Genomic DNA, 131,773 nt, shown 5'->3' on the forward strand with positions numbered 1-131,773 from the left:
CGCCCTCAACCTCTTCTGCGTTGTTATTTCACCAGAATCATCAGTCCTGCCTTCTCTTTGATGTCCCCTCTCCTTATCTCCCTCCTCATGCTAGACTTTCTGGCCCTTCACCTCTGGGTCTTTAGGACTCAAAAACCAAAACCCAAACCAAAAACAAGCCTTCCTTATTACTTTCCTGCTATCATCCAGAACCTTTGATCCATCACCAATATTTAGAACTTGATTTTTTTCCATCTATTCTTCAGTTTGTCCTTTCTGTATGTCCTCCAAATTTTCCTAAAACGGCAGCTTTTAAAGATTTCATTTAAAGTTTTTGCATTTTCTTTTTTTAGCAGTGGAAGCTCTTTCAAACAAAATCTCATTTGAGACCCTATATATAAAGCAAGGGGATATCAAGCTGCCATTATGATGTGGATGGTGCCCCCTAGGGTTGAGCAGTGTGCAACCCACACAACTGTATGCAGTGCACATCAGATGCTTCTCCTATTTTTTTTTAAATGGAGGTACTGGGTATTGAACGCAGGATCTTATGCATGCTAAGCATGCACTCTACCCCTGAGCTAAACCCTCCCCCCTCAAATGCTTCTTAAACATGCCTTCCAGTTCTCTCGCCCCTGTCTCTTATCCCAGCCACAACAGTGGTGGTCAGTTTCAATCAGATTTCAGCTGGCCTCACACAAGGATGAACTGACAGCAGCCACCTCAGTTTCACCTCCCACTTCTGCCCTGGAGCATCTTTGATCTTCTAGTGCAGGACATCCTTGAAAAGAACATCTTGACATTCAGATGCACAACCCAGAAGTACAGGGGAGTTGACAACCTGCTCCTTGTCTACCTCTTGACCAAAGGAAGATGGAAGCTGGTGGGTAAATATCCCCTGCTTGCCCCAGGAAGATGGTCCTGATGTGCATTTCACAGGGCTTCCCAGCTGCCCCACAGGAATCAAACACCTAGGTGCCTGTAGCTCTGCTAATTCCTCATGCATCCTTCTGTTGGCTCTTGCTCCTTCACCATTTCCCTCTCTAGCCCTCTTTTCTGCTCCTTGGAATCACACTCCCAGATAAACTACTTAGACATATGCCTCTATCTCAGCTTTGTTTTCTGAGGAAACAGCCTGCAATGTCTTCTAACTCAGTCTCTGTGGTTGGGGAAAGCATTTCCCAGACATTCCAGTGTTTCTTCTTGGTTTGCAGTCATTGCTCTGGGATAAAATTATGTTGAGATAGTTGGTAGGGATATCTTGACTGAAGAACTGCTCATTGTTCTTAGAGCTCAGCAGGCTGTTCATATTTAAGGTGCAGAAATGAAATTTTGGAAAGCAAGAATTCCAGTGGGCCATTGTCATGGTCAAACTGATAGGTATGGAAGATAAAGTAGATTTTTAGTGGAGACATATAAAACTCTAGCCCCTTAGAGGATCTCTTTGGCCTCGTTGAGAATTTTGCCTTTAATAACAAATGAGGGTATAGGTTTAGCTCTCTGGGGCTTTTTATTCCCCCAGCCTCTGGAAGTTTAAAAACACACACTATTAACACTTGCCTCATCTTTCCTAAACTGGTGGTTGTCACGGTTCCTTTAAAGAAGTAAGACAGTGCCTCGGAAGACAGCAGTCACCTCCCACACCCGCACTCCCCCAGACACCCAGGATACATCTTGTGTGTACTTAAGCTGTCTCTGACACACATAATTTCTTCTTCATCCCTGAGTAATCAGTCTTTTTTATCCTCTTAGCAAAGAGAACAGTATATTTTTGTACAGAAAAGATTGGGAGGAAAGGAAAATTAAAGAAGGCACCCACCCTCCTCTCGAGAAATTTCAGCGTAAGTTTCCACAAAATAGCAACAAATAAAAGATGGCAGGGAAAAACCACAGATGTTTCTAGAATAACGGTGTTTGTCAGGTGCTGGTTGAGGATCCAGTACTATTTTGAACATTGAAGATGATTTGTTTCTAGTTCTGGTGTTTGGGGGTTAATGATGGTGCTGAAACCCTATTGCTGTGAATAGGAGCGATTAGTTCTGTTGTTGCAGGATTAAGGTCAGTCTTATCTACCGGCTGCCACATCCTGTCAGCAGCCCCCAGTCCTATGATCACTCTGCTCATGGTTCTAAAATCCTCCCTTGGGCTGCTGGCCCACTGAGCCCTACAGTTTTTCTTTTGAATGTTACTAAAGAAGAAGAGTATTAGCATGTGCCTACTCTAACACACACAGAAGGTCTACCCTAGCCTTTTGTTTCTTTGAGACTATAAGGACACACAGGAGAGAAGGAGAATTCCACAGGCTTCTCTGAGGTTGTGGTAGACTGATTGCCAAAATAACCACATTGTGCACCTCTGTCTTTATCCATGTGCTTGCAATACGACTTTAAGCCTTTCCTAATAAGGACTGGAGTCTGTTTCCCTATTGCTTGAATCTGAACCAGTCTTGTCACTTGCATTAACCAGTAGGATGTGGTAGAAGCCATGAGCCTATATTTTGCATGTTTCCACTCTTTTTCTTAGACTTTTTTTTTCTTCTGATTTTGCCATAAGAACAAATCCTGGTTGACTTGTTGGAAAATGAGGGACCAGTTGTTCAACTTGCCCAGCTGACTCTAGTCATGTGAGAAGTCCAAGCTGAGACCATAACTGCCAACCAAGCCTAGTCCCAAATGCCAAACAGCAGAATTATGAGCCAAATAAATATTTATTGTTTTAAGTTATCATGTTTTGGGACAGCTTGTTTCATAGCAGTAGCTAACTGTTACAGAGGTTCATAACCTCCACCATATTCTTTGGATCCTTTCCCTGGTTTCCGTTATGATCATTGCTAGTATTGGCACCAGTGCTAACAATAGGTAATAATAAGACAGACTCCGAGAATGTACAACTCATTTGGTTCTCACTGTAACATCTAGGGAATGCTTTTTATTTTGCTTCTGAACAATGGCAAAAACAGTTGTTAATGTTCTTGACTTTTATGATCGTTGGGTAAAGGTCAGAGAGAAATGATGCAAACGGTGAAAAATTTAGTGCACCAACTGCTGCAATTCAAAACATGGAGGTTATTGGATAGCTTACTGGTAGATTTAACAAAGTATGAAACATCTTTGATGTGAAAATTGATTAAGATGAAGTCTAGTGAGTACATCATGTGTGCACATGCGCAATGAGTGAATTTTCTAATTAAAAGTGGCAAGGGAGGACTGTTTCTCTCCCTGGTGGTGCTGACCATATTCTCTTTCATTTTAATTGTCATCTTGGTGGCACATATGATTTACAAGGCATTTTAACGAACATTAGCCCAGTGGGTATTCTCAACTGTCATGTGAAATAAGTAGGGCGAGCATCATTACAGTCATTTTGCTTAGGCATGTATAGACTAAGGCTCAGGGAAGTCTCAAGACTCCTAATTGGATTCTCTTTCCATGGCATCTCCAAGTTACCCTTCAGTTTATAACTTTGTGGGAGGTAGCACATTGCCTTTTACTATACACTTTCATTCCTCCAACCCTAGTTTGGGGAAGGTGGGTGCTACATGAGGGGCAGAGCTGTATTTCACAAATGCAGGCAATAACTGGTATTGGCTTTGCATGCAGCTTCTTGCTCACCACTGGAGGATTACCAGTTTCTAAACACAGGCAGTAAGAATTAAGGGACAGTTCACTGAAGAAGGATGAATCCAAAGAACCCTGGGAACTAGGTGGAAGCCAGCACATTTCTCTATGGCAGTGTTTTTTTTTTTTTTTTTTTTGAGGAATTATCAGAAGCCAGCATACATCTCAGAAGGTGTTGTCTTAGGTAGGGCTTCCCCAGAAGCAGACCTTGAGGCAAGGATCTGGGGGCAGGTAGGTTATTTGAGAAGAGATGATGAGGTGGGAAGCTCCATGAAAAAGACTGGCAGGATCCCCAGGCAGGGCCACTACTCTCCTGCCAGCACCATCCATTTCCCTGGCCCAGCAGCATTATCTCAGTTTTTGCTTCTGAAACGACTTACTTCTAGGAAAGCAGAACTTACCCCTAAGATTCTATTGGTTCTCTGAGCTAACTCCTGATTGGTCCATTTGTAGCACCTCATTTGCATGGAGCCCTCTCCTGATTGGGCCATTTCTACAAAGCTTGTTCCTAATTAGTCAATTTTGTTACACCTTATTTGCATTTGATGTTGCAAAGTCTGGACTGGCAGCCTATAAAAGCCTGTGTAAACGTATAGACAGAACTTGGAGTGTTAACTCCTCTGGGCCCACTGGCACAACAAACCTGAGTTCTCCAACCCTCTGAGTGTTGCTTGGTCTCTCGTCAGGATCCAGGTTGCTGTCACAACTGAGCTGTAACACTGAGCTGTAACACACTTTTCTGCAACAATGCTAGGAAAAACAAGTAGAGAAGTGGGAAGGAGACAGAAAAGAGATGACAGCCTATAAAGAAAGTGATAAATTACTAGGCAAGCTGTCATATGAGGAACTGGAGATTGATGCTGCTGACGAACTCTGGGAGACAATGTAGAATGCAAACCTCAGAGCTATCCAAACCTGGGGCCAGGGGAGCTGAGGAAGCCACTTACCCAGCCCCATCTTTCCTTGGTTGAGGACTGCTCCCAGGGGTATTAAAATTTCAGCACTACTGGTGTTCCCTGCCTCAAGGTGGGGAATTGCAGGGTTCTTCACTGCAGGTAACCTTTTGCGAGTAGAGGTAAGTGCTCAGAGGATGCGGGCGGGGCACTAGCAGCATCTGCTAGAAGAATTGTGGGCCACATACTTCTGATTTGCTTACGGAATGTGGATAATGAACTCAAGGCGGAAACCCTCCTTAACAGAATGGCCTTAGAAGCTGTGTTGTGACGAGAGGCTGGAGGAGCTAAGGACGGTGTAATGGGGAGAGGGAACACCAGTTGATGGCACCTTGCCTGGGACAGAGGCTCTAGAATAGTTAGATACCTGGGATGTTTTGGCAAATTGTCCTGGAAAAAACTGTGAATGCTAGAGTTAAATGACTTGTTAATTGTCTAGTTTTTCTTAATTTCTTTTTTTCCCAAAGTATTCTACATTTTAGAAGATGGATTTGGGTTTCCCAAACCTAGATGGGGAGGTATGTGACTAACCTGCTGAAAATACATTAATACGTTGATGCTTGTATGATGACCGCTTAGAGCAAGAATTCCTAAATCTCAGATTGTGAAGTCAACCCTTTTTACTCTTCAAAGAAAATTTGACTTAATACTCATCCCTTGCACACTGTTTGTTTCATCCTCTGAACTTGTCTTCTTATTCATGGGGCCAAGGATGTCACAACTTTCTTCTGGAAAATGTAAGAAATACTTAACACCAGCATTGATTAACTTGTAGAGGAGTTATTGGATCCGGTATTATTAAACAAAAAGATACAGGTAATTTGTCCATCTGTATCATCATTCCCCGCCCCTACTTCCCCAGTGGGTTCACTCTAGACTTATCATTTTAGTTCTTCCCAACCTTGAAGAATTCTCCGGTAAAACTTCACCCTTTTTGTGAAGTCTTCCCCGATCACTCTATTTTAAAATAACACCTTCTCTCCCACCTCCTACATGCTTTAATCCCCTTTACTGCTTTCCATCTCTCTGGGACACTTACCATCTTATAGATTTCATATTTTAGTTGTTGGCTGATCTAAATAGAGAAACCCTCCAGCTTGGGTGGATTCAATAAATCCAGGGAAATTCCCCTGTCCTCCCTGCTCCACCCCTCTGCTCCCAATACTCAGAACAGGGTCTGACACAGAGGCTCAGTAAATACTTCACAAATGAATGAATGAAAGGTGGGTTCACCAAGACCTTCTGCTTAGAAGCCCCACACATTTGCCTTTGCTATTCTTTGTGAAGCCAAATGTCTCCTGGAGTTTCCTGGCCTGTTGTATTAAGAGAGGCACAACCTTGGATTCATCTTCCAGGAGCCTCTCTGCAGCTTTGGAGTCACACACCTCTGGCTTGAATCATGCCTACATCACTTAGTTTGGACAAGAGAAATCTTGTTCAAATAATCTATTAATTTCTTCTCCTGCAAAATGGGGTTACTAATGCTAAGTTTGCAGAGTTTTTCAGAGGGTCTAATGAGTCAACATAAATAAGGCACTTCACACAGCACCAGGTTTGTATTAGGTGATCATAAAGTATGGATTTTCTTCTCTTTCTCTTAATTTTCAGTGCAATCATCAACTTGCTGACAAACCAGTGACACAAAGATTAGGGCAAGTTGGTCAAAGCATGTGCTGGGGGAGGATGTGGAAGTAGAAGCAGAAGGAGAAATGGAGAAGCAGATAAGAGGAAGTGACTCTGTTACCAGGACCCGGGAGCACCTTTCACCTTCCAGTCTTTTGTAGAAGGGTCATGGATGAAGGAGATAGAAGATTTAGCCTTTGCAGTGCTCTGCCTTGCCCCAGTAATTATATTTCTAATGTACTTCCTGAGTTGGCGCATTACCCGGAGCTGATTCATCCCCAGAGAATATGTCTTCTTTTAGCCAAAAAGAGCTGACTGCATTAGAGCTGAGGCCAGACGAGCTCTATTAGCAAAGGAAATATGCTTTGGATGAATTACGTGATGGGCCTTAAAGCAGGATGCCCATATCTTACGTTTCATGTATCCAGTGTGGGGTTTTAATTGCTCAAACAACATGGAAACACACTCACTCATCTCCCTGAGAACAGATAAAGTTTGGAATAGAACTTTTGAACACGGTCTATACATTGATCCCTGAGCAGCTTTGATGGACGCAGTGTATTTATTCACTTTCTCCATCTTCCAGCATCCTCTCTACTACCTCAATTTTGAGGAATAAATATATTGGTAGAGTCGGTCCTTTGAATAACTTCTCTGAGCATCTGGCTATCTCTAGAACCTGTTCTGAGACTTGGAAAGAGGGTAGAGAACTACAAACATTTACTGAGAATGATGAGTTTGTCATCGCTGTTTTTACTTCTTAATGGCTCTCACCAAACATCCAGAGTTACTGGTGAAATTACCTGGCAGCCAATCAAGGCTAAATTCATCTATATGGCTACTATAGGGTAGCAGAGAGAGGCAGAGGAGGGGGCAGATGTGAAGGAGATAATGGTGGTGTTGGTGAGGGTGATGAAGGAGATGGAGGTGGAGGCAATGGTGGTGGTGGCAGTGGTGATGGAGGTGATGGTGGTGACTGGGAAGGTAGCAGTGATAAAGGTGGAGGGGCTAGTTAAGATGGGAGAGAGCTGGCAGAGGTAGTGCAAAGGTCAAGGTGGTGGTAGTTGAAGCAGTGGTGGGGGGGTAGGAGTGATACAGGTGATGGCGGAGGTGATGTTGGTAGAAGTGTTGGTGGCAGAGGCAACGATGGTGGTAAATTTGGTGATGTCAAGAGAGTTGACATCACATGTCTGCACAAAAACTTGCGTATGAATGTTCATAGCAGCATAACTCATAATAGCCAAAAAGCGAAAACAATCCAAATGTCCATCCCTGGGTGAATGGATAAACACAGTGTTTTCCATACGATGGATATTATTTGGCCATGAAAAGGAATGAAGCTCTGTTACATGCTCCACCATGGATGAACCCTGAACTCATGCTAAATAAAAGAAGCCAATCACAAAGGACCACATATTGTATAACTCTATTGATAGGAAAACATCACAACAGGCACATTTATAGACAGAAAATAAACAAATGGCTGAGGGAAGTGAGATGGGAGTGATTGTTGATAGGTATGGGGTTTCTTTGGGGCAGATGATAAAAATATTTTAGAATTAGATTGCACAACTCTGTGAATGTACTAAACTGTTGAATTATACATTTTAAATGGGTGAATTTTCTGATATGTCAATAAAGCTGTTCGATAAAGTGGGGGCAGCAGTGGTGGTGGCTGTGGTGGGCTCAGTTTTGCAGAGTATATTGGACAGAGGAAGGAAGGTAAGAGATGATTGACACTGGATATCCCTAAATCTATGTAGGGCCAAGTTTGTGTACCACTGATTTTTTTCCATGAATTTTTTTCCATACCTAGAAAACTTTATTCCCACCCCACCCCCAGCCAACACTGAATCTACACACAAGCATTTCCGAAACAGATGATAAATATCAAGCCAAGTTTCAGTTGCCATTGGATCATGTCTAGGAGGGACACCTTTGCTTTTCTCATACAGTATCCTCAGCACATAGAACTGGTTTCTTAGGAGCAATGGGTTGGTAGCCAGGTTTCTTCTCATGTGAGTGCAAAATCAGATGGGGTCTCTGAGGAAACTAAAGCAGACATCTGGGGTCTATAATTTTTAATAATTTTAAACTAGCTACAAAATGTCAATCACATCACAAACTGACATAGGAGACAGGAGGAATTTAATATTACATGCTGTAATGGTATTTATCTCACAGTTTATCTATATTTCATTCAATTTATATTATTTTTTAAAGGCTTCTTTATCAGCTACTAAACATCTCAGCAATTTGGTGTGCATAGCCCTAGATTAAGCAACAGAGAATTGTACTGATAACAAACCACAGAGGAAATGGTGATTAATAAGTCAGCCTTATAAAATTTACATCTCCACACTGTTTCACAGAAGGTTGCTTTCTCCAAAACATAGCCTTCAAAAGCAGCAAACAAACCCTATATTACATCCATTTGACATAGTTTCAGCCAAACACATATTTTGCTGGAAATGATTAAATGGTGAGTGTGTCAAACCCATCTTTGTTTAAAATTATTTTTTTTTAAAGGATGATTATGATTAATAAGTCTAAATATTGACAGAAAGAAAGTGATACTACTGCAGTTTTGCTGGTATGACTTAATCTTGACAGTGTCTCAATACTGAGCATGCTTTGTTGTTGTTTTGCTGTTGTTGTATGTGTGTGTTTTCTCACCAGTATGCTACTGTCATGGAAATATTTTGTTTAAGTAGGAATCTAAAAATCTATTTAGTTCTCATGCATAAATGCATAAATCACATCACTTTTAGTGCAATGCCTGTTATGTAATTCCACATTGTCTAATCATGAAATCATAGAGACGGATGACAGCCGCGAGGAACCAAAGACAGCAAATTTTGAGAGTTTCAGAGCCTGACACCCAAAGAAAGGACCGTGGCAGTAGCTCTGTGGAATGTCACAGTTTTACAAGAACAATACTGTGTATTGAAAGAATCAACAGCACATTGAGCATTCCTAAATTGTTGTCATTCAGCAAACGCCACTGAGGGGAGAAAAGGAAAAATGAAACCCAAGACATCTTATGTAGGGAGTTAGAGCCACCAAATGACCACTATATACAGCCTTCGGAAAGAGACCCAGAAATAACAAAAGACACATAGTATTGTTGGGCTGATGGATGACACAAGACAATATTCACAATGGGGGCGGATTGATGTGTGCATGTGTGCAGACCTACTACGTAATACCACGAGAAAAAGCATGAAGGTGCTATCTTGCCCGACAGCCTTTGAAAGAGAACGCAGGTGGGCACATTTAACCACTCCCCAGCATCTTTGTTGCACGTTGGTTGGCCTCATCAATTCTGGTTTTGTTGGAATCAGCCTGGAAAGGGGGGAAAGAAAACAAAACTCAGTTGACCCATTAACATTCCATTCATCCTTCTGGGTCCAGTTCACATGCCCTTTCTTGGGTGAAGACATCTTGAAACTGATCAGAATCAACCATCCCTTGTGTTGTGTTCCCAGAACCATTGCTTGTGGCTATGCTTAGACATGATCACAGAAGCCAGATCTTAATTCTCATAACTCTTTTCCCTACCACAAAGTGTCCTTTTGAGGGCAAAGGACTTTCTCTTCTGTAATGATGTGCAATGACTTCTATGGAAAGCATTCACCTCTGTTCAAACTGAACTGCTTTTTTTATAAACCAGTGTTTATTCAATGAGGACTGATTTTCCATCTATTCTTGTGCTTGGGGCCTTCAAATCTCCACCAAGTTGTGTCCTCTCTATTCAGTTTAATTGTGAATTCCTGGGAAACTAGAGCTATTAATATTCAAATAGAAATTTACCAAGTTAAAATAAAAATATTTTTAGATTATGCATAACTCTGAATTATCTGGTAATGACTCTCTACCATCTGTTTGGATAATCAAAAGTTGACTATCAAAACAAGTAAGATAGAACACTAATTTTCCTTGATTGTTTTTACTTTTAGATTCATATTTTTGATCTTAGGTACCTAATTTGGATAATGGGTATTCTCTCCAATTTTACTTGACTCTTAAATATTCCCTCTTTAGCTATGAATTCCATCAGAAATAATGACACTTTGGTGCAAAGGAAAATTACAGGCTCAGAACAATATGAAATGTTCCTGAAGATTGGATTATGCTGACTATTTCTCCAGACTTAACTTTGAGAACTGCTCAAATGAGAAAAATCATCCATTGAAAAATGGGTAGCATTTCTGGAGGCAAACGTTCCAGAATTTCTTGCATTAAGAATGTACTGGTGTACACCTGAAACTAACATTGTAAATCAATACACTTCAATAAGAAGTTTCTAAAGAAGATAAAATATGAAAAAAAAATAGGTAACTTCAGTAGTTAAAAAAAAATTGGAGATGATTCTCAAGTGCCACTAAATTGGAAGCTCTGTAAAGGCTGGGACTCCATCTCTTTTGTTCCCTCTGTATTCCCAACACCTAGCATATATCCTCACATATAGCATGTACTTCATAAATATTGAACAAATTAATTAATTCCCCCTCCTCAAAAAATAGAATGCACTGGTGAGTCTTTACATGATGGTGCAAGAGGATATTTTGAAGTAGAGCATAAAGTTACTCTTTGGATATTCTCAAAGGCTCCAGGAGGAGCAGAACAGATCTATCTTCAACAAGCATCAGTGGTTCCCACTTAAATTCTTTATGAAGTATATCAGAATTCCAGCCCACACAATACCTGATATGAAAGGTACCATGTCCTTGGTTTCCCTCCTTTTTAAGGCTGCATAATATTCCATTGTATGTATAGCCCACATTACCCATTCATCTGTTGACGGACATTTGGGTTTTCACCTCTTGGCTATTTTTGAATAATGGTCCATTGAATATGGGTATGCAACTATCTCTTCGAGATCCTGCTTTGAATTGTTTTGGTTATACATATAGAAGCAGGATTACTGGATCACATGGTGGTTATATTTTTAATTCTTTGAGGAAACTTCAGATTGTTTTCCATAAGGGCTATAATATTTTACACTCTCACCAGCAGTGAGAAAGATAACCACTATCAAGAACTTGGTGTATATCCATCTCATAAAAATGTTTATGCTTTTAGCACAGCCATAAATAATCAAAACTATATATACTGATAACATATTTGCTTATATATGGTGTCATATATATATCATATTGCCTATGTCTTCTATTTCAACATTATGACTTCAAAGTAATAAAAATTGATATAGAAAAAAAAAGAAAGCTGTCGTGTCTTTATTGCATAACAGAAGTGGTTTTAGAAAAAAATCCCGAGATAATCTTTTAGATGTCTTCCCAGTATTTGAAGAATGTGTCTGCACTTATTCTATTTATATGCTTTAGGACTTTATTTATGCAATACATCCCATTCCTGTTTTCAGATTTCTATTTAGAGAATCCTAAACTCACTGCTATACTTAAGATGTGCTACGTGATTGCCCTTGTGAGAAAGCTAAGACACCCACCAAAAAGCCAGCAAGAGAGGGAGAAGGAGCTGTTTAGTTTACCCTTCTGAATACTCTGGAAATCTCAACCTCAGATCATGGCAGGTAGCTTTCATACCACAGCTCAGGCTTTCAGAAGTGGACACTCACCCCCCACCACCACATGGGAGCCTGTTCTGATCCCAGATTTGAACTGTTCTCTTATCATCTTTCAGACGAGGAAACAGGTCATGAAACTGGTGAGCAAGAAAACCCTGCTGGAACTCAAGATCTTAGTTTTTAAACATCATGTTTCCTTCAGGGAGAATTAAAAAAATGTGAGTTTCAGCTTTACTGTATCTCAATGTGTGTGTGGCATCGACCACTGACAACTTTAAATCTAAGTTTGAATATCACTCAGTTAATTCCTTAGCAACAGTTCCCATAAAGACCTGATATAAACTTGCTCCATTCTAATAGTTTTCTGAAAGAATTGTACCTTTTTAATCTTAGAAGATAGTATATATACATAAAAACCCTAAATCAGAAAACAAGGGTTTTAAACCGACAAAGTAATTTCTTGACAGTTCATAGGGAACTATATTGAAAATTACATTGGTTTGTATTCCCAAAACCTCACTGCTAATTGAAGTAATGAGAAAGGATCATGAATGATGGAGTTGGGGGAAGGCTGTGGTTGGGGTCATGAGAGAATATGGGAGAAATATCAGAGGATTATCTTTAGTCCTACAATGTGATTTTCATCTTAGATATGCAGGATACCTTTGCACACCATTTCCTATTATTGGAAGTGAGAACTTACATATGAAGGCGGAAGTCTGCTAATAACTGTATGACACATACAACATGTATAATTTGGGGCAATGTTGAGTTGAGGTGGGCTATATCTAAATCGTGCCCTGATTGTGATTTTCAGGGGAAAAAATGTCTGGTTATTGGAAGGCAATTAAACACCTTCCCCAGGTCTTAAGTAATTCAGTATTCAAAGATGGTATAAACTGTGATGTCTATTTCCTATCCACTTGCTTGACTTTTGATTAAAACTTATGGCTGTACATGTGTTTACCCTTGTAGTAAATGAGGCTCAGAATGAAAGTTTTTCCCTAAAGAAAAGAACTAGAAATGCAAACTGGCAGAATTAAAATGTCACCTGCCTTTCCAGGAAAACTTTTGCTTGCTTAAAGCCCAGACCTGTCAATAAAGGTTTGACCCCTCTTTCTTGGCAGAACTTCTCCTTCTGAGACTCTAATTGAGTTAGAGATACATTATCTCCCTTCGTCTGTGAGTAAATTGGGTCCATTGATAAAAAATGACTACTCTTCATTTGTTTCAAATCATTTTCCTGTTGGAAGATAGTTCAGCAATTATTTCTTACATCATTTTTTTCTGGGCCATAATGGGTTAGGTCAGTTAGTGTTGGCTCCAGTGCTTTTTAAAATTGTTCTGTTCTAAAATCTATTGATCTGCACTGCCTTAAAAGCTTTAGGACACCAAAGGCTCTTAACAATAATAAATATGTCATGATTTATAAAAATAAGCAAAGCACAGGTATTTTGTCAGCCAACACTGACATTTGTACAGCTCAATACTGATTAGGCAAAATATTACATGATCAGGTATTTTTAAATATAAAGTGCATAGAACACTATAGGGCAAAGCATTCACTTTATGTCTACTCCTTCCTTTTCCAAGTCAGTGGGGGATGTTTGGGTACCAAGAAACTGAGCATTTAGCCTTATGATACAAGAGAGCTCAAAAAGCATCCTTCTTCCCTCACCAAAGTGGAATGAATTGTTGAAAAAACCCCTCAGGGTTTCAGGGTCAAAACTTCAATATCTTCCAAGGAGTAAACTCACATAGTGTAAGACTAGCCGAGTAGAATTGATTATAGACGCACAGTTATCATCAAACCTATCATGTGTTCATTTCTCCCTGTTGGCATTTGGACATCTTAAGAGATTATAAGCAATATTTAGGACTCTACTGATTGAGGAGTGGGGAGGATACAAGGACATGGAAACTGTATCTGATCTGTATAGTGTAGAATATTAGATTTTGTGCTCCAAATTTGTATTTTTCTTTTTTTCCTTTAAGTATATGTCCTGCCGAAGCGAAAACACCCCAAGTCTTTCTATGAAAACTTGCCAGTGTTTCTGTTCCCTCCTCACCTTAAGCCCCCAAGCCACCCTTTCCCAGTCTACTTTCTCCACTCTTCCTTATGCCTCTTGTTGACACTAGGGGGCGCAGTCTTAGAGTGACATCTGGTGTCCTTATGTGAACTCAACTTCATCAGATTATGTTCCCTACTTTGAGAGCTGGACCTGTGCACTGTTGAACTGGAAATGGAATCTGGCTCTTTTTGAACTATCATTAAAGCTTTGGCACTTATAAAATCAAAGCTCATATCCATCTTCCGGCTAACCTAAAATAACTGTTCTTTCCCCCATTTCCTGATTCTATTCCTACATCATCTCCACTTGACAAGCTCCTAACCATCTTTCAAGACTAAATTAAAATTCAACATTTTTTTTGTGTGTGGAGATTTTCCCATCACCTGACTGACCCCTGAAATCTTTCCCCTTCTAACCTGACTTCGCATTTTATGTGTGGCAAATTATATTTTCATCTGGAGGCTCACTGCTCCCATAGGTTATGAGTTTCTTGGCAGTGGGGATGGTGTCTTTCTCATCTTAACATGTTCTTTGATGCCCAGCACAGTGCCTGAAATAGAGGTGCCTGTGGGGGTAAATTAAATTCTCCCCTCTTATTTACTCATCTCTTGCTGGACTTTTGTCTTGGAAAATGCGTGTCTGACATTTTCAGTGCCTGAATCCAAAGTCATGGCTTGTGGGTCATCTTATGCCCATTAAGCTTCCTCAGTGGTTATTTCAGAGGAAGCAAGGAGCACTGGGAACTTGCTGACTGCCACATGCTCACCTTCTCCATGATCCTGTCGATCTGGCGGTTCTGTGTATCAATCTCATTGCCCATATCCAGGGCCATGTGACGGAGGTTTCCAATGATGCCGCTCACCTGCTCCAGGTTTTCATCCATTTCATTTTCTCGGGCATCATTTGTTACCCTGAGAATCAGAAAGACATTTTCAGAATATAGGAAAAACTCAAAACTGAGGACCCAAAGTGTAGGAAAAATCTGTAGACCTCTAGGTATCAATCCTATCCTTTTAAAATCTTCATTCAATATGAGAACACATTTTAGCTTTTGTACATTAGAAAGTAATTTTTTAAATTGCATTATCGAATCCTTAAATTTCTATTTTTAAAGCAGGCATATTAAATAGATTAAGTTAACTACTTCTCTCACTTCCACCAAAACTTCATTTCCTCCCTTCATAGGTTTATCCCCATTTTCATTTTTCAAGGATAAAATCATTTTAGGTGGGAGGATTCCAGGTCAGAGAATGGAAGATGGAACTAGTTAGAAACTGTGTTTTCCTTTCTGCAATGTCAATCCAAATCTCCAAGAGTCAAAGTCAGAATGAAAGAAAAAGCTATTGTACTGAGTCAGAGAATTTCTCCACTCATCTCTTTTCCCGTCTGGGATCAACATCAATGGGAAGAGTAATGAGAATGACAGTCTGACGCTTAATCTTGTTGGCACCCCCAAACCCCGAAGGGAACTACTTGCTCAAGATGATTTTCATTTGCTCAGATTTTGATGCTATGGGGCTTTTCAAAAGGTGACATTGTGAATGGGTAATTTCAAGGGAGAGAACTGTAATTCTTTGTTTCAATTTGAGTGGGGAGGAAGGAGTTGGCTCTCGAAGTGCCTTACCCAAAGTGCCTTCTCACTTTTTTTTTTTTTTTTTTTAGTATCTCAGCTTGAAAGTTAGGAAGGCATTAACTCTTTGTTGTAAATGGTAGGTACTTATTCCAGAATGTTCTGGCTAATTAACATTTTCCTACTATGGATGGTGATGGGCTAAAATATGTTCAGAGGGGTTAAAACCCATCCCCCATGGTAAATCCTAATGCAGACTGGCCCACTAAGGATTTTAGAGAAGTCTAGGGTGGATAAAATGAAAGGGGAACTTCCTAGCTTTCTTACATAGAAAAGAAGCTTATTTAAATGATCACCAGCAGCTGAGACAGACGTCTGGTTCCAGGGTTCTCAGCCCTCTGTGCATATTAGAATCACCTGAGGAGCTTTAAAAGCTACTGATACCTGGACTCAATTCTAGGGCTTCTGATTCAATTGGCGTGGATTAAGCCCAGGCACTAATAACTTTTAAAAAATTGCTCAGGTTATTCTAATGTGAATTGAGAACTCGTGGTCTAGTTTCCCTGGGAGCAGTTAGAAATACGAGTAGGATTCTCTCCTGTGAAGTTCTAGGCAGATATCTAGACCTTTATACATAAACGCAGTGACTCATTCTTGGAATCGGGGTTATTGGTTGGCAGTATCAGCTACAATGGCCTGGGTATAGATGGCTGTACAAACAGCTACCCCAGTCACTGCTGAGTCATAGTCTAGTAACCTGTCAGAAGGGATAGTAATTTTCTTTTCTTTTTAACAACACGAATATTTGTTATTATTCTGTTTTCTGGTCTCTTGAGAGCTGAGTTCTGAATTGCAGATCTGTGTGATTTGAGATTTTTTAATAGATATTTAAGGTGGCTTTTGCTTCCAGATTTCAAAGGAAATGATTAATAAGAAGCCAGGAATATTCATTATTCTCTTTTTGTACCTCCAGATCTGTTCTCTGGCCTTCTTTGCTCTCTGCTCAGAGAGGCTAACCTCTCTATGGCTGTATCACTCAGGTTCTCTGACTGATGTCCAGCAGGCTTTGGCTAATGGCCAGCAAGAGATTGAAGGGCAAGAGGCTGAAGGGTCGGGGCATTTATCTCCCTTTCTTGTTTCCTGCTGGGTTTGACAGAGGCTGTATCTCGACCTACAGCCCCTGCCCACAGCCATAACTGCCGTCTGGTTCTGGTGCTAGCTCTCTCCTGTTCCTTCAAGACTCCTGCTATGGCTAGTTCATAAGTGTTTCACCACTCCTTGTAATTGACCCTGCCCACACCTCAGTAAACAATCTCTTTAATAAGTTCTGTCCAATGAAACTCATGGAATGAGACACCTGTTTACTGCCACGCTGATGCTGGATGGGGTCACGTGACTTGCCCGGTCTAATGAAACTGGAGCAAAGGCTTGATCAGAGCTTGTTCCCTAGGTTGCTGCCACCACCATGCAAGAAACCTGGGCCCTCCTGCTGGAGGGGCCACATAGAGGAGAATGGACGCTCCCCTGTGGGCAGCCCCAGCCACCCACCAGATAAGCAAGTAAGGCCATTTTGGATCCTCCCTCACCCAGTTGCATGTAATGGATGAGCCCAGGAGAGGCTCTTGGAAGAACTGCTCAGCCAACATACAAATTCAGAAGTAATAAAATGGTGTTTGTTTTAAGAACCACTCAGTCTGGGGTGGTTTGTCCCTCAAAAGTAGGTAACTGCTTATAGTGCTGGCTGCACGTGGCTCACCTGCGGATGAAGCCACCACTGATGGCCATCTGCTCCCGTTCGTCCACCACACGGGCAGGCTGGCTGGCCACAACTCCATCCTGATTATTGCCCCAAGCTTTTTTGTAAGCATCGCTTGATTTAAGCCTATGCAAAAAAGAGGGTGAGTGACAAGCAAAGAGGGTGGAGCATCAAGCTCTTCAACAACAATGGTTACCTCTTCAAGCTAAGAACTGAACCAAGCAAATGAGTTTTAATTTGAGGCATTAGAGAATACCGATATATCATAATCCGGACCCAAACAGTTGGCCACCACCATGCCTCAGCTACTCAGGATTTCCTTTCCAATCAAGTCAGTTGCAATTGTCAAGATGGCAACCTTTGCCCATGGGTTGTTCTTGTTTTGGTTTGTTTTTATAGTTTAGTTGGATTTAAGACAAGGATTAAGGTAGCTGGAGGACATTCAGTTCTATTTCAATGACATGGTTATATTTTGAGACACAAAAACACACAGAAAAACATACTGGCAGACAGACACAAAACAAGACAGCCAAGTAGAGTCTACATCACACCACAGCAACACACTGTCACCAAGAAAAACATAGTTTTTACACACAATCATGCAAAGAATCCCTGTTGAATTTTTTCCCCCTGTCGCATGTATGGAATCAAACATTCCAACTCGGCATGAAGAACAGAAAGGACTGGTGGCTGGCCAAGGGTGATGGTCTTTGAGTTGCCTCTAGAGTGATTTGAATTAGATAATATATCGGTACTTCCAAACAGTCCCCATACATCCAGAGTTGATGTACAAACCTTTGTCCACAGAGACAAAAAGTAAAAGAGGCGTAGTGAAATGAATGCAGGAAAATAGAAGAGAGAACAAGCCATCTAGCACCAAAAAGGGAAATCCCTCTACATCTTCTTCATGCACCAGCTACAGGCATGAGTAGAAAGTGAAGCATTCTCATTTAAGCCAGACTACTCCAGAAGTTGACCATTCTCGAGAAGGGCACTAGCAGGACAGTAATAGCCTTCATGAGGATTTGAAACGCAGTTTCAATGGCTTCTTTGTTGGGCTGAAGGACAGGATGGGAGTGGATACAAACTCCTTCTTCAAACTATCCTGGGATGTGGTGGGGGAGAGGGGTCTGGAACTGGTGTGGTCTCCATGGGCTGTGTTTCACTGAGCTGCCTTGGAGAGAGACTTAAAATCCAGGCATACCTGTTGTGCCCAATAGAAACATGTGCAGCATACTTTGGTGGGTGTGTTGTAATTTAGCAATCAAAGATGTTTTGAGGTTCTTTGCATAGTAGAAACCACATGCTTTTTAGTCCAAGAACAGAATTTCCTCTGGCCCCATTTTCTATTATAAGACACCAGAATTTAACCTCCCCCCACTACCCCGTTACTGGAGGACCATAGCCATCTATTAAAACTGGCTCTTATTCTAATATTTGCAGATTGGGAACCTAGGAGACAAATTTGAAAATTGTACAAATGGAATTTCAGCAACCCCCACCATCTAGTGCATAATGCCCAAGAGCCAAGGCCCCACTTAGTGGGACAAAACCCAAAAACTAATTTAATGAGCTTAGAGTCTGGCTTTCTTTTTCTTTTTCTTTCTTTCTTTCTTTTTTTTTTTAATCCAAATCCCCATCCCTTCCCTCCTCACATTGAAAGAAGTTATGTGGACTTTGTGATGCTTTCTGCTATGTAAAATGTCTGGTATACCATCTTTGGCAGAGTCAAGGGGATGGGAAAATTTGCGTTTCTGAACGAAGGCGAATCACTGCACCCACAATGCTGCACATAGACTCACATCACTGCCGGACATCTACCATAGTCCTTTGAAACATGCCGAGACAGGGCAAAGCCCTCAGAGAGTCCAGGGCACCACCAGCCACTGCGTTGTGACACATGGTTTTTAAAGCATTATTTACACACAATAGGGAACACTTCGGTCAAGCTTTGAAGCTCAGTTAGGGTCTCTTGTGCAATACGGAATGAGTGCAACTAGTAAGTGAAATTCATAGGGGCTGTATTTCATCTGAATGTTGAATTCCATACCAGGGAGGGAGGGGGCCTGCCTCCACCCTTTCTCCACACAGTTGATGGATAGGGAAACGTATCTGTTGGAATTCATCACAGAACAGGTAGAAATCTCACCTGGGGGCAAGTGGCCACTGAAAAGGATGTACAGTTAAATCTTGACTAACTGGAATGAATGCTTAGCAATGTCATTTTGGTGAATCATATGACCTTCCTAATTAACAGTGGGCCATGGAGGAAAATTTTGGTGCCAGGGTGATTACTGAATATCTGTTAGATTCCTGAACCACTTTCCTGCCTTAGAGTCTTAGGTTAGTGAACAGGACCGAGTTGCTCCTTGATTATGGTTTCTCTTGATGTGTCTCATGGCCTTTCCTCTGAAGAGCAGCTCTTATTGTTTGGTCCTCCTGGATGTGGAAGTTGCTGGATGGAAACTGAGTGAGAGAATGCAAACAGCCTCGATTGACCTTTAAGAGAAACCATTTTAAATCCCTGATGGGATTTTCCCCCCTTTTATTCATTGATCAATTTTGCTAAAAGTGGAAGGGAGCAAAAGCATAAATACACTTGAGGGTTCTAGTTAGCTAGATTCCAGTTAATCAGGCTTTACTGTAGATCATTCTTTGGTGGGGGAAAAAAAAAGAGCTTTAAATTTATTTGTAAATTGAGCCCCTCCCCCTCCTAAACAGGAAGTGGGATATTTTAAATCAGCCTCAAAGTTTAAAGGATGTGAATGGTCATATAATCAGCTAGAAATGACATCAATTGCTATTCTAAAAGCTAGGATCAGGAGAGCTTTTAGGGAAAAGGCTTCTGTTCAAAGGGAAGTGGGAGGGAAGAGGGAGATCGGGTAACGGGTTTAATTTCCAAATGCATGTTGGACAATCAGCTCATGCATTTTTTTTCACTGCTAGTCAAATGAGACTCCCTTCCAGAACCCTTGTTTTCAGGTTCCTTCTGTTGCAAACCTTTATAACCACATGTCACATTTCTGCTACATTCCAAAAAAGCGTTGCAGAACCTTGAAAACAGTTTGAATGTTTTGTGATGTCGTGCATGCAAAATCTACACATTTCAACATTTCGGCCAGTGTACAGGGAGATCTTCCTAGAGGAAGAGTTAGAGAGGGATGGGTCCAATTTGGCTAAGGCTTGAGCTGGGTGCAGCTGCGGCATCTCTGGTCTAACCGCTGACCAGATTTGACAACTGATGGGCAGTCGAAAGGGTGAAACACTGTAGTACTAATTTACGGAAGGCATGTTTGGGCCAAATCACTTTTGCTTCTGAAAAAAATCAAACCTTGATATACGTGTTTCTCACCTTCCTAACTTACCCCCAGTCTTTTCTAAATCTGCAATTTTTGGCTTTTGGGGTTTAGGGAAAATAACATTCCCTGGTTGCCTCTTTCTTGGAGGCTCGTCTCTATCACGGGGTACACTTTCTGGAAAATGTTGAAACGTTCATCAATAAAAGTTGCTGACAGTGAAGCTTTCACTGTAGTATGCCTGATTTTTAATGCATCAACAGTAACTCCTGCTAATATCATCTATGCTATGAGATGAATGCATTGGAGACGGTATCGATCTGTTCTGCATGCTACATACTCATCCTGCCTTCGCGCCCGGCAGGAATGAGCTTGTCAAGGCTTGGAGATGGGCCTTGGGAAACCAAAGCTTCAGGCAGGCAGGCAGCACCTACTTGTTACAGGGACACACACAAAGCCCGCAGAATTTTCCTAGATCCGTCAAATTCTTTTCTGCTTCTTTCATGTCCTTATTGATTTGGTCCATCCCTTCCTCAATGCGTTCCAGTTGTTCTGATTAAACACAAGTATTTTATCCCCACAGAATGAAGCAGATGGAAAAGGACAAAGAAAAAAAAGACAAAACTTCAGACATTCACTTTGACATTAAAAAAGAAAAAAAAAAAAAAGAAAGAAAGAAAGAAAGAAAAACTGGACGCCACAGATTAGAGCTGGTACCCAGTACCTACTTGTTACAAGGACATATGAAAAGGCCACAGCATTTCCCTAAATCTTTTAAATTTTTCTCGGCCTCCTTCATGTCTTGGTTGATATGGTTCATGCCTTCTTCGACACGATCGAGTTGTTCTGGTTAGGACAAAGGGATGACAGTGTGGAATGAATTTTTTTGGGGTTTCCAACAGAACATGAGAAATGACTATGTGAAACGGAATTGGAAAGAGAAGAGAGCTATTACAATGCATTGTCCGAGAGGATGCATTGCTGGAGACGGCTGTCACTGCCCTACGCAGGCAGGGGTGGAAGGAAATGAACAAAAACGATGCTCAAGTAGTTCATAGTTCAGACATGATGGGATAGGGTAGGAAGGCCTGTTTGATTCTGACTGTCCAGGAAAACAGCATGGCATACTGACTTACTCAGATACCAGTGAAACCCAAGAGAAAGAAAACAGGGTGTTAGTTTATGTTTTAGGCATTCAGAGTTAATGCTACTAGAAAACTGTCTGCTCCAACTACAAAATGTCTCTGTTTTTTGGTTTTTGAGCATCCTCAACCAGCTAAGGGAAGAAAATAGAATCCACCTTCTTCTTTGGGGAAAATACCAACTACAGTGATAATTACTAGTGAGCACCAGATCTTTTTCCCTCTCACAGTGGCTGTCTAGCCAAAGGCGGGTGATGGGCAGATCTTGGTTTTGAATACTTAATTCACAGGAGCCGTTAAGAAAAGCTACATCAACACAGCAATGGAACATTTACATTCCTTTCATCCTATGACTTACTTGCAATGAAAGCTGGGGAAGGCATTTCACTTCTCTGCCCCTGATTTCCCATTTTCCACAATGGGGGGAGGGTACTAGACCCCAACCCCAGGCAGACAGCAGAGAAATTGAATGCCTGGGTCTCTGGAGGGGGGTGATGGATTGAACAGTCCTGAGTCATGGCTGCCAGGGAAGCTGACCTTAGTGTATCTGAGACATAGATCGATAACCATAAAAACGAATCGTACTTTAAGGTTGCCAGGGTTGCATACATCAACTTGATTAATTTTTCAAAAGTTAAGTCATCAAGTTGAGTAAACTACAAGTCCCATGAATGGATTTTTAAAACCGCTTTTAAGACCATTAAAGCAGCGAGGGAGTGTCTTGGCTGTCTAATTACAAAACCTAATCACATTTCTATTCCTCTTTTCATCTATATTTTTCACACATGCATGCCTATGCCTCTGGAAAGAAAGGCATCAATAGAATGAGACTCATAAATACATTTCCAGTCTGAGGGCATAAATAATCACTTAAAAACAATTTCACATTAAATCGTACAGTGGAAATTGTCATTCTAAAAAACTAAGATACGTTCGCTAGTGACCCAAAGTAAAGGGACTGTCCATTTGGAAATAAGAGCCTACTGTGTTGTATTCTGTTCTCTTTTGTGGGGCTGAGGGCTAGAATTCAGTTTCCTAGGGACCTTCTACCTCTGCTCTGCTTTTCAAATGACTGGGGAAAACAAAGTGTTTATCCAGCATTGGATAGCAGGAAGAAATAACAGTGTAGTGCTGGCAACCTTTTGCTGAATACATACAGGCATAGTCATATCTTGAAGAAAATTCTCAAAGGGGCTAAAAAAAAATGGATGGCAATTCTTTACATGCCAAAGAATTTTGTACTTTTTGGAAGACATCGTTCCAGTTGCCTTTAAGGAATATAACAAATTGGTCTGTAGAGCAAATTATCAAAGGAGAGGACTGGTTGGGGGAAAAGGAGCTCAACATTCTTAAAAGAGGAACCAGGTTAAGTACAGACAGAAAAAAGGATGCCAAATCTCAGCTGAGGAATTGCTGATGGTTTCCTGGAGAGCTGGGCGGAGACGATCAAAGGAAGTACCTGGGCTCAGAGAGGAAACACGCTGGACTCAACTAATGACAGCTGAAATATTCATGGGTTATGGCATGGGGACACACATTCAGGTATTTGCCCTTCCTGAGGAATTTCTCTTGAGTTAATATTTTCAGCCAAAATATTAACTCTCTGACAACATTTCAGGAGCCCCACCTACTGTGTCTGTAGGGATTACAAAATAACATTTGAAAAAAAAAAAAAAAAACTGAATGGGCCCCACGAGTGTGGAATTTCTGAACCAGAGAATTAAAGTTAAAAGATAGAAACTAACCAGGCAGGACCAAACCCATACTTCTGAGAGCTGTGTTCTGCCGCGGGTCACCAGCCTGTTCAGCAAAGAGCACAGCAAAGGAGGAGTTTTGGAGCTCTTTCGGAAAAGTTGATTCAGAAGACTATTTATAGCTACTGATATTGGTCAAATGTCTCTTTATATACAATTATAAGTCAAATCTTTAATTTAAAAAGTATTGTGGAACCATTTTGTCACAGATATTCTGAAAATAATTTTTAGAGTGTTATGTTTATGGGTAAGTTTGGGATATTGGGACTTCACAGAACTGTAATGATTTCTGTGAAGATATTTCTCAGGAAATGCTTGAAAGCAACTAACATCCTCTTTCCATCCTGGGGTGGACGGCAGCATCTCGGAGGCTGATGCAATGCCTTGTCCAGGGTTGACCGTTCCTTACCTCCCTAAACTTGTTTTCTGGCTGTTTTCTGTTTATTTTTGGAGACTGGGAGGGGAATGACACTTTGGATTGGGGAGACACCTCAGCACTTCACAGTATACGTTGGGGCAAGAGATTGTTCTTTCTTTTACCATGGTATTTGGATGACTGGTTATTTGTGATAGATTCACCAGTGGCCGGATGCTCAGGTATCTAAGTTTAGACATCTTTTCTACTAGTCTTACTTAAGTAAGGCAACATGGGGCCTTTAAAACCCTCAGTCTGGTAAACAAACAATCAAATAAAAAAGTTGAAGAATTGCAAGACAGCAATACTATTGACCCAGAGTGAAAGACTTCATGAGTATATCCAATTATGAGATGCTGCCTACGTGATTTTCATTTTCCTTAACATTGATGAACATGAAATTCATTTAAAGAAATACAAATAGCCACGTGACTAGTGGCCTCCATATTGGACAATACAGCTTCAGTCATCTGTGCCAGATATTGGTGAGTGGACTTTGGCAAGAGGGATGTTTTCACAAATGCTACCTTGTAGTGCCATGAACCTTTTAAGGAAGTTGGAAGGCTCTCTGGATGAGGGTTTACTTTGCCTTTATTCTGTCAGGCAGAGGTCAAAGATTTCACTGCTTAGAGTAGAGCTGTGCCCATAGGATTTCCCCATGAGCCACATTTTCAGCAGTGAAACAAACATATAACCCAGCAAAGACCAACAAAGGGAACAAGAGATACAGAAGTGAAAGGTTAAATCATCCCACATTAGAGCTAAGGTGTTTCATGGGGATTTCTCTTGGAGACAAGAAAAGTCCCAGGACGCAGTACATTTCCAGGGCCATCTGTCACGCACAGTGCTCCTTGGTGACTCCTGATACCTGAGTATAAAACAATCCCATAAGGAATTTCCGAGGGCAACCATTTAGCTGAACAACCTGGAATGGCTCTTTAGAAGGATGGCTGTTTCTTGAGACTCCTGTGCAGCTGCAAGGTAGAAGCAGTCAACACTTTTGGTGTTCAGGCAAAGACAAAATTAGTCGAGCACAACCGGAGAGAAATTTTAAAGCAGTTACTGATCTAAACAACTAAACACAGCATACACAGCATCAAGATGCATTTACGATGGTGGTGAAGATAGTTGCTGAATCATGCTCATCAGTCATCTTAAAAGGTCCTAATCTTTTCTTATGGTATAAATGGAATGTGTACCACTTAAGACCAGGCAGAAGCCACCCACTTTTGAGGGTTTTACAGTTGCATTTTCTTGCCAATATCAATGATTCACCCTGCATCTGGGAAAACCCAGGTTATCCTAGGATATATGCTTAACTGAGGAATTTAGCAGCTACTGTGGTATGGCCACGACTGAAATGTTTTAGTTGAGAGTATTAACTGCCTTGTGGGGGAAATCTGCTATTTTGCCTCACTTCCCAGAGAATAATGTATAGATGATCCTGGGAAGCATTGTGTTTAAGAGTAATGCATTTTTGTATTTGTTTGGAGATTTTGGCAAGTCTTGTCTCTAGATTTTCTTCATTGAAGTACGATGAAATTTGCTGCTCAAGTAAATATCTTATTCACTTTCTCTCTTTTTGATTTCAGATTTGTATATGTTATTATTGTTCATGTCTTTATGTCAGTGCTTCATAGTTGGGGAGGGGGGGAGAAACGGCATTATCCTGAGCCTTTCCCAAACCTTTCCTCCCATTGCAATGCTCCTTTTCTACCCCCTTCACATGCAAATTTTTAACTAAAAGAGTTATTAAGGCAGAACTCATTATTATCTGAGTGTGTATGTATCAATTTAGCTCTGAAACTGAGGTACCAGTCTTCTATATGGGCACCTACTGCCTAATTAAACACATTAAAAAAAAAAGCAATGATTTATTTCAAAGTCTGGGACATTTTTATACAGATCAAGTCAGCAAGTCTTACAATTTTAGCAAATTCATGTGAGGAGTTCTGAAGACTGCCACAAGCTCCTGTAATTCCTTCAAAATACAACTCCACTAGACTCCATTGCTTTTGTATACATTTTGACAGTTTGTATTTTAAAATATGGATGTAAAGTGTTGGGATTGATGCTCAATCATTTTTTTTTTTTAAATTTCTCTTGTTTTTTTTTTTTATTTGGTTGGTGTATATATATTGAAAAAGTTCAATACAAATAAATGATGTAGAAACAAAAGTCTTACATCACAGCCATGAGTGAGTGCCCCTCAGGTCTCCCTTTAAGAGGGACCCTGTGGTTAGGTGACACCTCCAGCTGCTGCACCCATGGGATTCACCACGGCATTTACATGGAGGCCATGCCCTCCCTGGGATGCTTCTAGCCCACGGCTGAGCACAACTTACTGAGATGAGGCATTCCTGCCTACCATGTGGCTGCTCCATTGGGTTGTCTTTGCTTCTGGGATGCCCATCAGCCTGCATGAGACTTTCTCAGAGCAGTCCTGCAGTTTGGGACTTTCCTCCCCTGTCTCCTCTTACAAGTGTTGGACCTGCATCACAGTCTGAAGGCTCTCCCTGCCTACTCCTGCTCCCTCTTCTCTTGACCCATCACAGACACTTCCCTAATAAATCTCACACACTTTAAAAAAATTTTTTTTAATTAATTTAATCTTTTTTGGAGGAGGAGGTAATTAGGTTTATTTCTTTATTCGTTTATTTTAATGGAGGTACCAGGGTTGAACCCAGCACCATCTCACACACTTTTAATTGATGCTTTGCGTTTGCTTCTCAGAGGACCCCAAATAACGCCCCTTCCTCCAGTCCTTGCCTGTCCCCGCCCTGAGTCCTCAAAAGTCAGTTAATAAAGATTTATCTCATATATTGTAATGGTTGCAGAAGAATTTCTTTTATGGCCATACCATAATCCATTTGGCTGGTCTCCCCACTGACAGACATTTAGGTTGTTTCCAGTTTTACGAACTCTTACAGGTAAGGCATGTATATTTTGCTTCATTCTAGGAGTGGAATGTCTTGGTCAAAGATAGGTGCACTTCAAAATTTGGAGATATTATCAAATTACTCTTCAAACATTTGTATCAATCAACAGGGCCCATCTGCAGATTGAGAGTTTCTGTCTTCCCAGCATATTCACAGCATTGATTATTATCAATTAAAACAAGTTGTGCCAATCTTCTAAAGACTGTTGTTGGGTGAAGCACGGTTTCTTATGTCTGTTTGTAAGCTGGTAATTTATATATTACATCCATTTTTTCTTGTAGGTTGTTGTCCTTTTCTTTGATAATATAGCAGGGTCTCTGTATTTTAGAGACATGCCTCACATCTGTTATCTGTAAGGCAATTCCCCTCCCCTCCTGCCCCCTGGCTTTTGAGGTTTATTCTTAGAGTTTGTCTATGGTGTCCCATGTTAAAAATAAATTTTATATTTTTATCTTTGACATTAAAAAGTTTCTCATGATTGCTAAGGATTTTCTAAAGCCTTCAGTAAATATAAATAAAGAGAAAAAATTTTCTGCCAAATCTGTTATGATAAGAATTCAGATTGGAATCAGGTAACTAACTTGTGGCTGGAATTAAATAAAGCATCACGGTATGGCTAGGTGTCTAAGTAAAAAAAAAATTTTGGTATTTGACTTCTAGAGTCTACTGCAGACTATGGAGATGCTATAGTAAAATGCTGGCCCTCTGATTTTCATTGCTTCTAGCATTTCCATAATTAAAAGAAAGAGTTCAAATATTTTAAATTGTTCAACTTTCCATTTTCCAATGATCTTCCTCAACTCATGTCTTGTTAAACACAGCTTCCAGCTCTTTAAGGAATTCCCATAACGACTTGGAAATCAAAGCTGCGGGGTGCTGAATTAGGATGGTCAAAAGAAATGGGCAACACGATATACTCTTCTCTCATTCTTTCTGGGAATTATTAGAAGAAAACCAAATTTATGGGAAAGATTGGGGATCAGGGGGGAATTCGCAAACTGCCCAAAATACTATCATTAAAAAAATCCAAGCAACTGACTTCTGCCTTCAAATTCTGTTACCCCCAACACATAACAAGGAGAGTAGTACCACTTATTGAGTCGTGAAGACCTCAGCATTTCCCTACATCTACCAATCTTTTCAATAGAAAAAAGGAGAAAAAAAGCAAGATGAAAACTCTAGAGCTATCACACTCATATATGTGTGTAACACATGTCAATGACCACCTGTGTATGCACAAATCACTTTTTAAATGCAATTTATTCAGATGAGGAATTGTTCTTACTGAAGAAATCTGAACTTACCTCCTTGTTCATCCAACATAACCAAAGTCCTGATACCAGCATCTTTACTCTACATTCCAATAATGGTAGCAAAGTGGAAAAGAGTTAGGGAAAAGAGAGAAAGAGAAATCAGTAAGGGGACAATTAGCCCTAGAAATGGAAGATGAAGAAGGACCAAAGGAAAAAGAGGGAGAAACTATGGCAAAGAGTATTAGGGGCTGGGGAGGGACTCAGAGGAGTGGGTCACCTGTGGAATTGCTCCATCAGTGATTCTCAGGATAGAAGTGGGGGTGTAGCTCAGTCTCCATGGGGTAGGGCTGGGGATGGAGCTTTCATGCAATTGGAATACTCACACTTAATATTATACTAGGATTTTATATCTAGAAAATAAAAATGCCTAGTTTTTGTAACACCAACCACAGAAAGCAAATCTTTTAAAATCTTCTAGGCTGAATCTTCTCTGGCAAGATATATCAGAAAATTCCCATCAGTGAACTGGGGAGAGATGCTCCACTGGAAAGATGTGTAGGAATCTTGAGGGGGGTGTGAAATTTTTAGGTTTATCAAAAAAGATTACTTCTTCACAAAGGTCACTGAGAAATACAGCTCAAAAGGAAATTCAACCTCCTATTTTTTTCTCTGTGGAGAGAAGTTCTGCCAGATTTAGAAAGGGCTTGACAGATGAGAAATAAGGGCTTTTTCTAATGAAATCTAAAATTTTGCACAATAATATAGTGTGAGAAAATAATTCATCCACCAGATTTACTGCAGCTTTTGTGTGCCAGAGAAGTCTATAAAAGGCACCCGTATCTCACTCCTTATGACCTAAATAAACCAGACATCCCTGAACTATTTGGTGGAGGTGGGTGGGAGTTGGTGGGTGGGAGAAAAGGAGGAGCTATCTGCATTGCAGACACTTAGAGGTCATCATTTCCAGGAATTCTAACTAGTTAAGTTAAGACCTTCCATAGTACAGGATGATTGTTAATGAGTATTAAATGGCATTGCTTACAGTTTGGATTAATTGGTTTTTCAAGGAAAGCTCATGGTGGTCCCTAGAATAAATTCTAAAATAAGACATCTCTCTGGCCCCATTTATTTTCCACTGACTTATGTTAAAGAATGAGAGAGACGTTAGTGGAGGTCAACAAAACTTTTTTTTTGAACAGTATTTTAACAATTTAGTTCCAATAGTGCTTTTAAAACATAAAATAAAACACTGAAAATGATTTCTGTGAGCTTTTATAAAATTCACCATTTCATTCGGACAGAAAAGCCTATTTTACTTTTTTCTTTATGGAATAAAAGATTCTTTAAATTCTACAAGGGCTTTACAATTTTCAAAAGTTTCACACACACAATTTCATATAATCCCATAAAAAACTCCTTTTCCTCTCTACCCTTTACAGTGCCCCTTCCCCCTCCACTCTCTCAACTGGTAACAACTAGTTTGTTCTCTATAAAACTGTTCTTTTGGTTTTAGTAACAAGTTTGTTGTATTTTTTAGACTCCACATATAAGTGATATCATATAGTATTTGTCTTTCTCTGTCTGACTTATTTCACTTCTCATAATGCCCTCCAAGTCCATCCATGTGGCTGCAAATGGCAAAATTTTCATTCTTTTTCATGGCTGAGTAGTATTCCATTGTGTATGGGAAACAGGTGAGTGATTTTAATTTCATCAGTCCAGCTCTTATCTGTTTACATTTTCTGCTATACCCATTTATTTTATATGAAGCCCTGCAAGCATAATTTCCAATTCATTCAATCTGGTGCTCAATGTTTCAGCACTGGAATGATTCACAGAGCAATCAAGAGTTGGCCCCAGTTTGGGAGAACAGAAGCAGTAAGCATAGATCAGGGAGTCAGGAAGGCTGGATTGTGTTCTTAGCTCAGCCACCAACTAGTCATGAGGTTGTGGAAGAGTCACATGAGCTTTCAGAATGTTTCCCCATTTCTTATTTAGAAATGCTAAATAAGATTGGATAGTTGATTGGATGGTTCATTCACTCACACACTTATGTATTCATTTATTCACTAAGTGACAATCAAGCCTCCACTCTGCTCCAGGCACTAAGGTAAGGGCCAACACGTGGCTTCTCAACTGTGCTCCAAAGAAGAAGAAACCATTTGGTCAGGTGGGTGGAGCTGGCATCTGGGAGTCAGTAATTCTGAATTCTAGACTTATCTTTGAAATTCTATTGCTCTAAAGCCACCTGTTCTGTGTCTCAGCTTTTCCAGCTATCAGATGGGGACAGAAATATCTCCCTCACTTCTCAGCACTCACAAAGATAAAACGAGTTACCGAGCATAAAGGCTTCTAAAAGTTCAACTCCATGGGAGGCTGTGATTCAAAAATAGAGAGAAAGAATTTAATTTGTGTGGAATCTCGATCAGTTGAGAATGAGCTGCTGTGTTTGTTTTCTTAGATCTTTTTATTTTTTGTGAAATTCTCAAAAATTTTTTTTGTGGGAGTTGCTGGTGGAAGGGCAGTGCTGGGGGTAGGAATTCATGCTCTGGAATCAGGTAGACTTGGGTTTGAGTTTCATCTCCGTCATTTTCAGCTGTGTGTCTCTAGCAAGTTCCTTAACTGCTGTGTACTTCCATTTCCTCGAGCAAAGCAGTAGTAAAAGGCGACTACAGGGATTAAATTAGATAACATGAGCTTGGTTATGACAGCTCTGAGCACAGTGCCTGGCACAGACTGGGTTCTCTGTAAATTGTTAGAACTTGTATATGCAGCTCCACTGTTTTGCTGACAGCTTTTATTGAAGCAACTGGATTGTCCTTTGGGGGAACTTGGAGGGCAAGAGAGAAGATCAGGGATGGGGACGATACCCCGAGTGAAGCAGAATGTTACTTTCTCTTGTTCCTTAACGAGTATTATGTTTTAATAGCTAGGAGTCAGAGGAGGTGGTTCTATTTTTGCCTTCCCTCAATTCTTGGTTCCTGTTGGGGATTCCTGGGAAAATTCTGCCTAAGAACAGGGAGAGTGGGAGGTATCAGGGATTATTTTTTTCATTTCTTTCTTTTTACTTTTGATTTCTCGATTCTTTTTATTTTTCTTGCTGATGAATGAAGACCATATTTATAGAACATTTTAAAGTCTTTCTTTTGTCACCCTGAAATGCTTTTCCCCTAAGTCCAATACATCTGAGCTAAAATTAGGGCAGTCGGGCACTCTCTTAACTGCTAGAGTCCCAAAAGACCCCCCACATCTGCCCACCTGAAAACAACTGCCCAGCCGAAATTTTCTATTTTTAGTGGAAAGTCTGGCCTAACCAAGATAATATCTTTAGATTCTTATTTTCTTCTTGTGATCAAAGTGTCTTTGAAAGATAAGTTGGAAAGAAAAGAAAAGATGCTAAAACACCCATGAAATGTTGGGGAGCCCTCAGTAACCCCCACTCCATGAAAGCTCTGTGTGGGGCTTTTGAATCGGCCTGCCCTGCAATAGCATGGCTTTTCCTGGCTTAGTTTCATGGTCCCAGGGCATTAACGGGTAGACTTCACTTCCTGCAGTGAGTGTTGGCAGATTTAACCTTTTTGCCTGGAATCAAATATTCCCGCCTTGAGAACACATTCATGCCCCTCCATCCAGCATTCACTGTCTCCTCCTCTGTACTCCTGAGGCAGGGGTGGCCTTGAATTTGGAGACCTCTTTTCACATCTGTTTTCCTGCATGATATCAGTTTTGATCTTCCACCCCATGCACCAAGGTGAGGGCCTTCCATAAATATTTGCTGAAATGCATGCATCAAAAGAGTCAGTTCCCAACTCCAGGCTGGGAACCAAGTACTTTGAGATTTCTAATCTTGTTACCTGTGGACAGTATTCAGTTTTTATGCACTTTCTCCACTGACCTCTGTGGAAATTTACATCGTCCTTGAAACACTGACGATGACTTCTATTAAAAAACAAGCCTCTATGCCTACTACTCCGTTACACCCTAAAGTCCACGAGGGATGGCACAAAGTTCTATATTCCACTAAAAGTGGGACTGTTTGCCTTAGGGAGACTTCACAAGTTGAGCAACTTTTCCTGTCTTTGAGACTGAATTTCAGTAAGAATTCAGCTCAATTCAAATTATGCACTTTGGGATCATGAGCAAGGATCCTGGCATTTCAATGCAAGGATTTTCCAAATGATTTCTGCCCTTGATGAATATTTAATGCCAATTCTCTTTAAAGAGAATTTCCTCCTTGACTGAAAGGCAGAATATCATCTGGGCAGCCAATGCCCTAGACATAAGGGGTGTTTGACCATCAATATAAAATAAGCCAGGAGGCTGTGAGAGCAATCAATCCAGTCTGATAATGCCTTGCTCATAATTTCCTAAGGATGGAAAGTCTAAGAGCCTCTTCTCACTTATTAGAGGGAGGAGATAACTTCCATCTGTTTCAGCCCCTGTACTCCGATGCAACTTCATGCTTGATCGGGAAACACTTTAGGGGAAACAAAAAATGTGTGATTTGAGAATCCTACTTCAATCAATAGAGCTTTTGAGATGTTTTCCCCCAGAATAAATTGGACTGCCTGAAGTCTAAGAAGACACAGCAAGAAGTGTCCCTGGCTCGAAGATTCCGATGGCGGAGGGGCCTGTTGGGAAAGGTGCGTTGGATGCTTTTTCTCCATCACTTTCCGCATTCTAGGCAGTGTTTCAACATTGCACAGGTGGGCAAATGGATAGTTCTGACGGTTTAGAATTTTACTTCACGTGTACATACACACATAAATGAAAATGAAATTTAAGCTTAGAGACCAAGGTCATAAAGACGTATCAAGATAGTGGCATCAGCTGACTGCTGGGCTCCTTTCGGTCAGTCACCGTGAGAGCTCACATGGGAATATTACTCACATTTGTTCCTTTCACTTGTTCTCATGATAGGTTGAGGGGCAATACATCTATTGGGAAAGCCTCACCAGGCACTCTTAGATTAAGAATATCTGCCTCCTTCTTGGTCCCCAAGTATTCCTGCATAAGTGGTGTTGCCAGGATAGAACAAAGAAAACATTTCTCTTCATTAAGAGAGCAAAGGCTGCTTTCCTGTGCTGCCAAGGGCCCCTTGCTGGACTGCCTTCCTGTGGGGGTCAATTTGTGCTATGCTGCAGGCTCAAACTGTCGTGTTTTTGTGATGATAGATTTTGTTCGGTGCACCCCTCCACCCTTCCCCAGGTTCCTTGGAGCTCATAGTTGCCACCTTCTCCTCCCCATCCTGTGGTGCATTTAGCCATATTTCATTCCTAGGTGGGAAGCTGAAGCTGCAGAAATAAGGGGAAATGTTGGCTTCTACACAGTGGGAGGTGACTGCCCTTGCTTTTAGCCTTATACAATTTATCTATTTCTCTTTTCATGTCATTGCATAAGCAATTTACAGTAGCACGAGGCAAAGGAGGCCCATTTAATCATTCTGCTCAAAAAGCCCCAAGATCTCTAAAGATGATAACCACACATGAATTTATACATTGATAAGCATTTTCAAAGCGTAGCTAAAACAGCATTTCACTGAATAAAGACGATTAGGCTTGTTTTATTCATTTAAAGATAAATATAGCTCATTCCATTCTGTTTCCACTTCATCTCTCCCAACGGACAAGTTCAATTAATCCATTTATTCTTCCTGGTTGACTGCTGCTCTCCCAAATTGGAATGAGTGAGCTTTATTGCAAATGCCCTTTTGATTCCATTATTGCTATCTGCCCTATTTTACCCATTTAAAAATATTTGGGGATTCATTAACCATGCCTTGCAAATGGATGTTCAATCCAGAGTCAGGAATATAAAAGAGCTTCTATATTTACATGACTAGACTTGATGTTTCCCTTTACTAAAGAATTTTCCTATTATTTCATGAATTTTAGTGCCTGATTCTAAATGTAACAATTTCTGAAAACGTTATACCTCTATGGATAGATATTTTTCAAAGACACATGTGGCTAAAGTTTGAACAGAATGCCAAGATTTAGCTGCAAGTTAGAGGCATCAAAATCATATAAACAAATGAGGATTTTATGTAGACAATTCTTTTGTATATTAAAAATCACTCTGATTTGCTTTTGTGATTTCTTGGGAACATTTATTTACTTGGAAGGGCCATCCTCCTCTGCTTCCCAGACTTTGAAGATAGTCTGGGCTGGGAAGGAGAGTGAAGACTTTGATGGCTATCTGGCAACTTAAATACAGCATCTCCTTCATTAGGTGGCTTTCTGGTAGCTCCATTCACAATGGGACCATGACCCAGGGAAATGCAGTAGGGTCCAGGCAAAGAATATGTCAGCCAAGGGGATTAGTTCATCTTAAATACAGTCACTTCTTACCTCTTCAACTAGTTGCAGCATACGACGGGTGCTTTCCAGCGACTAAGATAAATAAATAAATAAATATTATGAGTGCAGGATCCAGAGGTCTTGCAAAATTGGAAGAACTTTCTTCAGTTAGGAAACACAACGGGTCGCTATCACACGTTCTTTGAAGTTTGTAACCGAAACACATTTTCAGTCTCTTTCCTGTGAGGCTTTCTGCATAGTTAAGATTCCCTAAAGCAATTACATTACAGCTGACTGTCATAAAATCAAAACCACATGAAGTTGATCTCGATATCAAAAGTAGAGTAATCTGGAAAAGATAATTTTGCATGTGCAGGATGCATGCAAAATTATCTCAAATACTCAGCAGACCAACTGGGCCTCCCCAGACCAGGAATATTGAATTTTAAAGACAAACATAATTTTTCATGAATTGAGATGAATCTAACATCGAGTTTCTTATAAAGCTCCCAGAAACACAATTGGAAGTTCTTATCAGTACAAATCAAGTTGTTGCCCTAGGGTGGAAAGAAAATCAAGCGTGTTTGAAATAACTAGCCTATAGGAGACAGTGACAATAATTATCTTCATCCTCCGATAAGGAAAAATGAGATGGAAAGTGAACTCAGCACTGGTCCCTTGGGCATTGGTGTGGTCACCTTTTTCTTAGTTTCTTTGAAATTACTAGAATCCAGCAACCAGTGTGATTTCTCAAAGCTGTGCTTTTAAGTGACAAACTTATTTTGGACAAGAGTTCGCAGGAATATGAAAAATGTTGACTTTCCTGGAAGAATTGTCAGCAGGCTGCTTTCTTTTAAAATAAAATGGTTGTCAGCAGTAGTGTGTTGGTAAATGTTTAACAAGTGGCTCTCCAGAAAATATATATATATGTGTGTGTGTGTATGTTTATTTTAATGATATAAAGGATGAATAGCACAAAATTGACAAATAATAATAAGATACACAATACTCTTTATTGTAAATTTGAATAGATTCTTATAGAAAACTTTTTTTGTTTTTTGTTGAACTCTTGTCCACAGCTAAGCTCCCATGGAACAAATGTAGTTCTCGCATGAAGGCTATTTACGTTATTACGTTATTTACACTACTAATCGCTATATAATGTTATATAACGTTTAGTTACGTTAATGAGTAAGAGGAAAGTGAAACAATGGAGACATGTGGAATTTTATTTACTTGTTGATGATGCCAAGTGGCTTCTCTGCTGAAGAGAATCATAGTTTTCAAATACTGGAAGATTTTCTCAATTTTTCGTGTTATCCAGTGTAATGGCTGCAGAGGTGTATACTTTGAAGTCTAATCTGAGTTATTAATATTTTTCTACTTTCTTAAGTCTAGAAGATCAACAAAACAATAAGTCAGGCCCTGATTTGTAGGGTTTGAAGATTCATGGCATAAATACTCTTTCTCTGTCTGATTTCTGACTACACTGTAGTGTCCCTGAAGGTGAACTTGAGTCACAGTAATGCGTCGTTATACAGTATCCCCACACAACAGACAAAACAAGCACGAAAAACTTTGAAAGCATAGACAGTAATAAAATCATTAGGATGTGACGAGATTTGAGTATTTATTATCTTTGATTTTAATATGATCTATTTAATTGTCATTTTATATAATTCAATTTCAATACCAGCTTGCAAAATTCTAGAAAATGTAACAACCAGCTCAACACTGGCTGTAAGCCACCCAAAGATACTACTTTTCTTACAGGATCTTGACTTCTGTAGATTTCTAGAAGTTGGGGGTTTAGGTTAAGTCATTGATCTGCACGTCGGTTTTATAACCAACTCATTCTGGTCTGCAGAGGCCTTAGGTGTATAGGAAATCAAAGTCATACTTCTCCTTTTTTTTGAGACATGGCGAAGCCTTTTTCCCACCTCAACTTGAATACGACAAACCACGCAGCTACCCGTCTTTCACTCCCTTCCCAGGTCTCCAACCTCACCTCGTCAGCCAGCTGGTCAGCCCTTCGCTGCATCTCCTCCAGTTCATTGCGCATGTCCGCGTCTTCAGCCATGGTAGTAGTGGGGGGTGGCTGGGTGCCTGGGCTGGGGCGTCAGTGATGGGTTTGATCACAGAACCTGGAAAGAAGTAGATTTGAACATGTGAGAGCTTATATGTGTATGTGCAGTTGTGCCCAAATAGGGGAAGATCTAAATTGTCCACACTCTGTCTCTATAGCTCAGTTCTCTTCTGAGCTGGAAGCCATAATCAGATGGGAGTCGAGAGAATTATGCTGTTTCTCCAAAAGCCATCATGAATGCATATCTGCCTACTTTACAATGGAGATAGACACCTATCTACCCATGAAGTATTTTTTAAGACACACACAACTCAAGAGTTTGGAATGTTGGGATGGAAGGATGTGGTTCTGTATTAATACTTTTAACTTCACATTTTTAAATTTAAATTTTATTTTTTTAACAGCTTTATTGAGGTATAGTTGACATACACTAAATCCCACATATTTGAAGTATACAATTTGAGAAGTTTGACATATGTATACACCCAGGAAACCACGACCTCAAGAAAATAAACATATCCATCACCCCACAAAGTTTCCTCATGCCTTTTATAATCCTACCTACCCACCCATTCACCCCATCTCACTGTACCCCTGCGCCATGACAACTGCTTATCTGCATTATGTCACTACAAATTATTTTGCATTTACTAGAATTTTATATAAATGGAATGATACAGTATGTACTATTTTTTGTCTGGGCTCCTTTCCTTAGCATAATCACTTTGGGATTCTTTCAAGTTGTAGTTTGTACTAATAATTCATTCCTTGCTGCTGTTGAGTAGTTTTCCATTGTATTTAGAGGTATTTAGAAGCAAAAGACAGAAGATCTTTACTCTCTTTCAGTTGTTATCTAAGGTTGCCAAGAGGGCTTATGTGGGTGTACACAGGAATTTTTCTAAAGAGGGATGGGCCCTTGGCCCTGAAATGTGACCAAACGCACTTTTTTTTTTGGCTCCTCTCTTGAAATCCTATTGTTACATTTTATTATTATCATTTATTACATTATTATTACAATTACAGGTAACCAGACTATGCTCCCTCCAGAGTCAGTCAGCCCCTTCCCTCCTTCCCTTACTCCTTTCTTTCTCCTGTCTTATCTTCCTTCCTTCTCAGATATTTATTGAGCACCTGTAATGTGCCAGAACAGTGTTAGGCACTAGGAGGATATACTGCTGAACACGACAGGCAAATTCATTGCCATCACAGAAGCGCAGTCTAATTGGGAGGACGGGAGTGAAAGAAGAGAATTTTAGATTACTCAGTGTGATAATAGTTATATTAGGAGACATACCATGAGTGCCCAGGGGTCACAGCAGGCCTCCCTGAGGAAATCATGTCCCCAGGACTGGCCCTTCAGAAGGAAGGAGGTAAAAGGCCTGAGGAAGGGCTCCAGATGATAAGTATTTGATATGATGAAAACCTTTCTGTGTGTAGCACAGTAGTAGAAGGCATGGGCCCACGTGGCTGAGATGTACAACTGTGCCCTGGAATTTTTCCTTACTTTTCCATGGTAGAGCATCATCCCTGGGAAATGTCTGCCCATTTTTAGTCATCATTGCAAAAAGGGGGTGCCATGTGGCTAGAGATGGCTCATGAGCTATAGCAGAAATGATGTGTGTTTCTCTGCCAGATCAAGGATTTCAGAAGCAGGCATTCCTTCTCTGCCCTAGAGGATGGCAAGGCCATAAGACAGCAGGAACTGAGCCTGCTGAATTCCTGCATGGAGGAAAGTTGATGATTCACCAGAAAGACGTGAACCCTTATATGAGATAACAATGCACTTCCACTGTAGTGCACTACTGAAAGTGTGAGTGTTTTGTTTTGTTTTGTTATAGCAGCTGGTGTTAGACTAATTAACAATGGTCTGAAGAAGCTTAAAAGTGGAATAGACATATTGCAAGGGAGCATGACTTCCTAGCTGAAAAACACAATTGTGTTTGTCCTTCCATTAAAAATTGAAGCTGGGAGAGATTAGATTTAGGGTTTTGAGGCAAAATTATGTTTAATTATTTCGATTATAATTATTGCTATTATTATTTATGTAAGAAGGAATTTGTGCAAAAATAAAATGAAAACTCTTCATTAAAAAGATCAAGAACCAGGTGAAGGTACAGCTCAGAGATAGAGTGTGTGTGCTTAGCATGTTCAGGGTCCTAGATTCAGTCCCCAGCACCTCCATTAAAATAAATAAATAAACCTAGCTACCTGCCCACCCCCAAAATCTCCAAATGAAACAAAATTAGGGAAAAGAAAAAGGTCAGGAACATACTCATTGGGAGGCAAGGGAACCACAGTCCAGAGAAGCAGGCCCTCGATGTGAGCCTGGGGGAGAAGGACCCCTGATCTTTTCTTCCAGGCCCGCTCTGTACTGCTTTCTCAGCAGTTAAGGTTGAATTCCTCTGGGATTTTAATTTAGTGTATATTATTAGAATCTTTCACGTTATCACTCTTGTGACATAACATACTATCCAGAGTTCCCAGTTAGGAGGAACCCTACAGTGAAACTTCTTTGCTGTTAATAGATTTCACAGTTTTTTTCTACCCAATGATTCTTGGGCAAAGCATCAAATATGAAATCATGTAAAAAAGGGAAAAAAATACCCAGAGCTGCACTCTACTCATAGTATTAAAATAAAAGGTAGTAAACTTGTGGAAGGTTAGTTTTATGGGCAGTCTTTTAAAAAACTGACTGGGCATTGTACTGTAAGCCTGACAATTTTCACACACCTATTCTGGCCATCAGAATCTGTACTCATGATATGATGTAGAGTTTAAATGCTTTGCATTTTACTTAAACACAGGTCCCTTTATTTTATTTTTATTATTTTATTTTATTTTTTCAAAGTACTTATTACACACCCCAACAGACCAGAATGTGAAATGCGCTCCTCAATATCAGCTGCCTTCACACGGTGGCTTCAATTCATCAAGGAGTTTTTAAGGGAGTAACCTCGTTTCACACACACAAAACTGAAAGATTCAGCTGAAAGCATCACAACATCCGGCCTCACCTGTCTCAGGATTGGCACCACTTCCATTTTAGAAATTAGGAATTTAAGACACAGGCATTGGAAGGAATTTCTGCCAAGTCACTCCTGAACCTTAAAATTAGCAGAAACAAGATTCCCGTTTTCCTCTGAATGTCTGGGATCTGCCATCCAGGATAAAAAGGCAGACCCGTGGAAACCCTGAGTAGATTGTGGGCAGAGTTTTGATGTCCAAAAGACTGAGCTGGGCTGTTGGCTCTGGCACTCAGTTGCTGGGTGACTCTGGGCAAGTTTATCACTGTCTCTGAGCCCCAATTTTCTCAACAGGGCAAATAATACCAGTTTCATTGGCTTGTTGAGGGGAATATATTAGAGAAAGTTCTGATCAACCTTGTTTGTAAGGAGGTAGGGGCTTAATATTCAGAAAGCTTTGCTCATTCAGGATACGCTAGTACCCTTTGCTAAGAGTGGAACAAATCCAGTATTTGCTAATTAGCTTTCCTTTACCAGTGGCTGGGCAGGAGGTATGTTGCTGCGGTGCTGAGCACCCATGGAAGCCGGAAACTGGGGAAACCAGCAGACCGCCTGAGCCTCCGGTCTCCAAGCAGCACCTCTCACAGGATTTCCACGTGGAGACAAACAAGAGCGCCTTCTCACCCAGTTCTCCATCTTCACATTTTGCTGCTAGGTTCCTTGAGGGAGCTTCTTTCTTCAGTCTAAGCAAGCAACTGACCTTTCCTTTTAAAGAGGCCAGTGTATTGGAAGGCAGAGGTCTGTGTGCTTAAATACCTGTAGCGCTGTTGCTGCTTCCCCTTCCTCTACATCTGTTTGCTGATGGGTGTGCTCTCTCTCAGTTACAGACACACGCATGCACACGCATACATGCGCACACACACGTGCACACATGCGCACACGCATGCACACACACACGGACACACACATGTGCACATGCACACAGGTCTTATATGTTTCCTTGGCAATCTCCTCTCAAAGTTGCTATTCTCAGCCCTTGAAGAACAGCTGTAGGCACCCCCCCCCCCGGCTCCAAGCTGACCATAACCGATAAGGATCTGGCTGATGGACAGTTGGCAGAGTGGCAGAGAAGCCATGTGTAGACACACATCTTGTTTTTATCACTTTCACGGTTCCCCCCCTCCCAGGACCTCCTACACCTTTGTCCTGCTCTAAAGGGTGGTGGGTATGTCTGTGGTTGGGAGGAGGGCCAGTGAATCTGACAGTTCTCTAGTGCATGGCATTTCAAAGCTGAAAAAGCAATGGCCACTCACCTAATAAGAATGGGGGAGCGCAGGCATGGAATGTCCCTCCAGATCCTCTGTTCAGATGTTTATTGCTAGTATTAAATAAATCGTCCCTACAAACCCAAAACCCATGCGTATTAGCATCCGAAGAGACAGCACCAGAATAAGGATGCTGATTAGCAGTAATTTCAGTAGCTGAAAGGATGTTAATTCATCAGTAAATGGAATTTATTATCTAAGTGGCATACAACACTTCACTCGTATTAGCACGTAACCTCCATCCTGTGTGTTGCCCGAGCTAGGCATGTGGCCTCAGCCAGCAAAGCCTGCTTAGTAAGTGACAAAATTAGAAGCAGAACCACACGAAACTATTCCCTGGGGCTCTGATGGAAGGCTTTTCCCCAGTCCATTAAGGCCCCAACAGTATCCCTTTAATTATCTCAAATCACCAGTGTTTAGCGAAGGGTCTGGCCCCTAGTAGGAGTTCAGTTTACCTTGACTTGTTGAATGAATGAATGAACTGTTCTGACACCCCCAGGTGGCATTTGATGTTTCCAAGACAGCAGTTTTCCAGGTGTGGTCCAGGGCAGTGCTTCTAAAACTTCAGTGGGCATCAGAAACCTTGCTGAAACAGATTGCTAGGTCCCACCCTCAGAGATTCTGAATCAATTGGTTTGAGATGGGGCCCTTTCAGGTTACAACAGCAGAGCCAGAGACCACATGCTCTCAAAGCTGAAAATATTTACTCTCTGGTCCTATACAGAAAATTGTTGCTGATCCCTGGGCTAAATAAAGTTAATCAGAAATCCTTAAAGCACTTCCTGTCCACAGGGCACTGTGGATTTGCTATAGAGAGATACAAGGTGGATAATGTTTTCCTTTCTGTAATTGTCCGTATTTGTCTGTAGAATTCCTGTTGCCTGGTGCTTCCTGTGACCATATTTTGTGTTTCCTGGACCATATTTTAAAGCAAGAAATGATGCATGGAGTAAAGCATAAAAGTGAATTTGCTTTTGATTGACAGAGTTTTAGGGTTGCAAATCTGATTTAATCCATGTGATTAATCGCAAGGCTCTGGGATGCCCTTATAGGCCCCATAAAGATTCCTCATTTTCATGATCAGCTGCAGATCAAGGTTCCCAGCATCCACATCAACACCAGGCAGTTTGCGTCAGAGATAGAAACTGGGCGGTTTGTATTTGAGGTTCTGTCACTGTTGAGATATGTGGTACAAAGTGGGCTGGTTATCCCTTAATGTCAAGTGTAATTTGTAAAGCTTGTCATTCTTATTCTGCATCCAAGTCTATGTGAGACCCACACTGGACACGGGGCAGATGGGCCCCAGAGAAAACCCTTCCTCCGTCATCAAGGGACTTAGTTATTTACACGAATTAGGCTAAGACTGCTTTCTCAATGCAGAGTCTGGACTCAAATATGGGGCTAGGACTCAGGAAGACTTGATGAGTATGGATATTTGGGTGTGTGGTTTTGATGCACTAGGTTGACAGAGACATGGTGGCTATTATGCTGGGGACATTGGCTATTAGTGTGAGTGTCATAGGGCAGGGATGTCATGGAAAAATGTAAGGAGAGTACGCCCTGAGCTAACATCTATTTCTCTCCATGTTTCACACTTTTATTAATAAACCAACAAACCTATAAACATCAGTACCTATCAGCTGAATTATTATAGAACATTGAAACCTGCATCTTTGTGTCCCCACATTGCAATCATTTGAGCAAAGCCTCTGTAGGACAAATCTCTCTTCTGCTGTAGACCTTTGTCTGCTTTCTGGTAGAGATATGCTTTCAAATTCAACAGAAGTTTATTAATGACTCACTATGGTCAGCAAAGCCCAAAGAAGAACACAGGGATTTTATAAACTAACTCTGACAACCCTCCTTAATTATTGATAAAATCACACTAACATTTATTGTGGGCTATTCTTTTCAGGGCACTGTTTTAAATGTTTTTCACATAATATCTAATATAAACCTTAAATGACACATGATATGCATACTATTACTATCCCCACTTTGTAGATTAGAAAATAAGCTTAGAGGTAACTCTCTACTGACACATGGATAAATTTCATATCAGGAATTTGGGTCATTTTAAAAAATATATTTTCAAAGCATATTCTCAAAGTAAGTTGTGTGGATATTTTACCTTTTAATTAAAAACTGGAAACTTTTATTTTTAGTTTCATTTCATTTCATTTAGTTTCATTTTATTTTTAGTTTCATTTAGTTTAGAACTGGAAAATAATAGAGTGGTCTGATAGGTACATCTCAAGTAAATCCCAGCTTTTGATATCATTTATCATCTCTACCTATGTTTTTAATATCCAGTTCTTTTCTCCTTGCCTTTATTCTTATTTTATTTCTCTTTTCTTCCTATGATGTGCTACCGTGTTGTCCTTTTCATATCTTCTTGAATTGGCAAAAGATTCATTTTACATTTTTTTCTTGTTCTTGGTACAGTGTACTACTTATTGCTATAAATTGTCCTCTGTATGTAGAATGGTCTTTGTTATTTCCTTCTAAATAGTTTAAAGTTTGTTTTAATTTCTTCTATAACTCAAGAGTTATTTGAGAATATGACTGTGAAATTTAAATAAGAAGGGTTTTTTTTTTTTTTTTTTTTGGTAATTTCTAACTGTATTTTCATTATGGTCTGCTAAGGTGGCCCATACAGTTTTTGATTTTTGAAATTTGGTGAGATTTCCTTTACACCCTAACCTATGGCCAATTTCTGAGAATGTCTGTGTTTGAAAACAGAATCTTTTCCATATTTGACTCTATCTACCTACCTACCTACATCAAGTGGAGCTGAAAAGGAAGGTTTGTTATTCAAACTCTCTGCAATCCTTAGTTATCTTGATCTCTTGATTTTTATGTATTCAAATTCTCCATAGTAACTATAGCTTTATCAATTTCTTCTTATAACTCAGCCCATTTTTGCTTTTTCTGTTTTACAGCTGGGCTGTCATATATGTAGACCCATTTATGGTGGTTAACCCAGCATATACTGTACCATAAAATATTAAGAAAAACATGGTGGGCTGAAAAAAGGCTGCCACCTCAGATCAAGACGGCCTCCCAAATGCTGGACAACCGCGTACTTGCATTTCTAGACGGTTTTATCACAGGACTGCCAGAGTGGCCCATCGGATGCTTGCAAAGCCCTTCAGCCTTACTTGATGCTGCACTTGGATCCTCCCACTCTGGGTGCATAAGAAGGACTTGTGGTTTTGTCAAAAATGCAAATTCCAGCCCTATCTTTATAGATCTGTTTCCACAGGCAGTGTGACTGGGAATCAGGCATTTTAATCAGCAACTGAAAATTTTTAGGTGCAAGGAGACCTCAGACCCTGCTAGTGAGAAGCCCTGTTGTGAGCACTTGTGATTTAACTGTGAACCAGTAAATGGACATAAAATGGATGAGAGACAGTAAATCAATTCATGCATGAGCCATTTTCCAAACCACTACACCCCACCACATTCCTAAATGGGACTCTATGTTTGCACATCTGGATATATGAGCAGGTACAGTCCTGATCTGGTTTCTTTTGAGAAGGGAAGTCTGACTTCCCCAATGAGCCCCTTCCCTGGGCTATTCTGAAATTAATGACAGCATGACTGACAGGCAGCTTTGGCTTTGTTCTTGTTTTTTAGGGACCTGGGTCAGGGGTGGCCTGGCATTTCAATTCAGCCAGCTTTGGCATCTCTTAATTGCAACAGAGCAGCCAGCCACAACCAACACTGATTAGGCCTAAATTTCCCCTTTTCACAAATGCCAGTGTTTTCCTTTTCTGTTTTGCAAATGTGGCCAAATGGGTATTTAGCACTGAGGTTTGTATTATGCAACAGTTCCTGATTGTCTACTTGGGAGCCAGGCATGGAGGAATCACTGACCAGGAGAGAGGGAAGGGCAGAACTGACCCTCATCTCATTTACCCTGATCATAATCAAAGCAAACCACAGTAACTGGTTCGTCCATTTAACCGATATTTACTGAGTGCTCCAGTTAGTGCAGCCACATCCGGCTTGGAGCTGGAGGGGAATGGCAGCCTCTAAAGAGTGCCTACATGTAGGAGATCTAGCTGAAAGCCTTTGCTTTTAGGTCTCTACCTCCATCTTGCCTTGGGAGAGAACTGATGAAAACGTTTGTATCCCAAGGTACCTGGCTTGGTTCTTCAGAGAAGAATGAGGTTCAGTAGGACTAACACTTGGCCACATGAAAAACAAAATGCCCTAAATAAAATGATTCCACTTAGGAGTGCTTGAACAGATAGAATCCAAGTCCAGGCAAACAGATCCTCATTCTCAACAAAACAAACTCTTTCTGCGTCCACATGAGCCAATCAATGGTCAGAAGGAAGCGGCTGTATGTCCTGGCTCCTGACAGCTTGCCTGTGGTAGTAGATGTGGTTGGGGCTCTGCTCAGCCCCCTGGGATGTCCCTCACTTGGTTCCATGTGGTCATTCCCCAATTTCTGTGTATTTCATCCTGACTCACGTATATGACCCTCTTTGTAAGACCACCCTAGCGGGGCTTCAGCTGATCTGTTAGAGCTGCAAGTCCGTGGTCTCTCCAGGGCAGACCCCTAGCTGGTGACTTGCTGGCACAGGAGTACAGAAGCCCAGCTTTTCTTGCCTTCAGGTGAGATACACCATGAGGTGCAGTGGACGCTCCACAGGTTTTCTCAGGGCCATGCCAAAGCTAGGACCTCACCTGCAATTGCTCCACTGCCCGGCTTCCCCTCCACCTCGCAGTCCTGCTCCTCCCCCCCCCCCCATTTTGATTTCTCCCAGAAGCAGTTTCTTAATAAATCACTTGCATAAAAACCCTTGTCTAAGAGTCTATTCTCTGGAACCCAACCTAAGTCCACTTCTCTTGACTTGTGAGCTATATTTTATCAAGAATGGATGGCTATATACCACATACTGAAAGGAATGAACAAATCATTGCACTAAGAAAGTGGGGGAGAGAACAAAAATTCCCTGTATTCCCAGCCATGCCAAACAACATGGTAAGTCCTGGCTGGAAGTAAGGACTTCCATTGGATTTGAAGACTCTGCATCCAAAATATCACAGAGTGGCTAAATCTTGTACGTTATTGGAGCATCTTCCTCACAGGGGGAAGGACCATTCAGAGGGTGAAGTAGTTTGTGATGATCTATATGGGGTTTAGCAAAGAATCAGTAGAGTTTGCATTGCTAAACTGCATTGTCTTCTGGAATCCACATCTTTTAACTCCCAATCCAAGGCTCATCTTTTTAAAAATTAATTAATTTATTTAAAAACCTTTTTTTTCTTTTCAGGGGAGGTAATTAGGATTGAACCCAAGAACTTGTGTATGCTAAGCATGTGCTCTACCACTTAAGCTTTATCGTCCCCCACTCTAGGGCTTATCTTAAGGTATCCTTGAAACAGCAAATATCAGAAAACCCAAGAGAGAGGGACTTGTCTGTGCTCACTGAGTGTTTTCAGAACGTTTAAGAATAATATGACTAAGGCAATACGCCCTGTGTTCTCCTACTGTTGATCTGAGGCAACCACTCTTTTTTATCTACCATGATACCATCCCGCCATTAACAAAACCAAAACTCTAGTTTCTTCTGGCTTAGGTCTTTTTGGTGGGTACTGATCTTGGTGTAGAAATTTTCTCTCCTGAATTAAAAGGAGGCACATGATCTATATGGGGCTTAGCAAAGAATCAGTAGTGTTTGCATTGCTAAACTAACTGAGTTTTGACATTTTCTATTATTTTGACTTCCTTCTGGAGACATGATGAACAACTTAACAGGCAAATGTCACTGCTAACCATGATTTCTGTTTTCCTAGGAAAAGTGCTCATGGTGAAGACACCCAAGGCCAAGTCCTCCACATCACAGACCCATTATCCTTGTGAATAGTTAGTTTATCCCAAACCATAGGCTTCTTTGCCTTCTTCACAATTGAAGCATAAATGCACACCAGATTGTTAACTTACTTAATCTTTTTAAAAAATTGATTTTAATGGACTCATCTTTCAAACGTAGCCTTGTTCTAAGTGATAAATCCATAAAATCAGAGGTTTTATGTGTTAGTTATATTTTCTTAATGGACATTAAAGTAGATATAAAACTATTCAAATTTGAAAAACAAAGTATATATATCATGCTCTTAAGCTCACTTGGAAAGCCATCAAGTGTGTTTGTGTGTGTGTGTGTCTGTGTGTGGTGTGTGTGTACTCAGTCCAGATCTATGTCATTAGCTTAAGGCTTAAATTTTGGCCTTTATTCTGCTTTGGTTAGGGAATTTTCTTGCCCACTGATTCTCATCCGGAGAGCTTGTTAAAACTCAGCTGGCTGACTCAGTAAGTGATTCAGGAATAGGGTCTGATAATTTGCGTTTCTAGGAAATTCTCAGGTGTTCCTGCTGCTGATGCTTAAGGGAACACACTTTGAGAATCACTGATCTGATCTGACTAAGAGATCACCTGAATCCTGCCACTATAATATTTTTGCAACTTCCCTGGATAAGCCTTTTATGCAAGGTGCTTCCTGGAGTGTCCAAAAGAACAGAAAGATGGAACATTGTATTGGTAGAACAAGTTGTCCAACTAGAATTGTGTCTTCTTTCTAACAAATACTTGCGTGAAGGGAAGACTTCATCCTGAGACTTGTTTTCCTTAAAACGTAAAATCTAGTTTCAAAGTCATGGGAGATGAGCCCCGCAACTATCATCTACTCTAACTACTAGAGACTGAGTTTGTCCATGAAATAATTACTGAGAAATACCAAATAGTCAGGGGACAATTTGCAATAGACTCCAGGGGACAAAACCATCAACAGTGGGGAGAAGTTATAGGAAAACAGAGTTTGGCCCAACAGGGAAACTCGGAGCGATCTGTCCAAAGTCTGAGTTGAAAGCCTTGGATGAAGTGAGTTGCTGTTCTCAGAAATATTCAGGGAAAGGCTAGTGGCCTATGGTGAACAGAGTCAGCTAAGAGAGGGGACACTGGATCAGGTGATGTGTAAATTCCATTCCAAACCTGTGGTCTCTGACTCTGTAAGGGAAGTCAAGGTGAATTTATGACGTTGATGCTGCAAGACCAGGACCCTTGGAAGAGTAGGGTCTTCGTAGCCACAGCAACTGGGCTTCATTGATTAGCTGGGCAAATCCTTTAATATGACTCCTCAGCATCCCCTTCTTCCACAGGCAGTCATGAAGATGAGGACTTTGATGGTCCTAGTTCTGCCTTTTGAGAAAGGTTTGCATGCAAAAAGCAACACTACCTGCTTCTCTGTATTAAAGCATCCATTGTGGGTAGAAACAAGAAATACAGTTCCTACGTGGACAAGCTTCCAGGAAGGGGATGATTCATTTGCAAAGTCAGCTTCATGGAGGTGAGAGAACCAGAAAGTCCAGCCTAGTAGTTATTTCTTAGATTAATTGACAATCTCATATGAAACATCATAGGCATATGCTCTGGACTTTATAATTTTCACCCCTGATGAAGATAATGATTTTTTTCTTCTTGACCTGAGATAACAGTTCTGTTCTAGCTCTCCCTGAAGCAGGCAGGACCTTCAAACACAACCCCACTCCAAACATACCCATCGTGGACCAACCTCCTGAGCCTAAGCTAAGAAACTCATTGAAAATTATTTGCTCTAGAAATGAATTCACAGCAGGGTTTCTTTAAATAGCAAAGCTCCTAGCTTACATTCTAGCATTTTACAGATCATTAAGTACTTGACAGAGAGGGTGTGAACAAAAAAGAAAAAAAGTCTGGCCAAAGTATCAGGCATCTCAGCTGAAGGCAGAAGATCTCCAAATTATGGTAAAGTGTCTCTGAAGTGATTGTGTAAATCTGGGAACTGAAGACTGACTTGTAGAATTAGATTTACCCAAATCTCCAGCTGCTTATGATAAGTAACTTATGTGTCTGTAACTACCGCAGTGTATATATATGTATATACAACTGACTCACTATGCTGTATATCAGAAATTAGCACAACACTGTAAATACTTCAATTAAAAAAAAAGAAGTTAATAGTAAGTCAAACACAGAGAATTAGGTAATCTTTGGGTGCGTCCCTTAGACATGCATCTATCTTTTTGCCTTATTTCCAAGTTTTGGATAATTTTTCTTAATAATAGAAACTGGTGAGTCTTCTTTCCTTGCGCGCTCTGCCAGGAAATTTGTAGCAGCCTCCAGATGAATTCCTTTTGCTTTGGAAGGCTGAGTGCTTTCTCCTAGTGTGCTTAGTAAAGAGGAGTTTTAAAAAAGGTTCTCAAATCTGGGGTGGGTGGGGAATTAAAATCTCCCGAGGAGCTTTAAAAAAATCCAGATGACCAGGCAACACCCCAGAGCAATTCAGTGAGAATCTCTGAGAATGGGTCTAGGCAGCAGTAGGTATTAAAACTCTTCAGGTGATTCTAATTGCAGCAATTCTGGGAACCTCTTTTCCAGGGGTTTGGGCAGAAGGAGGGAGGGAGGGATGAATAGATGGAGCACAAGGGATTTTTAGGGCAATGAAATTATTCTGTATGATACTCTAGTGGTGGCTACATGTCATTACACATTTGTCAAAGCCCAAAGAATGTACAACATCAAGAGTGAACCCTAATGTCAACTGTGGACTGTGGTTGATAATAATGTGCCCATGTTGGCTCATCGATTGCACCAAATATGCCACGCTGAGGAGGGAGGTGGAGGGTAGGGGAGTATGTATGTGTGGGCGGGGAGGGCTGTGTATGTTCTGCTCAATTCTGCTGTGAACCTGAAACTGCTCTAAAAAAATAAAGTCTATTTTAAAAAATGTCCTTCAGGAGGTGGATGGTTAAACGAACTGTGGCACATCTATGCAATCCAATGTTATTCAGTGTCAAAAATAAACCAGCTCTCAAGCCACAAAAAAGAAAAGACTAAGAATCACTGTTCTACTTAGAATCAATATGTGTCTATGTCTATAAATAAATTTACCTTTAAATTAGAATCATACAGGTATCTATATTATCCTGGTTCACTAATTGTATTTTGAAAATTTTCATTAATCATTAAATGTTTCTCAAATGCCATTTTAAAGACTACACTGTATTTCATCATATAAATGTGTTATAATTTATTTGGCTAATCTATTCTTGGACATTTAATACTGTTTTCTTTCTCTCTATATATATCTTTTTTTTTTTTTAACCATTGTTAAGTTAGACTACCGTGAACATATTTACATACAAATTGTATCTGCTTTTTTGATTATTTCCTTACAAGGGACTTCTGGAAGTGGATTTGTAGGTCAAAAAAAAAAAAATGTTTTAAAGATATTTGAGACCTATAACCAAAATAGCTTCCTACAAAGTCTTATCAATGTATACTTTTTAAACTGATGATTTCCTTAATTTTTTAATTTATAAAATATTTGCATATTTTCATAACAGTTAAAAATTATTTTCTTTTAGTCTTTCTCAATGTCATTTTTAGTTTAACTTTTTAATCCAGCTCGAATTTATGTTAAAATATATAAAGAGTTAAAACTCTAATTTCACATTTTTTCCAAACAGGACCCTTTTCAACATCCTTTGTGGGATAATTCATTCTTTCTCCACTCACTTATGTGAAATAAAAGATGTAGGTTAGTTAACTGCTTGGTAACGGTTGATAGACTCTCAGATGCACATGAAGATTTAAACTACTAACAAACTATTTTGAGTGTATTCTTATCTCAGTTTTAACCATCACTATTTCTTAGAGATGTCTAGTTCTGGTTTTAACTCTCATTCACTTTGAGAACACTTAGGTGTTGAAAAGCAACTCAAATCTCATCCTCCCTAAGATGGCTTTAATCTGTCTGCAAGCGGCTTGTAGCTTTGCCAATAACAGGCCTGCCTACATCCATCTGTTCTACTTAAAATTTTCTCCCTCTGTAATGTTGTTCAGACCTCTGCATTATCTGTGAAGAAAGGTTTTTCTACATAATGGCTCAGATTGACTTATTACCAATTCTGAATTTAGTAGGGTCCATTTTCATATATTTTTGTTTACATATACTTAATTATTTTTAATATTATTTCTATAATCATTACAGTCTCATTGTTTTGTGCTTAATAGCCCTATTTAAAATCATTAAATGAAGCCTGAAGTTGTAAAGCCACATTACACAAAAGAAAAGAGGCCAGAATTTTTAATTATGCTCAAGAAAACAGAAACATTTCCGATGACTGCTGGATACAAAATCTCTCTGTCCTATCCCACTAGACTCCTCTATTAAACCACAGGAAAAGTAGGCTTGCCTACCCAGTTTCTTAATGAGTTGTACTTCGTGAGCACTATTACTCGTTGTGAGCTTTGTTGAGTCTGGCGCTTCTCCTGTTTTCAGGCATTGGGCAGACCCCTAGTGACCACATGTTACAAAGAAGAACAGATGACCTCAGTGGATTTCCATAGCCCTGAGAAGGTAGAGGAAGATGTGAGTGCTAATTGTTCCAGAAACTGAAAATAGCTTACCCTGTCCCATTCGTCCTCTCCCACCCAGCCTCTGTCTTTTTTTAAAATTTTTTTTATTGAGTTATAGTCATTTTACAATGTTATATCAAATTCCAGTGTAGAGCAAAATCTTTCAGTTATACATGAACATACATATATTCATTGCCACATTTTTTTCGCTGTGAGCTACCACAAGACCTTATATATATTTCCCTGTGCTACACAGTATAATCTTGTTTATCTATTCTGCATATGTCTTGATCAAGCAGTTATTTGCTCAGTTGAGGGATACACACAAGATGGTGGACGAGGACTAAAGGTGTCTGCTGTGGCCAGGGGATCAGGCACATTTGATGGCCCTTTAAGCAAACTTAGAAGTGCTTCCCAGCACCAAGGAGTCCACGTGAGACCATCCTAAATTTTGGAAACCTGGCAGGTTGGTGGTCATTGTCTTTACACTCACCCAAGGGCCCACTTGGAATTTGTGATTTGGCAAATTCCAACAGGCGAACTATCAGGTCTTTCTCTTGCCAAGAGATATGGGCTGCCCTGATGTCATTTCAAGGACCCTTAGCTGGCAGATGGCTGGGCTGAGGAGCCCCACTGAGTCTCAGCAAACTTCTTACTTCAAATGAAGAAACAGTCGAAAGCCTCAGACCCCTGGCTATGGCTGAAATGAAGGAGGAAGCGGAGGGAACTTCCCTGGGGTCAGGGAGGCACAGAGCAGGCTGTGCCTGTTTGGGATAAGTTCCTGAGGCTCTGGGCTTGCTCAGTGCATGAAAAAGAACCTCCAGAGATGTAGGCCCGGCTGGAAGGCACTTTACCTTCAGGACACAATTTTATTTTCCTTAGAGGGTTCTGGATGCTTCTTTCTTCACCCAGCACAAGCCCCAAGCCTTCCTACCCTGCTTCTCCTCCTGCCCCCGAAGTATTTACAAAACATGTAGTTCAAGGTGGCGCCCATTGCTCAAAGCAAGCCCTGGTTTTGTAGGAACTTCAAAGCAGGACCCTCCTTCTTTGGGGTTCCACAAGTTCAGGGCATAAAGACACCTCTCTTCTGGCAGTGAGTGTGAGGAGAAAAGGAGGTGGTCCTAGACTGGCTTCTTCCAGAAGCCAATCTTGAGTCAAGAATCTGTATGCAAGGGGTTCATTGAGGAAAGGCTGTCAGTGGAGACCAGGGAGGGAGGGGAGGAAGTTGTCTGAGGGAAGAGGAAGAGGCCAAGCAAGACAAGCCCATCCTGAAGGGAGTCTTGGAGCATAAGACATGCATTAGAGTGTGTGCTCCCTCAGGGCCAGGGAGCTGGCCTTTCGGACTCCCACGTCAGTCAGTTATTGGTAAAATCCGCTGGTTGGGGCAGGAGAAGACCCCCAGGCATTTCTGGGACTCTGTCCGGGTAAGGCAACTCTCAAGGGGTTACATACTGGCAACCCTTTGTGTGGGTGGAGTCACAGGCTGTCTTTAGCAGCAAAACCTGCAGAAGCTGTGCAAAGGGATGGGGTAAGGGACCCAAAGGGATCCAGTGGCAGACCCATAGGGCCTGTATGGGAACCTCTGGGGACTGATCTTCTCGCAGCTCTGGGTGGAGCGGTACCCCAGAACCAGAGAGACGTCACCTTGCCAAAAGCAGGTGGTAAGCCATCTGTGGGCTCTGTGGGAACACGAGGCACATCCTGCTTAGGGAACCCTGCCAGTCAGCAGGGGGACAGCCTGGCCAGGTCACTCCAAACCTGCCTGGCTGGGGCCTTTGCAATGTCAACACCTTTTCTCCCATCCCAGGATGTGCGTGACACGTAGATCTCAGAACTTTTTGTGTCATTACATGTATGTGCAGCTGTCAGACACCTTGTGCTCATAACACAAATACACTTTTGGAGTTATTATTGAATGACACCCAAAAGGGGGAACTGCATATGAAAATTACATATTCAACCCTCCTCACTCTGAGAAGTTCAACAACACTCATCAGTTTTGCAAAAATGTCCAAGACCCTTGGCTGCTTAGCCACTCATTCAAAGGCCCTAATAGTAAGGGAATAACCACTGAGCACTGAGTATCTGCTAAGCCCGGCTTAGACCCAGTGTAATGGTCCCAGCAACTCTGTGAGGTGGTTATTGTCTCCATCTTACAGATAGGAAACCAAGGCGCAGGGGTATTAAGGGAATGGCCCAGGGTTCCATAGCTAGTAAGCAGCAGAGTTGAGATTTGAAGCCAGAGAAACTGAATCCAGCCTTCACCCCTGATCACTGAGTTACAGCCTGGTGGACCGACAGCCCTAAGAGCTTATGAATAAATTCCGGATGTGAAGAAGCCAGAATTGTATCAGGATTTGGCTCAAGGCCTGGTGAGTGAATTCTGCTTTAAAAGTTCAATCCTGCTTTGGTGCTCATCCAACTCTGCTCATAGTTTATAGGTGAGGAGTGAGAGATGAGTTACAGGGAAGGGACACAGTCAAACTCACACAGTTCTTAGGATGCTTAGAGCCTCATTCTTGGTCTGTAGTCTCTCTATCCACCATATTGTCTCATTCAGGCCCCTCAGGTACTATTTCCTTAGAAACAGTAATTAAGAACAGCGAACGTTTACAAGGGCCTCACTGTAACCTGTATCAGGTGTTTTGCTAAGCGTTCCACTTGCTTTGCTTTATTTAATCCTAGTTATAGGCCTACGACATAAGAGAGTATTGTTATCTTCATTTTTTTCAGATGGAGACCCTGAGCCTTAGAGAGATTTAAATATTTTGGCCAAGGTTACACAACTAGCAAATGACTAAAAAAATTCCCTTTTATTCTAGAATTAGTTGCTTTAATTAGTGTCAAGAAGAATTATCCAGAACTTGGAAATAAAGCAACAGGATCATCACATCCTTTTATATCATGCTGGAGAATTGTCTAATTGGCTCACCCAGTGATTAATTTTCTAGAGGAAGGTGCCTTTGTTTGGCTTCCTATTTTTGGTTTTTCTCTTTTAAAAGCTTTGTAGAGGCATAACTGATATACAATAAATGCACATATTTGGAGTGTACAGTCTGATACACTTTAATGTCATATGTACATCACCATGAAATCAGCACCACGAGCAAGGCAATAAATATATCCATCACCCACCAAAGTTTTCACTGTTTACTCTCAGTTAGAGACCAGACTGTCAAGTTAGATGGTGCTTTATAGACAGTTGAACAAATGACTTTGTCCAGTAGGGATGCAAATGACTTCTCTTTGGTAAAAAAGATAATCCCTAGTGTTATGGTTTTATTGCCCCATAGGACATTATCAGGTTTATACTTAATGAATTCATTCTAACATTCCTTTCCTGACTGTTTGTATACATTTTTGCTCCTCAAACACTGTGAATGAGCTGTCCCAGTTGATTGGTCCTCTCACTGATGACATAAATGAACCTTTGATGTCCACACTCCTTATACATTGACAGGAGATTCAAGTTTTTAACTCTTTGGAAATTGTACTTTGCCACTACTGAGTTGGCATGTGTGTGTCCCAGAATGTGTCAGTGTATCCCTGTGCCCCCAGGCTCTTCCAGAGAGCAAATCAAGGCACATATTGTCTTATCCACCTAAGGATGGTAGAGCTCTAGAAGGTTCTAGAAGGTCATGGCAGCCATGCAGAAAGCAAGCTTGTGATTCTCACTCATTCTTATTCGGCTGGGGAAGCAACCTGGCAAACACAAGTGTACAGACAATTTGCACCTTGAGTCTCTCCAGTTTCCTCTTCTGTCCATTCCCTGAGATGAGATTTCTTTTTCTGTAGATGCACAAATATCTAAAATTTCCATAAATTCGCTTTCTAGGAGGCAGGTATTATAAGCAAACGGGCTTTTCTGGGCCCACTGTGCACTTAGCTAGAACCTCAAGGGGATGGGATAGAAAGGAAAAACAAAATAGAAAGAAAAGGTTGGCCTGCTTTAATCACCAGTGCAAACATGGCTCCCTTCAAATAGATTTATGTGTTCCTTTTTGGAGGTAACAGCAGGTTTGTTTAACATTTTCCAAGGAATCAGATCTCACGCTTATTAGTCATTGCTCCCTCAGGAGCTGCAAACCTGATAAGAATGCTTACCTACTTACTTTTACCCTAATCCTCCAAATCCCTGTTATTTCATTTGCCATAATATCACCTCTCCACTCTGCCTGGCCTTCTTTCCACCCAGCTGTCAGAGTTCAGGATAAGTGGCATCTCCTGGAGGAGGCTGGTGGCCTGTTCCCAGGCCCCCTCTGGACTCCAGTGTGCTCTTAGGGGTCCTGTCCTGGTATTTCTCACCTCACACTACACTGGCCTCTTTATGTTAATCTACACCTCCTACTACCCTGTCATGGGTCCTCAGAGGGCACCCTTTTAGTCCCAGTGGCTAGCACACAGAAAGCATCTGGTGACAATTCCTGAGGACAAGGATCAGAGTTCACACTTCTTTATAATAGTTTTTGTTTGATTTGACTCTGGGCTCTCAAACTTGAGTAGGTACCATACGTGTTGTTTAAGTGTTTCCTGCAGGTTTTGGTATCAGTTTTCCTTTGGTCATTGAAGGCAATACATCCTCAATTAATGTGAGCATGCTAATCTTTACTGGAGAGTTCGATGAGCGATTTGGGAAATCACACATACACACACACACACACACACACACACACACACACACCCACAGACACACACACTTACTAACTGACCTCAGCATCATAGAAGGTGGTGGGAAGGATTAGGGGAACATGTTAAGGTTTCCTTTCCAAAGGACACAAAGACCACTCTTGGCCATTGGGTATCATTTTGGGGGGGGGTGCCTAATGCACCCAGAAAATACAGCCTTAGTGATACTTATCAGGGACTCTGGTTCTAAGTAGAAGGAAGGTGACCAAAGTCCCCAGAAAATGAAATCTTGAAGCCATACTTTACATTCTTTTGCTCACTTAGACCCAACTAGCTCTTTTAGAAATGCTCTGGACATCAGAACCGGCTCTATTTCAAACCAGTTTTTGTGGATTTTGGTTGAAAAAATAAGTTTTAAAAATAAGTGGTTTTCTGAAGAATATGAGTTCCCTAATTAAGAAAATATCATTTTTTAAATGTAACTATAGAAACAGAGATCTTGAAAAATTCTTGCAAGTTGAGGTCATTTTATTTTCTCCTTCTTTAAGAAGGACTTTGGCTGAAGGAGACTAGCTGGAGTGTGGTCCAGGACTGGCAGCAACTGCAGCTCCAGGGAACTTGCTGGGGATACAAATTCATGAGCCCCATCCTAGACCAGCTGAATAGGCAACTCTGAGGATGAAGCCCAGAACTTCTGTTTTAACAACTTCTTAAGATGACCCTGATGGTCATTAGATGTGCAGACTTAAAACTTTCCAGAGGGTCAGTTGTCTTTCTTGGGAAGCAAATCAGTCAGTTCTGCAGGGTTCTCAGTAGACCAGGGCTTCTGAAAATTTAGCTGCATCAAAATCCCTGGGAGAGCTTGTTAAAACACTGGGCTCCAACCTTGGAGATTCTAGTCCAGTGAGTTTGGGGTGGGGCTCATGAATTTGAATTTCTATCAAGCTGCACAGTGATTCTGCTGGTCCCTGGGCCACACTTTGAGTAGTAAGGACAGACAGACATCCAGAAAGGTAGGAGCTAATCTTACATGGCTAAAAAAACCACACTCCATCTAGCCAGAACATCATCAAGCCTTGGAAATCACAAGGAGGTTTTTGTTTTTCTCTTTGTAAGAAACCCAGTAAAATATTACTGGGCTCTGCTGTTTAAAAATAGCACAGAAGGCTTTGGAGCAGATTCCTTTCTGTAGCTTCAAAAGGCAACATCTTTGTGCAATTTTTTTTCCTTTCAGATCTTTTCTTGATGAGGACAGTCACTTAAATATCAGTACGTAGAGGGTGGTGGGAGCAGGGCTCATAACACTGGCCATCCAAGGGCTTCCCGGCTGGAGCCCCTCACCAAGGAAAGGAAGGAATAAATGAATGAATGAATGACTGCAATCTCCACATCTCACATTAATGCCTGGTTCTCCCAGAGGCTGCATCTGAGTTCTGAATTATCTCCTTGAGCACCAAAACCTCACCAAAAGAAAAGCGTGGCTATACAATGTGGTGAAATTCGCCCTTGTTCTTTGTTTTCCATTAAAGTGAACTGAAGGGGGTATAATATAGAGCTGGCCAGCTGTGTGTCCATGGCCTGTTCACTGGACCTCTCTGAATGTCCATCCTTTCATCTGTGAAGCAGCATTAACAGGACATACCTGGATGCCACTGTGAACAGAACTTCTCAGGGTGGTTCATGGACCAGCTGCATTAGCATCACCTGGAGTCTGTTAGAAATGCAAATTCTTAAGCCCCACCCCAGAAAAACTGAACCATAATATCTGGAGGGGTAAGTCACTAAGTTTGGAGGGTGGTGGTGGTTATTTGTTACCCAGCGAAAGCTAACTGATACACTGGGGCTACATCAAGAATTTGCTATAGTGTCATCATTCTATTCTTCCTTCCACATCCAGCAGTCAAATTTCTTTTTACTCTTTTATGTTAGGAGTTTTATAGACAGTTGGACTATCAGTATGAGTAAGCAGCAGGCAGCAAGTAGAGCAGAAATAAATCATGCTTGGAAGGCACATCAGTAATGGAAGGTGCTGTCTTCATATCCTTTAATAAAAGAAAATAGGCCAAGAGGAAAAAAAGAAGCTTGACTTAATATAAATTTTTCATATGGCATCTCAATAACAACCAGCCATTCTATTCTTAGCCTTTTCCTCTATTGTAGCTGAAATTTATTTCCTGTTTAATGTCTATCTTGGTCTGAAAAGGAATATTAAAGTTGTGGGCCAGGACAGGAAGGATGTAGCTGGGAAAGTGAAATGTTGGCATCTCATTTCTTTCAGGAGCCTGAAAAAATAAATCGATGTAGGGCTGGACCCAGTTGTCCCCACCAATCTACCACTATACCACTCTGCTGATGACTATCAATTAATGAGACTTTGGTTGAAACATTCTGGGCAGAACCAGGGTGTCCTCTGTAGCTTCACCAATCCTTTAGGGAGTAAGAAAGAGCCTTGCTTATCTGTTGGGAAATTGCCTATTCTTTTCTAACTGTTAGGTCATATGGATTTTAATTAGATGAATTCGGCTCTCTTGAGTGCCTGGACGCATCGCCGTTGACACACAGTTGACTCACAACATGCCAGGTAACATCTTTGTGTGTGATAATCCCCACCACAACCCAATATCATTTCTCTATTTAAGAAACTGAGGAACAGGAAGGTTAAATAGCTTTCCCCAGGTCTGAGGCTGGAGCACCCACCATGAACCCTTATTTTAGATCACAACCAGATGCCAGGATGCTGCCTGGGACATGGTAGATGTTGAATAAATATTGTGTCTTACTGACCATGTGATCCCTAACAGGGATGTTACACCGAGGGGCTGGTGAGCATTCCTGGAGAATGACTGTTAGTGATGGGTATTGATTGAGTCTCCCCTTCTACTGCTATCTTTCCCTTTACAGGACCACTCTTAGCATATCTACTCTTTAAGGGGCCTATGAAATTCTTTATAGCTTAAAAGGTGGTAGGATTCGGTAGGAAGTTCAGGAGACTTGTCTGGAAAGTGAGTTTTTTGCTGCAAGCACACAGTTCTCACTTGGGGCCTGTGTGCACTGTGGATGATGGCTGGGGTATTGGCGGAAATTCTGGGCATGGTAGGTATCAGAAGCACTCCCGCTCCTTCCCCCTACACACTTGTCAAAGTGGCTTGCCTCTTTTCTTTCTTCTCTATAAGATGTTTTACCTAAACATCAAAATTTCTTGGGCTCAGCTGGTAGTTTAGTCTTCAAGTGCACTTTGCTCTCCCTCTCAATAAACTGGTCAGCTTCTTTCATCGCTTTCCTTCCATCTTCTATTCCCATCCCACAAACCTGCACAGATGTTCACAGAACACACCCACCTACCATCCTTTCTTTTGCTCTCAGCCAGGAAAATTCAATGTGAGACTCTGTCTTTGAAATAGCAACTGTTCAGAGTCAGCTCAGAGTCAATATGGCCCCAGTGAAACCACTGGAGCTCTGAGTTTCCCCTGCAGGCTTCAGACCAAGCAGAGTCAACAAGTCAAGCCTAAGATGAATTCCAGTGGGCTCCACTAAATAATGCCAACCCTCGAGGACACTCATGACCTGGGCTGAAGGGCGTGCAGCTTTGACGTCTCAGATGTCGGTAAAGGTGTTTAAAATTTCAATCGTGTTGTGAATTAACATACTTTTATCCCTTGCCAATTTTGGAAGCAGAAAGACAATTTTAGATGGGGAGAAGACAGGACAAAGGATTTACCTGTGCTCTTGAGGTTTCAAATATGGCTGCAGTGGTAAATAAGCAAGTTACAGCACCTTCTCATGAATCTATTTAACTGTAAATGTATTGAAAAAACACATATTGAGCACGTACTGTGTGGGAGTTGTCAGCGTGCGTATATGAAAGATGAATAAGATAGCACTCCTGTTGCCAAGAAGTTTGTAGCTGAGCTCAGATGCAAGAATATGGAAACATCCCCAGGGCGGGTGAGGACCTAAATGCAATACTTTGAAATGGACACTGTCCAGAAAATAGTACTTTTTTAAGGCTTCCAGATTCAAATGATTATTCAGTCTCCCAAAACGTAATTTAATAGCTCATCTACATTATCACAGTCAGAAACTTCCTTTGCGTTACCAAACTCCCGACATAAAAATGAAGGAGAGCAGATTGATTTTCTCAAGTGTGGAAGACAAAGCATGGAGATGTGTTTTGAATGGTCCAGGTTCTTTTACGCAGACCACCAGCTTGAGTTATTGAAAGTGGTGTCCTCTCCACACCTGTCTCCCTAAAATCAAAGACCTGCTGAATTTTCCCAAGTGCACTTCCAACGTTTGAGGAAGCAAGAGAGAAAGTGAGAAGGCAAGAGAGGAGATTTCCTATGAAAAGGATGCTTGATATCAGATGGCTTTTGAGGGAACCAGGAAGTTCCTTTCCATACATCCCTGCTCCCCTTCCCCTATCCCACCTCCCTCACTTGCCTGGTATAAGCTTACTCAAGATTTCGCAGATGCTTCCTTAATTGGGCTCCCCTCCCCTGACCAGGTCAGGCCCCATTTTAAACAGTTTCACAATTCTCTATACTTTTGTTTGTACCGAGGAGCAGAGTGTAGTGGTTATAAGCATGGTCTCCAAAGTGAGACCACCTCAGTTCAAATCCTAGCTCTGCCATTCTCTGGCTGCATGCCTTTAGGCAAGCTGCCTAACCTTACTGTGCCTCAGTTTTTTATCTGTAAAATGGGGATAATAGTATTTCCTATGTCATATGCTTTTTATGAAGACTAAAGGAGTTAATATTTATGAACATGATTAGAACAGTGCCTGGCATAGAGTAAGTGCTAAATAAGTATTCATCTGATAAATAAACATAGTGGAATGAGTCATTTACTATGTCCCTTTCAAGCATAAGTTCCAACTTATTGTTTGATGTCACTGAGGTGAGTTATTGTGGCACTAATATCTGATGCACAAGGCTGGAGTGAGGAAGGTGTTACTGCTCCTATTATTACTACTGTTGGTAGTTAAAGTTTATGGAATAGGTACTCTGTGTCTGACACTGTAGGCAAAAGTTTATGGTCATTATCTAATTTTATCTTTCCAGTAACTCTTAAATACGCTACCGATACTCATTTCTCAGATGCAGAAATGAAGGCTCAGAAGGGACTAACAACCTGCCCAAGGTAACATAGCCAGGAAGTGCTGGTTCAATGGCAGGGCATCTGAGGAGTATGCCAAGTCCTGGATTATTTGAGAAGTTTACACAATGGTGACTGGGACCTAAGGCAAAGAGATGGGGACAATATGGTGACCATGGATATGCGCCACTCAGATTTTTGCCTATAGGTGAGGTTTGAGTTCCACCTCCCCACAAACACACACATACACACACAAACACCTTGGGAGGTGGGCTAGACTCAGTGACACATTTCCAAAGATAAGAGTATGGAAAAGGGGAAAATAGTAACTTTGCAGGGAAAAGAACTGGAAAGCACTACCTCGGGCAAGTAGTGAATTATAACATCATCAGTAGATTTGCTGTAACCTTTGACATGAGATGATACTTCACTTCTGCCATGTTCTTTCCAAAACCCCATAACCCTGTCTACTGATAAGAACTACAGCAGACAAGCACAGATTGGGGGACATCTACAGGGTATAGGGGGCAATGCTCCTCAAGAATGTCAAGGTCACGAAAAACAAAGCAAGAGGAGGAAACTGTCACAGACCAAAGGAGACAGAGGAGACGTAACCATTAAATGCAATATGGCATCTGGTCTAGATCCTGGAACAGGAAGAGAACATTCATGGAAAAGCTGATAGAATCCAAATAAAATCTGGAGTTTGATGAACTGTAATGTCAGTTTCTGAGTTGAGACAAATGGGTTCACATGTACAAATATGAAAAGGTAAGGTGTTAACAATGAGGGAAATTGGATGGGAGGTGTACCATTTTTGCAACTTTTCTGTACATCTAATATTATTCCAAAATTAAAAAGCTTATTAAAAATGTTTTCAGAAATTGTCATTTGATTGGTTTAAGATACAGCCTGAGCTTTGGAATTTTTATAAGATCCTAGGGGATTCTGATGTGCAGACAAGTATTGGAAACGACTGATCCACATTCTTTTTTTTTTTTTTTTTTAATAACATCACTTTATTTATTATTATTATTTTTGGTGAGGGGAGGTAATTAGTTTTATTTATTTAATGGGGGTACTGGGGATTGAACTCAGGACTTCGTGCGTGCAAAGCACACGCTCTACCACTGAGCTATACCCTCCCTGCCTGATCCACATTCTTAAGAGCTACTGATTTGAGCAGTAAAGCCAGTTTCTTTTAAGCAAATCACAAGGGGCAGCTGCGTTAAGGTGGCTTTACTCCTGAGCTGCTGCTTCCTTCTCTGTGATCACAGTGCAGTGGTTCTTTCTGGAACAGCACTCCTTGTGAATTTACTCTCACATTTATTCTCAGAAACAGAATCATTTCTCTTTGGTGGGAGACTCTAATATACTGGTTAGGTGGACCTAATCCTAATCTCCTATTATTTTGGTGAAAAGGGTCTTCAGACATAACTTCTGTAGAATGAAACTAAAATGGAGTCACTTATGCCAGGGACAAAATGGAGACAGTCAACGCAGGCACATTAAGGAACCATAACCTAGCCTTACAGGAATTTACATCTCTTCTCAGAAATCAGCAAAGGATACCAGCCAATCCCCAAACTCCAGGTCTGCTCATGCCAGCTCTGGATTTCCTTGTTCCCCTGACCCAGCTACTCTGATCCAAATAAGGAGACCACTGGGCAACCAATCAGCTAAAGAAAAAGCCAAATAACTCCCACATCGATCCCATAAAAATCCTTCCGTCTGTGAACAACTCAAAACTCATTGCTCCCGGGGTCTTTTGCAGGTCAAAAGTTTTGCAATAAACACATCCTTTTCCTTTATTTTATTCAGGGTGCTGAGTTTGGTTTTTGACACCTTCCAGCACACAATGAATTTATTCCTGAGGAGCTGGGTGAATGGACCATCTGGACGTAAATCAATTCCTACTTTAAGTGCACAGTGGGAGCTGACTAATGGTTTTCTGAACTGAACCTGTGGACAATGAGAGGTTCCTCTTGTAATAGACCTCCCATGTTAGCTCTTTTTTTTTTTTTTTTTAAATTTGAATCCAGTATTTTCTGGCAGCAGGGTACTTCATAGCTGTATCACCTTCCTCCCTCAATCAGAAAAGTCATGGGAACCAAAATGGAAGCTGGAGTTGCCCTGCCCAGGTGCCAGTTACTCTGTACTGGCAGAGGCACCAGCTCCCAAGCTGCCGAGCTTGCCGTGGCCCATAGGTTGCACCTGTGACTTCTCCTGAGCCCTGATGTTGGCTGACAGGGGCTACCTCCCCTGAGATGACCAGGGGTTTACAAGGCCCTACACCCCAGGCTGGCCAGCGGCTGATGATACAAAGCTACCTCCTTGCTTTAAGGCAGGACAAACTGTGATTCAGTCCACACTCTAGAGCTTAAGATCAGGCTGAGACTAGTCCCCGGCTGGGATCACATCCTTGCTGGGCTCTTTGTCCTGCCACATCCTGCTCCCCTCACGTTCTTACAGGGTAAGCTGAGAGCCCTTCCTCACCGAATCACCTGCATTGGAATTCTGAGACAACAGGGAACCAGACTTCCATTAGCCTGCATCCCACTCTACACAGTGACTGAGGGGACAGTTAGGGCTCTCCCAGGGCCCCACCTGATGATGCTCACCTGCTGGCCATCCCAGTCTAGCTGGGAGCCCCTAGTAAGTCATGTCACTTCATTGGGTCCAAGTTTCTTCATCCATAACCACACTCAGGAACTGCAGTTGCCTTCTACTTGGCTCCCTGTTTCCCCTCGTTTCCTCTCAACCCAGTGGGATCTCGCAGAAAGATAAAGCAGATCATGTCAATCCCCTTCATAAACACTCCAGAGGCTTCTGGTGCTTCTCCACCAAAAGCCAGACCCCCTGGCCAGGCTCTGTGGCCCCAGCTGATCTGATGTTCCTCCCTCCCCGGCCTCATCCCACACTCCCTTTCTTCTGCCCACTCTGCTCCAACAGCTTTGGTCACTTGCTGTTGGAAACACACCACCCTTGCTCCTGCCTCAGGGCTTTGCCCCAACTTCCTGAAATACTCTCTCCCACAGTGACAGGTGCCTTCTTATTGGAACTTGACTGCCATCTCCTCAGGGAGGCCCTCCCCAACCCTGTCTCTCATTTCTACTTCACTCTGTTTTAACCCCCTGCTGAGCCCCCATCCCACCTGACATTATTCTGGTCCGTCTGCCTCTTTGTTCAATGTCTGTCTCCTCCCACTAAAATGTTATCTCCATGTGAGAACTTGCCTGATGTGTTCTCCCCTGTGTCCCCAGTGCCTAGAGCAGTCTTGGTATGAACTACACGCTCAGTAAATTCGTGGTGAAGGGCAGGAGGGAGGGAGAGTCGAAAAGAGGGAACAGCATCACGAGGATCTGAACCCACCAATGGCCTCCGAGGCCCTGGAGGCATTGCCAAATCAGAATAAAGAGGCCACTCTTGCCCCATGATGTCACCTCTCTGTCAGGCTGCCCACCCCCACCCCCCTGCCAAAGGTCTGTCCCATTCCCTGTTTTTCTAGCCAGGGCTTTGCTGCTGTTTTGCTTTTGTTTTTGTTTTGGGGGGTGGTTAATAATTTGGTTTATTTATTCATTTATTTAATGGAGGAACTGGGGATTGAACCCAGAATCTTGTGCATGCTAAGCACATGCTTCACCACTGAGCTATACCCTACCCCTGCCTCACCTCTCTTTTTGGCTCAGGGCAGCCCAGCTTTGGCAGGACTCAGCATGCTGAGGGCCCCACAGCCCTCACTGGCCTCTCTTGAGCTGGGTGGGCTTGCCCCAGATCTCTTGTTCAGATCTCTTGTGGAGGCTCAGCGAGGCTGCAGGGCATCCCCGTTACCCCTGGAGGCTGCTTCACAAAGACATTTCTGCAGCTCATGTCGGGGACCCCCAAAGCCTGCAATGATTGCTTGCTCCATAGAGTGATTGAAGCCATTTGCATCAGTCTGCTGGGGTCGCTAATGGCAAATACTGAACACTGAATTTTCTAGAGCCCCCTGCCTGCTCTTCCAGGCTGTCTGCCTTGCTTCTTCTGGAACAATGATTGTGGATGGAGGCAATCAAGGTCAGAAAAAGTCATGTGGGCCCCAACTCAGGCTGGCAGGCATGTCGGCCAACAAACAAATTACCCAGTTCAGGAGACCTGGCCGCTGAGAGAAGGTCATTTGGGAGGCCATTGACTGTGATGTGGCCCCACGTGTCCTCTAGGAGCATGTGCACGGCTGAAGCAAGCAGAATTGGCTTTTCCCCAGTGTAGGGGCAGCCAGCTCTCAAGATTCCCACATAAGCTCTGGGTGTGATCTCCTTTTGCCGAGTGTGGGCATTTGTGACTATGACAGGTTGTCACTGTGTGACTGGGTTATGTCAAATGGGGAAGGTAAAGGGCTGCTGCATGTGTAATTCAGGTCCCCAGTCAGTTGATTTTGAGATAATCAAAAGAGAGATTAGCTGGGGGTGGGGGTGGGCCTGACTTAATCAGGCCAAAGCCCTTAAACCAGGGAGATGGCCCTTCCTGAAGAAATTCTCCTACTGGCCTTGAAAAAGTAAACTATAGTGTCATGAGAGGGCCCATGAGGGGGCCAAGTGACAAGGAACTGACAATGGCTCCTGGCAGCCAGCCAACCTGGAAACTGGGCCCTCAGTCCTACAAGGCAAGGAACTGAGTTCTGCAAACAACCCACATGAACTTAGAAATGGACCTCAGGCTCTAAATGAGGAGGCAGCCCAGTTGATCCCTGGTTGGCAGTCTCTGAGCCCTGAGCAGAGAGCCTGGCCACATGGTGCTTTGACTCATGACCACGGAAACTGTGAGGTGTGGTCTAGGAACACACCTGGGTTCCAGTGCTGCCCCCCGAAATCAGAGGGCTTCTACCCTCTCCCCTTGTCTCCCTCTGCGCCTCTATTTAGGGAAGGCTCCTGGGCACCATGGCATAGCATGCACTTCACAAAGGTTAATTTAACAAAGTCACAGCAGTGTCCTTACTAGTGCATGAGGGGGTTGAACTGAAAGCTTTCCTAACATTTCTTCCAGCTCAGCGTCCCACATTTCTATGATGTAACCCCAGCCACGGGGGCACAGAGGTGGCATGGCACGTTGAGTGGTTCAAAAGCACCTCGAGCTGGGATCTAAGATGGGATTCAAATGGGGTCCGAATGACCCGAGGTGCCCTAGTCTTCATTCTCCATGAAAGCACTTTGGATTCTGTCATCTAAAGGGACTCTTTGGACCCATGGTGTGAAATTTGCACCCGTTGATCTCTACCAGGGCGTTTTCCATTAAAGACCCCCTTGTTTTGATTCTTTGAGATTCAACTTTATATCCTGTTTTTGTTCGGTGGAGAGTTCCTGCCACTCACCAACACTGACTTCAGAGCCACAGAGGTATTGGCCCTGATCACTATCGATGGTGTTTTTCACAGTGAGAGTTGGGGCCCCATGAAGTCGTACATATTAGCTCTACAGTGGAGCTGTGCGGCATCACTGTGCACCCGACACTCTCCCCTTTATGTATCTTTTGCCACCTGGAGGCTGAAGTTCTGTATTTACTGCTGCAGTACCCTCCCTGGGACGTGAGAGCTGCCGCCTCCCTCCCACTCCCCGGCTGGCAGGCTGGAATTAGTTATTCCCTCTCTTGGTCCTCACCCCGTGCCATTTTATTTTTTAAAATATTAACAACGGTAAAATGGGACTTACATTTTGGTCTGATGCTTAAAACCCAACCATTTGACTCTGTTTGCTTGGGGCCCATGGGTGAAATCAGCCCTAAAATCACAAGATGCCACAAAGAGATCGTTCTCCGATTCCTTCACTAGGCAACCAGAAGCAGCAGGACCTGCCAAAGTGCCTGCCAGATGCTGGTGAAGGAGCACAGATCATGGGTGGGTGTGAGCTGGAGAGTGTTTAAGGATCTAGAAATTCAAAGAAGTAGTGAGCTTGGAGAAGTGGTCACAGTGCCCAGGGTAAGGGGGCCTGGAGGATGTGTGGGGCAGCCCACTGCCCTGAGAGAGGGTTTGGAACACTGCAGGGACAGGAGTTAACTCACTGGAGCAGACTTGAGAGCAAGACATAAAGGAACATGAGAGACAAAGAAGGCAGAGGGAGGGATTCTGGAGAAATGGAGGTACAGGGACTGGGCACGGTTAGGACTTCTCTCATAACAGCAGGAAAATAGACTCCCTGTGACCACCAACACCTAACTGGGCTGGTGGGTCACAGCGAATGGACTTGAAAATGGACAGTAAGAAATGGGAATTTTAGATCTGCCCTTTTCAAACTGAGGGACTTAACGGTAATTTGCTTACCTTAAATTAGTCACTGAATTTCAGTTTTCTCAGCTGTAAAATGAAACTAATAATAACTTTGGTTGTCATGGGAATCAAATGAGATGATGTATGCAAAACCCTTAGGTTAGTGCCTCGTACACGGATGCTGAATACATGGTACCCAGCTGGAGGCCAGTGAATACATGCTGAATAAATGAAGGGCTGAAATATCAGTGCGCCGAAGCTGGAGACAGCTGTTGTGATGCTCAGGGTGTCTGGAGATGACAGTTTGCAAAACTGTAGCAGCCATTCTTGACGCTCCACCTATATCTCCTTGGCACTTACCTTTCCTGTATATTCTGAGGGTCTCTATGACTTGGGGATTGCTTCAGTCTTGGGAGTAGACTTGGCCTCTCACAGGGCTGGGTGAGAGTTTACAGTCTTGGGAAGAGCCCTTAGCCACTGAGGGATGGGAGTTGGCCTATAAATACTCCAAATCCCTTGCTGTTTGAGGGAGCAATTCAGTCCTATTGTGCTCTCCATTTGAGAGAGGTCCCTAGCAGGACTGAACCCCAGCAGGTGGTAACCTGCTCTCTGATGCCCCCATACTGACTTCCTCCCCATCCCATCCAGCTTTCTTGCTCACTACCTATTTCTTAGGGTCATCTCTGCCACTCCACCCACCAAATTACCCTACGTCCTTCTCTCAGGGTCTGCTTCTGGGAGGACCCCAACCTAAGACAGCATTCCAATTAAAGAACTTAGAAGCCTTTATATATATATATATATATATATATATATATATATATATATATATATATATATATATATATATATATATATTTTTTTTTTTTTTCTTCTGGGGGCTCAGGGAACTGAAGCTGGTGTAGGACTGAATGAGTGGAAGCTTCTCTGTCCAGGGCCTGATTTTCAGGAGACTGCCGTCTGATATCCGAAGTGATTTGAGAAAAATGAACAGCTAGGACTCAGAATGCTCTTTGGAAGTGTCTGACTAGATGGCTGAGTAAGCCAGACATCCCCTGCTAATCTACAGAAGAGCTAAAACGAAGGATCTGGTGAGGCTGCTGCGAGGCCCCGAGGCAGGTGCCTGGCTTGTTTTCCATGACGCAGCAGCACAGTTGAAAAGCCTCCAGGGTTTTTTCCACTGCCTCCTCCCTTGGGTTCCCAATTCCAAAGGTCTCATTGGACAGAGGGTTGGCTGAGGATTGTTGCTACCATTATGGGGAGCTCTTGCAATTAGAGGAGAAGGCAGGGTTTTCTTAAACAGGGGGCCACTTCTGGAAGGACAGAGAAAAACCTTCAAATACAATTGCCCTCACTGAGATAAGCTATTTCGTTAAAGAAACATCATCATAAAACAACAAGAAACTGACATTTTGGGTTTTTCCCCCCAATTTGAATCTAGAAAGGCTTACTCATCCTCGATGATCAGAGCAGAAAACTTTCCCTTTGACTCCCTCCTGGATCTATCAGACATCTTGGTCTGTGATTCCTTAGCTGCCTTGGACAGATGCAGCAAGATGTCCCAGGTGCCCCCTCGACCCAAGGAGATCCAAAACTTAAGCCCAAGGGCTCCAAATCTGGCTGAGGAAGGAATGGGAAGGCCCACAGAGGAAGGGTTTTTGGGATTCCTTGTTAGTGGAATTTAGGGGAAGTTGTGCAGCCCCAGGATGGACAGGCAGAGCCTAGAGCCCAGCCTGTGGCACATGGAGGGGATTTCTCTGACTTATGCGCCCAAGATTGGTGGGGGCTGTGGTAGATACTTTTGCAAAAAAAAAAAAAAAAAAAAAAAAAAAGGCTGTAATAACCCCCTTTACAGTATCCATAATCTTGGGTGGCCCCCTGCCATACTGACTGTGCTTGGCCGTGTGACTTACTTTGGCCACTGGGACAATAGCAAATGTGGCTTCCCTGCACTTGAAAGGTGCATACACACTGTGGCTTGCCTTCTCTTGCTGTTTTTGGATGATGTGTGATCTAGTCACCGTTACTGCCCCAGCCAAGGGCCAGCACCAACCACCATTCATGGAAGTGAGGACATCATGGACCAACAAGACTCCAGCCAATCCACCAACTGGCTGAAGAACCACCTCGTTAACCCGCAGACCCAAAAGCTATATGAAATGGTTGCTGTTTCAAGTTTTAGGGTAATTTGTTACCTAACAAAAACTAACTGCTTTAGAGTCTCCCGGCTGTGACTGATGCCTGGATGACATGGAGACCCACCCCTCCCTCTGCTCCACTGACCTCCTCCCACTCCACCATTGGGAGGGCGTGGGGAGGGCTCAGGCCCTGACGCGCCACCAGGAGAAAACTCAAGATGCTTCCTTTTATCATTTTGCTGTTGTCACAGACATCGCAAAACATCACATTCTCATCGCCACTTTGAAATTATGATGGTTATTGGACCAAATGTTGTTACTTAATGTTTCCTTTTTAAAAGATTATATGTTACTATCCCACAACTTAAATATTTTGAGAACTATACTTTCATATAATTGGTTTCCTATGAAATCCGATGTACTTTATTTTATACCTTAAAAATCACTCTGCAAAGGGTTCCAAAGTCTCCTGTCAGACTTCCAGGCGTGTCAGTGGGAAAAACAGAAAGCTAATTCTACTCAGATTAAAAGCAAACAGACCAACAAAACTTGGTTGGTCTATTCAACGCAACCAATCTTGTCTCTCAAAATACTAACATAACTTACGAAGACTAGGAGTAGTTGTGGCAAAGTAACCCAGGAAACTCCCACTTGTATCCGATTCTGGCAGATCCACCAGAACGCCATAACTTTGGTGGGCAGTGGAAATAGACACAAATGCCTACAGGAGCTGGGAAGATAATGCAGAAGTGTGGATTGAAGCAGAAATATAAAGCTATGTAGTGTTAGGCTTTGTAGCAAATTGGAGAGTAAATACTCTGCCTTAAGGCATTCAGATTTAAGATATTTGCAAACCCAGCATTGGCTGAATAAGACAAGTATGCAGATATTAAGCCTAAGGGTCATTAGTTTGTCATCCATGGATAGGGAGCAAAACTGGGCATCTAGGCAATCTTCATCTTTGAGCTGGCTCTATCATCTACTAAGTAGGCAGGTGACGTTTCCCAGGGCAGTCAAGTTTCCTATGCCTCAGTTTTTATATCTACAAAATGGTTACTTAAAAACAAATCATCTTCCTTTCCAGAGCTGTTATGAAGTTTAAAAATTAGGTCATAGTGTCCGTAAAAAAGAGAAAAAGAAAAGTGTCTTTAAGCAACTATAATATAGCTTATTATGTCAGCTTTGAAACGGGTTCTTCCCTCAACTGAATTGTGTGGTTCCAGCACGTAAGACATACTCTTCCATGACACTCCACACCCACAATTGATTGGTGTAAGCTGGGTACCTGGCCGAAGCTGGACCAATCAGAGCCTTTCTTGAGATTTTTAAACTTGGGTACAGACAATAAATGGCAGTCCCTTTTCTATCGTGGACATGCAGGAAATACAAATTAGATATCCATGTTTCTAGTACATGGAGGGAGGAACTGACTTTTTAACAAGAGAAAGTGAAGTAAATGTACAGAAGGAAGCACGGGCAGGGGTCAGAGGGAGAGCCTTGGTGGTGCTTGAACCCTGGGTTTGAGTTGATTCTGAATACCAGCAACCTCTCTGCCTTTCCCGTGGTGTGATTGTTCAGCATTTACTCAGATTCTTTGAGCAATCAATCATTTCCATTTTTGCCTTGATCACTTATATTTGGGCTTTTCTGTCATGTGCAAAACCCAAATATATATAAGCAATATAGTCAACCTTTTCAGGACACTCTATCATGTTCAGAATCATGAGAATGTTTCTACTATGTTTTTACAGATGTTGGGTCACCATTTGAGGCCAAAGACCTCTGAGGGTAACAGCAGATTAAAGAGATTTCCTGAGTGGAGTGTAGACCTGTGCTGGAGAGAAAATTTGGAAGGGATGAGGCAGAAGTGGCCAGGAAGCACAGGGCGGTAACAGAGCACTGGACTGTGAGTCAGGAGCCCTGGCCGTAATGTTTACCCTGTGACTGTAGTAAATAATTTATCTCTGAGCCTAGTCATCTGTCACTTCTTTTTTTTTTAAGGCCATTTGTAAGTTCTGCCTTAGCAACTCATTTCTATGATTCTATGTGAGAAGAGGCACAAAAGAAGGGTGAGTCTGCCATCAGGATCATTTTCCAAAGGGCAGTTGGTGCTCTGATTCAGAGCAGAAAACAGGAAATTGCAGGCTGAGTGGAAAAGAGCTAGCCCCCTCCTTTTACCTGTGGCAGTTTATTGGGGGACCCCAAAGCAAAAGCAATGGGAACTGTTTTATCCTTTGCACAGTGGGTACACTTTCCTCTCTAGTATCCTTCAGAGGCTGCAGGCTGGGATTGCAGAAAGAAGAAAAGGGCTATCCTGTCATTTGGTGAGATTTTAAATTTTGATAAGTTTTGGGAGGAGGATTCTGGGAGCCAGAGATTAAGTCACTGTTGCAGGGGGAAGAGCATATCAAAGGAGCCCATATGTTCCCCACCCACAACTCCTGTCACCATTTAGTGGCCAATCACGCTCCTCATCCTTCAGACTCATTCTGATGGACTTGAGCATCTTTATTACTAAGTCAGAAGGGTGAGTGGAGACGTCCATCCAGTGGCTCAGGACAGCACTTATCTCTCCAAATACCTGGTCACAGCTGTCGTAAGTTCAGAGAACAGTGGAAACACCTCACCCTCATCAGACCCACTTCGAGACCAATGTGAACACCTGAAGGAGCCAACAAGCTCCCTAGGATATTGGTTCTCAAAAGCTAGCACGCATCAGAGTCACCTGAAGGTGACGCCAGCAGAAAACTCTTGCCCCATCCCGGGAGTTTCAGATTTAGTAGGGTGGGGTGGGGCTTGAGAATCTCGTTTTTAACAGGCTCTTGGGTGATGCTGACATTGCTGGTCCAAAGATCACAGTTTGAGAATCAATGTCCTAGAGTAATGAGCCATTGATTGTGGTATGTCACTTGGGATCTTAAATTCAATCTCAAGTTCCCTCTCTTATTAGCTGTGGGGGAGGAGGATCCATTTCCTGCCTCTTCGACTCATCAATTCCTCCCTTGTCCCTTAAAATGAGAACCTCCATTCTTTGGGAAGATTACTATTGGGACAATAGTTTCTGTCATCCCCACCACCCCTTCCTCTCCTTGTCCAACCAACCCCCAACTTAAGTGCTCTGTGAGATGAGAAATAAGCAGTGAGCAAACATAGCTCAGCCGCTACCAGGCTTTTTCTTTGGGATCTGCCACCCGTAGCAAGGTTGCATCTTCTGCTCCTCCAAGCTGCAAACCTCCTGAGGCAGGTTCAGCACCTCGAGAGGAATGAATGGAGGAGAAGGGCAGGACCTAAGGTGTTCTAGCTGTGCCTGACTGTACATATCTCTACAGCCCTCCCTCCTTTGGTGGGTCTCAAGGTCCAGATTTGGAGAAGGGCTAGGAGCAGAACTAGTCTGATTCTGGCTGCTGGTTCTAACCATTTTTCCCCAATCAAGCTTTAAAAAGAACCCAATATTTTCATCACTAATCCCTGTATCTATCAGTTGTTTCATGGTGGAGGAGAGGGGCAGCAATTAGCACCTTGTTAGGACCTTGACCAAACAGTATCCTGAGTCAAGTGTGGAAAATAACTCATCATTCAGGAGGCTGTTGTAGAAATTAAATATACTAGCTACAATGGACAGTAATAAGACAACTAGTACATAGTAGGTGCTCACAAGACAGTGCAGGTTTCAAAAACCCTTCCCAGTAAGCTCTTTTGTCCTAGATTTGCAGAAATTCTCCCCAAATTTGAGGTCACGGCTGCATGCAGAATTGCTTTGGGAGCATTTTCCAACTTTGGAAGGAATCATTCTGTGAATGCAGCTTAACTGCAGACATTTCCACTTCACATAACTTGCTTTATTATATATATGATTTTATATTTATTGTTTTATATAAATAAAGCTAAAGATTTTGACAATGAGGTGACACATGTAGGAATCTTGTACCTAAGGCTGGCTGCAAGAATTTGTGCTTGAACCTCTCTGCCTACATACTGTGTGTGCATACAAAAACACCCATGCACACATACAATATTTAATAAGGAATTCAACCCTCCCTGACCAAAAAAAAAAAAAAACCGTTCACAAAGAGCTCAATACAAACTGAAGCCAACAGATGTAGCTTTAATAATGGTTCACTAAATAAACTACAGCAAAATTCTTTTTCTTAAGCTAAAGAATAGCAGGAAATTTTGCATATCATCTCTTTTTAACTCCTCTAGGGCCTTAAAAACCATGTCACTAAGCAAGAGGGGACCAGTGTTTCATTAAAGCATAAGCAAGCTTCTTCGTCTCCAAAAGTTATCCTGAGAATCACAAAGCCATTCCCAAAGCAGAGATGCTATTCAAAGGCATTAAAAAAAATCCTCCCACAAATAGAAAAAGCAAAGACTGTTGACACATTTTCCCATTTTGTTATGCATGCCGCTCAAGCTAAAAAATAATGTGATGGCAGGACCTGTTGTTTCTTTAAGGAACTCAACATTATAAGGAGGAAAAGAAGCATACGGCCTTCACATAACCTACAGTGAAGAACACTGGAAATCTGTCATGGCAAATGGTGGACAACGGAATGTGGTAGCGACAGTCCCTTCCTACCTCCCAGGTGGAGGTGACAATATGTCACAAGCATTGGCTCGGGGTCTCATAACAGCCACTTGACATATGCATAACAGCTACTGCTGTCTTTGTGCAGATGTGAAGACTGAGGCTTAGTTCAAGTTGGGTACGTTGGTCAGGGTGATACAACTGATGTGGCAGAGATGGGCTAATTATTCAGCCCTCCTACTCTCGATCCAGTGCTCAGTGAGCTTGTCTGGATATTTAGTTTCTCCTGGTGGCTCAAACCACCACATCTCACCTGACTTGTTAGTTCAGAGGACTGAGGTCTTTGGATTTTGCTGACTTGTGTTCTACACATCAGGAGCATGCTTTCTACTAGAAGATCTCACCGGATTGTTTGTGACTCAGGAAAATTCATGAGGTGGTGGGGAAAAACATGGACTTTGCAGTCAGAGAGACAAGAATTCCAAATGCTTTGAAGGTTGCTATGGAAATTAAACAAGATAATGTATGCCAAGGGTCTAGTGCAGCATACTGTGGGCATTCAAGAAGTTGGCTACTTTTTTCTTACGGTCATCAAGTGATACCTTCATTCTTAGCTGGAAAAAGCAGTGAGCAGAGTAAGTGACCAGTGGTTTTAGACTTGTTTAATAAGAAGAACTGGGGGCGGGGAATGCAAAATTCAACACTTACTTGGTAATGGCTTTTTCTTAATGATAAGTGGGGCTGATTTACCATATCATGCCTCAGTTTACTTTTCTCTCCTAGGCAAAAGGACACTGGATGTTTGAAAGGAAAAGTTAGATACTGATGTGTCTGGAGGACATTTTCTACAAAGCCAAATCAATGTGGAGAGATTGTACACATCATGCTACCAGTTCTAACAGAGAATCAGCAAACACTTGGCCCCAAAGACAAGAGCTGGCTAAAGCCACCAATCTATTTCCCTGGGGACTATAATATAGGTTGCAGTGAATGTGTGAAGAGAGGCATCAAAAATATCCTTTCCATCATAATGAAAAGTAAAGAATTTAACTGCATTATTTTATCTATGTTAAAGAGCTTGGCTTTATATGTGAAACTGACCTAAATCACTCATAGGTAATGGTTCTTTATCTCTGAATATAAACCTGCTTTTAGCAGTGCTCTTCTTGAGCCCCTTCTGATTCTTCATTAACATTTTAACCCCGGACTCATAGGTGATAAAACAACAGGTCAGAAAAATAAATTATTTGCCAAAGTTTGGCAGCTAGTTGGGGTGAACAAAAGTGCTTCCTTGGGGCATAATTTTATTCCAACATTTAGGGTGAATCTGTATTCCCAAGTTGTTCTGATCACAACATTCGATTAATAAAAGAAGGAATTACTTACAGTGGTAGAATTCTTTTCTTTGCAAAGGGACACTTGGTATCCCCATTCGCTCATTCTTTCCCTATATACATGGTGTGTGACAGGCACTGTTATAGGTACTGAGGATCCAAAGGTGGTTAAGGTATTTCCCTCGCTCTCAAAGACTTTTATAGTCTGTTAAAGAAGAGAAATGCATACGTACGTAATTACAAAGCAACATGATAAATCTTACAAGGGAGATGGGGGCACTGTTCTTCGATTAGAGGAGGTAAATTTCTAAAAGCAAGAGCTGAGGGACTAACACATACTTTTACTTGATCCTAATCTGTATCTTGTTTAATGATAGAGAGTTTTCAGAGGAGGGAGGTGGATTGGCTTGGGAGGTACTGTCATCTAAAGTGCCACTGTTTTTCTCTCGGTCAACCTATTCGTGCATTGCTCCATGAATTTTATGGCTGGGACCAGGTTTTCCAGCCTAGGAGGTACCATGTTTCTTGAAGCTTGACTTGTTCTCCCCACGAGTGGTGGGGAATGGTCTTTATAGACTGGGATACTGGAATGTAACAGGCACTTAAAAGGAATTTTATTGATATCCTAATTTATTGCCACATAAACAGAGGCAAATTTACACAAGGGCATGTCTTAGACATTTACTAAGTTCCTCGAATGGCTGAGACTGGTTCTTAGTTTATATTCTGTTTATGATAGCAACCTCTCCATGGTCACTGATCACTCAGTAGAAACCTTCAATCAATTGCACATTTTGGATAGAGAGTCAAATTCTTTTCTAAGTTGGGTTAATGTTTTAGATTCTAAAAGGGATCCTGTGTGAAACACATCTTCTAAAATAATAATACCTCAAAAATGATGCCCAGCAGAATGCATTGAGGGCAGTTGCATGCATGTTTTATTTACTGCTCTATCTTCAGTAACCAGTACTGTGCTTTCCTGGTACATGGCAGATGCTCAATAAATATTTGTTGAATTAATTAATTTGTGAAGAGCTCCCTAATAGCAGCTGATTTATATTTGAGGAATACAGGGATAGTCATCTTGGAATTGGAAAAAGTAATACATTCAGCAATTTCTCAGGCATAAATCAGGAACACTGTCTTGATTTCTAGTGTTATGTGAAGTTATACTAGACTTTCCCATTAAAATAAAAAAAGTCATTTAGTAGGATTACTGCATATTGAAATTGTTTGCCAGTGTTCTTCCTAGTAGGCTAAGGGCATTCATTTCCCTCTTCTTTCAGTTTATCAGTGGAGACGTTGCAGTGTGATTTATCTCTAGCTGTCAGACCAATCTCAGACTAACTGCACGGAAATTTAGGAAATATACTGTTTTGCAGTGTCAGTCACTATTCTTTGAAATTTCACAAAAGAAGAATGTGAATAAAGGAGATCAGCAGTTTGGTCTGAGATTCTCCATGGAAAGGAATTCTGCTCAACTTGTAGGACTCTCCGAGCTGAATTGAGAGATTTCTCTAAAATAGGAATGAGGCAGGAGTGCAGAGTGACTCTGGCCTCAGGGGGGCACCTAAGAGGCTTTCATTTTCTTACGTGCTGTCATCAGGAAAGGACAAAAACCACTCATTCAAGCCTGCAGGCATGAAAAGTCATCTCCAAAGTTCAAAATCTGTGACTAGTGTCATCTGGATATCGGAAGTGTTGGGGAAGCTGGGACAAGATGGTCATTTTGTCGAACTTATTATTCCAGCAGGAAACTAACCTTGCTCTTCAAATATAAAATAGACCATCTTGGAAAATGAGGTGAGTGAGCTGAAAGTGCAAACAGTCTCGATATAAGACGCGAGAATTAGCCACCTTCGGGTAATAGGAACCAAGTCAGATCAATCACAAAACCCAAAAGGAGAAGAGAAGCAAGTTGTTTTAGTTTTCTCTTCACATGAATAATAATTCAGCTTCCTTTACTTGCTAAGAGGATCAAATTTATTTTTCCGTGACACAGAAAGCAATTCATAAACCTAGTGCAGCTGTCATTCAACACCAACCTGCTGTGGTCATTGTTAACTCACTTTGAGTTTCTCTAGAGTGGCTGTTAAGCACTGAAAAGGAAGCACAAACCCTTAAACAAGGCTCCCCCCCATCTCTTTTTGGGGATACGGATTTGTTCTTATCATCAGTTAATCGTTACTGAGGCTAACCCCTGAGTCAGCAGTAAGAAAATCAGTTAGGATCTCCTCTTGTGATATTATGCTTTACTTCGATGGAAAGATGCTGAAAATCTGCAGTCAAAATGAGGTTGTAGCCATAGGAAGAACATAGCTTTTCTGGAACGTGTGAATTTCATTCACATGTGACTATGAATTTAATGAATAAATATTGTACTGCCTGCTGCTTGCCTCTGAACTTTAAATCCCGTAGGCTTTAAAGCTTCCTCCTCTCTCGTCCTTGTCCTTGAAGCTTTTGTGTGATGTTATTTTCCCACCACCCCCCAACCTCCAAATTTGATTAGTTTTTGAGCTGGCTGCTTATATCATGTGGCTCAGGTCATATGGAAATGCTGACTTTTTAAGTACTTAAGAGCTGAGATTCTATAAAAGCATATGTTTCCCCTTTTCTAAGAGGCATGGAAAGAAAGAGGCATGAGGAAATAGCAGCTAATAAATTGCTTTAAGTTGGACACAACAGATGATCAAAAGGGGGTCTAGAAAGATATTTTTACAAACAGTTAATTGGGTTGAAAAAAGAATTATAAAAAGTTTAGTCAGGTGGTAAGAAATTGCCTGTTCCAGACGGCAATAAATCTGATTGAGAAGGATGGGAGATCCCCAAAGGGTGATGACGACTCAGGGCTTTGAGGAAAAAAGCAGGATTTCTTGAGCCTGACCAGAAAGGCTTCAGAAAGATGACGTCAAAAAGTTACTGAGGAAAATAGAAAAGAGAGAGAGACTGAGGACGAGGTGGGCTATGGAAGGAATTAATGTTACAGTAAGGGAGGGAGTCAGGTCAGTTACAGAAGCAGTGTTAAGGCAGTGCCAGCTGAAACCATCACTGGACTCAGACTTGTTACCTGGAGTTTTCACTACTGATTCCACTGACTTCTGAACAGCAAGGAATGATGGAAAACAGCAGTCCAATCCTGCCATTCTGCAGGTGAAGAAACTGAGTTCAATACTGGTTAATATTGGATTATTTAAAGAAAATGACAAGTGATTGCTTCAGGGCTAAAACTAGGTCTCCTGGCTCCTGATCAGCATCCTTGCCATAATGCTCTGCCATGCAACTGAGGGGGAAAAAAGTCTTATACATCCTCTGTGCTTCTTTTGGCCAGTAGGAGAAATGCGGATAATGCAAGAGGTGGCAGAGTATACACTGATGAGCTTAGACTCTGTAGTCGAACTGGTTGCATTTAAATACTGGCTCTGCTCTGTGATGTTAGGTAAGTTATTTAGCCTTTCTCTGCCTCAGTTTCCTTATCTGTAAAATGGAAATAATGGCAGTACCCTGATTCCAGGATTGTGGTGAGGATTCAGTGAGCTAGGACAGGTAAAAAGAATTAGAATTAGAATTCATAGTTCACTCTTCTCTCCCACAGGCCTATTCTGCTTAATCACTGCTTTGAGTGTCTCTATCCTTCTAAATCATATTTATGGCTTACTAATTGTTATCACCTATGAACTCATATAAGCTGCATCATTCATTTAGAAATCAGAAACTGCTTGGACTTTTATATTAGGTGAAGTGCTTTGAGATCCTCATGAAGAAAATTGTGCAGAAACAAGTAGCTATTATCATCACAGAGGTAATAGTAATTCTGAAGAGTTCATAGTGCAGCCAGAGTTCTCTGGAAATTTCTCTGCAGCCTCTTTCCTCTTCTAAGACTAATTCTTTAAAAACTCTTTCTCCACTCACCATGTCCTGCTTCCTCAATGCTCTGTCATATCTCCTCCCTCCTACTTGATGACTTGGAAGGCCTTCTGCATTCAGTTTAATAACTGCCAGTCTGACCTCCTAAAGCATCAAACATCACTACTTTCAATTTTCCCCTGGGGAGTCAGCTTGGAAGTCAACATGTTATCCTAAGGATATCTCCTGCTAGTGTTTTGGTGAAGAGCAGATGAGGACAGTCCCTTGACACTTTTGAAACAGGAACAAGATCTATGTCTGCAACTGCCATTTATTCCTCCACATGAGACCATTGACTATTTTGGTTCAGCAGTTTCATCAGAATTTGGAATTTTGAAGCTCTACTATGAGAGTAGTAAGCACAAGATTAAGAATGAAATGGGCATAGTTCAGGTCTCAAGCTAGCCCTGGAGTTAGGGTACTCAGCAAAAATCAGGTAGGATGCTAGGATCATAGGGAAGGAAATATGGTGTCCTTCCCACCTCACCTCAGTTTTTCAAAATTTCCCCATAGCATCTTTTATCTTTTCTTTTTTTCCAGTTTTAGCCACTTGGAGCTGGTTCTGTGTGTCATGCGGCCTGAAACATGCACAGAAAGCCTGGCATCTTTTTTCATCTGTCCAATCAGTGTATTTGACAGTGCAGAATACTCAGAGGGTGCAAGAGTGTGTCCTGCATGTTTATTATTCAAGTGTACCTTCTGGATACCTCTCATCTCCAGATTCCTGACATGATTTTCAATCTCCTTGGTGGGTGCTCATCTTGAATAATTTGTTCTAATCAATAATGAAAATTTGAAACTTACAACTAACTTCTGGGTAGGACTTAGAAGTCCATGTGTATCCTAAAGGGTGATCTTAATAGGGCTACATGAGGACTGGTTATTATTCTTTTTATCATCTGTTATGATGTCAGTTTGCTCTCCTCTATCTCTGGAAGAATACAGATTTAATCCTCTCAGTCAATAGCAATTTCAAGATTTAAAAAAAAAAAAAAAAAGACATGGCTACTTTGTTATATCAGCTTCTGCTCAGAAATCAACTTAGAGGGTAAAGCACCCGGTCCTCAGGGTAGCATTCAAAGCCTCCATACAAGGCCCCAACTCTCCACTCCAGTGTATTCCTCTACACAAGCTTCCCACCCCACATAGATGGATGGGCATTTTCAGGGTTTGCTGACTACAGCTTGGGCTTGCCTAACTCCTAGTTCTGCCTTTGCTCTAATTTTTACTTTCCTCGCTTCTCTCCAACCTCCAAAAGTCAACTCAAGTCCTGCTTCCTCTCTCAGATCATTCCAGTCCCCTGAAATATTGTCCTCCTCAGAACTTGCATTTCTTGTTTTTGGTCACATTCATCTGGCAAATAATTATACACTCCCTCATGATTTTTCCCCTACTGTTTTATTGCCTTTTCATTCTGGTATTATTTATTAATTTTCATTATTTATTATTTTCATTAAGAGTACTAGATGCTAAACTTATTGAGGTCAAAGACCATGTGAGTATGGGATTTTACATCTTCCATGGGGTTCATTTATGTATCTGGTGTTCACTGATTGATCAATATCTTCCTAAAAGGTTGGTCCCTGCTGGCAAGGGATGACATTGCAGAAATGTATCTAGCACAGAGGCTGAAAACACCAATTTTCTTACATTTATAGAATTGTAAAGCAGTTCCATAATGTGAGAAAAATAGTTTGTTTATAGTGCCTCATTAAAAAAACAGGTTTATTGAGTTTTATCCTTCATGCCTCCTTTCTTGACCTCTTTCTCAAATTATCTCTCATTTCTCCTAATCATCAAAACCTACATGTTCTGCTGAAGGCTAGATACTATGGGAAGAGTTGCTACTGGCAGAAACATCAATCTTCTGGTTGATAACCATCCCTCTGGGGTCAACACTTAGAGCTTAGGAATGTCTTTATACAAGCTAATTAAGGGGCAGTTTGTGCTGTGTTTGTGCATCTGTGGTCATGCAATTGTGAATTCTTGGGAGATTTTACCACAGAGAGGTTAAGACGATTACAAATTGTTTTGTATTCTGAATGCCAAGATGGTAATGCAGAAAATGCCAACAAGTAAACAAGCAGGTACCATCAGAGGGTCTGTGTGAATGTTTCCTGGCAAATCTTTATGTCCATCTGCTCCTGCCTCTTCTCACCGTAATGTCCTGGATTTTTAAAATTTACAACTTAAAATAGGAAATCTCTTGATTTTTTTCCCTGAAGCTTATCAATAATGTAAATGTTAATTTCATGCTTCAATTATGTTTTTCTTTACTTCTCAGTAAGCTAGTCTAGAATTAGCTCCATAATTGCGTACATCACCACTTCCTCCCAGATTTGTGCCTTTTGCCAGCTTCACTGCAGTCCTCTACCTCTGCCCCCCCTCACCCCAATCTTCCACTCACAAACAAACCCAGCAGTAATTACTAATGTCCAGGCACGTAATTTCTGCAGCGTTAGGCTTTTTTATTTGTCGCAACTACGCAGAGAGCTGTCTGGACATGCAGCATGAAGTCAAGGCATTTTTAAAGACTCCTACTCATCTTTTCTCCCCTCCTCCCATCACTAAAACACAGTTGTTTATTTCATCTGCAGATTGCAGAGTTATAAAATTCTTCTATGCGGTTATATACTTTCGAATAATAATTTTAAATCTCTATCCAGCAACAGATCAATGTATACTTATATGGAAACACATGGTTATCCATAACAAATGAAAAACACTAGGAAATAAATAGCTGGGAATGAAAGTACCTTCTGTATGTGGATAGGGCATTTTAGAACCTCTATTACATAAAAAATCAGAGTTCTGACTAACTAAACACTATCCAAGATCTCATTTTAAGGCTTTTCAGGGGATCATGATAGCATTTCTTTAATGCGTTACATATATATTCTTACATATGACGCTGTTACTCTTATTTAACAACTACTCACATAGTACAATTTTCTTCCTGGTCATTTTATGTTAATTTTATCTATATCAAACAGCTGGAAATATTCCTGTGGTAATTTTTGTTCACTCGGAGTCTCCAAACCTCAGAGTAGAAAATGGTTAAAGTACTTATCACTGCCCCAGCAAAGCCCGCAGTGCTGTAATGGAAATTGCAGTAGATCTTTAGGTCAGGGTCCAGTTTCAGTCTTACCCCATGGCCCTTTCCTCTGCATCATCCTGAAGGACACAGCTGGGTTCTCCTGAGGAAAGCCAGTTTTAATATTGTCAAAATCAGAAACTATCCTGAGATAACAAATGTCCATAGGAAATATTTCCCCTACTCTGAAACTATGGCCAAAGAGGTTAAATCTATACCTTATAGGACCTGCAATATTTCTCAGAGATGTATTTTTGTGGGTATGTGCTTGAGTTCATGCCTAGTCACAAGGATGGGGCAGAGGAAGAGGGATTCATTACTGAAGTTGATTCTGCTTAGTTCAACTACCCCTGTATTTTTATCAAATAGAAACATGTAGAAAGATATATCACTCCTATAAGCAGATTTATTGGTATCTTCATATATACCTCATTCATGACCACCCAGGATCTGTAGACAGATCTGCTCTTTGTTAAAAATAGAAATAAACAAAACCTTTGATATCCGACTGGAGTATAAGCCCAGATTTTTTTTTTAAGTGTGTTTATTTCCTACCTAAAAAGGGGGTGGAGAAGAGGGCAACACAGAAAATTTCCACAAGTAGACTTTTTTTTTTTTTTTTTTTTTTTTTGAATCTATGCAGGAGGTAAGGATGGGAGCCAGCAATTGCCTGCAAAGGAGTCCTGTAGGGAGGATTTATTTTTTCTTTCCTTTTTCCTATTAACCTACTATGCCTGCTCTGTTAGGGGTCTCCGTGTGACCGGAGCCTCAGAGAAGCAATTTGGCCTCCAGCCCTGGAACATCTAGCGCCGGCCAGGCGTCTTTGCCGCAGGGAGATGTGGCTCGGCGGCCGGACCGCTATCCGCGGTGCTGAAAGGTCGCGGGCGCCAGAGCAGTCCCTTGGTATTGCTGTCCAGGGTGCTGAGCGAGGGCCGCTGCAGTCCCGGAGGCGAGCCCACCCCCGCCAACCTTCCGCAGAGCCCTCCCACCCAGCACGATCCGCCCGCTCCCGCCAGCCTGCAGTTGACGTGGAGCAAGCGGCATAAATCAAGTCCATGGGGCATGGAGGCTGCTGTGGCGGCTGCAGCTCAGCTTGCCCGGGGCGGGAACTCAGCCTTCTTTCGCCTCCCCAGCGCCCATACCCTGCCTTCTCCTTAATTCTTGCCTGGATAATAGAGCCCTAACGACAACAGTCATAGTAATAGGGTCAGAACGATAGGGTTGGTTTGTTTTGATCTACAGAAGAAGGAAAAAAGCTGCCTAAACATCTCAGAAAACTGCATCGCAAAATGGAAGAGAGCGGGTCCCACTACTGTTTCAAAAGAGTAAGTTATTATTCGGTACGTGTCCTTGCGCTTCCTTCCGATCGCTCCATCAGCACTGTCCCCATTCACCCCTTCCCCAAGCAGCTCACCTCTAAAATACTTTATAAAGCCCCAGGCGGGAGTCTAGCCAGACGCGCGCACGAGGAATACCGCACCCTAGGTGCACAAATTCTTGTATTTGCCCAAGCTCACTTGGTCTGCCCAGCTGTGGTCCCCTCTGGGCATGCAGACATCCAGAGCCAGAATCACGACCTGGGGAGGGGGGCTTCTTACCTTAGCTTCTCCAGAGGGTGGTGTTCGCCCGGCCCCTGCAGGTTCCAAGTGTGGAGGAGCCGCCGAGCAGGGAGGGAAGGAAAGACAGCTCCTGACCTCCCCGAGGTTTCGTCTTCAATGCAACGTGAGCTCTGCCCTCATCAAAGATGGCCGTCCCTTTTGACGTCAGCAGCTTTTAATAGACATCTCCTGGAGGGGCGGGGAGGAAGTGTGTTGAGGGAAGGGCGGAGGGAGGACGGGGGCGGGGAGTGGGAGGGGAGGAGCTGCGAGGTGCTGAGGGCTTGACTCAGCTCCCAGCTCGCTTTACTGCAAAGCTTTGTATTTTAGTCTTTTATAAACACCTGAACGGGACGATTCTTTTGACTCCATTTTAACACCCGGTCACGGGCAAAGTCATTTATCTCGTGACTGGTCTTTTGATATTCTGTTTTGTTTGTATATGTATGTGTATGTATGCGTATGCGTATATGTGTACATATGTGTGTGATATATATGCAATATATATGCTATTATATATTCAAAAATTTCCCCCTGCTAAGTTGAGTCTTTGGTTGAGTCATAGAAGGGGAGGGGAAGGCAGAGGAGGAATGGAAGGTAAGGGGGTTGGGGGGGATTTCAGCTGCTATTTATTTTTCAAAAAAAGTGGGTCCGAAGGGGCATCCCTGTCAACCCTCACCAACTCCATATATGGTCAGGCTACGTGGGTTGCTATTTTTATGAGTGATTTCTTCATTTTATCAAAGTAGCATCAAGGGCTTGGAGTTCTCATTAATATGGTCAATTGGGGAAAGAGACTAGTACATATTATTTTAAAGTACGTCAGAGCAATTACCGCTGAGAGATATCAAAGGGTTGGGGGAAGGGGGAGGGAAGAGTAGTTAACCCAGTGAGCGTGGGTTTGCTGGAGTTCTCAAAGCTTGATGCTGAGAGTTGTTTGCCGAAGGCAAAATAGATGACGCTGTTTTGGGTTGGATTTGCTGTCGGAGCCTGGGGTTTAAGTTGTGTTTCTTAAGAATAATTCACAGAGGCGCGTACACACCTTATAGAACTGATCAGACTTTGGGGCGGGGGAGGAAATGTGGAAAGCTGCAGGTTCAAGGATTACTGGGATGCTACAAAATTCTGGTGGTTTATTCAGTGAGCGTAGCCTGGGTACCAGTCGAGGCTGACTTGGGGGCCCTCTGACGCTCAAAACAGGTTGTAGGTGAGAGAATACACTAGTGCTGGTCATAGGAGAGATTAGAAATAATCATCATAAAGCAATAATCCCGTCCTCCTTTGTTGTGTGAATAAGGCGCCAAGGAAGAGGGGGGGATATGCAAATGGTTCCGCGGTGGCAGCCTCTCGGATGATTCACAGGTGTTGGGGAGGTTGTCGCGGGGCTCTCCGCGGGGAGGGCGAGCTGGGGAGCGCGTGGGAGGTGGGGGACCTCGGCTGAGGAACTGTTTGTACTTTTCCGGGAAGGATGCGATGAGAAGTCGTGCTTCGCAATGTTAAAACTTGATGGCCTCTTTTAGGCGATGGAAAATCCTTGTCTCCGGTTGGGAAAAACAATGAACAACCCCCGCTCCCCTACTCCACCTCCTCGCCTGCCACCACCACCACCACTCATCCCCGCTCTCTGGCCTTAGAGCAAGCTTAGGTTTTTAATTGCAGGCAGAGATAGAGAGAGAGAGACAGGGAGAGAGACAGAGAGACAGAGAGAGAGAGAAAGAGAGAGAGAATGAATCCCAGGAAATAAAGGAGAAAGCAGAGTTGTAAAGGGAGCGTTTATAGCAATTTGAGCTGTAAGAATTTAATAAAGGATGCCTTTAATTGAAATAAGTAGAAGTCATTGTTCCTTTAAAGAGTCCCTGACCCAAAGGGTATTTTGAAGTATTAATGTTTTCAATAATAATTAACAAATAGTGTTCGGATTTTTATTAAAGCTGGATTCTTAAAACAAGGCATGTTGCTGAAATTTGTTTACTTAAATATTCACAAAACATTTAAGATTCTTATACAATAACGAAGAAGAAAATTTGCCTGGTCCTTAGATACTTGACAAGAAAACTTCTAGTTACGATTCTCACTTTCATTATAGAGCAAGCTGGAATGAGCTGGGAGAAGTGATGACAAATGCAATGTCACTGCAAAATCCTTTATAGTCAAGTTTTTTCCCCCTCAAAATGACACTTTTTTTTTTTAACATGTAGAAAGTTGGGGTTGAAGTGGGGGAAGACTGCAGTGAAGAGAAACAAACAAACAAAAATACATATGGCATTCAGGCAGAGTTTTGTGAAGCAATGGAGACCGTGGGGGATTTTCCAGATTAAAAAAACAATAAAACTAAAAAAGTAACTACGTCAGTTATGTAGGCTCATCCTGCAGGCGAAAGCTATGTGGCAGTCACAGGGAAGGACTAGCATGGTGTTCTGAATTTTCAACTGCTGATGCCCCACATTGACATCTTTAAAAATTACACAGAAGAGGAGAGAGTCAGACTGATTCAAAGCATCGCAGGAAATACCACAGGCCTTACAGGATAATTTGTGGTGCCGGCAGCGTGTTCCAATCTCTCATGTTTACTTTAAAAAATGATGCTGTTTGAGGGGTTCTTCATTTTGCTCTGGGAAAGGTAGCAGAATCTAATTTGGAAAATGTAAATATTGGATAAATAGAAGTATTCTCGGGAATAACCAGATACCCCCAAATGTATTTTTAATATGATGGGGTCTTTCCTCTAGGGTTTTCTTATTACTTGATTAAAAAAAATTCATAGTCATCCTGGCTAGTAGGGAACCAGCAGATTCATGTTATTCAGGGCCTAGGATGGCCTAAGCCACACAGAGAAGGAAGGTGATGGAAAATTTGTTCTGAAGTGATTCTGCTGCCTTTGACTTATTTCTACAAAGATCCAACATGTACAGTAACTAATGCTTAGGAATTCATTTGATGAGTAATGAGAAAAAATTACCTGCTCTGCTGGATGGGTATTTACACCATGCTAATTTAGTCTCTGAAAGCTTTTTCTGGTACACCATGCCCCAAAGTACTCTGGTTTGCAATAACTCTAGATCTAAGATATTTAGCTTGTGTCTCTCAGGTAAGGTGCAAGATGCATTGTTGACTCAATAATTACAACTTCATAAAGAATAATTAGAAATGTTTTATAAAATATTATAAGAGCTTTCCAAAGCCAGTTTGCAAGCAGTTTAGCCCAGCTCAGAACCCCTCCCTGTGACAATATTTTAAAACATTGTGAGGGAACAGGAATATACAACTTGACTGTTTTAATTTTTTGGTTTCCTTGCCACACAGCTTCCTTGACACTTTCTCTTTATATGTTCTTCCAGCCCTTACCCCAGCCCCCACCCCATTTATAGAGTGACCTAATAGTACCTGGGGAAAACTTAAATGCTCTAGATCTAAACTCCTTGTTCCCGGAAGCTGCTGGGACAGGGACATAACTTGTAAGAGGAAGAAAGGGAACTAGGGATATTGGTTTCTGTTTCTGGCTTGCCATGTTGAGAAAAAAATAAGACTGCACACTCAGAATTTTTAAATAACACCTTGTTCTTTACTAAGAACAGCATTGTAGGAAGGAAGGAGAAGCGTGCTCAGCAGCCAGAGGCTGGATGCTTCCAAATTCCTTTTCCTTAGTGATCGTAAGTATAGGCTCCCTTTTGTACATGAATGCATCCTAAGACCTTTTCCAATATCAAGATGTGCAGGTGGTCAACTAGGGAAGAAGAAACTTGTGACAATCACGGACAGAGGGAAGGCAAAAATAGTTGTCTAAATAAGCATACCTCCAAAAGGCCCTTTGAAAGGGATCGTGGTATTCCTTCAGTAAGTCTTTCAAGAATCTTACTAGCTTTGTAACTTCTCTGTACCTCAGTTATCTCATAGGCAAAATGGGGACAATAGTTATAATCATCTCACAAGGAGATAGTGAAGTCTTGGTTAAATAAAATAAATCTCTCAATTTGATGAGATTTTACATTTTTCTCTAAGTAATGGCATGGAGCTCCGCTTAAATATGGAAGGTTGCTTTTTTTTTTTTTTAAATTAATGACTAATGAAATATATATCATTTAATGGCTCTGGGCCTTGGTTTCTTCATCTGTATTAATTCATTCATTTACTTAACATCTAATACCTGCCATATGCTTGGCACTGGAATAGACTGGGATTTACATAAAACAGAGGAGGGAATTGAGGATTAGAGAGGTTAAATATCCTGACCAAGGGCACAGCTAATAAGTGGTACACCTGGAATTTGAACCCCAGGGCCCAAGCTCATAATCACTGTACAGATTTTGTCAGGCCCATTGGACTTACCCCATCTGTATTAGTCAGGGGGGTTCTCCAGAGAAACAGAGCCAATAGGATATGAATATATGTGTATATATATAGAGAGAGAAATACATTGGCTTACATGATTACAGAGGCTGACGAGTCTCAAGACCTGCAGGGTGAGGCGGCAAGTTGGAGACCCAGGAGAGCCAATGGTGGTATAGTTCTAGTCCAAAGGCCAACAGGCTCAAAACACGGGGAAAGCCATTATTTTGGTTTGAATTTGAAGACGGAAAAAAAGCCAGTGTTCCAGTTTAAGGCAGCCAAGCAAGAGGAATTCTCTCTTACTCAGGGGAGAATAAACCTTTTTGTCCTACTGATTGGATGAGGCCCACTACCTTAGGGAGGACAATTTGCTTCACTTGGTCTATTGATTTAACTGTTAATCTCATCCAAAGACACTCTCACAGAAATACCCAGAGTGTTTGGCCAAATATCTGAGCACTCTGTGGCCCAGTCATGTTAACAGATAAAATTAACCATCACACCCTCCCTTTGCAGCTAATCTCTCTGCCTCAACATATTATGGTTTTTGTATGACTTTTTCATTAGCAGCTGTAGGGTTCCATTTGCCAGTGGGATGCATCTATGGGTCACTGACCACAAAGTTTGGTTGAATTTCAAGAGAGGATCAAGGCTGGCAAGACATTTACCTGGAGTAAACAGAAGCAACATGTTCCAAAGAAAAGAGTGCCAAATACAATCAAGGAGGGAATTCAGAGATCAATACCTAATAAGGAGCATAAACAAGAACTGGGTCAGAAGATGCACTCAAAATATCCTTGAGGAAGTCAGCCAGAGGTCAGAACAGAACATCAGTGTTGGCCACTGGTTTTGAGGGCGTGATATGAGGTGTTAAATAGCAATTGATTCCAAGGGCCAGGAACTCTGGCAGTGAAAATCAGGTTGAAAGGGGTTGATGTGAATAATTCAGGTTATGGCTGGGGATGGAGCAAGGCTATCTGGGGCCATTCTATTGGTGTTGGCTGTGAAGAACAGTGCAGTCCTGCCAGCTAACAGGCACCAGGCTGGACAAGGCACACTCTAATGTCTCAGCAGTTAGTATCAGTGATCTCTTGGTCACATCCAATGGACTTCCCATCTTTTTATCTTCTGACTTCACCAAACAATCTGCACCACTCACTCCATTTCTTAAACTGCTCTATCAGGAGCTCTCACCTGTTTCTCTGTTCTTTGTTGGCTCCTCATTTTCCATAGCAGATGGGTTGAAGCAGCAAAATTGTGGTGCCCAGCAGGTTAAGCTGGACATTTCCCTGAGCCCTACACAAACCCTCTGGGGGCTCCATATGTCCAAGGAACATGTCTGAGTCTCCGCCATGAAAACTTTTATACTGTAAGCCAAAGAGAAGGATATTGAGCAGCTCACATTTGTACAAATTGTAAAGCACTGTCATACACATGATCTCATTCTATCTCACAATTCTCTGAGGTATGTGTAAAAGTTTTATTTTCATCACAATTAATACATGAGAATTCTGTCTGATTTCCAGACTCCTGTACTGACCATGGTACAACAAGAGAACCCAATGTCCTAGCTCTTCCTTCACATGTTATCTTTAAAAAATCTGATCCATGCCCTAAGTTTAGCCATCATTTATAGATAGATGACTGTTTGTTTATATTCCCAGTCCTACCTTCTCTCATGGGCTTCAGAATCCTATTCCTAGCTTCTTCCTGAAGACTCTCATCTGAAGAATCAAAGGCATCTCAAACTCAATGTATTTATGCATCAGTTGATTTCTTCCCCTCTCCTTCTCCTCTTATATTCTATTTATTTATTTATTTATTTATTTATTTATTTATTTATTTATTTATTTATTTTGGTGGGGGGGTACTTATTTATTTATTTTTAGAGGAGGCACTGGGGGATTGAACCCAGGACCTTGTGTATGCGAAGCACGCGCTCTACCTCTTGAGCTATGTCCTTCCCCCTCTTATATTCTTTTTTAACCCCCTTTTTTTGAAGGGGATCTTAAGAGGCATTTATTTGGTGCAGCCTTACATCTGATGCATATTTCTATTAGTGGTTTATAGTTATTGAGTACTTATAGGATATTAGGCATTGTGATGAATGCTTTACATGTACAAACTCATTAAGTCCTCACAACAACCCCATGGGAATACAATTACTGGCCCATTTCAGATGTAGAAACTGAAGCTGAGACAAATAATTGGCATGACTAGAAACTGGCCTAGCTGAGATTCGCCTTGAGGCCTGGCTGGCAATACACCAATTCTCCTCACGCCTGCATCGTGACTCTGGTGTTAAAAGAGCCTGTGCCACAGCTTTTCTTAAGCTTTGATAAGCAGTGACTTTGAGGAGGAGCCCGAGATTCTAACAAGCTCCCAGGTGGTGTCACTGTTGCTGATTCATGGATGGCACTTTGGCCAAGTGGTAGTCCAACTTAGACTTGAACACCTCCAGTTATATGGGATTCATTACTTTGGAAAGGCAAGACTTTTTATATGCAGATGGCTCTAATTGCTATGAAAATTTCCCTTTTACATTATGTTCCTCACATGGCCAATATCTGGCTCTCTTGAGGCAACACAGCACAGACGCTAGAACCTAATTTCCTATGTTCATATTCTGGCACCACTCTTAACTGCATGACTTTGGACAACTCTCTTTCCTCAGTTTCTTCACTTTTAAATTGAAATATAGTTGACCTATGCTAGTTCTAGGTATGCAACATAGTGATTTAATGTCTCTATACATTATAAAATGATCATCATGATAAGTCTGGTTACCATCTGCCACCATACAAAGCTACCACAATATTATTGACTATTCCCCATGCTATACATTTAATCCCCATAACTCATTTATTTTGTAGCTAGAAGTTTGTACCTCTTAGTCCCCTTCACCTGTTTCACTCATCCCCTTACCCTCTCCCCTCTGACAACTACCTGTTTGTTTTCTGTATCTATGAATCTGTTTCTGTTTTGTTATGTTTGCTCATTTGTTTTGTTTTTTAGATTTTACATGTAAGTGAAGTCATACAGTATTTGTCTTTCTCTGTCTGCCTTATTTTACTTAGCATAATACCCTCTAGGTCCAGCTATGTTATTGCAAATGACAAGATTTTTTTAATGGCTATGTAGTATTCATATATATGTATATATTTCATCTTTATTTATTCACCCATCAACAGACACTTAGGTTGCTTCCATATCTTGGCTACTGTAAATAATGCTGCAATGAACATAGGGGTGTATATATCTTTTTGAATTCATGGTTTTAGTTTCTTCAGGAAAATACCCAGGAGTGGAATTGCTGGATCATATGGTAGTTCCATTTTTAATTTTTTGAGGAAACTCCATATCATTTTCCATAATGAATTCACCAATTGATACTCCTGCTAATTGTGATAAGGGTTCCCTTTTCTCTGCATCCTTGCCAACACTTATTATAATATTTCTTGCCTTTTTGATAATAGCAATTCTAAAAGGTGTGAGGTGGTATCTCATTGTGGTTTTGATTTGCATTGCCTTGATAATTAGTGATGTTGAGCATCTTTTCATAACTTTTTAGCCATCTGTATGTCTTCTTTGGAAAATGTTTATTCAGGTCCTCCACCCATATTTTAGTTGGGTTGTTTGTTTTTTGATGTTGAGTTGTATTTTTTAGTATATTTTGGATATTACCATTTTATCAGATATTTTGCTTACAAATATCTTCTCCCATTCAGTGTACCGCCTTTTTGTTTTATTGATGGTTTCCTTTGCTGTGCAAGTTTTTCAGTTTAATGTAGCCCCATTTGTTTATCTTTGCTTTTGTTGCCCTTGCTTGAGGAAACATATCCAAAATAATATTGCTGAGACCAATGTCAAAGAGCATACTTACATTTTTAATTGACAATATCATAAGATGTCCTATTTACTAAACTAGCACACAGAAGCTTCCTGGAATTCTCCTTTTCTGGCTTTTCTTCATCTTCCCAACTCTATGGGCTCAGATCATGGATATTTTCTCCTCTCTATACACTCATTTCTTGGTGATTTTATCCAATTCTAGAACCACTAGTAGCATTTATCTATTAATGCTCTTATATTTACATATTAGCCCCATTTATCTCTTGAACTCCAGCTTGTATATTTAACTTCCTACCTAATACCTGCACTTAAATATAAAGCAAATATGGATATATAACTCAGAATGGATGAAACAGAACTTGTGATTTTTAACTCCAAAAAGGCTTTTTTCTCAGTGTTCCCTATCTTAGTAAGTGGCAACTACATTCACCTACTTTCTCAAGACGAAGTTCTTGTCTTATTTCGCTGATCTCTTTCACATGCACATCTAACTCATGAGCAAATGTTGTTCTGCTTTCAATACAGTTTCTAAATGCAACCAATTCTCAACCATTCATAGATCCTACCTTAGTTTAAGCCACCATTTTCTCTCACCGGACTATTAAGAGTAACCACCTAATTTGTCTCCTAGTCCGCATGTCTCCACACAGCTGTCACAATGATACTTTTAAAAGACAAATCTTTCTCAAAAAGTTTAATAGTTCTTCTCTTAACCTGTAAGACCAGACTCCTGGCCACCTCTCCAAACTTATTTCCCAATGCTCTACCTCCACTTACCTTCATTACAGTCACATTGACCTTCTTGTTGTTCCTTGTACAATTAAACTCACTCCCTTCTCAGGAACTTTGCATTTGCTATTAGCTTTACCTGAAACATTCTTCCCCAGATTGTCTCATGTCTCATTTCCTCAAGTGCTACATTTTCAAAGGATCCTTCTCTAACAATCCAAACTAGCTAAACTTGGCTAACCTCCAGCTCACTGTTACTTTTTGTTCTTTTACTCTGAATTATTTTTCCTTATAGCATTTTTCTCCTCTTGACATTATCTATTTGTTTATGTATTTATCTATAACCTTTCTTGAAGAGGCAACAATTGTCAATGACATTAGCTTTTCCTTCGGGTAAATTCTTTTTTTTTTTTTTTTTGTTTCTAAGTAATATGCAGACATTGCTAATTCTCGATTTATAAAATAGACTGTCATTTGACTTCCTGTTGCGGTCAGTGATAATCAAGCTCTCTTGTATCACCCCCTTTTCCTCTCCCTAGCCTCTCAATAACATGAGTTTTCCTTACGTATCACTCAGCCATTAATATGAGTAGGTAAATATTGTTCATTGATTAGCACCACACGATGAATATGCTTTTCTTTTGACTAATTTTCCACTTCCCTTGGAGGAAGATTTTAAGGGCTTTTGTAGAGAAAAAAAGAATGGTTGCTTACAAAGAAACATGAATCACATCAACATCAGACTTCTCATCAGTGAATCCAGATGGTAAGGTCAATGGACTAAGTCTTCGAATGTTGGAAGAAAAATAAATTTTAGTTTATAAGGCTGTACCAAATCAAAATGTTAATAAAGAATGAAGGGCAAAATAAAGATATTTCCAGACACACAGAATCAGGAAGTTTACTCGCTCTCTGTCTGCAGATAAAAACAATTTCTGAGCATTGTACCCTAGCAAAACAAAAATTCACAAAGCAATCCACAAAATGCAGAAAGACTGAAAATTTACTAAATATTAGAACTAATGTAGAATTTCTTTTCTAGGACCAAAGCTAGGAAGCAAGTATAGAAAAAAATCAGTGAAAATTAGATCATCTAACAAATAGTGTAATTTGAAAGGTAGATGATTCTAGTGTTAGTCTGACAAGTCATAGCAATAGCAATAAAAATAAAAGACCACTATTTTAAAATGTCAAGAAAAGAAAAACTGTATTTTTAGTCCAAATAAGACACAATTTTGAGCAATTTTTGATGGAGATTAAGGAAAGAGTTTCCATTTGTTCTTTCATTTTGATTATTTTCTTTGTGCGAAGATTTAGTGTTATAGGAATATTTAAAAACATACTATTCTATCTGGTTCTGCAGTGAATGGTATTTATATACTCATGATGCTGTAAACACTATTGATTTTCAGAGTTTATAATCAAGTTGTAGATCAAGGACAGAGATTTAGTTAAGTTTATCTAACAATCTAAATGTTATTTTAAAAAGTTGAGGTAGATTTTTCAGAACGTGCTAGTTAAAGGAGGGGCTTGGGGGGGACAATGTGGAGCGGTGTTATTTAATGTACAAGCTCTAATTTATCCGTTTTTTACACGGTAAAGTGTTAAGAGAATAGGTATAAAGTTGATAGAAAAAATAAAGTTTAATCATATTATATGATTACATATTCAGTTATATATAAACTAACCAAGAGAAACTCCAAATTAATAGAAGTGACAAAGTTTAGGTGTTGGAATAAGGGCAAAAGGGCCAAATTGATCATGTTCTAATCTTTAATAAGTGAGAGTTAGTAAATATTTTTTTAACTTTTTTTATTGATTTATAATCATTTTACAATGCTGTGTCAAATTCCAGTGTAGAGCACAATTTTTCAGTAGTAAATATTGTTTAAAGTTGGCAAATCAAGAAATGAGATTATGTCACATAAAACCAAGAAGAACTTATAACTGAAATATTTGAAGATTGTTCTTTTGGGAAAGGCTAAGTACTAAAATGCATGATTTTATTTTATTTGAAAAAGTTTTACTGACATATAATTGACCTTACAATATTATATTAGTTTCAGGTGTATAGCATAGTGATTCAATATTTTTATACATTATTAAATGATCACCACAAGAAGTCTAGGTACCATTTGACACCATGCAAAGTTATTACAATATTATTGACAACATTCCCTATGTTGTACATTACATCCCCATGACTTATTTATTCTATAACTAGAAGTTTGCACCTCTTAATCCCCCTTCCCCTATTTTGTCCATCTCCCCACTCCTCTCTTCTCTGGCAACTACCAGTTTGTTATCTGTATCTATGAGTCTGCTTTTGTTTTATTATGTTTATTTGCTTGCTTTGTTTTTGAGATTCCACATACAATGTTTGTCTTTTTCTGTCTGAATATTTCACTTCCATGGTATCATGAATGACAAGATTTCATTCTTTTTTTATGGCTGAATTTATCCATTTATCTAACAATGGACAGTTAGGTTGCTTCCATATCTTGTCTATTATAAATGCTGTAATGAACATTGGAATGCATATATATTTTTTGAATTAATGTTTTTGTTTTATTTGGATAAATACCTAGAATTAGAATTGTTGGATCTGTCTCCTCAGGCAAGGAAATGTAACAAATAAGACCACATCAAACTAAGACTAATAACAGACATGATAGATTTTCAGACAAAAATTGTTACTAGAGGCAAAGAAGGACAATTTATAATTATAAAAGTGTCAAATGGTCAAGAAGACATGATAGTGAAGCCCAAAATTGACAGATTGAGAAGAAAAACAGACAATTCAACAATAGTTGGAGACTTCAACACCCCACTTTCCATATGGATAGAAGACCTAAATAGGAGATCAACAAAGATCAAAGACTTGACCAACACTAAAACACATTAGGCCTAACAGACTTCTGTAGAATATTCCACACAACAGCTGCAGAATACACATTCCTCTTGGGTGCCCATCACCGTCTCCTCTGTGCACCTGTGCCCAAAGCCCTCCCTGCCCCTTTTTATAAGGACACATGCAGCCTCATTTCATTTAGGCCTCACCCTAGGTAATCTAGGGTAATCACCTCATCTCAAGTTCCTTAATTTAATCACAACTGCAAGACCTTTTTCCCAAATAAAGTAATCTTTACAGGTTACAGGGATTGGAACCTGGTATCTTTGGGGAACATTATTCAATCTACTAGAGGGAGCTTAAAAAGAAAAAAAAAAAAAATGGCGCTTTGTTACCATTTCCAAAAATCCTGATTTAATTGGGTTGAAGTGGGACCGGGACATTAAAAATGTTTTTAAAGCTTCCCAAATGTACTGCTGTGGGTAAGCCACAGATAAACTGACGAACAGGAATTACTTTGTTTATTTCCTTTTGGTCCTTTCCATCCACTCCACCTTTTTTATTCAATTCCCTCCTGCTTTCAAAGAGCCCTGATGGAGCTAACATGCTGCCTCAGGTAACTTCTACCAAGAACAGGTTATCAAGTAACTAATTTATATTAAATTAATTCATATTCACCATGCTAAAAAAATCTAAGTAATTTTAAAAAGAACTGAGTAAGGTGAATGTCAGACACATTGTGTGGTGGTTAAAGAAATCTTGAGGGAAAGGAGGGGACATTCCTGGCACAGGAGTGCTGGAATATGCCACAGAGATTACTCTAGTCAGGGAGTCAGGATTTATTTGTATTTATTTAACAAACATATATAAAATGTTATATGTTGCTGGTATCATTCTAAACACTACAGATTTAACTTCCTACAACTTCATGAAATGTGCACCATCATAATGCCCATCGAAAAGATGAGTAAACTGAGGCACAGAACAGTTAAGTATTTTGCCCAAGGATACCCAGCAGTAGTAAGTACCAGGACCAAGGTAGCCAAGCTCCAGAGCACAAGTGCTCAAATACCATCCTCTGTTCTTTTGAACCTTCTTATCCTTGCTCTGCTGTGTCTGTACTATGTGTTTTTTTTGAAACCCGCTCAACCTCTCTGGGCTTGTTTTCTGATCTTTAAAATAAAAAAAAATTGTTTCCAAATGGAAGTGGACATCATGCCACACACAGAGTTCAACCAATTGTTTTCTAACTGATAGAGGCAAATTTTTCTTTTCCTGCCCCTGCTTTTCCTGTTAATTGGCACTCTAGGCTGTTACAATCTGTTTGAGCGAGGGTCCCAAAACACATGAAGACTGATGATATGATTCTGGGCATGACTCTAACACAAGTGTCTTAGAAAGTCCAGGCTGGAGTAAATCTCTGAAACAGTCTGCTCTGTTCATTTCACAGGTAAGGAAATGAAAACAAAGGAAGAACTACAGGGCCAGTCTCCTAACTTTGAGGCAGTAATGTTTGCCCACTCTGTGGTACATGTTTGAGAGCAGCACTCCTCAACATGTGTACATGAATTCCCTGGGGATTTGTTAAGATGCAAGTTCTGACTCTAGTCTGAGGCAACACCTGAGACTCTGCATCTCTAACAAGCTCCTAAGTGCTGCTGATGCTGTTGGTCCACACTCTGAGTAGAGAGGTTCTAGATAGAATCTAGCGCTCAGGTCCATGTCACACTTGGGAAGAATTACATCTCCCCCAAATCTCTGAAGTCATGCCCAGAATCATATCATGAATCTTCATTGTGCTTGTGACCATAGCAGCAAATACAATAATGAACATTTTGGAATGCGGATGTTGGAAACTGACCATGTCACAGGTGATGGGGAAACAGGAGACTGGCAGTTGAGCTGAGGACTCTTGTGGAATCAGCAAGCTTGAGACATGGGGTGGCTTTGTACATCAGGGCTTATTTTGCTTACAAGGTTATAGGAAATCCAAATCATAATAATTTAGGCAAAAAAGTGAATATATTGGCTCACAAAATTTCAAAGTCTGGGATCAGGTCTGGCTTCAAACGAGGCTGGATTCAGGTGCTCAAACAATGTCATAAAAATTTACCTCTTATTTGTATATACTAACTACTATATATAAAATAGATAAACAACAAGTTTATACTGTATAGCATGGGAAACTATATTTAATATTTTATAGTAACCTATAGTGAAAAGGAATATATATAATATATACATATACATATACACATACACACACACACACGTATATGACTGAAACATTACACTCTACACCGGAAATTGACACAGCATTGTAAACTGACTATACTTCAAGGAAAAAAATGGTTAAAAAAAAGAGTAACTTTGGAAAAAAAATTTACCTCTTGTCATCTACATGTTGACTTCATTTTCAGATAGATTCCGCCATTTATAGTCAACAGTGGAAAAGAGGATGCCACTTTTCCAACAGTTCCAGCAAAATCCATGGCTATTCTTTTCTTTGACCCAGCCTGGGTCCTGTGCTCCCTCCAGGACCAATCACTGTGGCTGGAAGGGTTTTGTACTCCAGTTGCCTAGCCTGGATCACATATCCAGTCCCAGAACCATGCTAAGTCCCATCCAACACATACGAAGTCAAGTTGTCTCAAAAAAAATCAGAATAAGGAACACAAAGAAGAAGAGGGATGCATGCTAAATAAGCAAAAAAAAGCAAAAAAAAAAAAAAAGCATTCCAGAGAGTGGGGCCATTTGGGCAACTAAAGTGGTTAAGAGCTCGGGTGGGAGGTCAGAGGGGTAGCAAGGCGCTGGGACTTGAGGGACAAATTTACTTACTAGAGCAAATCCAGCTACAGGTGCTGCTCCAGTGGGGTGACCCCATTATGATTCTTGCTAAGCCGTGCTTCTCTGATTTGGATTCAGGAGGTCTGGGGTGGAGCCCAAGAATCCACATCTCTAGCAAACTCCCACGGGATGCTGATGCTGCTGGTTTGTGGACCACACTTCGGGGGTGCACTGTGCTGAAGCACCAGCTTCAATCATCTCCAGCTGTGGTGAACCCCCCAACTTGATTGTCCTTCCCTTGAAAGGGTAGGGGTTGGAAGCATCTGTATGCACTGAGTCCTCAGTAGACTCTGTCCTGCTGTCGGTCACCTCTCTCAGGATAACATGGGGATGGAGGCAGCCTTTCTGTCAGAACCATTGGCTTCCTCATTTCCATAATTCAGGCCTGCTTGGGTTTAAGGCATTGGACCAAAGGAGGTTCCTGGCTTGGGGTTCAGGGGAGGTTAGTCAGTGGGCCTGTGGTCAGCATTTTATACAATAAAGGAGAAAGAGAGCACTCCACTTTCTTCTGCTTATATATTGTTTTTTGGCCATTGACTGGAGAGATTTGCCAACCCCAGGTGAAGCCACCTCGAGAACTATGTGGTTGACCCACAGGTTGATGAGCCACGCCAAATGCCATTATTATGAGCCACTGAGTTTTTGGGACACGTGCAATAGTGTGCTATTGTGGCAATGGATTACTAAAAGACTGTGTGAGACCAATTTTTTTTTATTTATTTAAGCCTCTGTTTCCTCCATAAAATGGGGATAAACTTATTAGAATTCTTGTGAATATTAAATGATAGGGGAGGTAAAAAATAGCATAGTATTCCAATAAATGACAGAATTACAATTTGCCCTTCTACAGCTGGTCTTGAAGAAACCCTACTGGAGAAAAACTTTCTGGTAGGATTAAGAAGAGATGGTGTAAGAAATTAACAACATTGTGGGGGGAGGATATAGCTCAGCAGTAGAGCGCATGCTTAGCAAGCACAAGGTCCTGGGTTCAGTCCCCAGTATCTCCATTCTAAATCAGTCAATCAATCAATCAATCAATCAATCAATCAAATTATCTCCCAAAGAATTAATAAAAAATTTTAAAACTGAAAAAAAAAAGAAATTAACACAACATTGTTATGGTCTATACCATACTTCAAAAACAGATGATGTAAAACAGACAGAAGAAATAAGCATTTAGTGATCTTTGCTTGGCATCAGATAACTTCCTAGACCTTTAATATATTATATGACAATCTATCTTTCATACCAACTTATGTGGTAAGGTTTATCATTCCCTTTTTATAGACAAGGAAACTATGACTCAGAAAAGTGAGCTGACATTGTCAAAGTCAAACAGCTTATACTGCAGGCCCTGGAATAAAAAATTTGTTTAAAAACTAGGTCTTTTCACTTCAATGACCTTGATTTTTCCACTACTAAAACCCAATTCCAACCTTATTTACATTGCAATTGTTATTAAAATATCATATTCCGGGCTCCCACTACAGAGTAAGAAAACAGGTATCTGAGCCAAATCTTTCCAGTATTAGTTCTGCTTTTTCCATTCGACTTAATAAATTTGTCTTCTTTCTTTCTCGAATTAGTCTCTTTCTCCCTCTCTCCCTAAATCTGTGTGCGTGTGCGTGTGCATGTGTGTGTGTAAGACGTGCCTTTCTCTCTCCCTGCTGTCTTCAGGTCCCTGCCGCTAAAATTCAAGCAAAAGACAAGTGACTCAGCAACCTGGTTGTTAATCTCCATGGTTTATTTATTCTTAAAGGAGAAAAAATTCTCTTAGAGGCATATCTAGAAAAAGGGGAATGAAAAATTTAAGACTCTTGTAGGATAAGATATACACAGCCCATATAGTATTTTTTTTTTTTCCTTCAACCTGCCAGGAAAAGAGGCCCAAGCTCACACTGGAGTTTAAATAGACATCTGCATAGCATTTGTACTCACGTGAACAAGCTATTTTTTTCTGACTATATTGAATGCCTACAGGAAATCAGGCCTAGGATTAACTCTGTCCAGTTTGATCCCTTGCCTCAATCTAATTCTTGATCTGCACACGTATAGCTTTTCTATTTTTATTCATAGAAACAAAAGACTCAGAACTCACTGCTTCCACTTTGAGCCATATGACCTGGATTTGGATGATGTATTAGTCAGAACAGTCGAGATTATACTGCAGTAATAAACACACTCATGTTCATGATGGCTTCACATAACAACAGTTCATTCTTTTACTCTCTACTTGTTCAATGCAGATTAGCAGGGCCTTTCTTTATCATACTCACTAAGAAGTTTCCACCGATGGAGACTCCAATATGGGCTTCTGTGACTGTCAACATAGGGAGAGAGGGGGAGTCAGCCACGCACAGGAACTCACATGGTTCCATTGGGAGACATATGTCTCTCCTGTTTGTATTTAACTGTGTAAATAAGGTCATGTTGCCTCTCTCACTTTAGAGGGTGGAGAAGTGCAGTACCTCCATGTTCCTAGAGAAATGACACCAGAGGTTTTACGAACAGCTTTCATAACTAGCCCAGGTGGCCTCCCTGTGGTTAGATAGGGTTCTCGCCTCTCCTGGACCAATGATGAAATGAGGATTCTGGCCAATTCACTTTCTTCTTGGGTCGGCTAACTTTTAACCCTGAAAGAACAATAATGCTATCTCTTATGACACAGCTTAGAGGTTAACATGAATAAGGGATATACATGTTTCAGTGATTTCAATAAGGAAATACAGAATTTTATTCCTTAAAATGATATGTACCTGGAGATAATACCCGTAAAAATAGGCAAAGTTCTTTTAGTCATTTCTTGCTTCTGCTATTACCTAGAAGGAGGTTCATATTGTTCAGCTTGTTCTCTCTCCATCCCTCCCTCTCTCTCTCTTTCTCACTCTCTGGAAGATGTCAGGAAACATTAGGTTAATGTATAATGATCACTGGGCTCCAGGCAGTTAAAACTTTGTTCATGCTAGAGATGTGAAATTTGGCTTTTGAAGGTGGACTTACCCTTCAAATTTGTAAAATTTATTTTTGAGATTGCATGCATATATCTAAATTTTAGCAAAATAAGGCCCTCTTAATTCCCTAAAGAGAGTTTATCATATTTTGTATCAAATGAAGTTGAGATGACTTGATCTAGAAAGCTGAACCTACTAATGTGAAAGTTGTTTTTAGAGCAGTTCTGTCCACAGAATTTTCTGTGATACCACAAAATGTTCCCCGGCAGCACTGTCCAATAAGGAACCACCAGCCACACCTAGCACTTGATATATGGTTAGTGTGACCGAGGAACTACACTTTAAATTTTGTTTCATTTTAATTGGTTTAAATCTAAATAGCCACATGTAGCTAATGGCTGTTGTACTGAGTAGAAGGGTTCTAGAAGTTGGGCTTTCAACAAATGTTTATTATTGTTGAATTTTTTTAAAGAGCGAAAGCGTATTCTTATCGTGGAATAAAGGAAGCTCATGAGTGTTTTCCTGGTCTGCCTGCTGAAAACCTGGGACTCCCATGGGAGTGTTTTCTAATTAGAAATTTCTAATTTCTAATTCAGGGGTATAAGCATCTTGGAGTTCCAGCAACCCGCAGAATCACTGCTTTGGGACTGGACTCTGGGTTAGGCCATGCTGGGTGGCAGTGCTGGACTGTGGGGTAAGGTAGAAGGAAAGTCAGCAATTGCCCTAGAGCAGAGCTATGGGGTCAGTCAGGGTGGTGGCCCTGATACCCTCTCCTGGCAAGACCTGTGGGCTCGGGGAAGTGGCCTGAGGTGGTCAAAGAGAAAACCCTGCCCGGCTCATGCTAGAAAAGATCTGAGATTCACAAACATACAATCATCCTATGATTTACTCCCACTACCCCCATCATCCCTCATCACTGGCGGGGATCAAGGTTGATACTTTTATCTTCCCAGCCCCCAATTCAGTAAACTTTCTCCATCATTCTCTGACGAATTGACAGGATTACAGAAACGGCCATTGCTGTACCCTCCAAGTTTTTCTAAAGTATTAAGCAAGCATACTCTTACCCTTCCCCTCAAACACAGACACAAGTCACATTCTGACCCTAAACGTCACCTCTCCCCAATACAGATATTTGGGAGTGAGCACTGACCACTACTATCACCAAGACAATGCAAATGAGAATATATTTTCTTTTCTGATTTGTCCAGGACCTCCAGTCCTTAATTAATGCCACCCACTATGCCAAGACTGAAGGGTACAGAGACAAACTAACAGGGCCTTTCCTTCAGGGAGCACCCAGCCAACAGAATTAGGAGGTATATGCAGACATAGCATAAGGCCTGAGATAGTGGGAATATTCAAAGTGAGCTTAATATTTCCTCTAGCTACTTGGAATTCAGAGGAAGAAACATTTCCAAAAATGTTCATGGCTCAGTACTCACCAAGCCTGTTGCTTCTTTCTGGTCTCATAGACTACGCTACACAGCCTCACTTTTATTTAGTCCAAGGCCATGTGACAAGGTTCTGCCCAATGTCTCTGGCCAAACTGACATGTCTCCTATAAAATCTCCTGTTTTATTCCCCATGCTTTTTCTTCTTTTGCAGGAACAATGGAAACCAAATGCAGAGACTGGTACCACCATAAGGTGAATGGAGCTGGGTCCTTGGAAATACTGTTTGGAGGGAGGCCTCACAAACCCAGCTGGACTGACAAGTGAGAAATCAACTTCTTATTGTGTAAAGCCACTGTAAGTTGAGGGCTGTTTGCTGTAGCTATTAGCATCAGTTAACTATTAATTCATGGTCCAACTGGCTTCAATTTGGCTATGAGCTATAATCACAGACTTACAGAACTTAGAAAGCTCTCAGTCTACTTCATCTCTTTATTTCACAGAAGAAGAAATGAAGTGACTTACCTAAGCTTACACAGCCAATGTTTGGAAGTGCCAGGACTAAAATCCAGGCTCCCTAATCTCAGTCAAAGGCTGGCTCCCCCAAGGCAAACTCGCCTCTGTTAGTTTAGACATATTTTTTAGCACCCTTGTATGATTTCCAGTGAAACAGAGCTACACAGGTTGAAATTTATGGAAAATAAAAATTTTTACAAGGAAGAGACGATTTTATCCAAAAATTTAGCCTAATATTTTGATATTAGCCTATTTAGGTTGTTTATAAACTATTGAAATAAAAACATGCTTTGATTTATTTATCAGGACAAGTTTAGGTTTATCATCAGGACAATGCCTTATTATATTGTTTGTTTTTGTTACAATGTGCTTGGCATTTAAGTTTACCCATCTCCAGGAGGTGAGAGGTTGAAATTCTCAGGGTACAATATATATGTTCATCAATTTCTGAGAAAAGTAGGCTGTAACCTTGCTGACCTTCAATGTCATCAGACTGAACTCTAAGTTTCTTAGTCCCTGTGGTGCTTACACTTTCTAAGATAAATTGGGACAAAACAACACAGGGTAATTGAATTGCTGCTCCAGATACTGATACTTGCATGTTGCTGTTCTCCCCTTCTGTTATAGCTGCTCAATCCTGATGCATTTGTGTGGTACCAGCCTAGCCCAGGGGATGAAAGGCGATGAACGTAAACCAGATGTGCTGATCTTGGTCTCCTCTGTCAATGATTTGTCTAGAAATGAGACTGGGACCAGACTCTGGCCAATGGAATGTAATTGAAAAATCTGCTAGAGGCTTCTGGGAAATATTTTCCTCTTTGCTAAGAGGGAGGTGCTGAGGAAAGGCCATTATTGTCTGCCCTTGTCTTCCTACATTTGAATTTACTTGTATGAGGATGGAGCTGCAGCAACAGTCCAAGGGTGGGAAAGAGGAGTGTGAGTTGGGGCATCTCTGTTTTCATATCCCTTTACAACACTCCTCCCACCTCTCCCAACAAGTGCATGGTTGCTTGTTTCTCAGTTCACTGAAATTCAGAGATTAAGGATTAGGCCCTTTATAAATTCCCAATAGGTTTATTGAGTTCCAGGCCCCCATTACATTCTCTGACAAATTAGCCTAGTCACTATGTTTGCATCCCTTTTATCTGGTCTGAAAAATGATGATACAGATAATATTTGCCCTCAAGTTTCTTATTTGTAAAATTGCAATGATAAAATCTACATGCTATTGTTATTGGAAGGACTGTATTAAATTCATTTATTCAACTCATATTTACTGAGTGCCTATTGTGAGCTAGATATTGTGTTTAGCACTGACAATACTGAATGAACAAAGTAGACACAATCTTTGGCCCTCATGGAACTTCTGATCTGGTAAAAAGGACAGGCAAAAAAAATTAATTGTTAAGTAAACATCACAAGAATCAAAAGTTGTAATAATTGAAATGAGCTAAACAGGATGGTATGGTGGAGGAAAAGGAGTAGGGCAGGAATACTACTTTAGATAGAGTATCCAGAGAAGACCTCCAAGAGGTGATGAGATTTATTTAATCTGAGAAGGTGCAATGGAGCCCACCAGGGAAAGGAGAGGGAGCAAGAAAAGAGATTTTGTAGCAGATAAATAACAAGAATAGAAGTCTTGAGATAGGAGCAGCTTGGTTATTCTAAAAGAAGTGAGAAGGTAAATGTGGTTAGAATGTAGTAAATCATAGGGACAGTGGCAGGAGGTGAGATTGGAGGGAATGGCAGGTCATGTAAGACTTTATAGGCCATATTAAGGAATTTTGAGTTTATTGTAATTACAAAGGGAAGTCTTTGAAGATTTTTAAGCAAGGGGGTGGGGGACATAATCTTGCAGGATTTAAAAATTAAAACTAAATTTTGTGTGGAAAAGGTGTAGAGATATTCAGAAGGAAGAGACTGGATAGGAAGCTACTGTAGTGCTATAGGCAAGCAGTAGAAGAGGCTTAGACTGGGAGAAGTGATGGTAGAGGGAAGGGAAAGAAGTGAATAGATTAAAGACAAATTTAGAAAGTTGAATGAACAGAATTTGCTGATGGATTAGGTGAGGGAGGTAAGGAAAAGGAAGAAGTAAGTGATATCTTCCAGATTTTTGATTTGCAGAACTGGAAGGATGGTGGGACTACTTTCTAAAAGGAAAAGACTGGAGAGGGGAGGTTTTAGACTTGGGGTGAAATTCGACAGTCTGGTGTAAATTCTTTTAGAGATGGCTATGAGCCATTTACATGGAGATGTCAGGTTGGTAGTTGAATATGTGTCTATATATAAGTCTAAGCTGGTATATCAGTTAGCTATTGCTGTGTAACAAACCACACCAAAAGTCAGCAGTTTAAACAAAAACTATTTTGTTACCTTGTATTTTGTCAAGTTGGTGAATTACCCTGGGTTAACTGAGGGTCTTGTTTGATCTCACCTGAGTTCCCTAATGCATCAGTAATTAGCTGTGAGTTAGCTAGTTGGCTTTGTTTCTGGAGGTTGATTGATTGTCAGTTGGTGGGCTGCCTTGGGTTTGTTCATATGATAGAGGAAGTGTTCCAAGAGTTAGTAGAGCCTTAAGTTCATAACTGGTACACTGTTACCTTCCCAGAATTCTATCGACCAAAGAAAGTTATTAGACCAGTCCAGGTTCAATGAGTGGATAAATAGATTCTACCTTATGATGCAAGCTGTGGCAAAGTCACATTACAAAAGGGCATGGGCACAAAGAGGACATTAACAGGGGCCATCTGTGCAACTGATCAAGTACAGTGCAGGTTATGATTTGAGAGTCTTTGGCATATAGGTATTATTTAAAGTCATGGGAACAACTGAGCTCAACTAGAGAGGAAGTGTAGGTGATGAAGACTCTTAAGGATCTCCAGCATTAGGCCAATGAGGTTGGGGCCAACAAAAAGACTTAAAAGTTGAGACAGGAAATAGAAATATGTAGAGCACATAATAATGTTTAATAGACTGAGTCTCAGTATAGCTTATATTCATTTATTGAGGTGTCCTCCATCCAGGGCACTTAGCTAGCTCTGTGGCAGGAAAAAATGAGGTATAAATCATACATTCTGCATCGTCTTACTATAAAAACCATGCAGAATGTATGATTTAGTGGGAGGGACAGCCTCATGCTCGCATAAATTAATAACAATGTAAGACAACTATACAGGTGTTTTTCAAAAGCCCATCAATAGGAATCCTTCGGCAAGATAGAAGTCAACTCTTTGTGAAAAATTAACCAAATCATACACTTATTATTTGTGTAATCTTCCATGTGTTCAATGCACAATAAAAAATTTAAGAAAAAACACTTCAACCCTCTGGGTTATTGATACCTGATAATGATTCAGTTTAATTAAAAATACTTTCTTTTCATAAGAACTTACTTTTGTTATACTAATTTCAATATATGTGATATATTCTTATATATTTCAGGACCTAAATTTAGAACAAGAGGCGAGAATTTAAAAAGTGACTTCTTTTTCCTTTTAAGCAATTAAATCATTTTGAATTTAAAAATGTTTTTATCTTAAATGAGCTCCCAATACGTGAAAGGAATTTAGTTCTCTGCCTCAGCATGCATTGTACTTTTAACATAAGAGCAAAAGAAAATTCAAACAGAGGACAAATTGCTTTTTGTTATAAATTTATGCTAACAAAAGGTAAGAAGCCTCTTTTGAATAAGACAACTGAAGAAAAAAAATTGGGATAGTTAAAAAGAGATGAAGAGCTTGCAGGAATTTTTTTTTTTTTAAAAGGCCAAATCAGATAGGGGCTCACTTGGAAAGCTAGAATGGAAATAAATTGGCTGGGTCAAAAAAAGGGAAAACAGCCTTTAGAAAATTGGCTATAGAAATAATCATAGAGTCTAAAGTTGGTTCAAATGGTTTAGGAATGCTGGTGGAGGGGGAGTACGTGACAAGCCAGCTCAAGTCTCAGGAGACTTGCATCATGATCTTTGCAAAGCTGAACTAGAAGCAGTTCTCTTAACACTAACACAAGCAGAAAATTAGTAACTGTATATTCATGGCATGTGAGCTTGGTCAGTGACTGAACTCTCACAGAGCTGGCTGAGTAACAAAGGCACTTAGAGCTGAGGGAGATTTGAGGACCCTCAAATCAGATGAGGAAACTGAGGCCCAGAGAGATTAAATAATTTGCTAAAGGTTATCTGAAGGGCTAACAGCAAAATGGTACAGGACTGGTCTGAGTTAATTACCTCCAAGTCTAAACAGAGAGGCTTGCTGTGTGTTTTAGGTAAACCATGCAAAAATGGACTTTGTAGAAGATGCAGTTGGTGAGGATTTTTTTTTTTTCCACGTTGGGCAAAGCCTGTGACCAAAAGCAGTGGGAATGTCAAAGGAAGCGATTTACTAGTACCAACATTTCTGTATAAATGACTGTGGCACTTAAAAAAAAAATGGCCACAGATTCTTTGATATGCCTTTCACTGAGAGTTTGAGGGCCTGTGCCACCTCCCCTGGATCTGGGTGGGCTTGTGTTTGCCACCTGAAGAAGAGAGTGGGATTGGGAAGTAAGCCTAGAAACCAGGACACCTGTTCAGAGGCTGTTATTGCCGTACAGAATCATGGCAGCTTGGACTGTGGGCATGATGGAAAGAAGAAATCCTAAATACATTTTAGAGGTGGAATTAACTGGGCTTGATGATAGAATGGATATGCAAGGGGATCTCCTTGAGCAATTAAATGGTGCTAATTTCCCTAATGGGAAAAACTAGGTGTAGAGCCCCAAAGGTCCATTTTAGCTATGTTCCATTTGGGGTGACCATGAGCTATCCTACTTTCTATTGGTGGTTGGATGTCAAGGGGGCAATTGGATTTTATGCCTGGAGTTCAGAGGGGAGCTCTGAGCTAGATAAAGAATTTCTCTTATTACTTCAAAATTAGTTTTTTTTTTTTTAATTGAATTAGTCTTTTGACATAGCTCTGTTGGCCTTTCTCCAAACCTGTGAATTTCAATATTCTCTTGGGCTTCCCAATCACTTCAGTTCTAGACTTCTTCACACAATACCAGGGTCTTTTTCCTCCATCTGTGTTTTTATAGCTGTGAAGATTTTCCTCAGCCTTCCCTCTTCTTTTGTGAAGTAAAGCAAAGGCTAACCAGATTTCTGAGCTCTTAGCCAGAGCATCAGAAAACACACACACACACACACACAAGGTCTGTACCTTAAATGGCTCCACATTGCATGTTTCATAGCTGCCCCTCAGAGTTCAGGAGGACCACTGGAAACTCAAAGTCTGAGAAAAAGGTGGGGCCTCTAGTCAGGTTTGCCTATAAAATTCTATAACCCAATGTGGCAGATAACATCCATTATTCAGTTTATAAAAGCCTCAAGGGATGGTTGCTTCTCCAGATCTAATAACTTCCCCTGGGTCTGTAGGGCTGCATGGTCTCCTGCTCCAGAATCTATACTGTCCTGCTCTCAGAATCATCATGATTTTCCCACAAGGTCATTTCTAGTCCCTCAAGCTTGTTAGCCTGACCCCATTAAGTCATAGCTTTGGAAAGATACACCTGTTTCACTCCATTCCTCAGAAATCATTTCCGTCATTTCTGCAATCTTTGTGATTGGCCCTTGTCATAGAACATCAAAATGGTAACAAAAGTAAGAATGGAAACTTTCCTGTAAGATAGGCCACACATCCATACGTATCAGCTACAGTTCTGGATTCCTGACCTTAGGACTCAAACGATAGGGCAACATCATGATCAGAAGGAAAAGCAGCATCTCTCACAAATGGTTAAGGTCACAACTCTGGGGACAGACCAAGCTGAGTGTCTGTACTCCTAGTGTGGATCTTGACTGGCTGACCTTGAGCACAATCACTTAATATTTCTGCTAAATGTCCCTTTCATCTAGGTTGTCGCAATTCTAGCTCATCTTTATCCTTCAAGTCTTAACTCAAATGCCCCTCCTCTCAGAGGCCCCCTCTGCCTGCTTTTTCATCTAAGGAAACCACCCCCATCACTGGCCAATTATTTCCTTGTTCTTTACTGTATTTATTCCCTTCCTTGTACTCATGATAAGTATTTGTAATTTCCTTGTTTCAGTGTTTGTTTATATGCTTCTTTAGTATTCAAGTGCTACTTTATCCCTAGATCAGAATAGTTGCTCAATTAATGAATGAAATGCCTGAAGAAGTCCAAAATCGCCAGCTAGTCTGGTAAGAAAACTCAGCCAAATTGATTATTTGGTATCCTCTGCCAAGCACTATCCAATAGAAATATAATGCAAGTCATTTACGTAATTTTAAATATTCTAGTCACTGCATTAAAGAAGTAAAAAAAAAAAAAAAACCATGAAATTAATCTTATAAATGTATTCTGTTTTACCCAATATATCAAATATATCATTTCAACATGTAATCAATATAAGAATTATTAATGTAAAAATTAGTTATTAATGAAACAATTTACATTCTCTTCTTTTGTAGTAACATTTTGAAATCTGTTAAGTATTTAATACTAATGGTACCTCTTAATTTGAATGTTAGCTTTTCATAGGAACCCCATGATTTGTATTTTGATTTTATAAAATTTATAATTGAAAAAGAAGATTCACATACCCAAGTTACTACAAAGATGCTTAAACATTTTCTGATATCAAAACAAGTATCAGATCTTTTATATTTTTTTATTGAAATATAGTCAGTTTACAACATTGTGTCAATTTCCAGATTTTAAATGTAACTAGAAATAAATTAAAATGAAACAAAATTAAAACTTCGGTTCCTAATTACAGTAGACACATTTCAAGTACTTAGGAGGGGCTAGCGGCTACCATGCTGCAGCTCTAACACATCATGTCGAACTATTCTCATCATGTTGTCTTGTGGACACGTATCCTTACAATCAGATTATGTTATTCTAAATGGGAGAAGGGAAAGGAACTTGTACGCATTAAGTGGAGGTGTCTGCTGAGAGCTTTGGCAGGTATTTTCTAAATAACTGTTCACACAAACCTATGAGGCTGGTTTTATTGTCCCTCTTTTACGCATTGGGATACTGAAAGATGAGAGAGAACTGGCTGCAAGTACAGAGCATCTTTCTCTTTCTTTTTCTCTGGTTTCTGAATGAGAAGAGTCAGCAAAAGGGCATTCACCCTCAGCTTTGTAGCCCGCCCTCCCCTGTCTTTCCCTGCACTACCCCGACCTCTTGAGAGCACACCCAGCTTCTGCTCAGAGGTAGGCAGTACAATGCAGGCTTTCTGATTTCCATTCCTTGCAGATCCGGGGAAGACTGGTCCCAGGTGAGGCCCTTTGCCCAAGGAATCCCACTAACTTCCCCCTGCCCCCTTGAAGGGCACCTGAAGGTAGTGCTCCTCCTTGAAAGTGAGGAGAGCACTGCCTATTTCAGAGCCAAAGACTCTTCAGAGAAGAGCCAAGATCTTTCTCCATTGCTTTATGGGAAAACTCTTTGGGTTGGGATGGTCTCTGGGGAGGCGGAGAACAATTGGACAAAATCATTTAAACTCTTTGCATTCTTTAACTTGGACAAAATTCCTTCTCTCCTTCTGTCCAAAACAAACTGAATACTTAGAACAAGCTTGAGGTGCCCAGCCATCATCTGTGTTTATGTATTCAGTTTCTCTAAAGGGTTCAGGGAGGGAAAAAAGAATTTTGATAAATTCTCATGTTTAAGATTACTAGTTGCACCTCAATATCCCTTTTCCTTTCTTCCTTAGTGATAGAACACCTTTTATTTGGACACACGCTCCTCCCCTGAGAACAAAGACTACATTCCTCAGCCTTCCTTGTAGCTAGCTGTGGTTATGTGACTACATTTTGGCCAATGCAGTGTAAGAAGAAGTATGTGAGGCTGAGGGGAGTTTCCTTAAAGAAAGAATCTCTACCTTTCTTCACTTCCTCCATTGTGTAGGCTGGAATGCAGAGTCGATGGCTGGAATTTCAGTATCCACGTTGGATCATGAGGTGAAGGCCATATGACAAGAATAATGAAGCAACAAGACAAGAGAAGCTTGAGACCTTGGTATCAAGGAGTGCAGACTCTGCTCTGGACTATCTACATCTGGATTCTCCTTATGTGAGGGGGGATACAAATTTTTATCTTCCTTAAATCATTATTATTTTGCATTTTCTGTCACATGTATCTGCACCCAAATCAAATCTTCATATACTTTTCAAATGGAAGACCCTTATGGGAGTAAGACTTCTGCAACATCAATGGCCAAGTTAATAAGACTAAAAATTGACTAAAAGTTAAATGGGAGTTCTGGGGCCCCACTTGACCTACTCATTATTAAGCAGGTCTAATCTCTAGGCCCATCATTAATATTTATTCAGGATGAAATTTACTTCCATTAGGTCCTTAGCCTAAGTATGGAACCAGAGGATCTTCAAAGCATTTTCCAGATTTCTTTTTATTTTACTATTTTTTCATACTGATATTTCTTGATTTTTTTTATTCCCTTTTGTTTTACCCTCATCTACTTTTTTCATGCAACATTTCTAGGTTAGACTTTCCAATGCTATTCTTCACAGAAATGCAGAGTGGTACTTTTTCCCAGGGGGAGCATTTTTCTGGATCTGGAAGGATGGCCAAGGGTTGAACAAAGGAAAGGAAAAGACTGGATTTCTGAACTGTCAGAAAGTTATTTATAAAATTTTGCCCTCATTACCCCAACCCTGGTTAGTAATGCATAATATACATATGCAAAAAAGTGCCTGTGTAGGGAAAAAAAAACTGGAAGAAAGTGCCCAAGTTGCCCACGCTATAATTTTTTCATCTTCTGTACTTTTGAATTGTTAGCTATTTTCCCTTAGAATGAGCATTTTTTGTTTTATAATCTGAGAAGTGGAAATAACAACATGTCCATAGTCAAGGGGTGTTAGTGATTATGAGGTGAAAGAAGCCATGAAAATGTTCAGCTGTGCCTCTGTCCAAAGGCATTCCAAGCCCAAGACCACACTCTGGAAAACTTAACTCCAACTAGATCCTCCCTTGTGGCTTCTGGGAACTTCTCTTTTGCTTAGTCAATAGAGGGAATTGTTGCTGGGTAAACAGTAAGAGGAATTCTGTGCCAGGCTGGGGCCACCTGCAGGCAGAATCTCTACAGTCTTCTGCCCAAATACTTGTTCCACTTTCATTTTCTTACCACATTATTTTCTGAGCTTCCCAATTCCTCTTACTCCAGGCATTTCACTTTTCTCCCTTCTAGGAGCTCAATTTTCTGTCCAGCTTCCTGGTTATTGGCTCGAAATTGGCGATTACATTCGTGGACATAGGTTTCCCAGCCTCCTTTTATCCACAGCTTTGATTAGTGACCTTCTACACTGATTCTGGGACATGGTCATGATATGTGTTTGATTAATGAGACAATAGCCATCTTTTTGAAAAGTGCATGCTCATTTTTACTTTCTCTCTTGGATCCTTGTACCATCCAGAGAACATGCCTGAGCTAGCCTGCTGGAGAGATGTGAGAGACATGTGGAGCAAAGCCAAGTCATTCCAGCTGAGGCCACCCTAGACCAGCCAGATGACAATTAGCCCAGCTGCTGATGGTGGGTGCCTGAGCAACCCCTGCTAAGATCCATCAAGACTGATCCAGGGTTGCACAACTTCCTAGTGGAACCATAGGCTGATGAGAAACAACCAATGGTTGTTGTTTTATGACATTGTTTTGGGGTGGCTTATTACATAGTAACAGCACACGTCCTTCCCCATCTGCCCCCTCTTCCCACTGCCTTATCACAACCAGCTCTGCCATTTACCATCTATGGGACTATATCAGTTAGTCTTCTCAGTGTAACTAACCACTCCCCAATTTTTTGGCTTAAAACAACAACCATTTATTCATGATTATTCGTGAATCTCTAGGTCAGCTATAGGTTCTGCTGATTTGGGTTGAACTTGCCTGACCTTGGTGGGTCTTGCTCAAGCAGCTGTTATCAGCTGGAAGTTTGGCTGATTTATTATGGCAACACTGGGATGATTGGGATCTTTCGCTATGTGGTCCCTCATTATTCAGCAGGTTGACTGAGCTTATTCATGTGATGGTCACAGAGCTCCGGGAGTACTCGAGAGTGATGAATCCTAATGTGAAAGTACATTCCAAGCCTCTGCTACATCATGTTTGCTCCATCTCATTGGCTGAAACAAGTCCCATGGTCAAGCCCAGAATGAGGGTGGAAAGATGCTACCAAAAGTTGTTGATACAGAGTGGCATGAAAAAGCTGGGGCCGCTAGTGCAATTGATCCAAGATAGCTACGTCCTACAGATCCCCTGGCTTCTCTGAGCCTCAGTTTCCTCCTTCAAAAAATGGAGGTAGCAATTCTAACCTGTTATAGGTTGATTGATATATAGATGTGGAGAAGTCCTAACCCTTGGTTCCTGTGAATGGGCCTTATTTGGAAATAGGATCTTTGCAGATATAATCAACTCAAGATGAGGTCATGTGGTGGGGGGGTGGGGTGGGCTCTAACCCTATGTGACTAGTGTCCTTATTAGAAGAGGAAAACAACACAGGAAGACAGAGACATGTGGAGATAGAGGAAGATACTGGTATGGAAGAGCTGCAAGCCCATAAACACCAGGGATTGACAGTCACCACTAGGAGCTAGGAAGGAGCAAGGAAAAATTCTACTCACAGACTTAGAAGGAACATGGTCCTGCCAACACCTTGATCTTGGACATCTGCCCTCTAGAACTGTGAGACAACACGTTTCTGCTGTTTTAAGCCAGTCGGTTTGCAGTACTTTGTTACAGCGGGCCTTGGGAAACTTAACAGAGAGCCCCACTCATCCGGCAAAGCTTTTATCCAAGTATCAGTGAGAACAGTGACTGCTGATGGATGGACTGTAGCACTGAGTTTTTCTGAGATAATGCCAATCCTACTTCATATTGGGAGGAAGCTCTCCAGGCAGGGATGAGGTCCTGCAGTTGCTGCAGCGCCAGAGCTGCCTTAGATCTCTGGTTTTAGAATCTTTGGTGTTTCCAAGGGAGGAAAAGGCCAGCACCGCTCCTCTTCCTGTTGGCCTCCCTCCTGATCTGTGGCTGGCTCCCCACACCTGCCCCAACCAGTCCTGCAGGGCCCGGCATGTTTCCCTTTGCTGAAGAAGACCCGAGCTCTGATTGCTGGCTTTGCTCCCATGTAACTCTAGCTCTGCTAACATTCCAGGAAGACACAGGCTCAATTTAATCACCCTTAACCTTGTGATTTCCATGCTGTGTCCTCCATGCAGACTCTAATCATGCAGGGAGCTTGATTCTGGCCATTCCAGAGGCAGTAGTGGTGGTTTTTTGCAGCCAAACCCAGGCAGGGAAAGTCTCTTTTCTCCTGTAGGGACGCTCACATCTCCCTAAGCATTTTATGGGGGGTAGACCCATTAGAGTGCCCCCAGAATGTCCACATGCCTTCCACCTCCCCAACATTGCTCACTGTGTTCTCTTTGACTAGACAGGGCTTTCTATGATCTCTACCTGTTGAAACTTAGAGAATCTTTTTTTTTGCAACTTTTTTTTTTTTTTTTGGTGGGGGGAGGTAATTAGGTTTCTTTGTGTATTTTCAAATTAATTTTTAATTATTTAATTTTTTAGTGGAGGTACTGGGGATTGAACCCAGAACCTTGTTTATGCTAAGCACATACTCTACTACTGAGCTATACCCTCCCCCAATTTTTATTTATTTTAATTTTTTTGGAGGGGAGGTAATTAGGTTTATCTAGATATTATTTTTAGTGGAGGTACCAGGGATTGAAGCCAGGACCTTGTGCATGCTAAGTATATACTCTACCACTGAGATATACCCTCCTTCCCTTTTTTACAACTTTAATCTAACTAAATATTTTTTTGCCACATGTTGCATTATACTGTCTTTTTTACTGAATTATAATTGACTTACAATATTATATTAGTTTCAGATGTATAGCATAGTGATTTGGTGTTTTTATTCATTACACAATGACCACCACAATAAATATAGTTACCATCTGTCACCATGCAAAATTATTATTGACTATGTTTCCTATGCTGTACGTTATATCCCCATGACATTTATTTTATAACTAAAACTTGTACTTCTTAATCTCCTTCACCTATTTTACCCATCCCCTCCTCTCCCCTGTCCTCTGGCAACCACCAGTTTGTTCTCTGTATCTACAAGTCTGTTTCTGTTTTGTTTTGTTTGCTTGCTTGTTTTGTTCTTCAGACTCCTCATACAAGTGAAATCATACAGTATTTGTCTTTCTCTGTCTGACTTATTTCATTTAGCATAATACCCTCTAGGTCCATCTAAGTTGTTGCAAATGGCAAGATTTCATCCTTTTTTGTGGCTGAGTAACATTCCACATCTTCTTTATCCATTCATCTATTGATAGACAACTAGGTTGCTTCCATATCTTGGCTATGGTAAATAATGCTGCAGTGAACATATCTTTTCAAATTAGTGTTTTTATTTTCTTTGGAAAAATGCCCAGATGTGGAATTGCTGGACTGTATGGTAATTCTATTTTTAATTTTTTTTTTAAACCTTCATACTGTTTTCCATAGTGGCTGCACCAATTTACATTCCCACCAACAGTATATGAGGGTTCCCTTTTCTCCACATCCTCACCAATGCTTATTATTTTTTGTCTTTTTGGTGACAGCCATTCTGACAGGTGTGAAGTGTTATCTCATTGTGGTTTTGATTTACATTTCCCTGATGATTAGTGATGTTGAGCATCTTTTTGTGTCTGTTGGCCATCTGTATGTCTTCTTTGGAAAAAATGTCTATTCAGACCCTCTGCTCATTTTTAATTAGGTTGTTTGCTTTTTACTTGAGTTGTGTGAGTTCTTTGTATGTTTTGAACATTAACCCCTTATCAGGTATATTGTTTGCAAATATTTTATCCCATTCAGTAGGTTACCTTTTTGTTTCCTTGATAGTTTCCTTCAATGTGTATAAGATTTTTAGCTTGATGTAGCTCCATTTGTCTCTTTTTACTCTTGTTTCACTTGCTTGATGGGACATATCCAAAGAAATATTGTTAAGACTGATGTTGAAGAGCATACTGCCTATGTTTTCTTGCAGAGTTTTATCATTTCAGGTCTTACATTTAAGCCTTTAATCCATTTCAAGTTCATTTTTGTAGATAGTGTGAAAAAGTAGCTCAGTTTTATTCTTTTACATGTAGCTGTGCAGTCTTCCCAACACCATTTAGAGAAGAGGCTGTCTTTGGGCCATTGCGTATTCTTGTCTCCTTTATCATTGATTAATTGACCGTATAAACGTGGCTTTATTTCTGGGTTCTCTTCTATTCAATTGATCTATATGTCTGTTTTGTTTTTATTATTACAGCTTTGTATTATAGTTAGAATCAGGGAGTATGATACCTCTTGCTTTATTCTTTTTTTCTCAAGGTTGCTTTGGCTATTCTTTCTTTTGTGATTCCATATAAATTTAGGATGTGTTTGTTTAGGATAATTTTGTTATAGGTTTGTGAAAAATGCCTTTGGTGTTTTGATAAGGATTACATTGAATCTGTAGAATGCTTTGGGTAGTATGTGTATTTGAACAATCCATGAGTATTGTATATCTTTCCATTTATTTGTGTAGTTTTCAATTTATTTCATCAATGTCTTTAGTTTTCAGAGTACAGGTTTTTTATTGGTTAAATTTATTTCTAGATATTTTATTCTTTTGATGCAATTTTAAATGAGATTACTTTCTTCATTTCTTTCATATAATCAGTTATTACTGTATAGAAATGAGACAGATTTCTATGTATTGATTTTATATCCTGCAATGTAAATGAAATTATATATTAGTTCTGATAGATTTTCTATATATAGTATCACGTCATCTGCAAATAGTGACAGTTTTACTTCTTCCTTTCTAATTTGGATGCCAAACTTTGAGAACTCTAAAGCATGGTTCAGGGTGGAGAGAGCAGAGGACTTGAGACAAAAGAGTTTGAGATTCATATTTAACAGTTCCTATGTGTCTTTGAGCAAGATATTTAACATCTCTGTATCCTAATTCATTATTATTCACCTCTGATCCTGTACCATTATTACTACTGGTGGATAAAGTAACTTCTTTCTGAGAATTAGCTAAGGTATTGGATCTGAAAGTGCCAAACTGTGTAAGGGTTATTCAATTCAGAAAGAGAAAATGTATTCATTCATTCATCGAATTAATATCTATTGGGACCCTATACCTGTGTCAGGTCCTCTGCTAAATGCTGTTAATATAAAGTAGTGAACAATATAGTTGAGGTCTCTACCCTCACAGATCTTACATTCTGCAGGAAACAGGCAACAAACTAGCAAAAAAAAAAAAAATAACTGCAAATAAATAGATAATTACACATTATGATAACTTTAGGAAGACAGTAAATATAATGGTAGACTAGAGAATAAGTGGGGAAGCCATTTGGACTGGATGTTAAGCTATATGGACAGAGTTGAAGTCTTCTGAGATTTGAAGGTTCTAATCTCTGTGTCTGGAGGCTAAACCAGGCAGGCAGAAGTGTGATGGGAATAAACATTTTGGGGGCTCTTTTCTATAATACATTCCAAATTTCCTGAAGTGTTTGTCTTGCTGCCTTACTACTCACTGGACTACTGCTATTTATATCTTCGTGAGGAAGACAGATGTCCCCTAGACAAACATTCAGTGTCACTGAATTGTAAAAGGGGCTTTCTTAAGTCTAGTGAAATAAAAGTTTAGGAAGCTAGAATGTGGACAAAAAAAAAGTTTACTTTTTAACTTTTTTTTTTATTGAGTTATAGTCATTTTACAATGTTGTGTTAAATTCCAGTGTAGAGCACAAATTTTCAGTTATACATGAACATACATACATTCATTGTCACATTTAAATTTAAAAAGTTTCCTTTACATTAAGAGCGATTGGAATCTAAACAAAGGGTTTCACAATAAACCGAGGTAGAGAGACTTTAGTCTATACTTAAAGACAGTTTCAATCAGACAGAAAGAAGTAGTTTCCCACTGGTAAGAGAAAGAGGGAAACTGAAGGACAAGAGGTCAGCTATGACAGCACTGGTTCTTTGTAGCAGACATAAAAAAGCCTTTTGAAAGATGATTCTGGGGGATATTATTGTTGAAGAGCAAGCATCCATAATTGCCTATCTCCTTATTGGTAGAATACAGATTTTGTTGTGTCCATCTTTTTCTCAAACAGCCCTTGTTACTAAGAAATTGAACTCACCTCCAGTTACTGGGGTGGGGCTGGAGTTGAAGCAAAGAAAGGTAATCCCAGCCCCCTTGGGATGACTGTTGGTTCAGAAACCCAGGCTTTAGCCAATCAGCCACATGGCATTCTTTTGTCCACTCTTACTTGTTTTAAGTTGGTCCAAATCAGGCTGAAGGAAAAACCTTTTACTACAAGGTTACAGAGAAGTTTTCTCCTTCCTTCTCCCACTGGTGATGGAGGAAGCGGACTGCCAGTACTATTTACAGCCAACTCCTGACCAAATGGGAAACCAGCTTTGAAATGTGGCCAACAGTGTAGCTCTCAGAGTGAAGAAACAGAAAGAACCCACATCCCAGCTGTTCTTGTTTGTTGAGGTCTTAAACCAACCAAGTTTAATACTAGACTTCCCATCTTGTTGAAGTCTTGAACCAACCAATTCTAATACTAGACTTCCCGTTTTGTAATATAATTGTTTTTCTTGTTTAATCAGTTTGAGTCAGGCTTTCTGTTACTTACAGCCAAAATCATGCCAAATAATACAATAGGAGAAATAGCCAGATTGTTTTGGAGAAGTGCCAGAACAGGGAGAATAATTTTTCACTTCTATGAGTAGACCCAAGGAAGTTTTCAAGATTATTAGAAGAGTCCTATGCCAGCAGGAGGAGGTGAAGGCAGAATAGAAATGGACACATGGCATGATGTGATTAATCAGCAAAAAAGCTTATGCCATCTGCTTTAGCCTGAGAATGCTTTAGAAGAAATTCAGAATTTCCTGCATGTCCCCATGGGACAGAGGGACATGTAAGACAGTTGAGGGGGCTGCCTTGATAACTCCATCAGGGGACTCCTTCCAGTAAAGAGTGTGGTGACTTTGTAGTAGAGGACAGCAAGGTGGGTTACTCATCTGGAGGTTAAATGAGAATCACTACCATTTTTCCAGAGGAAGAGTATCACCACCAAGACCCAAAGAGAAGGACTATTCAGCAAGGGCAGACCATGAATTATGCAAAACCCACCAGCACTGGATTCCGCAAGATTAGAGTTTTAGCAGGCAAGGTGAGGTATACCTGAACCTGAGGCCACTAGGAATCAGCAAAGAACCATATGAAGGTAAGATTGTAAATATCTACCTATATTCAAACACCATATTAGAAGGGAAGATCAGGCTGTCACACCTATTGAGAAAGAAGAGCTATAATCTTGATAGAACACCTGGAATTAAAATTGATTAATCATTTACCTAAATGAGACTGCATTAATCTGCAAGAGGCTGTGTTATCCTCGTTCTGGTAGATTGCATCATGCGCCCTAGTTCATTGCCAATCCTGTATGCATGCCCTTTATCATGGGACCTCATAACTCCTCCTTCTAACAAGGTAAAGTCTAGGGTGGAGTCTATTTTCATGCTCCTGGATCTAGGGTTGGCTATGTCACTTGCTTTAGTGAATAGAATGAAGCTGAAAGAATATGTCTTGGTTCTAAGCCTACATCTCAAAAGGCCTGCATATGTCCATTTGCTTGTGCTTTTCTAAGTCTGCTATCATCATGAAAACATGCCCAAACTTAAGAGTTATGTGGAGGAGAGCTGAGTCACCCTAGTTATCGCAGCTGAAGGCATTTTAGATCAGTTGACATCCAGACATCCCCAGATGTATAAGTTTTCTCTTGATACTGCAACACATTACCACAAATTTAGTGGCTTAAAAGAATATGGATTTATTGTTATAGGTCTGGAGGTCAGAAGTCTCAGATGGGTCCACAGAGCTTCATTCCTCCTGGAGGCTACAAGGGAAAATCGGTTTCCTTGTCTTTTCTGGCTTTTATAGACTGCCTTTTCCAGGCAATATAGACAATATAGTCAATATTCTTTGACACATGGACCTTTCCACCATCTTCAAAGCCAGCAGAATAGCATCTTCTCTCCTGTGTGACCTCCTGCCAACCTCTTATGATTGTGATTATATTAAGACCTTTGTGATTATATCAGGCCCAGCTGGGTAAACAAAAATAATCTCTCTATCTCAAGATCCTTAATCACATCTGCAAAGTTCCTTTTACCATGTAAGGTAATATATTCACAGGTTCTGGAGATTAGCACATGGACATCTTTGGGTACCATTATTCTGTCTACCATACCAGATGTCTGAGCAAGCCCAGACCAAAATCAGCAGATACAGATATGTGAGAAAAAAAATGCTCAACGTTATGCATCACTGAGGTTTTGAGATCATTTGTTACATGGCATTGGTGTGCCAGCTGATAACTGCTTCATGTTAGAGACTGAACTACTCTTAACTGGAAGGCTTAAAATTATATCCTGCCATTAGTTAAAATGAAAACTCAGGGCAAAATGAGAATAAAGCAGTGAAGTTACTTTCCTTTCATTCTTCTTTGCTTTCTGTCTTTTTGCCCTTCTTTCCATTTTTTCATTATGAAAAAAAAAGAAAGTGTAGAAAAATAAAAGTATAGAAAAGAATTTTAAAAATCACTTCTAATCATACCATTCTGAGATAATTACTATTGATATTCTGGTGCATGTCCAGAATTTTCAAATATTCAGTCCTTAGAAATTCTATTATGGGACTTCCAACTGAAGGTTGACCTGACCCAGAAGATCTCTCTTTCCATCTCAAACACATAGGAATGCCAGAACAAACATATTAGAAAATAACACTAGTGAGAGAAGGTCAGAGTTGTGCATCCTGAACTCTGTACTGTTTAGGAGGAGAAAGCTGCAGATTAACCTGAGATTTCTTCAATATTCATGTAAAATATTAAAGAGTAAGCACTGAAATAGTAGAAATAAAATGGGGACAATATAGGAATCCAGAAGGATATGGATCCAACAAAATTCAGGGACAAGAATAAGAAGAAGCAAAGTAAAATCTCCCCATATTAAGTCTAAATATGTCAGTAATTATAATAATACAAATAGATCCTATAAGAAGTAGACACAATCAAGTAGGTTAAAAAAAATCCATCTATTTGCTACTTTCCACAGATGCACTTAAGTAACAAAACTCAGAAGGGCTGGAAACAAGATCTGGAAAAGGCACTTGATGTATCAGGCAAATATTAAAAGAAGGCTGTGTTGCACATGGCCACTAAGATATGAATCAAGTCCTGTATAGACTGCAGAGCTGTGTGTACTAGAGGAAATTTGGAAATAACCTAAAAAAAATGGGATGGATAAATAGATTATATAGTCCCATGATGGGATGCTTTATAGCAGTTAGAATGAATGAACTAGAGCCATGTAAATCAACACAGATTTCAAAAAATGCTGAATGGAAAAGGAAATAGAAAAACGTTACAGTCAGTCAGATAACATTTATCCACGCAAAAAAAAAGCAGCTCTACATATCTCCCATACATATGCGGCAAAAATAGAAAAATCTGGACTGGGTGATAAGCCATAAATTTATGAGTCAGTCATTTTAGAGGGGGAAATATGGAGTAGAGAAATACAATAAACAAGACTTTAGTTCATATTTGATATTCTAATTATTTTAATTAAACATTCTGAAAGAGATATACTGTTGACACTTGAACAATAGGGGTTTGAATTGCACTGGTCCAATTATACATGGACTTTTTTCAATAAATGCAAGTTCTGCTGTTGGTCGAATCTACAGATACAGAACCACAGAAACGGAGGGACAACTGTAAAATTATACTTGGATTTTCTACTGCACTGGGGTGGGTGTCCCTCACCACCCACTTTCCTGCACTGTTCAAGGGTCAACTGTAATAAATTAATGTTTGTTTCACCATTCTGTCTGATTTTCTGTACTTTGAGAGAATATCTCGAAGTCTGGTTCTGTAAAACGGAATGAGGGCTATTTTCTCTAAGGTCTGTTTGAGTGCCAAAATTCTGATTTTACTGGCACATATAATATATAAAGAAGAGGAAGAAAAAGAAAAAAGAATTCCATAGTGCTTTAGAATCTGCAGGGAAATAGTAGAGCATTATTTACTAGAGAAAAGATATCAGGAAAACCCTAAATGTCTTGAAATAATGAAATTGACACAAATCTATTAAATGGCTCCCCTTTTTGGCATATCTGGAGAAGAATAAAAGAAATTCAATTTATAACTTAGCATAGCATTAAAAAAATCTTTTTCTCTGGCTTTCCTGTAACTTGTTTCTTTTCTGGACTTCCTCATTCTCCAGATCCTGTCCTTTCTGTTGCCTACCTCTGCTCTTTCTGAAGCCCCACCACACAGGACTCTTGTTTCATCATTTTCTCAATCCTTCCCTCCTGCTTCTTCCCAATTTCTCTACCCATTATCCAGATTCAGCTGTCACAAAGCCTGGGAACTTACCCAGCAAAGACAGAACTTTCACCAAGCTGAGTAGTCAGAGAATTCTCCTGAGCAGGGATAGAAAAGGGAGTGAGGGTGGGCTGAGAACGCCATAAATTAATATAGATTGTTCTCATCACAAATGTAAACAGCTGGCTTTGAAATACAGACCAGTATTAGGAGAATCATCACAGCAACTGGGGATGAAAAGTATGTCCGGGGTTGGTTAAGGTCCCAGACACACCATTTTGATGGTAAACTCTGTGCTTTGTGCAGGTGGAGTCCCTGTCTGACCTGTTTTCTGTTATGTCTTAGTGCCCAGCCCAGAGAAAGAGCCCCAATATATTTGGAGGGTGACCGTGAGAATAAAAGTGTCAGTTTCTTTAAATGTAAAGTAGCAAATTTAAACAATGTCAACCGTAGTCACTTTATGGAAATTTTACCAGGAGTTAAGTGATCTACGTTGTATGGAAAATAACTCAGAAAAGGGAAGGGTAGTAGGCAAAGCATTGTGGACAGAGCATCAGTGTGGAGACCACAATACTCCTTCATAAATAGAGGGGACCTAAGTAAGCTCATTGATTGTAGTTTCTCACCTGTGAAATAGGATAGGACCCAACTGGGTCAAATTATCTCTGAGTTCAGTTCTTAATGGCTCACTGCAATGTGACTTTGTAACTCCTCCCCTCAAAGAGTGGAGCTGTGACTTGCTTTGAAAGATAGTGTGACAAATAATGTGCAAGTTGTAAGCCCTGATCTCAAGATTCCTTGTGTGATCTTCCTCTCACCCTTGGAATCCTGCCTCCACCATGTAAACAAACCCAGGCTAGGCTGCTAAATAGGATCATAGACACATGGCCCATCACTCCCACAGCCAACAGCCAGCTGACTCCAGAAACAGAAACACTCAGCTGACTGGAAGCTGACTGTAGATACACGAGTGAGCCCAGCTGACATCGGAAGAAGGATCCAGCTGACCCTAACTCAAATCACTGATCTACAGATTGATAGGCCAAATGAATCATGTTTTTAAGCCATCAAGTTTAGGACTGGTTTGTTATGCAGCAAGAACTAACTGATACAATTTTCAAATCGAAAATTCAGTGAGTCAATTACTCTTCCTTCACTTGTACCTTCAGACAGAGGGCACATTTTACAGGAAAACTTCCCCTGACCAAGAAGGCATCCAATGCATTGTCTTGATGGTCTGTTGTCTGCTTTTGTTTGGCCATATAACTTCCTGTATCATTGTTCCATTGACTATTTAAAGAGCTCTATCAGACGTGGTTAAAATTTAGTCCATACATTATCCCTGGGACCTATTTATTTCTGCCTCAACTTTTTCTTATTTAGCTAAGGCCAAGCTACTTGTGGCTCTTGATGTTCACCGAAGAAAATAATAGAGTAGGACATGTCTGTCTTTAGTTTCTGCTCTCCTCTCCTCTGAGAGCCACTATGCTTGAAGGTGGACAGCATCCTCTTGTTGTCCTTAGATGCTTGGAACTACTCACCATAAACATCTAAGTTCACTTGTGTGGTAACCCTTCAGATCAGAATTCTGGTCTCTGCATTTCAAGGTAACACCTAGTTATATAACAGATTCATTCTGCTGTGATGTAGCACATCACAGAAAACCCAGTTCAAATGGGCTGGAGTGAAAAGGGAGAATGTATTTGTTTCTGTTACTGAAGGGTATCTGGCTTCAGGCATGATTTTAATTAGATTTCCATCTTTTTCACTCCATCAATAATCACTCTTTTCCTCTGTTGCCTTAATTTACAGGCCATCTTTCTCCATATGGTGACAAAAATGGCTGCTGGAATCCTGTGTTTTCTGCTGAATAACTGCAGCATAAAAATATTTCTCTCCCCAGTAGTTTCAGCAAAAGTCTTGAGGCTGATTCTCATTGGACTCCTCGGCTCACATATTGTACCTAAACCAAGGAAATGGAAAATGCAAACTGGCCAAATTGGTAACCTGCTAGCCCCCAGAAAAGGATGGTGTGGGAGTGTTAGAGCAGGCAGGTAGCTAGATATGAGCAGAGAAAGGGGGACATGTGAAAATGGCAGAAAACCATACATCTTGTAAACAATGGGGGTTCTGGGACAGACCAAGAAAAGTAGGATCCTCTGGGCTAATAAAAAACCGTACCTTCTGGGTCGATAAGTGTCCTGGAGGCAGAAGGGTGGGACAGGACAGGAATCTTCACCATCCGAATATAACCTTTCCATCATTATGACCTCTGTCCAAATGTAACCTTTTGCTTATGATACCCCCATCCGAATGTAACCTTTTGTTCATTATGACCTCATCCAACTTCCTGACTAAGACTAAATTAAGGATGAAAAATCCCTCCTTCCGACCTGGGAAGGTGGAGTTGGGATGAAGATCAGGAAAGACAATCCCCAAACCCCTCCTCACCAATGAATATTCTACCCATTCATTTTACACTCACATAAAGAGCTTGCCAAGGAAATTAGGGGCAGCCACCCACCTAAGTCTGCTCGCTATTTCCTTGAGAGCTTACTATCTATCCCTTAATTAATCCTTGCTTTGCTTTCTTAATCTCCGCGCCTTGTGTCTGAATTCTTTCTGCGACAAGACAAGAAACTCTCGACTCCAACAGGAGGAGATGGTGGGCGAGCATCACTCAATCACGTAGGTCAATAGAGAGTGGGATTTCCACAGGAACATCAAGGGCTCTTACCAGAAGGGGGAACAGATGTGGGCAGGCAAAACCTTCCGAACGGTGGTTTTCAATCTTACTGTACATTATAGTCACCCAGGGGGAACTTTTAGAAAACACTTCCAAAAATAGTAATTTATTTGGTCTGAGCATGGCCTGTGTCTCAGTATTAGTTTAAATTTGCCAGGTGATTCTAGTGAGCAGCCAATACAGAGAACAGTTGCATTAAGGATAGTAATAGCTAATTAAGCCTAAGCCAGGGGAATGCCTTGAAGCCTACGGGTCAGGTTGAAGAAGGGCATCTCTTAGGACAATTCCCAACACCAGAAAAAGCTAGGAATCAGTGTGGTGCAGTTGGAATGGGAGTGTACTGGGGTAGGCAGACAGAAAGCTCTAATTGCCCCCAGACTGAAGTACATTAGTAACTACCTGTTGTGTACACAAGCTGCCAGCCCTGATGACAAATTTTAAAATTAAAATTTGAGAAAACTTCTGCTCCAGAAAGCCAAAGAATCCACAATGACACCCCCAATTACAGAATGAAAGCTTCAAGGTCAGCTACCCTGCCAGAGGCCACCTCCCCTAGGGTCAGGTGTAGAGACTCTTGGGGGTCCCTGGCATCCTTCAGCCTGTTGAGCCCATACCTGCATCCCGGGCCCCAGTCAGAGGGTGGAACTGCAATTCACATCCTAGCCGCTGCGAACGCTTTCTCCCAGCCGATTGGAGGAGGCAAATTCTCCCCATATTTCTAGTGAGGGAAAGTTCTGGCCAATCACAGGAAGCCAACTCAAGACTGCAAATGTGGGGATGAGATGGCAAAATCTGTTTTTGGAGCTGCAAGAGATACACCTCACCATGTGCAGAGCTGCCCCAGAAGGCTTGTTGTCAGGCAGCCTCTGGCGGCTGCTCACCGCCCAGGGGTGGGTGGGGGTTTCATAATCTGCTGGCTGCCTGGGTTTCTGCATCTAGAATTCCACATCTTCAGAGTTCAGGCCCTGAACAAAACCCAATGTGGGGCTTCTTCCAGAACTTTGATTTTGGGGAAACCAGGAGAGGAGACAACTCAAGGAGAGGGGTGGGATGCACTAGGCTGGTTAATGGACTGGAAACCCAAGCCCCGGCACCTTGATTCCTGTCCTATGTTACTGGACTTGGGCACATGACAGAGCCTCCCTGAACCTCAGTTTTCTCATCTGTAAAATGGGGTTCTAGATGTGTCTGAGAATCCTCCAAGCTCTGCAAATTCTGCAGGTAGGATAAGGAGGGGCCACTAGTCTGTTTTGCTTTGGGGCAACTGGTGGATTGGGGGGGCAATGGAATGTTTATGACCCCCCTCATTTTTAAGAACAAGAAACACCCGCTTTTCTCCTCGTCCTTTCCTTCCCTCCTGGCCACCATCACTGTCACTCTAGGTGCGGAAACACTGGGGACGATGCCTGAGTTGTGGAAGGGCCGCCGGGCCAAAGCCCCCATACCTCCTACCGAGGGCTTTAATTCCTGGGTCACACAGGGAGGCAGTCTTACTTCTGCAGATACCGAGGCGGGAGGCCGCTTCCGGTTTTGCTCTTCTCTCCCGCCCCGTCTCTCTCCTCCCCCTCCCTCCCTCTCCCTTCTACTGCTGTTTACTGATTCCCCAAGTCGTGATGACGTGCCAGGCCTGGTGCCAAGTGCGAGGGCCCCGTATTCATCAGGGGGGTGGATTAGAAAGCTCTGCCCCGGCGGAGTCTCCCGGGGCAGACATGGAAATAAACAAACTGACAAGACAGCACCCCGAGGGCTCCCGCGGAAATGAGCACGAGCTGTGTGGGATGCCCACGAGAGGACCCTCGACCCAAGAGAGGCCTGCCTGGCGCCCCTGGCCGCCGCAGCTGATTGCAGGGAGCGGGGGAGGCCGGGCTCCAGCCCCTCGGGTGCCGCAGTGAGTCAGGAGCCCGCCTCCCATCCTGCGCGCTCCGGCGAATCCCCGCCCCCCGCCGCCGCCGAGCGCAGCGCCTCCGCCCACCCCTCCTCGCCTCGACCCCAGCGCCCTCGCCGCGTGCTCTCGGGTTGGGGCGGATCTGGCTCCCCGACCTTTCGCTGCAGCCCGGAGCCGCGGCTGTTGGAGGGAGGCCAAGGGGTGCTGGTGCCCGTCCTGCTGGAGGGAGGCGATCGCCGAGCTGCAGTGTCCCTTGGCATCAGGAATGTTGCCCCGTAGCCCAGGAGGGGGGCGGGGGGAGGAGAAGGAGGAGGGGAGGGAGGGGGGAAAGAAACGGTGAAATGGTGAAATGACTCAGGATTCTTGGAGTGGCTAGACACAGCGGTGCAGAGGGCTGATTCCAGGAGCGGTGGGAAGCCAGAGGCCCGGTGGGTCTCTAAGTCTCAAACAGAGGGACCCTGCCCCAACCCTAGCTTGAATTTTTACGAAAGACTAGAAATGCGCTTAAAATGTATAGCTCTAAAAATATCAAACTGATGTATGTGAATGAATTCACACCAAGCAGGTGACCCAGAAAAAAGAAATAGGGTACTGAAGCCTTGAGCATCCACAGAATAAGCACTCTGCTAGGTCAAGGCCATGTGCCTTAACCCCACTGGCCTTTCCAGATGACTTTGGGGAAGAAAGACTGGATGTATGGAAATAGAAAGCAGCAAATAGGGTCATTTCTGTCTAAAACACCTAAAGGGACCATCTCCAAAAAGCAACCCTGAGCTGCAGGGGATGCAGGGGGGGTCACCAGGTCCCCCAGGAGCTCCTGCTGGCTGAAATCTGTCCTTCCTCCATAGGCTAATGGCAGGGGAATGGCAACTGCTCTGAGCCTCTGGAAGGAAAGAGCCTAGATGTGCTTCCACGAAGATGGGCAGTGACTTGTTCAGCAGAGCATATGACTTGGGGTCTCAGCTCATAGAGGGCCAGTGGGAAGCCATCTTTGTTTCTGTTGTCTGTACCAGTTTGCTTACAGATGAGCAGGCTGTCCTTCCTCCATATAGCAGCCTAAGTCATGCTCCTGGAACCCAAGTCAGATCGTTCTGTCCTCTGCTCAGATCTCTCCAATGGCTTCCCATCTCAAGTCATTACCAAGCCTAAAGACCCTCCATGATCCAGCCCCTGTGACTGCTCAACTCTTCCCCTTCCTCTCTTCCCCTTCCTCTCTTCCCCCCCCCCCCCCCCCGCCCCAGCCACCCTGGCCATCTCCCTGTTGCTAGAACACACCAGGCACACCCCTTTCAGGGCCTTCCCACGTGTATCCTGTCCCCTCCACCTGGAACTCTCTTCCCCCAGATATTTCTTTCCTTTCACTCTGCTCAAAAGATCAACCTATCCAAAATGGCATCCTTACCCCAGCACCTGTGCTCTCTGTCTACATAAACCTCCTTACTGTTTTCACATTCTTATTAGATATTCATTTATCTGTTTATCATACCTCTCTCCTGGAATGCGAGTTCCCTGAGGGCAAGAACTCTATCTGGTAGGCAGTTCTTCCAGGATCTGGCACACTGACAGGACACAAATAAACATTTGTGGAAAGAATGAAGTCAAGATCAGCCAGGAACGTGCTCAGCTTCACCCAGTGTAACAGCCAGGAGCTAAGCCCTGGTTACCTCCTCCTGACCTAGAACTTTTCTAGTATCTCATGCTCTAGCTGGTTATTTGGAAATGATCTCAAAATGAAATCAGACTGGACAATGCCTACTGAATCCTCTGGACACCTTCTCAAATGCAATTTTTAGGATCCTCCAAAATCCCAGATGCCCCATTACTCTGCAATGTAGATAAATATCTATAAAAATAATAAGTTCCAATAGATGTTCAGTGATTCATGATGCAGTGCCAACCTTTGGTCTTTCCTGACATTTCTTTTTCAGTCACCTTTGAAGGTTTGGCTGGAAGCCGAGGTTTTAAGAGTTTATGGCCTTTGTACTGAATCTCATCCTAGCCATGAAGTCTGGAGTTATTTTTGGAAGAGAGAGTCCTGCCAGCTGAACCAAGGATCATTAAGATCTGTATCAATGCATTGGAATACAGCCAATGGTCACTTGGGCAAAGATGGGCATTCTAAATGGTTCAGTCTTTCTGTGGCCATTTTTTGGAGCCATACCAACTAGTTTCTTTCCTTAGCAATTGCTTATTTTCTCTTTTAAGTTTGAATATTATAAAGGATGTCCAAGAATTTCAACAGTGCTAGTACTTTTTAAAATAGTACCGTGCAAAGAAATAATTTCCCATAGTTAGAGATGGGAAAACTGGGTTTGCATCTTTGTTGCTCTCCATACCAACTCTGTATGTGACCCTCTTTGTATTCCAAGTCCTTGTTTAAACAGGTAGGATTGTACAACCCACCTGAGAGGACTATGGTGAAGGTCAGATGAGTTATTGAGGAATAAAGTGCTTGATAGGTGGTTCAGCACTGTGTACTTCAGTGCCCAGCATGATGTGTTAGAAAGAGTATCAGAAAGAAAATTGAGACTCAAAAATCCATCTTTCTAGAGTCACAGTCAAGGTGGAGGCTATGTACAAAATACAGTGCACTGGGGCACCTGAAGAAAGGGGTTGAGAGCCAAAATGGAAAATCTACAGGTATAAAGGTCACTATGCCAGGGACTGGGCAGGGGAATGTAATTGGTGAACATATCAGGAGGTGTGCAATAACTGAATCATAGGGCTGGAACCAGTGGAACCAGTGGAGGGACCAAACAGTGGATGATATTTGATCAGACTAATAAGAAACAGAGAGTGCAAGAGTGGAAGAATGGGTAGGGCAGGAACTAGTTCCTGTCTTCCTCCCTTCTTTCATTTAGCAAATATTGTTGAGTGCTGACCAGGCATTACACATGGTCTTTCCATCATCTCCAGGAAACTGTCCCCAGAAAACTGATGAATAGCTACATCCTTCTGGTAAGTAGGCTGCTATTGGTACACTCTCTCCCTCCCCTGCCCCTCAGCCCACTCCAGCTTGGATCAGTTGATTAAAGAACTTGGGTATTTGAACCCCCTGAACACCAAGAAAAGAAATGTACTTTTCTATAGCAGGAAACCTGATGCAGGTTTCTAGGGAGACAGAGGAATTGGGTCTTCTGGGGCTTTGGTGATGCATCCAACAAAGCTGAAATGGCAGAATCAAACCAAATAAAATATCTAACCTCACCCTTTTGTTTTTGATGTATTCAACATCTATGTTTTCTACCAGTTGACTGCCTCTGTGTTGTCTGTTTTAGTCAATAAGCCACTAGGGGGATGGGAAATCTGTCTTCCTAACACATCAAGCACCAAGTAACCATGTAAAAAAAAAAAGCACATAGAAAATATTGTCTAATGACAATGTGTTTTCTCTGACATACTAAATATAAAAGTCTTCAAATGACCAAAGTTTTTGATCATTCACTAAATATTTATCTGGTTCCTATGGTGTTCTCCTTTGTGAATGTAGCTTCACCTATCTTTTTTTTTTTTTTCCTTTCTTTTACCATGTTACTGGGTCCTTAATGATAGGTTTTTATAATCCTATGATGATGCAGATCATGATATTGAAACCCTTGCTACTCTAGGACTTAAGAAGAGGAAGTGATTCACTTCCTGGAAAGAAACAGAGTAATGATACTAAATGACAAACTCTATTTGTGTTGAATTGGAAGTAGGAAGATGAAAGAAAAGTAGAATATCAGTCAGCTAATGCTATATAACAAAACAGCCCCCAACTCAATCGTTTCAAATAATCTTTTTTTCTTGCTATGTGTCACTGGTTGGATGGAGGCTGGATCATCTAGGTTAGGTTCAGATGGGCTTGGTTCAGTGAGCTACTTTGGGTAGATAATAAGAACACAAGAGGGCAAACTCGACTAATCCAGTTCAAGTCTGATGCATCACATGTGCTAACTTTTCATTGGGTAAAGCAAGTCACATTGCCACACTCATCACCAGTGAAGAAGGGTAATATATCCTGCCTCTAGTGGGAGAAATTGCAAAAGGTCATGGATACAGAGAGAGGTGAAGCACTGAGTATAAATAATGCATAAATTAGAATCTAGTTTTGGTATTTGGAATGTTTCCAGAATATGAGACTATCACTTTATTCCACCCCCTGATATTCTAACTCATTAATATCAGTTAATCCATGGATTAGGCTGTTCTAGCAGCAGTTGGAATTCTTCCCCAGTGAAGGCCCTTTTGGCTGTTGATTCATCAGCAAATGTCAAATCAGATGCATTGCTAGACACAGAATCAAAGAGTTTTGGGTTCAAGTCCCAGTGGTACCATTTATCTGTGCATCCTTGAGTGGTCATTTAACCACTCTGAGCTTTAGTTTCCTCATCTGTAAAATGAGCATAATACTTCATTCTCTATTTATCTCACAGGGATGTTATAAAGATCAAAACTGAATAATATCATGAATATGAAAGTGTTCTGGAAACTGGAAATAACTGCACAAGCTAGGTAGTGTTATTATTGGGCAAGGCACTCAAAGCCCTCTGATGGGTCCTGTTTGTATCAGAGATTTTCAGAAGTCCATCTTCTTATCCAATTCCACTGATTCAGTGACTTGTATTATTGTTGTGCCCCATAGATCATGTTCCTGGTGCAGCCAAAGTGAAGCATAATGAGTTTGA

General features: G+C 41.2%; 1 protein-coding gene and 1 non-coding gene across 3 annotated transcripts; both read right to left on the reverse strand.

Annotated features, from left to right (window-relative positions):
- Positions 1–8,238: 8,238 nt before the first annotated feature.
- Positions 8,239–83,689, reverse strand: SNAP25 (synaptosome associated protein 25). 2 transcript variants are annotated; one of them, XM_010949990.3, is made up of 8 exons: positions 83,555–83,689; positions 36,225–36,360; positions 34,268–34,309; positions 27,969–28,017; positions 20,849–20,966; positions 17,119–17,244; positions 14,559–14,703; positions 8,239–9,517 (listed from the first exon to the last, which is right to left on the reverse strand). In XM_010949990.3, exons 2-8 carry the CDS (start codon positions 36,294–36,296, stop codon positions 9,449–9,451), a joined length of 621 nt encoding a protein of 206 aa, XP_010948292.1. In that variant the 5' UTR covers positions 36,297–36,360; positions 83,555–83,689; the 3' UTR covers positions 8,239–9,448. The 2 variants fall into 2 exon arrangements, with proteins under 2 accessions (XP_010948292.1, XP_010948293.1); XM_010949991.3 differs by lacking the exon at positions 20,849–20,966 and adding an exon at positions 21,143–21,260.
- TRNAA-UGC (transfer RNA alanine (anticodon UGC)) lies at positions 61,795–61,867 on the reverse strand. The gene has a single exon. It is a non-coding gene; the product is annotated as a tRNA-Ala (tRNA).
- Positions 83,690–131,773: the final 48,084 nt, after the last annotated feature.

This window comes from Camelus bactrianus, chromosome 19 (assembly GCF_048773025.1).
Source record: "Camelus bactrianus isolate YW-2024 breed Bactrian camel chromosome 19, ASM4877302v1, whole genome shotgun sequence".
Lineage (NCBI taxonomy): Eukaryota > Metazoa > Chordata > Mammalia > Artiodactyla > Camelidae > Camelus > Camelus bactrianus.

Excerpts from the sequence above, each read along its gene's own strand:
- SNAP25 (XM_010949990.3), bottom strand. The coding sequence starts at position 36,296 with ATGGCTGAAGACGCGGACATGCGCAATGAACTGGAGGAGATGCAGCGA. Across the intron at positions 20,967-27,968 it reads TATGTTGGATGAACAAGGAG|AACAACTGGAACGCATTGAG; the intron begins GTAAGTTCAGAT and ends GTGTTTAATCAG. Across the intron at positions 14,704-17,118 it reads AGTGGTGGCTTCATCCGCAG|GGTAACAAATGATGCCCGAG; the intron begins GTGAGCCACGTG and ends TCTGATTCTCAG.